This window comes from Eutrigla gurnardus (assembly GCF_963514095.1).
Source record: "Eutrigla gurnardus genome assembly, chromosome: 9".
In the NCBI taxonomy this organism is placed as follows: domain Eukaryota; kingdom Metazoa; phylum Chordata; class Actinopteri; order Perciformes; family Triglidae; genus Eutrigla; species Eutrigla gurnardus.
Window position 1 is genome coordinate 25674804 of NC_139923.1, and position 144179 is coordinate 25818982.

Sequence of the window (144179 nt, forward strand, 5' to 3'; positions counted from 1 at the left end):
AACTTCCTGTCAGAAGAGTGCTTTACGAAGTCTAATAAAAATGATTCGAATAGACGTGATCACCCAGTAGAGCGTTGGAACCAGGTAGACGATTCTTGACAACCTCCTGCAACAGCAGACATCTGGTTGGTCCCGTTTCTCGGGTCACTTTGGCGTGGTTACAACCACTCTGCAAGCTTCCTGACAGTTTGTTCCCCTGGGCTTGCACGTTGGAAATGCCAGTATATCCTCAGGTAACGCAAATGCAGAGGGTGATAAAGGTGTTACGTGAGTGTGTCAGGACGGGGACGCCTTCTTTATTTCCATATCTCACTTCCTTTGATCTTGCTCCAACGACCCCCTACAGCCGCGAGAGGATCTGAACCTCTGGGTCTACTGTAGTGAAAAGCCATTGCGAATAAAGACAACACCATGTTTTGATTGCTTTAGACGACACCATACTGGGATTGGTGCAAGTGTTAGAAAGACGGATGTAGGTGAGAAAAGTGAGTTACATCAATACATGTCTGGAAAAAGGGGATGAGGAGACTAAAAGTGTTTCTTTTCCTTCTTCACTTCCTTCTGTCTCCGTCCCCACAGGAGGCATCATTTTGCAGTCAGCGCACTCTAAACTCACAGCTCATATCGGAGGGAGGAGAAGGGGAAGGCTGGACATATAGTGTGTTGTATAGTGTGTTGTTCACTGTGTCTTTACGCTGTTTCAACCTCAAATTAACAAGGAACATGCTTGATGTTTGAAAATTAATAATGGTTTGAAGAAGAAAAAAAAAATCAGTCCAGCGTGCCTCAATGGCACGAAGTATATCAAGTTCCTCTCTCATTCTCCCCCTGTGGCTTGAGTTATGAGGTGCAACAATCGGCCGGCTGCATGCAGACAGCCGCTCTGGCAAACGGTGGCAGGTAAGATGGTGTATGACGTGACGGCTGGGGTTCAATATCAACGCATATGAACACATTAAACATACACACACAAAAATGCACCCCCCCCCTAAAAAAAAAACGATGCACAAACCTCAACAAGCTGTTTGCTAATTCTCTACTTCTGTAGATTTGACCATGAAAGACACACATTAGAGGCCACCGTATAACTGTTGTCAACGGGCCATTGTATTTGGTTTTCCAGAAAGAGCCCATATGCTCTGTTCTCGTTACCACTGTCCTTCTGATAGACCCCCATACAACACAGCCTAACGAGAAGCATCGCGGCAACACAGAATGGCTTCAGTGCAGGAACATCTGTGGACTATAAAGTGTGTGTTTAGCTGGACCGACATGTTGCGCTGGAAACAACAGTCCCACATGAAGTGGCTTAAAAACAATAACAGATGCACAGTCTGTCAAAGTTAGTGGGAGATTATGTTTTTTTTGTTGTTCAGTGTATGCGAGCATGTAGCTGCACACATATGCCGCCTACTAGACACACAGAAAACACACACATGTGGAATAAAGCACGTTCCTGTCGATGTGGAAACCTTGAAATCGACAAAAGCAGAAGACATGTCTTTTACAGTGGCTGCATGTGGCCGGTGTCCAGCACATGTGTTGTTGTGTCCTACTTGCTTCCTTGTTCTTTTTTGTCTTTTCGCTTGATGTGTTTTAAAGGAGGCGGAAGAGGAAGCGATCGGCCCGCAGTACCGCTGACCGGCGAGGTCCTTCTGTTACATAATTAACATGGCTACTCCCTCGTTCAGCACAAGAACCAGGCGAGGGTTTTCTACAGTCTCAGCTGCCCTCCCTGCTGGCTGAGGTGCAGGCAAGAGTCAGTGCTGATGCATCAGTTTCAATGGTTGTATCTCTGTAAAGTCAGACTAACGCTGATTTATTATCTGATAGATAGATAGATAGATAGATAGATAGATAGATAGATAGATAGATAGATAGATAGATAGATAGATAGATAGATAGATAGATAGATAGATAGATAGATAGATAGGAGACAAAGAGGAAGAGAAGGGAGATAGGAAGCAAGAGAAAGTAAGAGGAGAAGAGGGGAAGGGGAGGGCTCTCTGCACAAAGGAGAAGCCTGGATTAAGTCATGAGTGGCAAGCGACATAGGTTGGATTTTTAACCAGTGAGATCACATCCTCTTCCCTAAACAGAGGAGGAACTCATCCTTGGGTGGACAGGATGGCCGAGCTGAGCCCCGCCACTGTCTGTCTGTCTGTCTGTCTGTCCGTCTGTGTGTGTGTGTGTGTGTGTGCGTGTGTGTGTGTGTGTGTCTGTGTGTGTGTGCAACAAACGGGACATCCATTACTGAGCGGAGACAGTGGCATGCAGTCCTGGCCCGGGACGCAGGAGTCTCCACACATGTCAGCAAGCTGCAGGGACACACAACCAGCGTGTGTGTTTGTGTGTGTTTAGGTGATCCATGTGGGAACTACTTTGCAGCCATGATTGTACGTGTGTGTGTGTGTGTGTATTACACTAAAAGACTTTGTTAATGAGCATGGTCCATTACAAACACGGGACGGCAAGAATCATGTACGTACATCAGCTTCAAATAAGCCAAACTACAGAGTGCTACAGGTGCACGATGCTTATTTTAAATGTAAATATAAAGCATCTTCTTAGCCAAGGTGCAGTCAGAAGAGATGTGTTTTTAGCCTGCGGCGGCAGATGTGTAGACTTTCTGCTGTCCGGATGTCAATGGGGAACTTATTGGACCAGTTGGGAGCCAGGAGAGCAAAGTGCATGTGTATGTGCATGTGCATGTGTGTATGTGTATGTGTACATATACTCTCATATGTTTAACTCTGAGGATGAGATCACTGACAGTATTCACAGAGGAGGCTAAAATCCGTATTACTTCATCTTCAGTGCATTACTCCTCTAGGAGCCAGTGATCTGTGCAAGTCATTTACATGAACAGGAAATGTGTTTAAAGGATCACATCTTGTATTTACTAAGTTTTTAAATAGCTAAACCTATAAGAGAGACATATTTAATTGTATTATACAGAGATTTAAGAAGTAAAACTATGCATTTCCTTGGGATAACATATGATTCTTTAGACTTATGGAGCGTAATGTAAGTCTTATGTCAGCTCTTCCCGGTCCACTATGTCCTTGTGGAGACACCTGTACTCTAACTGCTACTAAACAAACCACTCATGCAAACGCTCTCACATCGTCCTCCAGGAGACCTGCTCAGCCATAACTCCAGCTGGACCCGCACCAATGAGTGATGGTCGCCGTCATTCCCGACCTCGCCGCGCGCTCCAGTAATGGTGCCGAGAGGAAGTCAGGCTAAAAGGTTCACAGGCAGCAGTGGCTCTGATTCGACTGGAGATTTGGGAATTTGAAAATATCACTACATAACACAGCTGAACGTCTTTCCAGGAAAAAAGAAAGGGGGGGGGGGGGGGGGGTGCTCCGTGTTCACAAGTCTGAGAGTCTATAAATCTCAATTGTTGAGGGAATTCTATCACAAGATGCAGCCTGAACGACGCGGATTTGTTTTTTGGTCCTATGTGACGAATGCGGCTCACTTTCGTTATTGGAAAAAGAAACAAATGTGCAGGCACCGGAACACACCAGGAATGCTAATCTAATCTTAATCCCTATCACACATGTTAGGTACCTATCCATTTCAAGACTGTGGATCACGCTTATTGCACAGAAGAAGGGAACACACACACACACACACACACACACACACACACACACACACACACACACACACACACACACACACACACACACACACACACACACACACACACACACACACACACACACACACACTGCCCTCCCACGTTCAATTCTCATGTAAAGAGATACAATACACGAAGCCAATCCAGGTTGCTCTTCCACCCACACTCTATCCCTCCCTCCCTCCCCATCCCATCCCCGACCAGACTTGACCCTCTGTGTGGATCGCAGGGCGGAGCAGTAAAAGTCTGGGTTTGGTGAGCTGAGTGGAGATGGTGCACAGATGGAGATGGTCTCCCCTTACAGCCTTGACACTGTAAAAAGAAATTAGAAAGATGGAGGACGAAAAGAAAGAGCTAAAAGGAAGAGATAGGAGGGCTGATTCCAAAAGAGAAATGAAAACATGCAGCTTGTTATGGGTTATTTTGCCTCTCTCAAGGCAATATTTCCTTCATGTCTTTAGACGAGTAGCCTGTTATTCATCCCTCCACCTCTCTCCACCCTCCATTCTACCCTCCCTCCGCCCCTCCATCACCCCTCTCCAGACTGGGCTTTCACTTTGGGGGGCCCTCAGCTTCCCTCTCGGCTGACCAGGGAGCTTTCAAGGTACCCTGATGGATGCTAATGCCGGACTCTTTCAGATCGTTTTACAGCCGGAGCCTTTGATCTGCCAGCAGGCCTCTCTCCACGGGCTGCCTGTCCTGAGAAAATGTAAATCCCCGCCTTACAGACACCTGTAAAAAAAATACAGCAGAAAGGGGGACAGAAAAAGAAGTTACTCCAAAGAAAAGGGGAAGAAAAGATACAGTATTGTGACATTTGGAGAAAAAAAAGGGGGCATAGTTTAGATTGCGGCAGAGCGACAAAGAATGAGATGGAAATTGTGCAGGAATAAGAGCGAGTGGCAAAGAAAGAAAAGGGGACAGGACTGCAGAGAAAGGAGTGGAGAAACTGAGACATGGCAGCCAACAAAGAAGGAAAAGAGGAATGGGTACCACAAAAAAAGGGAGACAGAAGGGACATGGATGGAGGCAATAGAAAGAAAGGCTACAACGGCAAAGAAAAGAAGGAAAGTTCATCTAAAGACCCAGCATGGAGGACAGGGGGAGAATGGCCCGGGAGGGAGAAAGCACGGTGGAAATAGCGGAGTAAAAGTTGGTAAAAGCAGAGACAGATGGACAATTTGACTTGGGGAAGAATGAGGCAGAAAAGACAGCGTCGGTGAGGCCCTGCTGCGCAGCTCAAGGGCGGATGTGTGTCTGCACGGTTTGAAAACTTAGGAAGGAAAGAAGTGAAAAAGAAAGCTTGGGGAGAAGGGGGACTCGGGGCAGCGTCGGTGACAGCAATGAAAGAGGCCTCCCTCACCAGCGACAGCAGCAGTGCTCTGAATAGCGGCGCTGCTGCTAGACAGCTGGGTGCAGCTGATCGGAGGACAGACTCTGTGGAAGAGTGCTTGTCTTCCTGCAGCCAGCTGCTGTGTCCAGAGGCCAGCAGTGACAGCACAAGGCTCAGAATTGATTGCCAGAGCTGGCGGTTCAATGGGGTTTATGGAGTGCAGTGAGGTTGACTTCTCTGAAGTAGTGTGCACTGTACGGCAGCAGCAGAGCACAGCTGGCACTCACTGTATCCTCTTTTGAGAAAAAAAAGAAGACGAGGGAGGGGAGAGAAGAGAGATTGCTATTATTATGATTCTCCCTCCTTGTTTCTTTCATTCCTCTCTTTCTTCTGCTCTTCTTCTTGTCATATCCCCCCCGCCCTTGCAGAGAAGAGACTGTGCGTTGAGAAGAAGTGCTCTGAAACTACAAAAGCGGCGTATGAGTGTTGCTGTACAGGATAGCGTGCAGGTATGGAGATGTACAGCGAGACGTGAGGTTTCTCTGTGTCGTCGGGGCGACACTTCCTGTGTGAGACGCCATCTCTGCGCCTGCAGAGCGAGACTGACGCAGAAGTTAACTCTTGTGAGGCAAATCCAGCTTTCTTAATTCACTTTATCCATTTTATTGCTTTATTAGATTCAATAGGAAGAGGAAGAGGGGGAACAAAATGTGTGTTTCTGGAAATTTAAATCCGATCGTATAGCGCCGTCTCTTCTATAAAAACTGATGTTTCCTTTTATTTTCCTCAAACTCCTTTGTGCTCTGACCCCGCTGTCCTCCGTGTCTCCCTCCACCTTCCTGTTGTCCTATCAAAACAGGAATGAAGTCATTCTCCTTGGAGCTCCGGATGGGAAAAAAAAAAAAAAAAAAACCCCGAGCCTAAAGTCCACAGTAGCAGCAGCAGCAGCGGCATCCTCTTGTCTGTGTGTCTGTTCCTTGTCAGTCCGTCCGTCCGCGTGTCTGATGGCGGGGCACATCCGGCCATCCTGACTCCCCTGCGACTCCCCCAGGCCTCTGTGTCGGGAGGAAGGAAGGAAGGAAGGCCCTGCGGTCACATAGGAGGGAGGGTTTGAAGAAAGAGACGGAGGAAGTGTGAAAGGGTGTCTTAGCTGGAGCTGATCCACTCCATTGGAGCCGCTCACTATAGAAGGGCTGTTTGGACAGGACAAGGCCAAGCACACGTGTGTGTGTGTGTGTGTGTGTGTGTGTGTGTGTGTCGCTGCACATCTATGGCTTCGCACCAAGATCATCGCATAGAGGGAGCAGGAGTTGTGTTGTATTTATTGATGGCTTCATTGAAAATATTCATCATATAATCCTAACTGTGACTTTAGATGGTGTGTGTGTGTGTGTGTGTGTGTGTGTGTGTGTGTGTGTGTGTGTGCGTGTGTGTGTCTCAGTGCTTCTGTGAGTTCACTGCTCATCAGAGAGTGACAGCTTACCTCAGTGGAAATTCAACTGAGTCATCATGTTCAGTGACTGCGCCGAACATGGAGAGTTTAGCACCTCTTTCCACAGACAGACACAAATACATCAACCTGAAACATTCGTCCATTTTTTGTGTGTGTGTGTGTGTGTGTGTGAAACCTGAGTGACCTGCGCTTGGTTGTGAAAAAATAAAACCCTCACCTATGCATTGTGAGAACGGGCGATAGCATCACCTTGCAGGTCAGTGTGAGCGGGTGAATGGCGCAGAAGAGCGAGCTTTTTGGGGGTTTTGTCGCTGCAGAGCAGGGTGCGATGAAGTGTGTTGGAGGACGAGTTGGAAAAAAAACATTTCCTGGTCTTGAGCAGAGGAAGGCTGCCTGGCTCAGAGGCAGCGAGACGCAGCCACTGCTGCAGGCGTCGGCTCTAACACACTGGTGTTACTGGTTTGATCCCCGGAAGTGAAGGTATGAGGCTGTAAACGAGGAATGGCTTAATTAGTTGTTGCATCATTGTCTCCGCTCCCCCTCCTCCCTTTTTCACCAAAGGTGTGTGTGTGTGTGTGTGTGTGTGTGTGTGTGGGGAGGGGGTAACAATTGTCTTGCCAGTTACAGTTATAAGGTAAACCATACTGTACACCAACACATCACTTCCTTTATTGTGTCATTACTGTTTTGGTTTGATATTTCTTCTCTGTGTATTCAGCTGATAAGGCTTACAGTGGAGGCTTGAAGAGGCACACCCTTGCCTGCTCTTGTTCAGCTACTAAAAATAAGCGGTGAAGTAATGTGAAAAACACTGCTCTATTTACATTCTGGTAAGTTACGGCCTCCACGCTGCCTGCCTGCACTGTTAAACGGGGCTAAATGACTGAGGGGAAATTTCACTGCTTTTGTTTTTTTCTTCTTCTTTTTGTGTGTGTTGGCTGTTGGCTGAGGGACGATGAGAAAGTGGAGATAGAGAGAGAAGCAGGGAGAAGTTAATAAGAGGAAAAAATGAAGCGAGAGAGGAAGTAATGAGGGAATATCTAATACAAGAAATGCATGAAGTGATGGACATAAAAAGGTCAAATAAAAAGAGATATCACCATCAGTGTGTGTGTGTGTGTGTGTGTGTGTGTACATCTCATTCCTCCCTAATAGCCAGAGGGAGGTTGGGGGACAGAAATAACAGACACTGCAGGGCGGACGGCGGATACAAATCTTTCTGGCTGAATTTATGAATGATTGGGATCAGAGGCGCACGTGGACGGATGTGCGCTCGGCTCAGACCATGCCTGCCATCGTGCACCCCCGACCCCCCCGACCCCCTCCTCCTCTCTGACGACACTGTTGTCCTCAAACAGAGAGAGCAAGACGGAGACACGCAGAGGGATGATACCAAATGCCAAGAGGATTCACAATCACCCTCACTGTAGTCAGCTGGCCTCATGACGTAGATTCCTAAAGAACATTGGTTGGAGACTACTTTTTTTTAACTCTCTTTGGGGACATCACAAGCACACAGCGAAAAGGCCGACAGCGCTGCAGCAGAACGACTCGGTTGTGGTTCGGATGGAAGATGCCACTCAGATCGTACCATTCCCAAAAGTAACGACGGCAGCTGTAATTCCTTGCAGGTAAAATTAACAAAATTAACAAAATATTGCTGGATCGGCAACTCATCGATTATATAGATTCAAATCAACTATGAAAATAGTTGGCAATGAACCTTGAAAGTTTTTATATACACTGATGCCCATAAAGTATTTTGTTTTCAGGCACACTCCTCTGTTTATTCTCATGTAAATGCACCAGTAATCACCTTTTTTCCCACTTATAGAATAATAAAAATGTATTATAAATATAGTAAATATTAGTTATATTTCCCTTTTATTTTCAGTATGGCTGCATGCCCAATGTCCATTTATTTTATTACGTTTTGTATTGTGGTGAAAGCACAAGAAGATGAGGAAAAAGTGTTTTGTTGTTGTTGTTGTTTATGTTGAAAAATCATCTGATAAGTAATAATCTGGATTCGGGATCTGTTTTTCTTCCTGGGTGTTTTAAACTGGAAATTGGTCAAGATTGTGCTTTATTTAGCCACTTCTGACTGCAATGGTGTCTTAAAGAAAGATAATGTGCGACCACAGAGCTGCAGAACGGGAGACCATTTCCATGTAGCATGAATATCTCCAACCATCTCCGTTTAGGCTGGAAACAATTTGGAGAGTCTTGGGTGAGTAAAATAATCACGTAACAAAGCCTCGATTGAGCCACTTAGGGACTGATGGCTTGCAAAATGGTTCGATATGGATAACTAGATCTGGTTCTGTGCACATAAAGTGGCCAATCTTTATTTCACTCCACTGATTCCACTTCATTTAATGGCTTTCCTCTGACATCTCAAATGAACGTGTTGTGACAGCAAGCATCGGGGCTCCAACCGAAGCCAACCAGGTGACAACGCAATGGACTTAAATCCAGTATTTTGATACCGCTGACCCTCCCCTCCAATGGGGAAAAGTAAAAACAAGCTTGTTTGCATCTTATCTGCAGGAAATAGCATTAGCCAAAATTGTACTCTTGGGTTGCAGCATAAAAGGGATGGTATGGCCGCGACCATCATTAGCCTCGTCCCCCGACATGCGTCCTGCCTCTGATCCAGAGCCAGGGCTGGACAGGAAGGCAAGAAGGTGGGCATGAGAGGGTCAGCATCCCTGGGTGGGCTCCACCATTGGGCCTCGCTAATTGGCCGGCAACCATCAGCCTGGTATGTCGGTATGCAGGCCCGCCACTACTCATGCCGATGTCAGGGGATTTTTGTAATCGGCTGGAGCAGACGACTGGGAAACACAAGAGTGGCCACCCGGCCCACCTCACCGCCGCTATCACTGACCATCCATAAACTGCAGCCAGTTAGCCCTACGTGGTCCCGTCTAATCTCTGAGAAGGAGCAAACGTGGAAACATGGACACAAAAAGCACACATGGAGCAAAAAAAAAAAGTTTTTCTCAGCTCACTTACATCCCACAATGCCTCTGCACTGCCACCAATGAGAACTCAGCCTTTTCCCAGCAGTTTCCAGCACGGCAGCTATTTTCCCATGCTCTCCTTTCGGAGAACCTATTTGGGGCAGCGAGGCTATCAAACCAGCGGAGAATGAAGAAAAAAATAACTCTTTGAGAAGTCAAGAAACAAAAACAAAATATCAATTCAATAGGCACAAATCACTTCTCGATCCAACCACGCCATTGTTTCTAAAGGTCTTTGTATCAGTCTTTAAAAAAAGGCTTTTTAAACTACTTTCTCCAAGCACAACTCTCTTTTTTCCTCCCCCTGTACCACACTGAAGTGTTACATGATGTTTCCTGTGCTTTTCATGAAACAATGAGCTAATCGAAAAGGCTAAGCGGCGGTTTGGTCCTGAGGCAAACGCTCAACATGCCATTCAGGATAACGGTCGCGTCAACGAGAGAGGCATCTCACCTTTGCTCCCAGGATTTTTTAAAGTTTTTTTTACGATAGTAACACGGCTCTGGGGCGGTGGGCGGCGCCGCGGCCTCAACAGAGCGCCGAAGGGAAAACTGTCAAAGACTCAGTGTCAAGTGTCCACTGATGGGACACTCAAGTGTCCCCCCATTGTACTGTAAAAAAGGTTGTGATGTACAGAGAAGCGCAGGGGGCTGAACAAAAGCAGGAAGGCGAGGGAATGCATATTCTATAAGAGCTCTTTGATACGATAACAAGAGGTTCTCACAATGAGGCTGGAGGCTGTGACACCACAAGACAGCCTTACTGGCCGGCTTATCAGAGGGCGACTATTAATACCAGCGAGACGTCGTCCCCCTGTCCCCTGAGGGAGAAAGATGGAGGAAGTCATCGATTCTTCCCACCATAATCTCTGGGAAGGACAGACCTTGCCTTTTCCCTTTTGGGTGACGAGGGTTATTATTCTAAACGTTTTTGAAAGGGCCCTCACAAGGGCTATTTCTGTGTCCCAGCGATGGCGAGACATTACAGAGTCTGATCGCCTGTAGCACCAACAAGCAGTCGTTGTTGCAGCCCCGATGATTCCCAGGACTGGTTCCTGATCTGTGGGGGAGCATTTTAATCTCGAGGATCGACGATCCGTCTAAATACAATTCGTTGCTGTCCTCACGAGAAAAATAACGTCGGCGGCAATTCTTCGAATGCCGATTGACCTACGACTATCGGACAACGACCTCTAGTGGCTGCGCGAGTTCTGAGATCAGCGGTTGTTATAACACTCTAAAAACGCAAGAGACCACTGTTTGCATGTCCTGTCCTATCAACAGACGGCGTTAGTTTCTTTTTAATCATCAAACCTCAACAAGGAGGTTCTATCTGTACCCAAAACCATTATGTACCATATGATACCATTAACCCTGTGAGTCGATGAGCAACAATGCTGTTTGCTCACATTATCAGGTCATTTTGGGAGGAAGGAATTTATAACATATTTTTGTCTTTTTGTTCTGAGGACATGAACTTGTTACAGCCTTCCATGTACAAACCACATCAACAGTAACACATAGTCCTAAAAACTGGAATATTTTGTCTAAAACAATTATCAAGCAATCAATTATTCTTTGTAATAATGTTGAAGCATTGCATTTTGTATTTCCTTCACCATATCTAAATTAGAAAATAATGTTTTAGGAACAAACCTCTCCCATTACAGCTATTTACACTTATCTCTTTCTTATTTATTATATTGTATTTACCCAACTCGCATTGTCCACTTACTTTTTTCATACTGCCATTGGGGAAGTGAGCTACAAACGCTGATAGAAAAAAAAATGCAAAGTTGAATACTCAAGATTTGCTAGTTTTTATATTATATTTGGTGCATTATTTACTTGTTTGGAGTGAATGTTTAATCGGTGGGTGAAAGGAGGACGAGACAGAGAAACAGAGAGAGACAGACGGATAGAAGGACACAGAAAACTGATAGATTTGAATGCCAGAGCAGCTGTCAGAGCCGGTCCTGATGGCAGAGACGGTCAAACTGCACAGTGGTTGTGACAGGATGAGGATGAGAGGAAGACAGGCAGCATCTGTGTGTGTGTGTGTGTGTGTGTGTGTGTGTGTGCATAAGTATTTGTGTAGTAACACTCTTCCTAACCACTAGGCCTGCCTGTGTGTGTGTGTGTGTGTGTGTGTGTGTGTGTGTGTGTTTGTGTGTGTGTGTGTGTAGATCTGGAGCAGTTAGAACAGCAGTAAAGCAGATGTTTCCTCTGTTTGGCTCTAGATCATGAAGAAAAACAAAGGCCTGACCCAGAAGACAGGATCTCATTGATCGTACCAACAGTAACGGACTCAATCCTGCGACCGATATAAAATGTACAAGAATATACTGAAGAAGTCAGATATTTGAGTTTATGTCACCAAATATTCGTCCAAAGAGACGCGGTGACCAGCAAATGATGAATGATATTCTGAACTATGTTGTGCATCAGCTGGTGTGGAGACAATTGTGGAGGAAGAAGTATTAATTTCCTTCATAAAAGTACTAATACCACACTGTGAATATTTACATATTTTCACAGGATAGAAAGGGCATAAAGAGAAGAAAAGAGGAAAAGTATTCCGAGATGTGGAGTCCAAGTAAAGTTGCATTAAATGAGGATACTACTACATGATATAATTATCCTGATCATAATGATTGCAATTCTCAATATTACCAAATAAACACATTTTGTTCAGAAACTTTAATAATAATAATTAAATCCCTTTTTAGGGACAAACACTTTTAATAAGGTAATAATTAGGGCTGTCAAAATATTGATTTTTTTAATCGCGATTAATCGCATTTTGTCCATAGTTAACTCGCGATTAATCGCAAATTAATCGCATTTTTTTGGCACATTTTTTTTCTTCTAAATGTACATTAATGTATTTTGTTCATATTCTTAATACTTTTAACAACATAAGGGCAAATTTACTTGATTTATGAAAATGTTTATTTAACACTTCAAATATCCCCTTACCAAAACATGGGATCAAAACAGGGTTATAAGAATATATCACAAACAATTAAAGTGAACATGTCACAGGAGATAGTGTAACAGGAGATAAGTACAGTTAGGATATAAGTGCATTGGCTTGCAAGTGATATCTCAGACTGGACGTGCTTCTATGGTAGCTCATTTCATACCCACAGTACGCGCAGATGACTTTGGTCTTATCGACTGAACCATCTGGCAGTCTTTTGAAGGTGAACAGCTTTTCACATAAGGTGCGTGTCCACAGGCAGCGGTGTTTCCCCGCGTCCCATTCATTGTCTATGTGAAACGCCGTGCAATGCATTCTGGTAGCGTCGCGGCGAATGTCGAGAGACGGCGCGCGAGTTGGCCGCTCCTCATTTGCCTTGAAGTCGAATCTACTTTATGCTAATCAGAGGCGCCGGGCTCGACTCGCCGCCTCGGGAACGCTCGCAAAAATGTGTTGTTTGAAGGAGAGCGCCTGTCAATCATCCTCTAGTGGCAGCCCACCAAGCCTGCAATACTGGGAAGCGGCGCGTCCACACGCGTTTAAAATCGCCCCTGTGGACACGCACCTATAGACAATGAATGGGACGCGGGGAAACACCGCTGCCTGTGGACGCGCACCTTCCCTCTGGATCAAGACTACAGGTGCCACCGACGGCCATAAATCATACAATGCGCGTTTTTTTTTTTTTTAATACCGAGCGTTAATCGCGCGTTAAAAAAATTAACGGCGTTAAGAGGATGTTGCGTTAACGCGTTATTAACGCGTTAACTTTGACAGCCCTAGTAATAATACATAATCATCACCTGCATAAATAAACAATAATACATTTTAAAATATTTTTTATTACATGTATTACAGATTTATTTTTTATTTTAAATAATTTTTACTTTTCTGCCTTTTTCAAGTCACTCATCACTATTCCCTATTATCCCGATAATTAAAATTCAATTATTGTGAGTGTTTTTTGTTTTATTTATCCTGATCCACGATAAAATCTCATATCGTCCCATCCCTGAGTACTAGTACCTTGTACCAAGCACAGTACTCAGTAAATGTCCTAAAGTTACATTCCACCGCGACCGAATGCCTGGAAGAAGACGGTGCAGGGAGGTCCGGTCAGCTCCGATCGTCGCGGTTTTTGGGAAGTTGTGAGGAGCGGAGCAGCTGCACGGCGCTAATCCTAACAGGCAAACGTTGTGAACACAAGTGTTCTGCTGCTGCCGAACAGCCAACCACATGTCAAAAGTGTCGAGTCACCCTGAGAGCAGCCACTTGACCCAGGAATGCTCTATCACACTGGAATACACTGTATGGGTTTTCTATCGTTTTCCCTCGCAGACTGCAGCCAATCAGCGTTGACGGTGAGGAACGTGCATCAAGTCTTTTCCAATTAAGGTGCATTTTTAAATTATTTGTGGGGCATTTTTTACCTTTATTGGAGTCAAGTGTAGAGGCTGTAACCGGGGGAGACGACCGACCCTGCCTGACAACATCTGTCGAGAGCAACAACCAATGCAGACATGTGTATGGAAAAGCATTTAACATTATAGTGCCATTAAGGTATTCAATAACACTGGATCACATGGCAGGTCACATGACAGCTCCAAGCAATTATTGGCTTGAATATGAGATTTATAAAAATACAAGATTCACGCTTGTGTTTTGATGATAATGAGTTTTTTCGCCTCTTTAATTGCCGCTCGCAGTCTCTGACTATGACGTGATGAAAGTGTTAAAATATAATTAGTACTATCATCCGGCTGTTTGGCATATTTGCTGTATTCTAAAGCAGTTTATTGTTTTATTTCAATGTGAAGTACATTTTAAAGATATCAAATCTGGTACATACGTTATTTTTGCTTCTTAACCATAGAAAGTGAAAACCAAGCGTTGCAAAAGGAGGAAGTTTTCACACAAATAGGGTCTTCTCATTTACAGACATGACTATGAACATATGCACCCATTTCTCAGCATAAATATTATCTAAACTGTTGTTATATATTGTAGTAAAAATATTTCCTATTTTTCCTTGTGTTATTATTGTAATACATTGCTCACATTTGTACTTTTTTAATTTTATGATGACTTCTCTACGTTTATATATATATTTGTATACAAAATAGAACAATGGTTTAACCCAAATCCCCTTCCGGGATCTAAAAGTATTTCAGATTCTGACGCACCTCACCTCCTATAATCACGTGAGAACACTTTATTGCAGCTTTTTCACAGACAAAGACATTCGATTAGCAATTTATAAATCAATTCAGTCATTGTGTGCGAAATGAAAGAAGCAGCGAAACCACCTAAAGCTAACATTTACAGGAATCCGTGCTTGTGGGGTTTCGATGTCAGAGAAAGATCGTGGTATCATATCAATGTGATACTGAAAATGACAGCAACAGGGTCAATAATAGATCCTCTGCTGAACTTTAACATCACTGAACGCTACTTCTATTTCCCATTATTGTGAATGTATACACCTGCAGCAGGTCTGAGAATAGACGGAGCCCGGCACCAGTCGTGAGCCGGGTGAACCAGACCAGTATGACACTAGTCAGTACTCGAAGGTGCGATTGTGAAACAAATGTCAACATCAGCACGACTGTGATCAGGCCGATCCCAGCTACGAGTTTCATTTCTAAAGTAAGATCAGTTAGAGTGTAATGAGCAAAGATTTCCACTACTCCCTCATGAAGGGTTTTTTTTCATGACAGAAGAAGACCATAAGCAGGCAGAAAACAGCCTTTCAAGCTCCTGCACAAGACAGACAAGGCAGCGAGACTGGTTTCAATCAAAACAAAACTACAAGCCAGGCAGAGCTGTGATGTATTGTTAACAGAGATGGCATCTGGGGTGTTCACTAACATTCTACACTTCTCAAAGCATCTAATTGATTCTTTCCTTGGTGACTGCATCATGTGTGTCTTTAAAAAAGAAAAGGTGGTTAATCTTACCTGAGAATATCCCCCAGGAGAGTCCGGAGCAGATGCCACCGGTAGGATCTCCATTCCTAGAAGACACAAAACGCAGCTGAGTGTGACGTCAAGCCAGAGAGTGATGGGGATGAATGATTCCAGATAACGTTATGTAAGATGAGACGCCGGCTCAGTTCTCTGAACAGTACGTCGTCATAATTCTGATACCATGACGGCAAATTGGAAATTCCAATTAGTGTCAGTCAGAAGTAAAAAGAAGAAGTGATGTGTCATAGTGTAATCTTGAGGTGACATTTTTTTAGCTCTGGGCTGTAAAAAAATAAAATAAAAATGTTTTTTTTGTTAGAATTCCTCAATGAAATCTGTCCGATCACATGCTAAATCTCATAATATTGGTTTCGTGTAACATGAGAACAGACGTCGGGTTAATACACTCCCATTTTTCCTCCTCCTCTCATACGCAGTGAGGCCTCCTCACTCATCATGATGACTTGGATGAGAAGAGCGGATTATTCCACAAAGGAGCCAGTTGACTTAATGCTTAAGTCTCCTTCCTATCAGGTGTAATCTCCTGCTTTCCCCCATAGAGATCACGAAGCAGCGAAGCCTAAGGGGGGACCTTTTACCACGTCGGGTCTGAGAGAGCTAGCTTCACTTCCGAAAAAAAAAAGGTTAAGCCCCGCCCCTCTTTACCCCACGTTCCTGCGGTGCTTTATTCAACAGTAAGACAATTCAATTCACCTGGAGGGAACACAGAAGGAGTGGGAGAGGACCGAAGCAGCGACGGAGGATAAAAACACACATTTCCCTTTTGTTTCTGTGAATACGGCGGGGAACACAAAAGAGGTTTGAATTAGATCCCTCAATCTTTAGAAGTCAGGAAACGGGATCAGATGAGTGATGAGCGAGACACCCACGACTTAAGATCGTTTTTTTTTTTTTTTTTCCATGATCCGGCCTCATCTTTGAAACCTGAGCTCCGCTTCCTGATAAACAAATGTACAGCAGTGAGATTTTAATTCACCTCGACTTGACTGCACGTTTTGAGCTCCAACTGAACCAGTCTGGTGGCGTCCCGCGTTATTTATTACACTCGACAAACGGCAAATCTTGCCGCGACTTCCCCCTTTTCTCCCCCCCTCTCTCTCTCTCTCCCTTTAGCTCCACGCATGAATGTGCTGACAGCGTACTACCAGTTCTCAGGTCTGCGTCGTGTCCTGAGATGACAGCAGCTGCTGGGACGGGGCCACACCGAGCGCTCCGGTTCGAGAGGGGAATCTCCCCTCAACGATGCTACGCCGCTTCAGAGGCGAAGCCATCCTTTAGTCCCGAAGCAGTAACAGCTGCGTTTAATCAGGGTATTAGAAAGTTTCTCTGTGTGCGATGCTAACAGCTCCATCCAGGTGGGTGATAACAAAGAGACAAGGGGGTGCAGGTAGAATCCCAGACCTATTCTGGCTCCCTAATCTCTCCATTCTGACACACTTTGATTTGTGAGTCAGTCCAAAGCCTCGGCAAACAGCCGGCCGCGTCGCCACCCAAGCTAAGAGCGCGAGGAACTTCCAGTCGACTCTTTGGTCTCCTCCCGCGTTTGTTCAAGGACGTTCACCTATCTTTTCAACCTCAGGTTAACTTGAGGGGAAACAAAGTCATTTGATTGGCAGACCTCAGTGTCCTCCCTTCACCCCCTTTGTGAAGGGTCTGTTAAGAATTCAGACTCTGTTTGTCCGTCGCCAGCATGACCAGGCAGATGTTCCTTCACAGAGGTCACACACACACACACACACAGATGTTTCAGATCATCACAGATAGAGGCAAGATAAATGAGGAATAACAGATAGCCCAGAAGAAAAGAGAGAACGAGAGAAAGGTTTAGAGCTGCAGGCTCTTAATGGGACAAAGTTACAAATTCCCGTCCTGTTTTAGCAGGTCACTAGCATTTGAGAGAGACTGGCTTTTTTTTCCCTTCGTTTTTTGACGTCACACTGATGGATCTGATTCTGTGTGGGGAGCCATCTTTTCACACACAGTGAAAGAACAGTGAAACCTGCAGTAAAATGAGATGATTTGTAAACTTTAAAATATGGCTGCCAGGAAGCACGTCAGTATCTTAAAAGTTAGCACAGGATTTCTAAAAAAGAAAAAGAAGGCAAAGAGCAGGTGTGAATTGATGGACATGTGTTGGTTTGGTGTGTGTGTGTGTGTGTGTGTGTGTGAGAGAGAGAGAGAGAGAGATGAATACTAGTACTAGAGCCACCGCTGCTTTCACTAGTACTAATGACGGATGACGACTAATGGACTAATGATGGTGCTGTTGTGTGCAGGTGGCTAAATGAGCTAAATTCATTATGTTCCTTATTCACTTCATCAACTGCATCACTGAACCAATCAGAATGTGGAAATCAACAACAGAATTAATCCATATTGTTTTAATTCATGCTAATTCAGGTTTTGTGTTTGGTCAGATTCTCTCTCTGTTGGTTGAACTGCATCCGGAAATAACAAAAAGACAACTTCAGCTTATAAACGGACGATTTATTCGACTGATTGAAACGATAACGTTTCACAGGGAAGAAGATAAGAAGTGACCGAGCTGGTTCACGGTAATAAAGCCGGTCTGCTGTGACCCCACACGGTGTCCCGCGGTCCTCCAATCCCTCACATGTCCCACTTAAGACGCTGAACCTGCACTGACAGCTCAACCTGCCTCACCTCCTTGACCCCCCCCCCCCCCCTCCCTTAGTGGGACACCGCTGCAGAGAGAGAGGAAGTGACACGGTGAAAGGTCGACACAGACGATGCCTTTCAAACGCGAGGGGGAACATGATGGATGGTGGCGGCTGCTGTGGAAGGAGCGTGTTTTTACTAGCAGAAGAATTTCAAAAAGGCTTTTTTTTTCAACAAGTACGACAAATATGTCTTGTTGTCATAGTTCAGTGTCTCCCTGGGGGTGAAGACGACACCCACGACAGGGCCGGATAAGAAGAAGCAAAGAGGAGGGCTTCACACTCCCAGGCCCCCCCTGTTTCTGCACTGCTGCACTGCTACTCAAGCTGTTTTTCCTCTCGTCTCGGTTGATCTTGTGAATCTTAGGTTTGCCTACTGGTTTCACCTTCTGCAGTCTGAAACCATGTATGGTTTTTCCTTTAAGCCTCCCCCCCCCCCTCCTCCCTCTGTTATGGTCTTGGCAGCGGGCGCTGACGGGGAGTAAACAAAACAGCCGAGGATGCAGAGCGGTTACACAGAGGAAACATGAAAATCTTGTTCTCCTATTGTTTTCTCATCCCCCCCCCTTTTTTATGTAGCATTTTATAGGGAACGATATTTTGGACACACCTTCATGTGTGTGTGTGTGTGTGTGTGTGTGTGTGTGTGTGGAGCTCAGTAAAACATTCACCGGCTGCTCAAATGTAAGAAGTGAAACTTCAAGTAAGTCATGTTTTCTAATTTGGAGGTGTCATCGATGGTCACTAGATAACTAGACTTGGCTGTTATATTTATGGACAAATTAGAAGCAATTATGTAACAGCTTTCACTGACTGGAGTCTATGATTATATTACCGATGTCCTGACCTCCAGACGATAGCCTGGTCCTTACGATGTTTCTACACAGGAAACGTTGACCATGTCTTCGTGCTTCAAAGCTCATTTTAAAGCTTCATGTTTTAAGATTTACGTGCATGTACAGTGATTGTGGCTGATCTTTCATGCTGTTGTAGCACCAGTTATAGCAGCATCTCTGCAGGAGGAGCTCGTGCTGTGTTTGCTGTTGAAATCCCACATTCATGGAGTCTGGTGATTCCACATTTCTAGTGTGGCATTAATCTGCCGAATAATCTGCTAAAACCTACAAAAGCAGACGTATAAGTAAATGAAATGAGGAATGCTTAGAAACGACATTTTTCTCTGATCAGAGGTTATTTATCCCCGTCTCAAAATATCATTAATGCCCAGAAGCATGTTTCTCCCTCTCCCCTCTGAACAACCAGAAGTCTGGGGGCCACATTCTTGCCCTCTCCACACTCAACTGCCAACGCAGCACGTGGCTTTGTGCTGGCTTCGCCGATGGCTCCTTTTAGGAGTTCTTAGCGGGTCACACGCACAATACACTTTGTTACCGAGCAGTGAAGCTCCGCTGAGGGGATCGGTGGTGTCGACAGGAGGAGGGGGGGGGGGGGGGGGGGGGGGGGGGTTCAGGTGGAGGGACGCGTGTTAAAGTCCTCCATCCTCCATCGGACCGCTCACAGTCGCTCTGTGGGAAACGACGGAGAATGTGACGGAAGACGAAGTCGAAATCTCCCAAAAATAAAAAAATTAAAGAGGCATTGCACACACAACACACACACACACACACACACACACACACACACACACACACACACACACACACACACACACACACACACACACACACACACACACACACACACACACACACACACACACACACACACACACACACACACACACACACACACACACACACACACACACACGGATATGTCCAACAGTGGTGAACAGCTGCATGGGTCGGTCTGGATCGAGACCAGCCACCTCTTGGCCACAAAGGGCTGCTTGTGGCCCCCGGCTCGCTAGGAACATAAAACACAAGAGATAAGACCAGACACTGTTTGCCAGAATCAGCGGACCTCCCCAAACAGGAACTGCAAGTGTCTGCCCCAACACACACACACACACACACACACACACACACACACACACACACACGCAGGGAAGCACACACATGCATGTGAATCACACACACATACAGTACATTATTTTTTATAGAATATTGTTATATGACAGAACTTAATATGGCAGAACTAATTCGAGAGTTCATCTGACTAATAAACAGCTCAGCAGGAAGTCGACCTTAAACAGTGTGAACAGGTGAACTGGCTCCATTTGTTTGTTTCTCCCGTTTACTCACAGAGCCTGAAATATTTTAGACTGCTGATAAAGTTGTTGACAGATTTAAAGGGTTTACTCCTTAAGAAGCGATTCATTATCACCAAAAACACCGGACTAAAGCTTTATTTTGTGTTTTGGACCCACTGCAGCATTTTCTTACTAAATCCTTTGCGATTGCACCTCAAACACAAAACTATGTCGTTTACAAGAAAGCAAAACTATATGACTTTTGAAAGAAGACATAACACATTATTTTTCATACGAATGAACCATAAAATGCATCACAAATGTATCCACACACTCTTTGTGGGGGCTTTTGTCGTCATGGTTACCGGTATCTTATGTTAGCAACCGTTAGATAATACGTGTTGTGTAAATGACTCAGAATATACTGTTTTAGCGTGCATTAGCATATGTGTCGTAACCGCCGCTCAGCAAAAGTTACATACGTTTTTGCAAAATGCGGCGACGATGGAAATTCAAATCCGTGTTTGTGTGTCTGTTAAGGGTGATGAAGCTTTAAAATGCTTCGGGAAAAAAGTGTCCGATTTATTGTTCAACAATGAAGCCGTGCTCTATTCTACTCTACTCTATGTGGCTCTATTTCTGCTGAGTCATGATTTGTCCAGTCAGCACTGGCAGGCCCACACAGACACAGGGCCACACACACCATGACACAGTAGAGTCTGTGTGGCTTGGATCAAGGTCCACTCTCAAAGGGGAGGAGGGGAGGGGAACCCCCCCTCCCCAAACGTGACTGATGTCTTTGTCCTTATCGCTGCCCTTCTTCTTCCTCTCTTTCTCTCTCTCTCTCTCCGTCTGTCCATCCATCACCAGCCCCGTCTCCCTCGCTCCGTCACCTCCCCATCTCTGTCCATCTGTCGCCATCCCCTCTAATCGCTCACATATCTGCCTCATGCAACGCTTCGCTTTCATTAAAACAAAACAAAAAAACGTGCAAAAATTAATCTTGCGCGAGTTCCCGCTAAGTGCACGGACTCAACTTGACGACCTTTTGGTGTTTTAAATATTTGTGTCCGTTGCATCAACAGGGTGTGCGTCTTTGTAAAGCCAGATGTGTGAGGAAGATATCGATGGGGAGAGGAGATATGGAGGCCAGGCGCATGAATGTTACTGCATCAGCCCAGCAGTTTATTTTAATAATTTCCACTTCATTCATCAGCTGTCCACACTGACCAGTGGGGTCATGCAGCTGTAGCTCATTCATAACCACACACACACACACACACACACACACACACACACACACACACACACACACACACACACACACACACACACACACACACACACACACACACACACACACACACACACACACACAAATCTGCACCATGCAAAAGAGAGAAGAGTCAAATGTGCATGTCCGTCAAAAACAAAACAAATAAACCTGCCATGCATGTTATAGCTTGTACGGTTTAGAGTGAGGTTTGGGGGATTTTACAGACGTATACAGAAGGTGGAAGCTTAAACATCTGTGTACGCAAATAAGAGTGAGAGGCTTCTATGGCGCTGAAACACCTGGGACTCGGTCCCTTTTGGGAACACGCTCAAGTGTTTAATCCAAAGAATCAGCCTATCGTAAAGGAGCTCACTGATAGAAGAGGCAGGGAGATATGGATCAACACACAAACACACACACACACACACACACACACACACACACACACACACACACACACACACACACACACACACACACACACACACACACACACACACACACACACACACACACACACACATCTGAGGCACAATGTTTTGTTCTTACAGGTTGATTTGATCTTTAGAGCTTTGAGGTTCAAATGTTATGACTTACTTCGCCTGGATTCTGAATGATTCAGCCACGGAACATGCAGAATATTTAAAAAAAACAATCCATCCATGTAGGGTTATTTTCACATCAGAAGGAAATCTATTGCATTGGGTGAGTGAGACCGAGTGTCACAATGATGAACTGTACTGTAAGCTCTACTTTCAAATTCCACTCATTCACCATCTAGAAGGGATGTTTGTACAAAGCTAAGTTAAAAAAAGGGGAAGTTTAGAGAGACAAAACCAACATGGCAACAATCAGCTGTTTTAATGAACAGTAATCAGCTGTTCATTAAAATGCAACCTTTCATCGCAACACACACATACAGAATCGTGTGTGATAGTCGTGTTCCTGAAGTTCTGCACCGATTCTCAACACTAAATATGTGACGTCTTTGTTTGATGAAATCAAAACCAAAAGAAATGAAGTGCACGGCAGATCAAATAAAGAAACTGCTCAGCCTTGAAAACTGTCTTTTTTGTCTCGGATCTCACTTCTGTATCAAGTCTTTTACATTTACATTTAGGGCATTTAGCAGAGTCTAAGTCTTTATGTATCGTCCATTTTGCTACATTTTGCCTGCTTATTATCTATAAGTGTTCCTTAAAACAAATCTGTGAGGTTCGGTTAAAACAAACTGGAGAAACTAGATTCTGATACCATTTTGCTTCCCGATACAGACACCTGAACTTGTGTATCAACCGATACATAGAACCGATCCAACATCACTGGCTTAGAAATAAATATTATTATTATTATTGTTCTTTTACAGCTGTTTGGATATGATTACTGTCATTGTTGTATGACCTGGCTCCTTAAAGCCTTTGTAACATACAAATACATACAGCAAATGAATGCCATAGAACCTTTCATTTATTATCTAGTTTGACAGATTTTTTCAGGGTAAAATATTGCATAATTGCTGATAGGCTAGCAGTTAGCAGTTAGCATCAGTACCGTGCATGTGCAACTTCCATCATCGATTTTGGACGCAGGGGAGATGATGATGAAGTATCTTTTTAAAACATGATATCAGATTGATGATAGTGACCCATTGACACCAGATGTAGGGCATTTTCAAATTAGTAAAAGCAAGGAATCATAAAAGCAATCTGTATATTTGGCAACCGTGGTAACCAGTGAAAAAGAGCTTTCACGAGGTTTGCTGAGATTTCCTACTGTGTGTGTTTGCAGCAAGACAGTCACCAAACCTGTCCAATGAATGAGTCCGTATGTGATGGAAACGCAGCTCTAAACATACAAATGTATCTCCATTATTAGAGAGTAGCGCCAAAAGCATATCTGTATTCCTATTAGCGCCACTGTGGCTGCTATGACGTCGGCTCCACATTAGCCCCGCATACAGAAGTCACTGAGAAAGCTAATGTTTTGATCTTTATTTCTTATTTTCATGTCAGAAAAGCTGCATGATGTAGTTTGAATGATGAAGATTCAGCTTACCATTTGTGTTATTCCAACAGTGATCAAGTATCTGGCACAAAGCAGCAGCATTCTCCAAGTGTTTCACTGATTACAGCTAATACCTACGTCACCCCCCCACCCCCATGCCCCAAAGCATTCCACCACCCTTTTCTATTTCGGATTGAGCTATTGCCTGTTTTCCTCTTCATTTAGCCACTTGAAAAATGTCCTGTGATAGCTCTTTTTTTTCCCAACAAGAGGGATCTGACTAAACTTTAACTGTCGTCGGGGCAAAAATAAGTCCACATGACAAGGGGGGGAGACCGATTCCCATGTGATTGGTTGATAACAATGTTTGGAATGACGGAAAGCTTCTTTGAAATCTGTGTCGCCACTGTTCATGGGCAATTTACTGTACATGAAAGGGGAGAGGCGGCATCACTGATTAACAGAAGCCAATATGTTGGAGGACTAACTCTACCTTTGGTGAACGCTGATCCAGAAACACACGGTCTAAGAGGTAGGGAGCACTCTTTCCAAACACACACACCTTTCGTGGTAGATTTAGTGTGCAAGGAAAGCAAAAGTATGCAGTTAACACCCTCAATGTTGATAAGATAAAAAAAATAAAATAATTCCATTTCACCGCATCCAATTAATTCAGTTTGACTTGTGTTAACTGCCATTTCTGTGACTCATAATCAGAAGGGTGGGCCAGCAGAGATACTGTGAATGAGCTGAGCAGCTAAACCGCCTGTGTCACGTGGAGGTAAGCTGTCATAATAATACATTGATAGCCTCGATCGGCAGCAAACAGGATGTTTCTTTGGGTTCGCCATAGAAGGATGTGAAACAAAAGGTGAAGTGCGAGGTGTGGCGAGCGGCAGCGCTGCAGGTTTGGAACAGCTGAGATCTCTAGCTTTGACTCAACATGTTGTTGGTGCACTGCTTTTTTTTAAATTCTCTGCTGCATCATGAGCTCCGAGACGAGAAAACAATGGAGGCTCGCCACTAATACCTCAAGTCATAAGGTATGATTTGGGAGTATTATTTATTAAATTATTACCTAAGTGAAATAAATTGGGATGGTTTCCTCTTTTTAGATTTCTGTGAAATCAATTGCCCCGTCTTGATATTGATAAAAATGATCTCCTTTCATCCCGAATGGTCTCAAGACCATCCAGTGCTTTTTATTAGAATAAGTGAAAAAAGCACATGTGGAGGCAAGCGCATTAACAAATAATAAATGAAAAACCAATGAATTGAAGTAAAACTTGAGATTTTTAGATTGCAGTTTTTTCTTTGGAGAGGTGTTCATTCAGCTGGTTCGGCTTTTAGTCTGAGACGCTGTAAAGCTGTATCACATTATACAGACAGGTGTTTCTATTGTTGCGTCCACCCCATTTGTATCAATCAGCAAATAACAGAGCCACCGTGAAGGTGGGATTTATCGCAGGACGGTTGTATTAGACTGCATTCGTTTTGGTTAGACGCACGGAAAGTGAAATAAATTAACTGTGCGTCCTGTTTGCCTCCACAGCTCTCAGCAGCAGCGCTTTCCTCCGTGCTCCCAGCAGCTGCAGCAGTCAGCACCGGCCTGACTAGCGCCCTCTATGAGTGGCAGCCGCTAAATGTTTCTACAGAAAGGGAAACCGGCAGAGCAGGGGCAGGCAGCTGGACAGGGACAAGTGCAGCACGGCCACCGGCGGCACTCATGGCGGAGGCAGCGGTGCAGCCCCCAGGAAACAGCTGCTCCGCTATCAGTCACACTTACACCACAGACGCAGCTCCGTAAGAAGCACGCTTTGTGCAACCATAGCACTCAAGCATGCTCTTCTACATTTAAAAAAAATATGGATATGAGTTTGTTGAGCTGTACGCATGTGCACAATGTGAACTCGGCGGCGAGTTCACGCCTGAATTTCATCCGAATTAAAGCTCATGACACAAATGGTTCACACTGCCCACACTCGTATTGTTTTGTGAGCTCTTTCTAGTGTTTGTGTGTGTGTGTGTGTGTGTGTGTGTGTGTGTGTGTGTGTGCTTGTGTGTGTGCCAGCAGTGAACCACAGATCATGGTGCCAACAAAACAACAGCACAAAGCAGAGTGGAGGATGTGTTCACTCAGACCAGCGGTAGATGAGGTTTAGACCGAGCCGATGTGTTAAAGTGTGAAAATTACCAAATTCAAAACAAGAAAAAAGCTAAAAGAAACTGAGCTTTATGCCATAAAGAGAAGGTTGAAGCTGGGCATCACATTGGTTTTGCTCTCCTTGAACCTTTTAAAAAAAAAAGGTCCTACGTCAATTATGTTAACTTTTTTTTTTAATCAACCTCCAGAGCATCAAACAAATGTTGGTGGCTAAGGCAGAGAAGGTGGGGAAATTTACAACATGATGTATTCTGTATGAAATTACTCAAAATGAAACCTGATTTTCATTCATTTCAAATTGTTTATGCATGACGGGGCTGGGACATGTGTGAAGGGAATTTATGAGATTTAGGTTCTTCAGAAACTAAGACTGAAAATCCGTCAGTTCAACCATATTAAAACCGACTTAAGGGTGTGGTTTCTGGCAGTTGTTTCAAACCCAAGGCATGTTAAAAATCACCATATTTAACAAAAAACAAATGTTCAAAAGACGCATGACACGCATCAATAATGCCGGTGTTGAAAATGAGCCACCCCTCATAATAAAAACTAATAATAATCATAAACTTAACAATTAGGAGCAGAGTTGAAACAGGCACACGGCGGCCTAATCTTATCAGCTGGCTCGGAGAGAGGAGGGACGGCTGGTGTTATTTCCGTTGGCACTATTTCACATCAGTGTTTGCAATGGCATGACCACTCCACATCAACCTGGCAGGGAAAGGTGGGCACTTATCAGTGTGAATAAAGTGCTTTAAATAAGGAACGTGACTACTTCAAAGTGGAAAATAGCGGAGCTAAAAAAAAGAAGAAGAAAAAGTCCCGTTTGCTACGTTTCAGACCAGAATATATCTGCTATCAAGCATTGGTTGGCAACGGTTTCTGTAATTCAAAACACAGCGGTTGAGATATAAGTCATCAAAGCTTCTCTTATTTGTGAGGACATTACCTGTGAGTAATTCATGTCTGCATCAAGAAGCAGAGAAACCTTCCAGCCTCATGCAAGGAACATTTAAAAAAAGGGCTGTGAATGACAAGAACTACTAGTCAACAGTTAACATGTATGTTATGGATAACACGCCTGTTCCTGGTGTTTCTTTACTCGAGAGCTCTTGGGAATGTGGGGGTCCTGGTGGGGCAGGCGGGGTGGGGTGGGGGTGGGGTGGGGGGGTAGAGGTGAAGCACAGCGGGGGTTTCATATCGTATGTCTTTAATGTCTGCCTGTCTGACATTCCTGCTTCCCACAGCCCGGTGTTCCCATCCATCTTCATGCACACACTTCATGCACCACCTACCTACAGCATGCCCCCCCACACCCCCACCCCCACCCCCACACCCCCACCCCCACCCAACACACCTTTTTTATCCATAAGCATACACACGCCTGCACACGTACACCCACCCATACACTCCATCCCCTCTCTTTCTATATCGGGTTAGCTTTGTGATCAACCATGTAAAACAACACTAATGGCCAAAGTACCTCAACAGTATCGCGGGCTACGTCTAATACCTGGTCTCACTCCTCTGACAGATTATCAGGGACAAACACGTGCAACGATTGATACTTCTACACAATCCCCTGAATCAAATTCACATTTTTCATCAATAGCATGCGTTCCATATTTGAGCGGTTCCAACCAAACTATTACTATTAAGCCGCCGCCCCCCCTCCCTCCTGCCTTTCTTGTTCCTAAGCTGCTGTTCACCCCTGTATGGCCTATGGGCTTCCTGGCTACTGATTGCGGCGTCTGACTCACAAAAGGCTAAAAAACAAGCTGCTGGTGTCTGTACCAGGTACCATCTGGGTCTGGTTACCCAACAGTGGAGGCAGGAGAGGAAGGAGGCGGGGGCCGAGGACGATGGCAGGGGCACAACGGGCCACGAGAACCTACTAAAGAACGTGGATGGAAGTGCACGACGTGGTACAAACACACTCGCAGCCACGCACAAGCCGACGCCCGGAAGGACCTTAATGGTTCAGGTTTTCTGAAGTCTGAATTACAGATTAGTCTCGCTGAAAGGAATACGTTGTTGATATCGCCTCGACTTTCTCAGCCACTTCAAAAAACCCAGTTAGACGAACAGTTGGCATGAGTATCTGCACTTCATGAGGACATTATGGAATTTGATGAATCGCACTTTAAAGCAGAGGTTTCCGACGTGTTTGAAGCCGCAAAACAAAGCTTTGTCTAGTTGAGACGAGACGTCTATGTGTCCACTGTCCTGTCTGTGTGTCCACTGTCCTGTCTGTGTGTCCACTGTCCTGTCTGCGTGTCCACTGTCCTGTCTGCGTGTCCACTGTCCTGTCTGTATGTCCACTGTCCTGTCTGCGTGTCCACTGTCCTGTCTGTGTGTCCACTGTCCTGTCTGCGTGTCCACTGTCCTGTCTATGTGTCCACTGTCCTGTCTGCGTGTCCACCTTTATCTCCCAGTCGGGTGACATTACTGTATGAAGGATGTCCTGGACAGAACCGATAACACGTTCCTCATCACTGAGGTCATTTCCTTTACCCACAATGCATCTGGGCCAGCTGGTGAACTAGTTTGCATGTTACTGGTCAACATGCGAAACCTCACTGTTGAAAAACAGTAAGTCGTGAACTTATCGTACCTCTGTTATATAAGTGGCTAATATATATATTTTTTTATACTTTACAATTTAACGAAAAGGATTTCAGCAGACAATTCATGAAAATGAGTCAGTAATTACTTCAGCTTACAAGAGAGGATCAGACAGCGAGGTAAAAATTTTTATTACAAGGTCAGGTCATAAGAGAGCCAATGGTTATAATCAATAAGATAATTCTAAAAAATACAAGAAGAGCACGTAACACAACTAGACAGTGAAAAATCAGCAAAACCACGAGGGCTCAGACATTTACATATATCATACAGTAGAATATATAATATGCTACAGGGCATATATTACAAGTACATAAGTGTCTTAGCCATGAAGTGGCAGTTAAACTTCAAACGAGAGAGATTCAATATGATGACATTTTTAATGAGGGCGAAAGCAGAGAGAAAGCGTAGATAAATACATCCGAGGTTTACTCGGTTGTTTCTTGTAGATTATCTACATCGCGGTTACCAATTTGAACAGGAGAATACGTGTAAACGCTAACAAAGCATGTGGTGCAGGTGAGATCTACGAACCACGCAGAGCTAATTGGACCGACTACAGACCGTCGGACCGAACAGAGGGACGAGGGGAGGGTGTGTCTTTGAACAAGAGGCCAAGCGTGGCCAGATCGCTTCTCAGCAAAACCCGTTTGGAGAGGAGCTGCTGCTGTTGGCTCTGAAGCCCGGTCAGGGTGGCCGAGGATGATTCCCCCTTTGTTCCATCTCTGTCACCTAATCAACTTTCTTTGGCAAGACGTAAATAAAGTCATATAGTGGTACTAATGTTTTAATATAACGCCATGTGTCCGCGGCACAGTCATGGCCCCAGACCTCCTGATCCCCTCCTTCTGCATCTTGATTCATTAGCCGGCTAAAGGGGCGGCGTTTGCTCTGTGGCGAGAGAAGATGAGCAAAAGAAAGAGCAGAGGACGAGGGAGGGAGATGGGGAGGGATGGAACAAGTAGAGGAGAAAGAAAGAAAGAAAGACATAAAGAGACAAAGAAAGAAAAAGAGAGACATGGTGGTCTGTCCATTTCACCAAAAGCTAATCACCAAAAGCTTTGGACTCCAGGGAGGCTAGACGAGAAGAAAAGGAATAAGAATGTAGACAAAAGGGGGGAATGGAAGAAGTAGAGGCAGCAAAAGGAAGAAGATGAAGAAGAGGGTGAAAAAGCAGCCCGTCTGAACGGGACTGCTGGGCTCAGCAAGTTAGCGATTACTGATTAGCCAGCTCGGTCCTGTAGCGAGGCCTGTCTGTCCTTGGCTTGGGAAAACAACATAAAAGGGAGCCGGCTGTTTTGTGACGGGACTTGAAAGCGTGGTAGCTATCGGGAGACATTACCCTTATCAATAGCCCGGTCACTAGAGCCGGGCTATATGAAGCAACAAGGGCACTGCCTTTTCCAGAAAGGAGATAACCAGAACGCATACCTCGGCCCACATTTGCATGCGCCGGGGCAACGAGGCTGGCAAGGAGACACCGTATGACAGAAAAGAGAGACAAAAACATGGAGAAATCAGAGTGAGGCTTTGCCAGCCGAGGTAATGACGCCAACCAGCCAGTCAGTCAGCGTGACCTGCCTTGGTGCCCAGATGGGCGTGGCAACCTGGCAGACAAGCGGAGGGGCAACACTGTCCACGGACGTAGGCCTGCCCGACGCTTCCTAAACCCCCACATCTCGTCTCCCACTGTCCTGCCTTTGGGTTTCTACATACATGTGAAGCGAGAGGTTAACAAGTGCAACGGCACCTTTCAATCATTGAAAAGAACACCTTGACACTTTGTGTGTGTGTGTGTGTGTGTGTGTGTGTGTGTGTGTGTGTGTGTGTGTGTGTGTGTGTGTGTGTGTGCGTTTGGTCGGTTTGTAGGGAGAGTTTTCCATTGGGTTGAGTCCACTAGTCTAATCTGTTGAACTTGGGTCAGTGGAAAAAAAAAAGCAGCTTTGAAAAAGGGACAGAACAATATGAGAAAACATCGAAAGACTTTCTGGAAAAAGATCCCCCGTTCTTCCTGCATCACCACTGTACATAACACATTGGACCAGCCCGCACACACACACACACACACTCTAACACACACACTCTAACACACACACACACACTCCCGGGCCCTCCCAGCATGTTTGTGCTGATTGATTTTTGCGTGGTAAGGTCATTCGGAACAGCTGCCGATAGACCCGCAATTCATCTGGAGTTCAAAGAGTGCTCGGGTCGGTCAGTGGCGTTCTCGTTTGTACTTCACCGAACGGCAACGTCACCCGGGCGCCCTGCCTTGTCAACAGCGTGGGTGGCAGGGGCAGCTAGTCCGTCTGTCAGTCACTTCTTTCGATCCGCTATCGTGAGCCATCGTCTGATCAATGCGACGGAGCCACATCAATAGCATCAAATTAAACCTTCAAATAAGCTTCACTCTCCTGGACAATGAGAAGAATCTCACTCTACATTCTTCAACAAAGTGAAAGGAAACTTTAATTCTCCTAATCATTAACCATCATCATCGTGACTCAGCGGTGATGAAGATCAAAGAGACGGTGAATGAAAGTGTACCTAGACGTAACCCCCCCACCACCACCACCATTAACTAAATGCTAGCCTTGTGCCTGCAATGTTATGTTTGCGATATATTTGCAATGCACAAACATCTGGAACAAGGTTCAAAGCAACACGCCCCGCACTGCGGCGCCACTTTTCTACATTCTGCCCCCCCCCACCACCTCCGTCTGTCACACTCTCTCTCTCTCGTCTTTGTCCCACTTCTAACACCACGGCCGGCTTCAGATCTCGTTTTCCTCTCAGCTGACTGGCTGGCACACCTCTCAGAGGGCAAAGTCCCCCCCGGATGAGAAAACACAAGAAGAAAAAAAAAAAAAGACACGCGTGCACGCACAACATACGTAATCATGTGCAAACACATTTGCGTGTGCGCGGACATCCGTTCACATTAACCCCCCCTTCCCCATTCACAGACGAATATATAAATGTGAAGCCGCCGCGTACACACATAAGCACACACTTCCAAAGTCCTCCAGCGTCATGCCTTCCCACCCTACACTTGATAAACCCTTGTGTGAGCCTGACAAAGCAGGAGAGGGCACTCAGCAGCCTTTGAACACTGGAGCGGGTTGCATTAGAGGCTCAGCGTACCACTGGACTGGATTCACACCCGGAGAACTGGACCCAGTCCTAAAAAAAAATCTAAATGGGTTCACCCACGCATATATCGTTGTTCAATCACTCGATTTCGATCATTAATGATCGATTTTGTAGTTCACAGAGAGCTGTAGCATCCGATGAAACAGACTGGAGGGTTAAAAACATGCTTTGACTTCATTAAATTGCATCAAACGACACAAAAAACAAAAATTCTAAATTGGTTTGAAATTTCAATATATATATATATATATATATATATATATATATATATATATATATATATATATATATAATTGTTGGTGATATTTATACAATCAAGGACGTTTTTGTAGTTGTGGAGTTCACAGAGACAGACCGGAGGGTTAAAAACATGCTTTGACATCATACGAGACAAAAAGAGAAACAAAATGCATGAGAATCGTGTGGTTTTCCTGCTGAAGAATAATAGATGATTGTTGCAAAAAGTAAATGTCAGAATGGAGGAAACGGCAGTGTGAATGGGCATGGGTCACACTGACACTGCATGTAAAAAAAAAAAAAAAAGAAAGAAAGAAAGAAAAAAAGTGTATAGTATATACTTTCTGATCGGGAGGATGGGTTAGCACTTAGTCAGCACTTGTTTCCTGTCAAAGTCTCAGGTGGAGAGTTTCAGACCTGTGACGGACCGCGGCAGCGATGTTGGGATTATGCTGCAGCCTCCCTGATAACCTGACAAGGATTCTGCAGGAAGAGAAACCGGATGAATGAATGAATCACATTGTCTTGAGGTTAAAATTGTAGAGTGTCAGCTATAATTTGAGGGTATTGTCAGCCATTTAAAAGGTGAAGAGTAGAAGACCTACGACGCTGGCGTCCCACAGTCTGAGTGCTAAAAGCATTTGGACATTTTCTAATCTTTTTGAGAACGGTGTCTCTGTAAGGTCAAAATGTTGTGTTTTGGATGACCTCAAACACCATAAGCACTTCACATTTTAATCTGTTTTGCACATTGAACTTCCTTTTAGTACATTATATAAATATAAATCAGATATGTGTGTTTGTGTGTGTGGCTTCTTCTTGTTTTGTGCTTCCCATTTTGTGTTGCTTGTAACTTATGTCCTGTGTATTTCTTTCTTTTTTCCTTTCTTTTTCCTCTTTTTATATTGTTTGTTTTTCTTATTTAGTAGCGGGGAGGTCTGATGTATAAACCTGAGGCTTCTTGAAGGAAACACGTAAAACCAATCTCATCAGGATCAACTATTCCTACCAATCGCGACAACACATTAAAAGGAGCATTACACAGATTTTACAGATGATTTTCCTCATCCAGATGAGTCACTTCTGTGACTCTGAATGAACTTTGCACAGTTTGAAACAAATAATCCCGATAATGATATTGGGGTCAGAATATCTTGGGCTCTGATGCTTTTTGAGTTCGACCACATCCTAAATTGCTGGAATAAAGAGAAAGATTTACTTCCAACATTTATAGCAAAATTGCCATAAACTGATGGCAAAAGAAGAAGAAATATGTTTGATTTGGTTAAATTGTTGTCATAAATCTACGGGAAAAGACAAATCTAATTGCTAACACAACCACGACCAAATTTCTATTTTCTAATTCTACGTATGATTTTGATGCATTAGAAAAGTAATGCTTTCCTGGAAGCCTCTGGCTGTCATATACTTTACGTGGGACTATGTTCCCAGTGTCTACATCCATAAGGAATGAATGGAGAAGTTGTTGAAGTTCAAAGCAGCCGTTTCCATCCCTGAAGAGGAAACCAGAGCACTCTGTTTGTCATTGATGAAATCGCCAGCAAACCACACTTCCAACTGGTTATAAGGCAGCAGGGGGATTCGCTCCCAACACAGAGGGCCTTATTTGTTCAAGCTGCACACTCCGTGTGTCTCCGTGCTTCCACCTACGCCGCTCGCTAATGGTTCCCACATCAGAATCGCCCAGTGGCTCGCGTTGGACCGCCATGCCTTGCCGTGCGTCGTCGGCGTGCGTCGTCATGCGTCGCCGTGCCTTGCGGTGCACGACGATGCACCACAAGGCACGCCGACGCGCTCAGTGTCATGTATCCTCGGCGTGCGTCGCCATGCATCACCGTGCATCGTCATGTGTCGCAGTGCGTCGTCATGCATCGTCATGTGTCGCAGTGCGTCGTCATGCGTCATGTGTTTGCGGTGCGTCCTCGTGCGTCGCGGTGTGTCAACGTCGTCGTCGTGAATCGTCGTCGACGCAGTGCGTCGTCAGGCATCGCCGCCATGTGTCATCATGCCTCGTCGGCGTGCGTTGCAGTGCATCGCCATGCGTCGCCGTGTGTCGCCATCTCCGTCCACGTCGCCATACCTCCGAACGCTCAATCAGCACGTGTAGCGTGGAGGCCGCGGAGCTGGCTTCTGAAGGGGCCGTCCCAGTTGGGGGGGGGGGGGGGATGTGAACCAACCAGCCGAGGAAACAGAGCTGTATTTACTGAAAAGAAGGATGCACTGACAGTAATCTGACTTTAATTTAAGGGGCAAAATGGGGATGTGAGTGTATGCATGTGTGCTGTCGTGTGTGTGTGTGTGTGTGTGTGTGTGTGTGTGTGTGTGTGTAAGGCTCGGGGTTTGTGGGAGCCCTGCACTGAGTAATTGAGACCGTATTTCAAACAGACCCAGACCAGATCTTGACTCAATCACGTCTGGCCCCATGGATGGGGTAGACCGGGGTCTACATCATTGTTTGACAACGTGTATGCTGCAGATTGATTTTCTGGTTCCAGTGGAAGGGGGCAAACGGATGTTAAAAAAGGGAGGTATGGCGATTATGCATCGGGAGGAAGGAAGCGCAGGGAAAGCGTAGCATTTGGACCATGTGCTCTGCATTGAGACTTTTTTTATTCTCCTTTCGAGGAAGGAATACTTGACAAAAGGCCCAAAAAATACTGCATGTGTGTCTTGGTTCACATCCCGGCATCCACAAACTCTCACATTTCCACTTCACAGAATCGATTGACAGTTGTGACGTTGTCTTGTAGTTTCAGACGAAAAGTGAGCGCGATGCAAAGTTAATTAATCCTAATTTGTAAAATTGTAAAATGCGAAAGAGCAACTCAACCAGCAGACCATGCAGTCAGCACATAAATGGACAGGAATGAAGGAAACCACACCAGTGAATGTGATGCAGAGAGAGAGAGAGAGAGAGAGAGAGAGAGAGAGAGAGAGAGAGAGAGAGAGAGAGAGAGAGAGAGAGAGAGAGAGAGAGAGAGACTGGTAAAACTTGGTCTGCTGCCTTCATCTCCTATAGAAAAGAAACAACTAATCACACTTGGCACAATGAAACCGCTAATAACTTATAACTGCTTTTTATGATTATTTAATGATAATGAAAAACAGCCGCTCGGTTTCTCGGTCTTCCCCCGACTCAAAGTGAGTTTTTGTCTCTGATGGAGCTCTTGCGAAATGACATGGCTTTAGTTAAAAACACTCGAGTTTAGTTTTAGAGTCTTTTGTTGGCGGAGTTTTACAGAAACGGCTACGATCAACACTCCATGAGAGAAGTCCAGGTGGATGGATGGTTATCTTTGTCACTTTTTTTTTAGTCTATGAAGCCTAAAGCCTTTGCAAGGATACTTGAAAAGATACGGCATGTAGAGTGAAGGAGCCCGGGATTCGAACCACCAATCTTTCGATTTGGAGGCAGATTCACTCTACCTCTGAGCCACAGCCACCCGACCTGCGAGGTCTCCTGTCTCCTCATTCAAGGGAGAGTCGGGCAAATAACAGGAGGAGATATGCTTCTGGATATATTTGATTATATTTGTGAGCGTCAGTTTCGAGGGGACGACCCTCTGCCGTTGAAGGGGCCATAAACACGCCGTAAATGGGGTTTAGAATAATGGAATAGATGACTTTATAATTACGACACAGCAGCAGTAGGTCAACAAAAACACTGTACAACTACAACATAAATATATAAACAAGATGAGTAGTATAAGTGTGGTAGTAGTTTTCTCCGGCGTCACACACACAAAAACTCAATGAAACGCCATTTTTCTCAGTGTATCCACTTTCTTTTCATGCTCTCCCATAACATGAAGGGGAGGGAGTCCAGCTAGCATTAGCTGTCACTCTTTTAGTGCTTTGCGTGCCATGTTTTATATCTTTTTCTCGTTGAACTACTTGGATGTATGCAGATCCAAAAGCATTAAACGTATCTATTATTATAATACAGTTAAGAGATTGTTTGGCCTTGAAATTACAGTATTCTCTCTCTCTCTCTCTCTCTCAGTTATTTCTAGTTACATCTGTTTTTGTTTTTGTTGTATTTTTTCTGATGCCATCGCCACATCGCTTTGTTAAAAAGGAAGTGAAGCACTTAACAGCTCGCAGACAACTGCAGCGACTCTCTGGAATGTCTGACGCAGGCACGCCACTAATTAAGTGCAACAATGAAAATATGCATTAAACGTCCGTCGGCTGCCGATGCATTTCAGGAACATCTTTTCTAGCGGAGGCGACGCCGTCGCACATTCATGTTTTTCCAGATTTTGTGCAATTATGATGACAAAAACAAAAGCCGCTCATCCATCATGTGACGTCGAGCACACGATCAAAACCGAACACACCACAGGGGTTTGAGTTTCACATCTTCAGGGATCATCCCACACTGGCGTGGAAACTGAATGTGCGTGGGTGGGTGCGTCTTCATACTTCCAGTTTAACTGCTCGACTACCTGTAGGCTGGGAGTTTTTGTTCCCTCCCCGTCTTTTGATCGCTGCTCAACTGTGACAGAATGATTGACCCCAGTCAGCCCCTGATAAAACATTCCCTCACCTACAATTATTTCTCGCAGTTCACATGAAGAGCATGTTATTCACAACAGGATGATCTCCAGAGTCGCGTAAAAAAAAAAAGGCCTCCATTAAATCCAGGCATTGTATCAGATTTCTGGCTGCCGGGGTTAGAAATTGTAATTCTCTCTCTGCGCTCCAGGAATGCAACACAGATGCAAGTACTCAGCGGGATAATGTATACAACGTGAAAGCGAAAGAAACAAACTTATTATAAGAAAACCTGGTTACCGGTTAATCGAGTTCATTTATACAAAAAAGAAAGAGAGAAAGTGTGTGAATGAATGTATGAATTCAGTAACATATGAAAACAGTTTTCCTCCACCGTGATGTCAGATTATTATATGACAAAATACCATAACATCCTGAATGTATTGGAGTGGAGACGTGGGTAGCCGTACAGATGGTGGTGCAGATCAAACAAGCCGGCCTGGGGCAGCTTACATCCAATTCCACTTTGTTAAAGGGGCCTGCATTTATTTTCTGACATTTACCATACAGGGAGAGTCGGCCTCTTGTGGAAGGAGGCGTCTCCTAAACCTATCAGCGGACGGAGAAGGAGAAAGGGCCCCCGCGAGCATCTGACTTCCATTGCCGAGCTCGGCGTGTGTGTGTTCCACTTAGCCACCGGTATTTTAAAAGAGATGCACGGCACCAGTTACCCAGAGCCCCGCACTCAAACGCATGATGTCATTGAGGTTCGATCATTACAGGCTGCAGATGATGCTGTTTTTGGGGCCGGTTTAGTTCCCACGCTTGTTTTTGAAAAAAAACAAAAAAAAATCCTCTGGACGCAGAAACGCACGGAGGTTTCTGGCTGAAGGAGAAAAGAGGAATCCAGATGGGGAGATTCAGAAGTGAAGTTCCTGATTTCTTAATTTTTTTTATTCCTCTCATGTTACAATCCATTTGGTAGCATCTGTCTGCGAGTCTCATCAGTCCTCTGAGGGGTTTAAAAAGCCAAACAGAAAGCAAAGTAAAAGTTCCTGTTGAACAAGTGAAATCTTTGGTGACAGCTCACATTTTCTTCCACTTTAAAATCTCTGCTGCTGTAAGCGTCTCCTGTACTTCCCCATTTAAATTATCCTATCTGTTATGAGACCAACACATAAAATATGCTACAAGGTTGTTCTTTCTCTTCCCCCTCACAGCTGACTGATACAGGTTTACAGTATAAGTGGGTGTAAACTTCCAGATAAGCTCGACTGTACCGCGCCGCATTCATAACGTGAGCGAGCGGCGCTCCTTGAAAACATCTGAGCACTTGGAATGAATTCTTCACTTAAGATAAGGCGTACAGGTAATCTGGCCCAAATAGGCCGTCCGCTGTTCCCACAGCCGACAACAGAGGCTAATAACAAACGCTGCGTCCAATCAGATTGTGCCCGAGAGTCAACCGAGATAAAGGCGAAGCAATAAAATGAAACAATCTGGTGCTTTGACACCGCGAGGGAGAGGGAGAGAGCTGTTTGGCTGCCGGGGCCGGGGGCAGGAATGTGCTCTTTGAACCAGCTTTATTTAACAGCGGAGCAGCATGCGCGCAGCACGCCCTGAGTCGGCGAGCTGGCCCAGGGACCCGTTTGCTCCTGGCGTGGGCACGTCAGACGCGGGGGCCACCAGGTCAGGGAGCTGGCATCCTCAACCCCTGGCACAACTTGCGCCCCTCGGGGGCGTAGGGGGGGCTGACACCGGGCTCATGGGGAGCACCAGACAGACAGGGGCCTACCAAACAGCTTGTGACCATAACCAACAGTGGCGGAGAACAATGAACGCAATTATTTACAAGAACACAGTCCAAGTCTCTTTTAGTCTCTTGCCTATTACGCCTTTTTTTTTTTTACTCCCACTCTCGTTTTTTCGCGGGGTGGCATGGAGGGGCTGTGACCCTGTCGGTACAGCCGTCAGCACACGGCTTTTTTTTTTTTATAGCGCCTGGAGCTACCACGCTATTCATGCTCCATCGCCATCAGGCCTGATCGGAGACACGTCGAACTCGAGTAGTCAAACTCAAACTGTGCAAGAGAAGAAAAAAATGTATGAAACTGCATGAAAATGAATATTTCTTTAGGTACGGCGTTGAGGTAATTTGGAAAAAGATCGGCCGCGGGTTCAAACAATAATATGGTGGTGGATCATTACTTTCACGGACCATTAGGAAGGAATTTCTCTTTTCTACTAGTTTTAAGTGCTGAGAACCTGGTACAGACATAGGGAGTATGAATACGATATATTTAGCCTCGTAATATGAAATCATAAAACACAGTTTCATGTTTTTGAATAGGATATATTTTTAAACACAGTACAACCAATGAGTGGTGTTGACATTTTTTTTTTTTTTAAATATTAATTTTCTCCTGTCCTGATTAATGACACTCACTGCCAACATATCAGCAAAATTCATTCTCAAGAAATGACTTTTCCTTACACCGACAGCCTCACTGAACAGAATTTGCATCATTATAAAGTGGAGGAAATGCAGATTATGAGTAGTTCAGTATGATTTATGACGTTATCCAAGATGTTGCGTTGTTACTGTTTATCTACTCTTTGGAGAACAAAAAAGAAAATTCATATCAGAGAAATAAATAAATACTGGTGGGTTTAGATACATCTTCAGAGTTGGCTGCTTATCTTTGTCGTTCTTGTCCTTTAACCACGAGGCCGGCGGTTCGATCCCCGGCTCCTAACTGTCCTACACTGAACCCCCAAATTGGCATGAATCCAACAGGAAATACAACATAGTGGAATCACCTGTTGTAATGGCTTTATTGTGACGGAGACCCCCAGTGGGACAAGATGGCCTCCCCGTCACCTCCGAACTGAACCGGCTCCAGCTGAGCAAACAACACGCTCGACGCGGAAGCTACGGGAGAATAATAGTGCCCAAGACTGTACAATAAGTGTACAGTCCCAGTACGCATGCATCACAAACACACATACAGTAGAGACAGTCCCCATTTTTCTTTTTCCCCCGTGGCTCTTGGCCGCGGCCCTTGAGGCGTCTCCAGATGAAGAGAGCGTGGAGTGTGGCAGAGGGTCCTTCCATAAACAATAAACAACAGTTATCTTGTGTGCGGCCGTCTGTGTCAAGAGGCACACGAAGCCAAGCCCAGCATCTGAGAGACGTCTGCTCCTCTTTCCGCCTTTGGTCTTGTCTCTTTCAATGGCTTATAAAAGTGTGGATGTGTGTGTGTGTGTGTGTGTGTGTGTGTGTGTTCACAGCACAGGGCTCCTCTGTATTGTATTCTGAAGCTGGCTGGAAGTAAAAAGGCAGAATTAAAGAGTGGCGGGGGCAAAGAGAGAAGGGGTCTGCCAGCACACTGCAGAACTGCAGGGAGCGCCCCCAGATCCCAGCTGCCCAAGGCTGGCTGAGAGCGTCAGGCGAGTGCCAGGCTTCCTTCGGCCCTCGTGGAGGTGGGCCAGAGAAAGTGGGAGGAGTGGGAGTTACACGTCAGGAAAAAAAAAAAATAATGCCAAAAATAATGTCTGGACCTATATAAAGAAGGCCTTGGGAGACACATTAATGCTGACGTACACAAGAAAAGCTCAATCTGTTGGCAGGTGGGAAACATCAGGGGATTTTTTTCAGTGCAAAACTGTTTTCAAATAATAATCGGTTATATAAGACGATCATATTTTTTACGAAGCACTCGACTTCCTGTAGCCCCAATGAAGTGGTCTTCCAGTCCTGGTGGCCTCTCCTTCTCCGCGGGGGCCGGCAACACAGTGGAAAACAAAGTTTATCTGGAACTGTTTAATGCATTATTTGTCTAACAATCAAGGAAGTGAGTTTATTTTGCAGATAATTATAGCTTTTGTTGCGTCGATGGCCAAGATAAGCCGAAGTTCCGAACCATTAAGCGGTTGTGCTGTTTTTGGCAAACGGCGAGCATGTAATGCAGAATGCGCCGCGAGAGCCGAGAGCTAGAAGGTGCTGACGTTAGGGAGGGGGGGGGGGGGTCCTTTAACTGCAACAATGCCAATCAATCAATGGAGTCTCAGCGTTATACTCACTGGAACTCTAATTCAACATGAGACCCCTAATCACCACAACGGTTCCCACCCTTCTATCTCTTGATCCGCTTACATCAAATAACGTGACTCAATGAAAAATGGAGGCCATTAACTCTCCGATATTGAAACCTTATGTAAAGCCGATGTCTGATGCGACTCCCCCCCCACACTGAAGGGAGTAATGCCACACGGCCGTTTCAAAGTGGAGTGGGAGGCCCTGAGTGTCGGGGCTCTACTGTAAGCAGTCGTAATTACAGCTCAGGCCACGAGCCTATGGAAACCCCCGTCTGGTCTAGACACTTTTGCCCTCTGAGCTGACCCAGGAACCGAACCGGGGAGCTAATCATGGCATTTGGCAGACAGCGACATTATTTTTTTTTTTCCATATAGGTCCCTCAGAGAAAGCCCTTCCTCTACAGAAGGCAGGTAATCACAACAAGAGCACATCCCGCTCCGGTAGCAAGGCCGATACATGTATGCCTGCTTTGTCCAGCGCGGGGGGAGCTGGGAGACTATTCCTGTGCCTGTGACAGAAACAAATAACCCCTGTGTCACCCTGCCTGTCAGCCAAACTGGCCTGCTGGGGAGCCATGTGGGTGGTGTTCGTCATTGTGCGCTCCCACCCCTGAGGGCCGGTGACAGGAAGTGAGCTCTGGCGTGACAAGGGAGAAACCCATTAAGTCACCAACGCTATATAAGGGTGATGGGAAACTGAGGTGTTGAAGGTTGAGGAATGGGACCGATTATGGCATTCTTGATCCTCTGGGTTAACGGACTAAAATTAGGAGGTCCGTGTGGAAAAATAAGAGAAAAAAATAATTATTGTATATGTGGCTTCTGGGATTCTCTTAATGCCTCTAGTTTCCTGCAGCACTGCCTCCAACCACCAGGGTCCTCTGGTTTGCTTCCCGGGTCAAAGTCCTGACGTACGCCGCCTGCGTTTTCCGTAGCTGAACCTTTTTCCTTTGGACACCTGGACTTTATTTGTCACGTCCAGAGGGGGCCGTTTGGATGCATTTCATTACCAGTGCTGACCCTCTGTTCTGTCCAACATCTTATAACTACGGCAGCTTCATCGGGAACTGGACTGACGAGGATGTCAGGGTTGGAAAAATGCTGTTCCACTAGTGCGACTGTGAAAACACCCCCCCCCCAAAACAACCATTGCACATGTTTTGCAATGATGAAAGCAATGCTTGGCCCTCTGCTGTAGTTCATATATTATTGAGACATATTGTAGGGCGTGGATGTTTTTGGTTTTGTTGCTGATGAATAAACTAGTATAAGAAACAATAAGCAAGTATTTGTAAAATAACAAATGTTGCCCAGAGAACAGCTGTTTATTTTTCCCGGGTGGCCTTTTGGATGTCTATATATCGACGGCCAGATGGGAGCAACGTTTACACTTCCTGTGTACAGATCCGTCACACATATTGCAAAAGTTGTTTCTGCGACTTTGTCGCTCTTTTGCTCTTAATTCATCCGGACGCTACAGTTGAAACCGTTCGCAGAAGTTGTTTATTTCCCAATGAAGGAGCTGAAACATTGGTTGATTTTTACACCAATTGCCAACAGTTCCCACAGTCTAAACAGGAGGTCCCAATTTCCAGTGGCCACCAAATAGTTTGGTGACATAGATGTGGAGAACTTGGTGACAGATCTCATGCCAGACCACTTTTCCTCTACTCCACAAGTCTGAGTGATCTGAGTGATAAATGTACTTAAGCACAGACGGACGGAAAAGTCTCATTTCCTCCCGACTGAACCCCCCCAGAGACGAAGCCAGAGCAGGTATGGAGCTCAGGTGGCGACTGGGTTGGTTCTCATTGGCGGGACATGGTCGGTTTACAATCTAGAGTGTATAACCAACACTCGATAAGTTGAACATACTTACATTAAAAGCTTCGGCTGGTACCAGGTGAGGCTCAGATCTCCGTTGTCCCTATCAGCCATGTTCATGATGTCACATAGGTGTGCCAAGAAAGAGTTTGACCCAAGCATGAGGTCTCATGTGGGGTCACAACAGGCTGTCTGCTGCTGCTGCTGCTTCTTCCTGCTTTCATTCCTCCTGTCATCATAAATGCTTTGGGTGGAGTTGGATTTCAACATCTGGATGGCCGCCTGTGATAAGAGAATACAGAGAGAGAGAATACATGTATACATGCTTGCAACAGTGTCTTTTGTGCTGTGTGTGCTGCCTTGTCTTTCTCTCGGCCCTGCGGACTCCCGATGCCCACAGAGATCCAGTCTCTCTTAGCCAGACCCACCAGGCTTAGCCCACCCTGGCGTTGGCACCGGCACAGCCAAGCTGACGATTATTATCTACCTCACTGCCCAAGCTAGCAAGCTGACGGGATGGGCAGCATTTGTCTGGCTAGACTATACAGTATCTGTCTGCTTGTGTAGGGTCAATGAGTGCATCCCGGACCCCCTCCACAGCCCCCCCCCCCCCCCCCCCCCCCCCCCCATATTAGACACAAATTGGACTCATTTTTAATTAGTCTGAATACTTGTTGAGAAGGTTCCACTTCCAATTTAAATTTTTTTTTTTAAATGGGAATCATAAAAACTGCCAATTAGCAGCACTCTTATCACAGACAGGCTGACATTTACACAATGTGGTGGATGCGTGTATGCAGGAAACCCCACTCTAACTGACAGAAGCTGTGGTGTGAGTCATCCTGGGATTTTCTGATAAAGGAGTCCCGCTCCAAAACCCTCCACCGCCTCTCCTCTAGTTACCAACTGGCGTTCGCCGCTATCATCCAGCGAGCAGAGAGACTCACCAGTTAGCGATGACTGCAGGGATTAAGTTGCTACTTCCCTGAAATCAACTACGACCCCGTTTTCTTTCCCACGAGCTCTGGCAACGTTATTGTTTACCTTTATGACTCAACCAAAAAGTGACAAACCGATCTGGCTCTGGCTTGGCCTGAAGAGCTTCCTTTTAAAATGACTCAACTCTGACTTTATACAAGAGGCCTCTGCAGTTTGAAGGCCTTTGTGAGTCACCCTCGAGAGAGAGAGAGAGAGAGAGAGAGAGAGAGAGAGAGAGAGAGAGAGAGAGAGAGACAGAGAGAGAGAGAGAGAGAGAGAGAGAGAGAGAGAGAGAGAACATGGTGCTGAAGATGGGGCAGGAGCAGGCGGTAGGCAAATACCATACAGAGAACAATAAAATGCCGATAATGACAGATATGGCTTGTGACACAGATGGGCCCGGACGGTTTTGGTGGGACACCCACCTCAGCGAGCTGAAAATTGCAGAGTTGAAGAGCACTCTCTCGGAGGAAACATGACTGGAAGTGACGGATCAAAGACGGAAGACTTATGAACTTGCATTATAGCCTACAGATGGTGCAAACTGGTGTTTTTGGTGCGGTTGATGCAGAGGCCTGTGTACAATAATTCATACTCTCAATCATAAGGAGGAAAGGATTTCTTCTCTGTTGTTTGTCACGTTCCACGTCACTACTTTGACCCAAACTATTAATAACCAAAGAAGCGACTGACATTCTTGACTCCTGAACTGGGAACGCTCATTTCCGAGTTAAAAATAAACACATTAGCCGCATATACACATCTAAATGAAGCGCCCCCACATCCATCTCAGTGATGCAGCAGGCTGAGTTGTGGAGGGACGAAGCGCTGCATCCCACAAACATGAATCACACACACATACAGAGGTCAAGAAAACCGGCTAACCACAGTAGCAAGACTGGGTTTTTTTGACCACTTATCTACACTGGATACACGGTGACAGACCTACAGAGGGATGAAGAAATGATCTACAACCACAGATGTGTTCGGACCTGTGTTCTTCTAATCTGAATACCGTTGTCCTCGTAAATTAAAGGCGTGTGCCAGTTGATCCTAATCTAGGAAGAGTAAACGCCCTGGCCAATCGCCATAAAACCATGAGCCTGCAGGGCTGTGTGCAGAGTAATCAAAAACGCCCAAACAAAATGTTAAAGAGAGTAAATAATAAAAAATAAAAAAAAACGTCCAATAGTTTTGAAGTGAAGGTGCTTCTGTATGAAGTGAAGTTTTTGTGGCAGCAGTGGAAGATATGAAACATCACAAACTATACCTAGAACTTGTTAAGTTTTAAGTTTTAAATTAAACACTGTAGTGTTTATGTATTTCAGAAGACCATAATGCTTCATAAATACAGTGGAAACTTCTGATAGTGATTCGTAAATCATTTAAACTCCATTGGTGTAGAAGGATTCTGTCCATCTTATTGGCCGATCACTAAAAGTGCTTTTCACTGTAATGAAAATTATTCTAAATATCCTAAATGATTAAAAATCATATATTCTACGATTGTAGAATTGAAGAAAACACTATAACCCAATGCAGTGTGCGTAGATTATGTACTTGCAGAACAATTTCCAAATAAGAAAACCTCTGTGAATGAATCTGTGTTTTTTTTTTCCAGATTCACCGACCGTGAATGAGGCTCATTGTTGTTTCGGTTGAGACCGAATGGAAAAAAAGGTGCTGCCATGTCTACACCTGTCTGCTTTCCAAAACCGTCACATCTCCCTGGCACACCGGATCACAACAGATCACACTGGCTGATCAAACTGGATTCTTTCTGTCTGTTCACTAGTTCAACTCCAGGGCAGGGAAACCCTGGTCATGGGATACTGCGAGAACAAAATGTGAAAAACTATATACACGACCAATACAAAAGACAAATTCATTCAACTCCAACCACACGATGCAGAAAACACGACTACGCAAACATGGCGCGGGTCCACGAAGAAGACGCGACACCCTCGATAACCCTGCCCCGTCTCCATCTACAATCTTTAAGAGCTGAAAACATCAAAGCTTGGAACGGGGGCCGCGTTCTCAAAGTCCAAACGATCACTTGTCTCGGCTTGGACGTGATCCTAGAAATGGTTTTTGACATCCGTGTCAACGAGACAGGCGAGCTCATTCAGACAGAGTCGCTCCTTCCTGGCTCGACTCTCTCGTTCTCACAAGATCCAGCACGTTCGTAACTAAACAGCGGTCAACAGCAAGGACACGGCAACAAAAATTATTCACAGTATTCAGATATCAAGTCAGAATCAAACCTCAAGTCTCAAGTTTCACACTCTCACTTCTTTGATATTCATATTTTTGCATCATTCATTATCACCAAATTTAATTCAGTGAGTTAATGTCTTGGATTATATATATAAAATATTATATATGTTATATATTATATGTTTTATTGTAATTTTCTGATTTTCTGGACTGTTTGTTTTTAATTGATCACTCTTATGTTCTTCTTGTTGTACAGCACTGATGGAAAGTTTTTTATTATTCGTATTATTGTTATTATTTGGGTTATTATGTGATGTTTTCTACTTCTTCGGTAGCTCCCATGAATTGAGCTACATGTTTTAATTTAATTTGTTCATTTGTATTAACCTCTTTCTCTTGATGACTGGAGCATGCAGGGCATATGACAACATCAACATCAATAATGTGATATTTTGACTACCACCACCCTCGGTATCTTCTGACCACCCACACTGAAAGTGGAGTTGACCGCCCCCGGGAGGAGAGGGAGCATAGCGTACCCAGCTCGGATCTGAGGTTATTCCCCTACACAGCCTGTCGTAGGAAAACAAGATGGTGGTTAAGACTTAACCTGGCAAATTGATAGACAATCAATTTGTCTATCAATTTCTCGCTGCTGTTTACATTCCTGATGCAATTAAAACAAAAAAAACAAAAAAACAAAAAACAAGGCCTACAGGCATGCCGTTTCATTTTTCGTTTTGTCATGTTTTTCTCGAGAAGCCAATGTGCCACGCTCGCATTTCGTTGTGCAACCTTGTGTTGCATAATGACAATAAATGATCCTCAAATTAATCTTCCTCTTTGTCTCACTTGCTGGCGTTGTCTTGGACACACCATTATCTGTCACTCTCCTCGCCTCCACTGTGCCTCTCTCTGGCCCCTGGCACTGTCTTGAATATTCATAACTGTCCTCTGATGAGCATGCTAAATGGGTGTCAAGATGATTTGGCCAAACGACAGAAGTGGACTTTTCTTTGATAAGCCCCCCAACTTGAACCAGAACAAGGCAGCAAGGAGGGGAAAGAGCAACGGGGAGAAAAGAGACATTGACCCCGGAGCGTTTTTTTGGGTGCTTTGTTGAACCAATCAGAACCCCGGGAGCCGGACCGTTGGGGCTACGGCTGGGCCCAATGGAGAGGTCAGTAGGGGGGCGGACCCCTGCGGTGGCCCCGGGGGTGAAAGTCATTGTCACCAGGCTTTAATGGGTCCCAAAATTCCTCAACTGACCGAAACCTGTGAACGATTGAGAAACGAAAGACATTTGTGATTCAAATAGGGCCTCTGGGGGGCTTCACCATGAGGTCTGCAGTTGGGAAAGCTTCTCAGAGGAAACAAACACACTCTCCCATACCCGCAAGGATAAGCCAATCTGGTCCCCCCGCCCAAACTAAATTTTCATATTTTTACATCACAAAACTGCCGGATTTAGCCTGGTTTCCTTCAGGTTTACGGACAAAGCGCATTCCGTTTGGAAAATAAATGACTTCATTCATTTGGACGGAGAATAATCATGGTGGGAAAATTAAGCACAGTAACATGATTTGTTGCATTTCCTGCGAAAGGAATTGGATCATTAAAGGGATTGTTTGGATTCACAAACAGCAGCATAGCTGGTTCGTCATGGTCCTGCATTCATTTATCTACAACTGTATAGAGAACGGCCGACGTGCATTTTTCACTTCTTTGTTTGTATATTTATTTATTTATTCTTCCGCTCAGATAAGTTTGCCGTGAGCTTCACAAGCCACCTCCGAGCTCGACGGCAGCTCTAATAGGAAACAGGGATTTCTTTATTTGATAGTCCCGTTGGAGCGGTCCAACTTTCCTTTAGGCACTTCAGACAAAGACCAGAAGGCAGAGCTGAACTCACTGTTTGCTTGTATATGTACCGTGTGCTGCTACACATGTCCAGGTATGAATGGGAACCATGTCTACCTCTAGATAACGTGTCAACAACAGTCCATTAAAATGGACTTTTAGCCTCTGTTGGATTTTTTGATCAAATCAGGTTCAGAATTTTTTCCATCACGTGCAGCAAACCTGGATACGCTTAAATGAAGCGGTAGGTAACGCAGCTTCGTCTGTGTTTACACCCCTGGTTGCTACATAAATCTCACCGTCCCGTGGGAGGAGTCGAAGGCTGGCACCGCCGGCTTTGTTTCCTCCGTCAGCCCCCGCGGACTCATCTGCCCTCACTGTCCCGTCAACAGTAAACCACCGCTCAGCCCGGCACACAAAGACCACCAACCACTTCTCGGCCCGTCCTTATCCCGCAATCTGCTACTGGCACCGCGCGCTTACCAGGAGCATATAAACATGCGCATGCACACTCACACATGACAAAAAAACCTCGGTGGAAATCACAAACCTGCTCCCTAATCTTCACTAAATCTGCACCCCCCCCCCCCCCCAATTGGCTTTATCTGTCTTTTGTTATCAGTGTTGGGACCGGAGAATGGCGGGGGGTCACAAGGGTAAGACTTCTTTTCCAGCATTTGCCTAAATAGAGGGGGGGGGACAGGGCTAGGACAAGGGGCCTCCCCTAACTCAACTCCTCAACCCTCCACCCCCCAGCCCCTAACTCTGATATTTTTGGAAGTCTTTTTTCCTTTATTCTGTCTCTTTTCCCCCTTTCCTCTAAAACCCAAATAAAGTATGTGATGGATGAGTGAGCAGAGGCAACACCTCCCCCATCAATCTAGAGCCAGCCAGGGTTTAGGGAGGAGGGGGGGGGGGGGTCTTCCAGAGGACCGAACAGCATGCCCCCGACGTCTCTCTCAGACACACACACACACACACACACCCTGGACACACACATGCATGATCAGCCATAACATAGAGTAGTCGTGCATCAGTGTCCACAGATGCAGATGTGTGTTCAAAGCACACATGCAGCATGAAATGACAGATAAGCCACATACACCCTGCCACAAGCACAAATTAGTGACCCTTTTACAGACCCAATAGCAACCCCGAGGGTATGCGTGTGTGTGTGTGTGGACCCCCTCATGCTCCCAGAGAGCCTGATTTCAAACCAAATAATATAAAATTGCCATAAGCCAGACAGGAAAGGGAACAAGCAATGGGGAGAAGAAAAAAAAACCTGCAAATGCAAAAAGGGAGAACAGGAGGGTAAAGAAAAGCGTTTGGGGAAAGGAGACACCAAATGGTCCTGGTTAGTGGCTGCAGAGCACAGAGAGATCTGAACAACATAGTCTCTCTCTCCCTCTCTCTCTCTGAGAGCACCACCAGCACAAGGAGTAAATTCCAAGAGAGTGTCGTCACCAGGAGCAAGCGAAAGGCAGGGAAGTGGTTTTAGGAGAAAAAAGAAAACCCTGGTTTAAACCTCTGGGTAAGCCTGTGGGTGGCTTGGTGCGTGGTGTTTTATATATACACTCTATATATACTGTATGTGTGTGTCTACATACACAATACACACAGAGGGCGGGGAGGCGTGGGGGCAGAAGTACAGGATATACGCATGCAACATAAACTCCAGAGGTGCATCGAATAAAACTGGACACACAATCAAAAATAATGAGCTGATGACAACCTGATGGCGTGACCACCACTATGGGAGCGTCTCCGTACCGTACCCTGAGGTACTGTACCGGTTTATTAGCTTCACACAGCCCAATAAAACAGAGCGAGACAGTCCTCCGATGCTGGGTGGGTCAAACAACGAGGACATGCCACCTGATATTTTGAAGTAACCTACTATTGGGCCAATTGGGATTCCTGACCAATCACTTCCCTGTCTACATCAAGAATTAGCCAATAAAAGAATGACGATGAGAAGAAGTAGAGTAGCACAGTCACTGTAGAAGGTTTAACAAAAAGACGCCACATGGTAACAGATACTTAAATACATGTAATTATAATCAGATACAGTTAAAGAGGAAACGTTGCTGATAAAAATGGTTGCTCTGCTCCAAACTTAATTCATATTTATAATTAATTAATTCAATTTATATAGTGCTTTTCTGAACCCAAAGACGCTTTCCAAGTTCCATTCATTCACAAACACAGTCATGTGGTGGTAAACTATGATAGTAGCCACAGCTGCCCTGGGGCAGACCACCACCTCAAACATACAACAGTCATACACATTCAAACGAGGCAAGCTGGGTGAAGTGTCTTGCCCAAGGACACAACGACCGTGATCGAACCGCCGACCCTCGGAGCATTGAACAACCCGCTCTGCCACAGTCAGCCATACTGAAGAATATTGAATAAAAGTTCTGTTGTGAGGTTTATATCACCACTTTATGTTTAAGGACTTTCCAACTTTATTTCTCACTTTGAAGTCGAAGAAGTGAGAAGTGATCAAACTTGATCAGTGGTCTGGATTAGGTTTTTGTTGTGAGACAATATGGTGGTGATGGATACACACACACACACACACACACACACACACACACACACACACACACACACACACACACACACACACACACACACACACACACACACACACACACACACACAGTCTGCATAGTACAGCCAACACAACCCCAAGAACTGTGGAGATGCAGCTCATGTGGAGTCGAACCGGATTCATCGGATTGCAGACGGCTTGATGTGGGCACGGCGTCCCTGTAGGGATTTTGTTGTTGTTGTCATTTTTGCTTGTGGGTCAGCAACGAGCTTCCGCTATTTTGATGCCACACATTGTCAATGGGCATTTTTAAACTACCGGTATGTGTTTGGATTAAAAATATACTGCCTTCCTGTTTGCTGTCTGGTAACCACATGACAAGATAACCAATGTGTTTAAAAAAAAAAGGAGCCCGACTTCCAGGGAGGACAAGACAAAAAAAAAAAAAAAGTTGGCAAACTGATCGTGCAACTACGTCGCATAGATACAAAACTCAAAATTTACCCACAGCAGAACTAAAAATACGGGTTATCACAAGCACACAAGGACCGGAGCTAAACATAGCTGCAGAGCTTCTGACACGGCCAGAGAGAGAGATGGATAGATAGATGCAGGAATAAAGTGAGAGAGATAGCCTAACTAACAGCTGTGAACATTTTCCATTTGAAGTGAAACATTCCTGTGTGCTCGTGGCCCTGCACACTCCAGCGGGCTTCCTCTCAGCTCTATGCGGTATTTGTCCCCGGCTAAGATCCAGAGTGGGAGAGCGAGCTGCAAACTTTCCCAAGGATACCATCCAGCCACATGCCACTCTCGCCCTCCCTCTCCGCCCGCTCTGCCTCCCGTCCCACTCTCCTCCTACGCTCCCCTCTCTCCCCCTCCTCACCACCATCTGTGGCTTACCAGGGCATCATTTTCATTAACAATTTGCCCCTGATTGGAGAATCATTCTATTATAGTAAAAGGCCCACCCATTGTATGTTTAAAGCCTCAAAATAAGCACTTTCATGTGTGAGCGGTAGTATAAATATTGAGCCTCGCCAGCGGCATGACTCCGACGGTCTGCCGATTCGTCCGACTCTGTGGTCCGGGGAGAATTATCTATTTACTTTCATATTTTGTACAGTCACTAACGGCCAGACGTGGTTCCCAGACGATGTGATCCCCTGTGTTTTCCTCGAGCTCCAATAGGAGGTTGGCGTTTGGTGTTTCACTCAAAACTATTATTGAATCTCTTGCCTTAAAATCTGGTTTGGAAATGTCTTTAAATTTGTATATACACTACTATGCTAATATTGTCCTTCATGACCAAATACCTGCCAGACTAATGCTGCTTTCATGCCAAATCAGGTGGTGAACATTAGACCTGCTAAACATTATCGCCTTAGCATCGTCATTTTGAGCATGCAAACTTTTAGCAAAGCAACACCCAAGTACAGCCACACAGAGCTCATAGGTCTGAGTCCTGTTTCATTGCCATTTGCATGAAGAAGAGTCGTAGACCAGGTCTTAGTCGGTGCCAGGTGCCACCAGGAAGTGGCACGGTGAAATGCATTCACACATCCGTGCAAACAAGGTGGTGCAGGAAGCTGACGGGTGATGACTAGTTGGGGGTCGCCCAATGCCACCGTTTCTTATGGTATCTGATAAATCAGATCTTTCTTTCATGCTAACTTCCTCCATGTTTTTGTTGCACTTCGTATCTAAGCACTCATCTCTGATACCAGCTACGGGTTAACTTCGCAAATGGGCGTGCTTGAAACTTCTGTTCTGTTTAAATTTTCTTGAAATTTTCACTTTCTTCCGACAAATACAGTTATTGTAAGTCACTTTGGATAAAAGCGTCGCTAAATGCCCTAAATGTAAATGAAAATGTTTCTACTCCTTGGAACGCCATCAGTAAGTGAGTAGTGAGTCATAAATCAAGATGAGTTGCGAGTCGGTCAACATTGTAAAACACCAAATCTTTTTTATTTCTTTTTTTTAAAGTTCCACTTTGTCTTCATGTAATTCATTCCAGGAAAAATTATTTTCCCATTTCGTCCCACCTTTTTCTGCTTGTGTCCAATCGCACTTAAAAAAAAAAAAAAAGACTGAAGACTGAACCTCTTTCTGCTCTCTTCCCCGCCACATCGCACGGCCTGTCACAACTGTAACAGCCATGAGATGCATGCATGTGTGTGTGTGTGTGTGTGTGTGTGTGTCCGCAGGATCTTTGGGTCTCCAGTTGTGTGGGTAACATGACGCTCAGGCCCCAGCCAGTTGCCGCAGATGGTAAGAGCACAACAGCCAGAGAGGGGAGCGAGGAGGAAGTGTTGTTATCACCAGCTGGCTCAGTGGCTCAGAGCAGTCAGTGAGCCGAGTGCAGCGACAGGAACGCGTGGGCGTGCATGGAGGCTGTGAGGAGGCCCCTGAAGTCGGAGAGGGCAAGCTTCGACGTATATGTACGCGTATATCATTTCTAGGTACGCTACGTGCGTGGCCTTTAAACGCTCGTGGAAAGCCGCGGCCCACACATGACGCTCTTCTAGCCCCGAGCATTTACTACGGCCTTGGTTTTTGTTTGTTTTTGCAAACCTTCTGAGCGGACGCCGAGAAGCTCATGCTTGTTGCCGTGTTGTTTTAGTCCCGATTAGCCGGCGTTTCATGTCCAAATGTTACAGCAATTTGCAAACATCTGATACAAGTCAATACTGCCAGGGGGGAAAAATGTTCTCGTCATTACTGTGCTCGTCTGTTCCGATTGAGGATTTTTCCTTTTTCCAGACAGATGATAGCATGAGCAGACAATATCAGCAGGGGATTTGAACCCCTGCAGTTGGGATATTTGGATGCTTTACATTATCGCCTGTCTGAGCTGATGCCGCTCGTGGTCTCTGAGGGACTTAAGGAGCAAGGGCCTCTGACAGTTAGGGAGGATGCAGCCAGATCTTGCGTACCAGTAAAAACTAAAAGAAGAACACATTTCCCGTAACATACATCGATTCCCCCTCCCATTCTTAGTGTTTGCATGTGTGTGTGTGTGTGCGGTGAGCGCCTTTTGTGTGGCCTTGTGGTGTTACGGAGTTCACACACTCACAAGTCTGCCTGGGAAATTTCTGCAACATACTGTTGTCGACTTCTAAAGATGAAACAGAAAGCTTCTTTGAAAACTTATCATTGCAAATATTTAAAAACTCTGTTTACAGTTTGGAGGTAGTTCGGGACTCCGCTACAAGCCTGTAAAGATATGACAACACATCATTTTCCGAGGCGCTCTCTTTTCCAAGCAGACGCTTCTCTTTCCACATCAATCTTTCCATATTTACATCTCGATTTATAAAAAGTCCAAGGCCGACATTCCCTTTCTCCCGTCATGTCATCCCACCCTTTCCTAAAAGCAGTTATTGTTAGCACGTGGCATCATCACAGCCAAACAACAAAGGGGGATTGTCCACTAAAAAAAAAAAAAAAAAAAAAAAAGGGAGGGAGGGAGGGAGGGAGGGAGGGGGTGGGTTGAACCTGAAATCTTTTCTTGTGTCTTTTAATAGCTGTTTGATGTCCAAATTCAGTAACACCTCTGCCAGACTACATCTTTAAGAAAGTGGAGCTCCTGTTAGGGAAGGCTGTTACATAACAGAGCCCCCCCCCCCCTCTTCCTTTGCACATGTTTCAGAATGTGACTGCCATGAGTTCAACACTGAAAAGGGGGGACAGAGGACCCTCTGAATGATCAGAGCTGGTGGAGGGAGGAGGAGGAGAGAGTGTGCGTAGTTGTGCGATGTCCACACAGTACATCATTCCTCCCTGTCACCCTCCACCCTCTCCCCCAGGCAGTCAGACGTCCCCAGTCCACGGACAATGGCCCTGTTCAACCAAAATAGTACCTTACTTTAAGCCAGGCTTCCTGCCTGTGTCCTCGCCTTGCTATATTTCTTGCTCCTTATCAAAAAGAGGGGATTCCAGTGGATTGGTGACTAGATTAGGGGGGTGCATAGTTGAGGAGACAACTGCAGATGGGGAGGGGAGGGAGGAGATGAGGAGGTTTAGGACAGCTGTGAAGATGGGGAAGACTAAATACAGAGATATTACACAGAGACTGAACGAGCATGGAGACTGTAGGACGGCGTTGGAATAGAAGAAGTAGAAGATACCGACGGACTTCTGCCAACTCTCACAGCTGGAACCAAACCCCTTCTGAGATCAGTTGACTGGAACCAAATTAGACGAACCAGAGACAACACGGCTTCATGTCGCAGCAACAACAATGGACACACATGATGTCAAAAACAGTACGCGCTTGCCCGCCGACAACACAAATGACGGCTTTAAATAGTGACGGAAAATCCCCCCTAAAGAATGGGCCGGGGACACAAAGTAAAAAAGTTGTATTGTAAGAGTCGTGAAATACACAACTGGAGAAACATTTACTTTATCCTCTGATGTTAAGTGATGAAATAACAAAAAAAACTTTTTTGGACAATGTGCTTATGACTCAATGTCTTGTAATAAAACTGCTGTGCAACAAGGGGAAATCTCAAAATAACCTCATCAGTGTAATCTATTGGTGGTTACCAGACACATAACAGCTTTTATTTATTATTTGTTTTACCTAGTGTGCTTTTATATCCATCTGTAGACAGATTAAGTCACTGTGAAGACATAAAACCTTACAGGTGTCTGTTTGAGATGGAATGTAGGTCGAGTTTAAAAGAGGCCTTTGTTTGGTATTCATTGTATATTCAAGAATTAAATCCACCCAACAATCAGAAATAGACAGGAAAAAGATTTCAGGGCAAAAATACTTCAAAGTTGTTTTAAATGGTATGAAAATATTATCATTAGTAGAAGAAAACTTTGTATCATATCGAGTTTTTAAATCTTTCACAATCTTTTCATTTGTAATGTGAAAAAAGGAGCAGATAGTAAACAAAACATTAGGGCGGGGACTACAACAATTACAAAGTCTGGGCACATTATCGTCTGAAGAAACGGTGTTTTCGTGCTCGTTCACGTTTGAGTTCTTTGGCGTCCGGCCACGCACCTAATTGCAATCAGACAAAAAGGGAGGCACATTTCATCTGGTAGCCGGCCTCCTGACGTTCTATTACCGCTTTATTTTGCTAAGCCTGTACGATAGCCGTCTTGCTCACGTAATGCCGCCTTAATCGCTCCAGTTAAACACGACCAGTCAAAGCTGCGACGTCCATCATCGTCAGACCTCCAACGGTCTCAAAACAAAACAGTCAGAAAACACAAAAGTAAAACCAAGTTTTTGCAGTCGACAATTTTGCAAACATGGTATAAAAAGTGCTCGAGACCACATGAAGGACTGAGGGTAATATGACACGGCTCTCCAGATTTCTGAGAAAAGCAACCCATCTCTCTTTCTCTAAAGCCCTCTCTCTCTCTCTCGCTCTCTCTCCTCAGTGCTCTTGCAGCCTGAAGACAGACCCCGTCCTCCCTAAGGGTTCTTGCTCGGTGCAAACCCAAGAAAGACTTTTTTCTCCGCATTGTGTAGAAGACATGTTGTGAAAGGTTTTGGCTCTGACTGTCTGACAGCAGTGGGGGCCGTCTGTGTGAGGGCCTCATTCATAGCTGTGGAAATATGATGTGGTGAGGAGATGCATATAGGGCTGTACATCTCTCCCCCTCTCCGTCTGAAGTGCATTCAAACCACGTCTTCCTACTGAGAGCTTTATTATGCTGCCCAGGGGAACACATCGCCTCTGTGGCTGCGTCGTGGATCTCTATGTGGACTCTCTGGTTTCTTTCTCTCTTTCTGTTACACAGTGCAGTGACTAACCGGGAATGCACCTTGTCCATCCCTTGTGGACCACCAGGACTGAACAGCACGTGTCCTCTCATCGGCAAATATCATCCTGCCGCCATCCCTTTGGTTTACTGTGGGAACTCTTGGGAGAATGGATTTCACTCGGGCTATAATGACTTTTAACATCTTCTATATCGCATAAGGGTCATTCCGTGTCATTTCATCAAATGCCTCCCACCTGACCATCTCAGAATGTCCAAAGTACAAAGACACACTTGTTAATAGGACAAACTATTATAGGCATATTGGCATATTGATAGGCATAACTATCAATAAAAGCATCACCTACATCATCAATGTGTGCAGAAGCCACCAGATTTGCAATGATCCTAAAGGGCACTGTATACTTGCTAATACCAAGGGGGGATTTTCTATGGTATCAATATATTGTCTTCAAAAAGGTGTGTGTGAATGCACAAAAGCCTGCGGGTCAAATTAAAACGAGAAGTGGATGTGCACAATAAAAACGGCCCATAGCTGAACGATGTGAACATGCAGCGTTGTTACATGTGAGCTTCAGGAAGATTGATGCAACCCCCGACCGAACAAAAAGAGCAATCCACAAAACCAAAATGAGTCACAAGAACTAAACCCAAGCACAAATCATCAGTAAGTACACTTCCAATTCAAAAACAAGTAACACATACCAGCAGCACTTGGGATAGAATGCGGGCCCCATACAATTAACAACAATTGGTTGAACTCCCTTAAGGATTTTCCCAGGACAAAAGTGCATGCCGTATCAATACTGTCCCCGGCTCCCCTCCCTCGCCTGCAGTGCTGTGGTATCATATCTGGCCCTCTTTGTGCACAAGGGGGATTTCCAGCCGCTGAAACGGTGAGCCGGTTGGGAATGGGCATCCGACCTCTGGGCAGCGTCTCTTTAACCGTGTGGGAACGGAGCGCTCCGTGTGGGACTCGGTGACACAAGAAAAAAACAAAACACACACGGACTTGTGCAGGAACACACACGCTGGTGACACGGTGACACAGCTGGTGTGACGGCATGAAAGCGACTGGGCTGATTTTTAGTGACCCGGTCTTGGTGATATTAGTCTAGAATGACAGCTTAACCTGACCTTCACACAGAGGCGGGGCCTTCTTTTTCTGTGGAAGTGACAGGACTGGGTGCTGTATCAACAATGACACACACTCACACACAAATGGGCTCCACAGCAAAAGCTCAACCGGACAGATCCAAGTGGGCGAAAAAAGAGGGGTGAAATCGGTGACACCTGTCGTCACAAATTCAGAATTTCCCCGACTGTGGCATCCCAACCATCCGGTTACATTTTACCTCATAAATTCTAAATCCAATTAGGAAAGACATTTCAATGACCAAATTCTTACAGATTGCACCATCATCTCCTTTATCAGATTTGGCAAAACAAGTGTAAACGAGGATTTGCAGACAGCTAAATTATGGGAACGGTAAACAGGTTCCGGCATCAAGTAAACTGAACTCATTGCCAAAGCTCAGCCCACACTCAACTACAGAACATTGCTGCAAATTAATTACAGCAGCTCAGCGAACAACTGTTGCCACATAGATGCTCCGGGTTGAGAATTAATCTCTGTGGTTGCTTCTATTGTGCAAATGTGTTATTTAAAGTCATTATAAATAAGCACACACAGATGTAATTTATCAGAGAATAAAGAGAAATAATGTGTTAAACGTCTCCATTCATGGAAAAGTATCATCTAATCGTGCGTAAACACAGTACGACTGTGTAATGACACCATTCAGATATAATGTGAGAAGTCTAATGCAATTGCTGATAAACCGGACACATGTAATTACAATTAGAGCACTCTTGACCTCACATAGTGCATCTCTTGTAAAAGCAAAAAAAAAAAGCCAATCTCGTGTCTCAGTGACTGAATCGCTAAAAAACACGTCTGGCCTGGTCAGTAATGAGCAGACAGAAGGTTAATCAGATCTACTCGGCAAACGCAGAAACCCCCCAGCTGCACAGAAACCATTCTTCTCTTAACAGACTTGTAATTGCGGAGACGGACAGACAGATGCGGCTTACAAAACAACTCGTGAAGAGGAATGCCAGCCATTTGGCATGTACAGTACAACAGATGAATGGCTTTTGTTGAGGGAGTTTTCACCGGGCGTAGTTGACAGAGGGCTAAAGTCAGTGCTCCCCGGCCCCAGCAGACAGACGGGACAATAACGGGGCCAGTGTATTTCACCCGGAGTTTTTTCTCTAGGGGCCTTTTCACAGCTAATCCACCGGGTCTGAGAGGAGCAGCAGGACAGGTCAGTAATGCTGCTCCACCTCTGCGGAGGCCCGAGTCTTTGGCAGCATTATGGAGGCAGATAAAGGAGCTCGGCACGGCCTTCTGTGTCTCTGAAGTCACTCTTGTCGGGGCTGATCCTGATCCCTGACACCGGACTATTGGAAGGAAGGCTGGCAGGTCATTGGCTCAGTTTGATGGCCAGGTAAGCTGCTGTAGAGCCTGCTGTTACTATAGTCTGCCCTGGCTGGAGGCTCACCCTATGGCCCCCGGCTGTCATGAGATCAACAGCAGACATCCCTTACCTTCCATAACCACCTCCCCTCCCTATTTGTCTCTCTCTCTCTTTCCCAGCTCTCCACTTGAATCTGGATGCCCTTATATCACCCAGCCCACTATTTTTGCCCAATGCCTCTGCATCAAAAGCACTCTAAATATGTCACATTCCACATGGTACCTATCTCTGCGGTGGCAGGACTTTCTCACAGAACTTAAACCCTATTTTTCTTTGAATGAGAGTACCCTATTGTTGTTCGAATTGTCCATCCAAACCCTAGCAACTTCCCCAAATCGGTATGCCGCAGGAATTCCCTGGCTCCACTGCCAACTCTAGCTACCTGGTAAAGGGGATTAGGGCTGCTTTATCCTTTAGTCAAGAATGCGGAATGGCTGAACTTCTGACCAAGTCAGACAGGCTTGACATTCAAAGCTCGTGTTCCAGGGTGATGCCTCCAACCTACTGCTGTCCTCCTCTCAACTTACATTTCCACCCAGACAATTTGATATCAACAACTTAATCAGACCACAAATTACTGCATCTAACGGATAGTGATGCTAGGGACAAAGAAGGTAGTGATGTTGACTCTAAAGCTTCCATGGAACTTGAGGATCAAACAGTTTAAGAAATAGGTTAACACCCTCATAAATGCCTGGCCAACAGCCACATCCTTAATATAATTACAATCCTAGTGTTCATGTTTGAACACCATCCGTCCCCATCAAAGATGTTGCGTTGGGACAGGTAAAACCCATGTGCCCACCCACTCGTCCCACTCCTCCTCGGCCTCCAGGCTATCATGTAAAAATAGCAATCATTGATAGCATTCCTAAGTCATGACACCAGGCTCAAGGTGACTACCACTCCCAGTAACTCGGCGGGAAGTCTCTCACAAACGCTCAAGCCCATTCATGAATACCATCCCTGCCCAAGTGTTCCCATCAGAAAAAAGAACCGCGAGGTTGCACATGGTCCCATCAAAACGCAAAGAGTCAGAACCATATAAAACCCATTAGCAGCTACTAGCATTACTAACGCATCACCATCAATAACTTAAACAAAAGAACATCACTTTGGTGAAAATGTTTTGCATTTGTAAGATTCTCGTCATTGTCCGATGTCTTGTGAGCTGCAGGTGAGGTACATGCCAGGGCAGAACGGTGCTACCTGTGTATTAAAGCAGGGCAATGCTTCTGCTTCCCTTAAGAGGTAGAGGGTAAAAGAAAAAGAACTAATAGATATAACCATGAAACAGTTCCAGTTCATTACTACATAGAGACAACAATTTTTGGTTGAAATAGGTTGAAATATGCAAATAAGACATTATCTAACACTAATTCTGAGTGAATTAAGGTGAAATCTACTATGCAAATTTAAATATAAATGTGTATTTTGTTTGTTTTCTTTCCACTAGCCTGAAGGAAGACATGATATTGATGCAAAATAGCTCAAAATCTCTTAAATGACCACTGCATGAAAACAATGTGACAGCAATTGGTTAATCAATTTGTTTACAATATTTACTTCTATTATCTGCACTTGAATGGGTACAGACTGTATCTCTGTTTCTGTATTCATCCTGCACCATAATTTGTAGTCTTTGGTTTTGGAAATCAATTAAATAGGGGCCTCATTCTTATACATTTTGAAGATGTATTGAAACATTAAAAAGTCATCTGAGGTAAGAGAGGTTTAGAGTGTTTAAAGTGTAAAATTCTAAGAAACTAAGCCACAGCCCTATCTACGATCAAACAATAAACAGAATCTTGTATTTATCTCAAATCAAAACCAAACGGGGCTTTTCCATTTTAAGTCACTGCCTGCCCTGATGATACCACATAAGACAAATGAAGGGTATGAAAAAAAGAGAAGAAGCTTACAAAACAAGGTGTGTCTTGGTTTTGGCAAGGTAAATGTGTCTTCCTCTGAGAATAAACAGGAACTTCTCCTGTAAATATGTTTATTTATACAAAAATGAGAGGGTGTGCCGACAGGTTTGCATCTGCAGGACTCGTATAAGTATATTGACGGTTTGAGAGAGCACAAAACTAATTCTGATTGCTGCTCAGTATGCAAGTCAACATTTGAGAGCGTAGATGCACAGATTTGCATATAAAAGGAGAATCAGATCTGAGCATGAATGATCACCGTTTTTGACTAGCAAGCTGCAGCAGGACACACCCAAATAGTGTCAAGGTCATGCACACAAGGAAAAAGTTAGCTTTTGGATATATTGCTCCTCTGCAAAAAGCAAAATGGCGTCCATATGAATATTAAGGGCTAAGCGTGATTTTCACGGTGATTCAACTGATCCCTTTACTGGTTTTATGTAGCGGTATGTGAGATTTGCAACATGCTTATTCTGACAATGATGAGATCATAGAAAACCGACTCATATCAGCTTTGTTAGATTTCTGAACATTCCACTTAGAAGCGACAATGAACATAATTTATAAATGTCCTTATATACATTTTTATACTGGTTCTAATAGTTTTATCAGGTAAAATGTTTAATAAAAAACAGAAAGCTAAGAAATAAGAATACCAAAAAAATCACATGATAAATAAAGCTAACATGGCCATTATGATATCTAACTTGTAACTCCTTTATTTTAATTATCTCCAAACCGCTGAAGAGGTTTAAGGAATCAATGATTTTCCATCAAACTGAATGTTATTTTATTTATTGTCAACGCATTTTGACTTTAAAGACGCTAAATGCTGCTATTTGTCCTTAAAAAAACCCCACCACAATCCCAACTTTTATTTTGAAAGTAGAAGGAAGGGTCTAACAGAATGGCCCTTCATTTCCAGCTCAAACTGAACAGTTGAGGCTCCGTTTGATTTTGCAAAAGTGGATTCAAATTGCCAGAAGTATAATTATTATCATGAGAGTGAGACTTGCATGCGAATCCATTGCGCTCACAATCCCTTCCTCCTTAACAAATCAAAATCTAATTCTTAATATACTTCCATCCCGGCGCCGCTGTCCTTCGTGGGGACTAGGAGGCACTGTGAGGGGGGCGCTGCTGTCGGCCTTGCCCTCCTCTCAGTTCTGGTGACCAGCTGACTTATATCAGAGCGACGAGGACGTCAAGGACAACAGCACTCAGGCAAACCGCTGAGAGAAGGGAACTAACACAAATCCTCCCCTGTCACAGAAAACACGTACATCTACACACAAATACTGCTCATGCACATCATCTGCATAGAAATACTTCATATATTAGTTAATCTTGGCTTTGGGAAAAAATCTCACTGGCTTTTTCCATTCCTCGATAACCCTGGGGCGCCACAGCAGGCCGGACTGAGGGGCTCTGGACCGACACCTGATGCCCTCCTCCTGGCACCAAGGGCCACTGAAAGATTCCTCAGGCCTGTGAAACCAGCCGGCTGTGCACAGGGTTCAAAGATTCAACAAATTCCAGGGCAGCTCTCAGGGGACAGTTACTTTGTGAGCGGCCACACAGAACAAAAAAAAACCTCCAAATGAGTGAGAACGGTAATTATAAACTCAGTAAACCTATCAGGGAACATACTGAGGATACATCATTATTTATATTCATATTTTACCACTTACATTATGATTGTAAGAAGGAAAATGATCTCAACACTTAAGAAGAGCTATATTAATATCAAATTTAATGGTTACATCACAGTTTCGACTGTGAGTGACTGCAGGGGTTAAGAGCAAACTTGCCAGAGTCGATAAAGTGATTCTTTATGGCCATATGCAGAATTAGATGAGGAGGAAAAAACAGTGTGCAATCTGGGACAAAAAAAAACTTCCTATTGGGGTGGGAAGCCGGGTGCTAATAACGTGTGCGGGGGCCTGTCCAGATGGACGGAGGGCCAATATGGACGGAGTTGGGTCATAACAGAAACCAGAGTATCAAAGCTAAGAGGGCTGATTCCAGAAACTTGGCACTTTCAAGTAGCACTTATCCAGGGGTATCATGTAAACTTAACCCTGCTGTCAGAATGGCCGCCTGGAAGGAAATGAGTCGGGGGTCGTGACCTTGAAAGCACAAGTCAAACGTCGCCGGCCCACGGCACACACACAGTCACAAGGTAAGCTGCACAGCCACAGCCTTGGCCATGCCAGATGGCTCGAAAATCTGAGTCGACGGCTGGTGGAAATCTCTGAAGACCCACGTCCTGTCTCAGCACCCCCCCCCCCAACACCCCCCCACCACCACTACCAGAGCAGCAGACTGATACATAAGTAACACGGCAACTGTCACAGGACGACCACATACCACTTCGGAACCAATTTTATACCATTTATCTTTCCGCTACATGCAAAAACCCATAACTGTCACCTTTTTTTTTTCTTAAAAAGAGGAAGAAGAGATTAGGTAACAAAGATTTGAAGCCATACGTTTAATTTCTACAGAGCTAAATTATGCTCGGCAGCTCATTCATTTGAAACCTTGGATAGATATTTGCTTCAGGGAGCCAAACGTGTTCAAGCTTCACTTCCAGGCTTCATACAGCTGAGTGCGAAGCCTCTCGCGTCATTAACCGCACTGCCAAAAATACAAGTAGGCCATAGCGATGTATCACTACCTTGCTCCAGTATCACCATGGTAACGAAACTACAACAAATAATCGATGTGGCAGATCTCTCACCGCTCACACAGTAAATCACTCCTTATTAAGCAACCTTCCAATAATCTTCGCTGCAGCATCAACTGCAACTCTGAATCCGTCAGCAGCTACTGAGCGTCTGATGGATGCGCCGTGTCGGCCATGTTGGTTACTAGGAGAGCTTGGCTTTATTGTTGATGACGTGATAACTTCTCGACTTTTAAAAAAAGAAGCCGATTCAGCGCTTGTCGTTGCAACTTCCCCCTCTGAGCCTGTTTGCAGTGGAGAGTGACATATTGCTAATGACTGGTTTTAGGTCCTTTGACTGACAAGGTAGGATTAAAGAGTCTCACGGCGTCTGCTCTCATTCCAACACCCGCCGAGCATCCAGCTACTTAAAAAGGTGCAGTCAGCGATATGCATGTGACGGAGCGATGGAGATAGTTACCCCGGCTTACTTGCATTACTCATTACACCAGTATTTCCCCAACGCTCTAAACAAGTTATAAATACCACCGTGGATGACACGCCGCAAGTTTTATTATATGTGATGAACATTACAAAAGTCCACCTTTACAAAATGCAGCGATGATGCTGTCAAAAAGGAAGAAAAGCCCCCTTTCCCCCTCTCTAATCCCCCCGCCTTACCCCAGCCAGGTCTACTGTCTACACACTTAAACCTTCAGTCACCAGCTCAACCCGAGGCCTCCCGCTCGCCGCCATTACACCGCGCACAATGGCTCGTCAAGGTGTCATATTTCTCAGTCGCATTCTTGGATGAATGCTATCCTGAAATCAAATCATGTGGAAATGAAGACACAAAAGGTGGTCTCTGTGTGGGTTGATTGGTGGATGTGAGTATTTTGGATTTATAGAAAACGTGCAAACACAGACGGGCAGTCGCAATAAAGTGATATATATATATATATATATATATATATATATATATATATATATATATATATATATAGATACACAGTGGTGGAATGTAAATAAGTACACTACTACCTTTTAGTTACTTTGCAGGTTTAGTACTTAATACAAACTATACATCAACAGAGAAATTACATTAAGCTACCCAGAAAAGGCCTGTTGGGTGATTATTTGGCCCTGAAATAATTGCGATTAACAATCGCAATTATTGACCATTTTATTCCTCTTATATAATGCTAATGTAATAGCATTAAAATGCAAGTACACCCTTTGAAAGAGCGATGAACTTCTAATTCTTAAAGATATTGAAATTGGAAGGTTAAAACAATATTCAATACATATCCAATATTCTGAATAACATAAATAAATATTACAAATGTTCACATATCGTGAATGTAGTAATTATTGTGATTAGCCACATCTTTACCAGATTGATACACATTAATGCATCACTAATTATAAGTCCATAATATAATATATATCAATCTGAAATGGGCAAAATCTGCATAATGAGTACTTTTACTCATGGTACTTTATTCTTTTTGATGCCAATAATTTTTTGTTTACCTTTTTTACTTGTATGATAGTGTAGAGTAGAGTAGTATGATTCTTAATGCATGACTTTACCTTGTAACCTGTAAAAACTGTGTTTTCTTTTTACAATGTAAGTAAATGACTTGTTCCACATCTGCAGTTACAGAACGAACACAGATGCAGAATACAGAAAAGAACAACATCTGTCTCAGAACTGCATGGATATCTCCTGGAGGATTAACATTTATATTACAACTTATTTAGTCAGCAACAATTGCTACACTTAAGCGTTCCCCTTCATTGAGTGAAGGGACATCCTACATCTCGTGTCCAATAGGAAACTCGAACGCACGATTTCCAAATAATTTCCTCTGTTCGGCACATGTTGGTGTTGTTTCGATATGTAGCAATATGTCTAATGAAAGAGTCTCTTATGAAATAATCTAGCCGATAGCTTTCCTGGCACTGAATCTAACTGCCAAAAAGTGAGCGCATTCTGATATGATCATCGACGCATGTTTCATTTGCAGGAAAATGACTCATTGACTCGTCCGAAGCCCCTACAGTCGTTTTGTCATGGAGCCGTGACAGTCATATTTATATTTTACTGGTATGAGCGGTTATGGTGGATGTCAGGACTCAATAAAAAACAGCCTTAAACTGACCTCACCCAATACTGCCATGCAAAGACTGGTTGGATCCTTCCACACCTTTTTTACCATAAAATAAAGCTGTCACTTTCGATGCATACATGCTTGTCTGAGTAATTGTATATAGAATAAAAATATATCAACTTGATACAGTATGGCAATATATTGAATGCATATCGTATCCCCAGATTTACACAGCCCGAACACGCGTTGTGTGATTTTCTGATCAAACTGTAAATAAAAAGTTAAACTGCAAATTTGAATAGATTACGTCAAATATACATTGGCCATTTACACAAAATCAAAAAAACTTTGAAGATTAAAATATGTAAAGAGAACTTTACATACCCTCAGGTGTCAACTGGAGGTTGGGCTGCAGGATTTAAAGGGACAGTTCACCCGGAAATCAAAAATACATACAGGTAAGATGAAAAATATTTCCTTTTGATTTTAGGTTGTATTGTCACTTGAACTTAACAAGCCTTCACATCTCTTAACCCAAACTGATGACAACCATTATGATACGAGTGGCAACAACAGTTATGGTTAGTGTATGGTTATGTGTAACTATGCAAACAAAACAACAACAAATAAAACAAAACAACTTCAAATACACGGTTTCTCATATTCCTAGAAATCCTCCAAAAACTGAATACCAAGAACAGGATGTGCATGTAGTCTTCACTGCGTCATTGTGTTTCCATCCTGCTATTTGGTAGCTTGACAACAGTTGCTTTGTTGCCTCTCACGCACAACATGCTCGATCTTTTAACGTATGTGTGGAGATGACGGCGGGGTTGAGAATTACTGTAAAATATCATTATTCTGCACAACTGCAAGGCTTAATACCTACGGATGCTCTGCAGATAGAATATTGCTCTGCAGACACACCATAAAAAGCATTACGCTATCACTGACAACATAAATGAACAATCTGTGATCGTAATAATAACACATTTAATAACAGATTTGAGCATTGTGACCTTAAAAAAAGTACTTTGATACACTAAATGTAGTTAGCGATTGACCATGCGGTGCGGTTGCGAAATGTGTGGTTGGACTCGGGGAAACTACCTACACATTTCTTCACATCTGCCTACCAACGGCTGCACAAACAAACATGTAAACATGGACATTAACTTTTACATGAAAGCAAACACACAACAGGTCCGTTGGGTATACAAACACAGACGCATGACTCATCCTCGGTTATCCTGTCTGCTGCAGGAGAACGGGGATAGTCGGCACTAGGTGTGACTGCACGGATCAAAGAGAGCTGTTGGTTTGGCTGGCAGAGTGGAGACGATCTTACAAGGCAGACTGGTTCAACGGTTTAGGCCCCAGATGGTTGCACACCTGTGGGCCTCAAAGAAAACACCCGAGCCCCTGAAAAACCTCCAGAAGCTCCAGGACGCATATTGATAAAAAGCTTCTTAGAGCTGGATCCATCCATGAGCACAGATCAGGTTATTATGAAAACAAAAAAAAGAAAACAACAAATCTATATTTCTTTATACCAGGCCCCTCATTCAAAACTCCCAACTGCTCAAACATATCTTTTGTTGTGAATTTCTATACATTCATATGCCAGATGTAAACACTCCATTCTGTGCATTGTATTCCCTATATTAAGTCGGACGCTGCGTTCTTCCTTTGTGTCGTTATAATCGCCCCACCAGCGATATAACGCAATCAAAAACATTACTCAGAAAGCAGCACAGGTGGTTGAGCCGACGTGCCATATGGTGGAATTTAAGATGCATGTATTGTGTTTGGCTTCGGCCCCATCACGGCGAATATTAAAAGAAAATCAATTATGTTTGGACAGTTAAATTGCCCCCAGTGTTTATGAGCTCACTCTTTGTGCTTTTACACCTGCCACAGTGTGTGGAGATAATTGGTCTCAATGGAGTGAGAACATCACTAATAGGACGCCGCCGTTTTTTTACTCCACTTAGTGAAACAGCAAAGACACAGCGGGAGGGGGGGGGAGGCGTTACAGAGTCCCACAAACGGCGGGAAGGTCCAGCGAGATGAATCATATTTCAATCCAGTCGACCAATTTTGCGTCAGTTTATTAGCCGGGCTCGTGATACAGAAATCATCGTTTAACTGCTTGTATTTCATATATCACAAACACTTAATAAAACACACATTTATATATTGTTACACTGATAAATTGCATGGCAGAAAAATAGCTTTTTTATGTCATTTAAAGGGGCAGTCCGTTGATTTAGTGTTGCACTTTGAAAAAAAAGATCTGTTGAAATCGAATTAGCAGACGCTTTTATATCCTGACTTTTAGCCCCGAGTGTGAACTTCTGCATTTCCCATAGTGAAAGTGGACAGCGCGTGCCATTAGACACTGCTGCCTCTGAAATGCTCACAACGCTCAAACTCCAGCTTTCTATTAAAAAAAAATCTAAAACAGGGATAACCTCGATGGCATCACGAGTTATCCATTCAAGCTCCTCCACAGCTGAGTTTGGTAGAGTGCTCCTTTTACAAAACCTCCCGAGTCTCCCGAATGAAAAGATTAATTAGTGTGTGATGCCAGGTTAATATTAGACCTGGGCTTATAGATAGAACCTGGTTGGCGTCTGATTCAAACAGTCACTGTGAGCCCATTGTACACATGTGATCCACGACGAGCCCCTGAACACGTCACGGTGGAACTGTGCCATCACTGTTATCCAGTTCAAATCACTTCGGTGCAATAATATGACAAATTATAGACTTTACAGATCAACATCACATTTTCATATTCATTCATTTTGCCCGTATCAAGCCATGCACATATGGGGTTTAATGTATCCTCACACTGCTGGACTACCATATTCCTGTATACTCATTATGGCATGTGAACACTAAAGGAAAGCATTAAAATGAATGCAGCAGTTCCATCTTAAGGTCACCAGTAGGTACTACAACAAGTAACAAAACATCTTTTTCCCCCCCCCTTTCTATTTATATGCCTGCTTCTCTCATATACAGACGACTCTTTTTCCCCCTTCTGCTTACGAAATTCAAAACAAGAGGATATTCATTGTATGCGTGCAATGCATCCGCAGGACGGTGGAATGAGAGAGAAAAATGTGCATTATCTGCGTAGGAAAGCAGCCATCAGTGCGACTATTGAGGGAGTTGTACTCGGAGGAATTCAAAAGGTCTGCATGTCATTGACCAGAGGGTTCCTTCGAAGCTATGAGACCAGTTTGTTTGTTGCAAATGAAGAATTTCAGATTTGTGAAGCTGCCGCGTTATTTTCAGGCGCACGTCTTTCCCTCGCGTTGGAAAACACGTGTACTCATGCGTAGATATAACAAATACATGTGTGCACACAGTGTGTCGGTTTTTGGGGTGGGATGTTTAAAAACCCCTCTTGGCACCTGATCAGACCGAGTTTCCCATGAAGTTTTCTGTGGAGCAAAAGTGACTTGAACTGATTGCAGCGGATAAGTGGCCTAAGCAAATAGCCCTTCCACTGTGACAAGGGAGTGGAGAGAGCAATTAGTCTGGTCTTGAGATCTACAATTCCATAACCTCAGATAAACCTTCTTGATTAGCCCATAAAACTGGCCTTTCCTGAATGGCATGTCATTGAGGCGAAATGAGGCCATGTAAAGTGCAAGGCTGGCAAAAGTCCTGGAGTTCAGGAGGAGTCCCGGAGCTCAAACTTAGCACCATGGGAACCGTGCCAATCATCCACATTATAAGTTGTGACAGAGATAGCTCTGGGGATAAAGGCTCACCAAAAGGAACACACAGAAACCATTTAAGTGCAAACAACAGCAGCACGCTGTTGGCAGGTAGAAGGCACCGCCTGCCAAAACAAAGATGCGTGCACGCTTTTCTTAACTGCTTTTAAGCGTTGGCACTCGGCGATGAGACGGAACTTCACGCCAGTCGGAAGGCTTGAAAAAAAATTTGAGACAAAGTCATTATTGATTCAGCAGGAGGCTTTAGGCTAGATAACCTCTACATTTGATAAACACATCACAGTTAGATCATCTGCATGTCAACCATGGCTCAATTATGCAGTTTAACTATCGTAGTGTGAAATAAAGTCCTTCTGCCGATCTTTATTTATGCTTCTCTGATCCCTGATGATGCTACAGTGTGAACAACAGATCTGCAGGAGGAAAGCTCATAATGTCGGCAGCAGGACGTACAGAGGAGTTACATTATGATGCGTTCATGCTCTATTTAGGAAAATGTATTATTGGGCAAAGGTAAATTATAACATTATCATGATGTGTTCAAATGTCATTTTGTAAAATGTCGTTTTTTGGTGAGAAAAAAAAAAGGGACTAGAGATGGGCATTATGACTAAGCAATCTCTATATTTCCTAATTATGCAATTTATGCAAATAACCCATATAGAAAAATGAAATTAATATTTATAATTTTTTTTTTAGATTTTTTGACAGTTTTTCCAGGATGGTGGTGAAAACAGTGCAGCATTGTTTACCATCTGCAAAAACAAAAACAACAAAAAACGATCTGTATCGGACGATGTGTCATAAAAAAAAAAATCAAGGTATCTCCAAAGTTACGTTTGCTGCACTTTATTTCCTGCTGATCCGACCAGCGACTCAAACCGTGACACAATCCGAACAGTGACTTCTGCGACCCGTTTACACCCTCGGTACGTCCCGGTAGCTAACGTCCCAGGAGCGAACGTCCCAGGAGCTAATGTCCCGATAGCCTCGAAGGTCTCAAGACAACCGCTGCACTCGGTCAGGACGGCGCGGCTGGCAGAGGCGACCAGCAGAGTACAGCCCAGTGCAGTCAAGTATGATCTAACCAGGAGTCTAGCAGACTCCTACAAATACAGTAGGTGCCTGGTACAAACACAGTACACCACAGTGTGGCTCAGACTGTCTGGGCTGAGAACACACTGCAGCTAACAGATACAACGCAGTATGGAAAATCACGATACACAGCATGGAAAATCAAAGATTATTACACTGCAGAAATGTCGAGAGAATATGGTACAGGCCCGGGGACGCCGCGGTAAAACTGTAGTGGAGTCTAGATGGGCACGGGATGTAACCCAAACACCCAAACGTAGCGGGTGAAGTACAGTAAAGGGATTCAAGATGAGGAGGGGGGGGATTGAACGTAACAAGCAAGCACACATAAAGCCCGTCTCATTCTTTTTTTCCCTCCCTCCCTCTCTCTCTCTCCGTCTCCCCCCCTCTCTCTCACCATTACAGCAGCATTAGAAGCTGAGCTGCTCAACTGTTCCAAGATGTCAGAACTACAAAGCTCCCTTGAATGAGGGAATGTGGGGCCCAGGGCGGCGAGTGGGTCTGGAACAGCTGGCCCAGTGGTGGGGCCTCCTGTTCCCTCGCTCTGCAGCCGCTAGCTAGCCGGGACAAGACAGGGATGTCTTGCTGGGCGGTGGTGTGTGTGTGTGTGTGTGTGTGTGTGTGTGTGTGTGTGTGTGTGTGGGAAGGGGGTCAGGGATAGTTTCTGTCTCCTCATTGTAGGAGGGATGACATCGGGATCACCAGCCAGGTCCCCCTGACCAACGCCGGCGAGGACGGGGTGGGTGGGAACAGAGGCGAGGGGTGTGGGGGGGATGGGGGTAGTGTACGGCCGGGTGACGTTGAGGAATTGTTGCCAGCGATCAAGTTCATTTCAGGGCTCGGAGATTTCAGTGAACAATGTGGTTGCAACGTTGCACAATGACATGTAGGGTACATGAGCAAAACGGAACTGAGGAAACGGAGGGGAACAAAGCAGCGACTCAGAAAGTTAACTTATGGATTTATTTCACAACACACACACACACACACACACACACAGAATTAGATGCATGCGCGCACACACACACACACACACACACACACACACATGTGGACAGAGGGCTGCATCCCCATCTGCTCGTGTGCTTTGGTGAGACGTGGAAAATTACAGGGGAGAGAACACTTGTGGCTTCCATCTCGTCTTTGGTGTCAGAGAAGTGTGACTTAAAAGGGAGGCGGATAAAAGGGAGACAAACTATTTTCGACAACTGTAAACAGGAGAAAGCTCTGAGCTGTCGGAGCTTAGCACACAGGAAGGAGAGAAGCCCCATCACATAAGGTTTCGGAGTTCAAGGGAGGTTTCCAGTTTAAAATTGAGCTTAATTCTGCAGCGGGGAGCGTCCGACTTCCCGGAGTGTGAACACAGATGAACGTACGGGTGTTCATGCGAGCTCCTTGCGGGACACCGCAGAGTAGACGGCTCAGATATTGCAGAGAACATGCACGATGCAGAATGGGATTTTAAGCAGATCTGCACTCAGGGTTAGAAGAGCCGCAAATATGTAAAAATGTTCCCAAAACGACATCGGGGTCCCATGAAGGGGTTTCTCTTGTTCAATTTAGATACGGCACCATTCATGAATCTCACTCTAAGTGAATTGTTACTCTTATTTTTTATTGCTGCTGTTGTCAACTGCATTAATGAGATACATATGAATTTGCCGGAGGTTTTTTTCTGACGGATGAACCGCAACACGCATCAACACACACACGAGCACATAGAAATGTAAGTGGCAATGAAACACACACACACACACACACACACACACACACACACACACACACACACACACACACACACACACACACACACACACACACACACACACACACACACACACACACACACACACACACACACACACACACACACACACTTCCTGCTGGGGGTGGGAGCACCCATAGATTGCAAAGTGCCCAAATTCTAAAACAGCAGAATAAAACATCCCCCTTTTTGCTTTTATTTTTTAAAGAGAAGACTGGATTATTTTACAGGAGTTTCCGTTTCAGGGCGCCACACAGTTGACCGTGCGTCCGCTCCACACAACAACATAAAGCTCGGTCTCCGGGCGGCCAAGAAAGGCATCCAACTAAGATTAGAGCCGCTCTTAAAACCAGATCTTAATTGTGTACGTTTGTAATTATACAATGGTTCGCCTCTTCCCTTCAGAGTAACTTAAACATCTGGAATTGGGCACGACATGGGGCTTTTCTTCACCGCTGCAGAGAAAGAGAACGTGAAGGAGAGAAAGAACGAGGCCCCACAAACAAACTGGTGAAGATATGACGGGGAAATGTCGGGCTTTCCTTTTCTAGTGTGCAAGCATGTGCGGTATGTGCTGGATGAGGACACAAAAGATGATTCCTGGAGTTCCTCTTTTGGCCCAGAAACACAGCGGCGGAGCAGCCAGCCAGCGTTTCAATCAGCCAGCCAGCCCAACAGGCCTGCAGCTGCGGCAACTCGTGCTTCTTGAGGTCTCTCAGCAGCTTTCCTGGAGACTGCAGTGCACGAAAAGGCATCGACGCCTGGAGGCCGGAGGAGAACTCGTACTTTCTAACAGGTCAAACTGCCTGATTGACTTACAGTGTATTCCTGCTGTTTGCTTTGCAAACTGTTTCTGTATGTCTTCACTCAAGGAAATCACAGAGACAGTTTCCACTGCAGTGAATGAAAAGCCTTATTTATTTAGACGGAGGGGGTCAAACTCAGGTTTGATTGACATAATGGCATGGAAACAGTCCATTCATCCCCCCCCTATACACTACTGCTTGTGACAGGCTGCGCTTTGAAACCTGAGCCGGCAGCAATCTACTCCTGATGTATGTATAATGTTAACATTAAGTGAGGCAATAGCGCTCATTTCCTTCGTTTATTATTGCACACACTGGTTACACAAAGAGCGCAATCTTCCACGATTCACTTCTGCAGCGGGAATCGAGAAAAAAAAGAAAGAAAGAGGAAGCTTCCTTCTGTGGGAAAGGAGAGGACAAACACAGAGAGTCCCGGGAGTGCGGTGGGTCATTCTGAAGGTGGGAAAACAAGGCTGCACGTTCATCGGGATCTGATTCAGAACATTTTAATGGGATACGACAGTTTTTATAGGAGCTTTGTTGGAGAATGAATGAAGAGAAATGAAAGCAATGGAAGAAAATCTGTGCCCGTCAGGCTTGTAGTTAGCCTGAGAGTGACATCACGTATTTAATACGCCTAAATATGGTGGGATGTACGGCCAAACGCAAGGGAATATGGATGCGAGGAAAAAGTGAAAATATGGCTTCTATTCCGATGAACTCTCTTTTCCTGCCGAGCCTTTTCCGTATTATGACGATCAAACAATTCTCTGACTCCCAAGTTGCACACTAATAACATCTGGTGTCTAAAAAAAGAAACCCCTAGATGAAAGGGCAACTCACAGTAAAAATGATGGACTGACAAAGAACAAGTGGCACCGAAACCACATTTTAAATTTCTCCCCATATCCCCGTCAGGGCCGACAAAGAGAGACAAGCCTCTCCTGCGTCAGATGAGAATGTCACTCGAGTGTCCTAAATCCCTACAATGAGTCAATTATACCTCTGCTCAGTCACTGACATTTGGTGACCTGAAACTGACTCCAGAACAACTGGCAACCCGACTGCTGACTACAATGCCTGCGAGACATTAGCCTTCTAACTGTCTCCTTGGTATTCGCTCTGATGCTTCTGAAAAAAAAAAAAAACACGTGAATGAAAATGTGGCAAAAAATATTATCAGAAAAATATCAGGTGTGTGGACGTGGAATGTTTCCTTGGCAGGTGGCATTCCCTCGAGGACACACACACACACACACACACTGTCCTCTGCGTGAGATGACTCACATGCCGTGACATCTGGTTAGTGTTGGAAACATTGTTCGGGGCAGCGCGGTGACTTAACGCTGCGTACACATAATGGAAGGAAAAGGGAAAAGGAGAAAGCCATGGAATAAAATACATTATTACGATATTAGGCCTCGGTTCTCTATTAATGTTTTTTCCTCTGTTTAACAATGGGACACCTTCCCTCCTCGGGTAAAGGAGAGGTGGTAAGAGAGGTCAGGGCCGAGAGGCGGAAAACACTAGAATCATGGAAGAAAGTTGATTCTTGATCAACTCAGAAACATCAAATCTTCCTTTTCTTTTTTAAATATCTCACTTTCTTCCTCCTGTCTGCACACGTTCCACCTTCACAGACATAATAGTGAGTTCTTGGACTAAAAGTTGGTGGAGAGAGTGTCACGTCTGGTTTAAATGAAACAATAGCATTAACCGTGCATGGAAATGAGCCCCGGAGAAAAAAACATAATCTGCGATGAATTTATCCTCTCATCGCTCATTACTGCGTCCCCCACATGGCTTCATGTGTGGGGAGACGCTGGTAAGAGAGAGGCTGCTGAGGAGACCCACCTCCCTCTTCTCCCAGCACTGCCTCAGGAATGCTTTTCTTCTGGCCCCCTCAGCCCCATGTGTAGACGCCCTCTCCGCAGGGTGTGTTTTGCATGTAAAGCAGGCTGCAGATGCTGTCCGCAAAAAAGCGACCAGGAGGGACAAGGGTGGGGGGGGGGAGCAGGACACAAGGAGGCCCCACTGCCATGCCACCCGCCTGGCCTGGCCTCGCTTTGCTGCCACCCCCCCCGCAGCCCCCCCTCCCACAACACCTCTCATTACTTCACCCCTCGACAGTCCCCCTTTCCATCCCCGGTTCGACATGCCACCCCTCCATCACCAAGCCCCCCCCCCCCCCACCCCCCCGACCATCCCTCTGCCACCCTCCCAGCACACGCAGTTGTGCGTCTCCTGGGAAACAAGCTCTAGTTGGTGTATAAAGGCACGCTGAACACACACACACACACACACACACACACACACACACACACACACACACACACACACACACACACACACACACACACACACACACACACACACACACACACACACACACACACACACACACACACACACACACACACACACACACACACACACACACTTCAGTGAAAGACATTTGGACACAGAGACAGAAAGAGAGAGAGAGTGATCACCTCTAATAAAATGGTTCTTTACAATCTTGTTATGCATATTCGGCTTGACATGACTACATTCAGGGGAAATAATTAACAAGTGTATGGCGTACATTAATATTGCATTTGACAGCAGACAGGTGGCTGGCTGGGAGCAGATGTTAGCAGGCAGGGAGAGAGAGACAGAGAGAGAGAGAGAGAGACACTGAATGAGCGGGAACTTATGACAGGGTTCTGTAAACACAGATAGCATCAATGTTTCATTAATGTTGTCATTTACAGTTAGATTAATATATTAGATGATCAACACTAAATGTATTTCAAATAATTCTGATAAAAAAAAAGATAAAAAAATGTAAAATTCCATCTTTATTCATTGACTTATTTTATGGTTTATAGATTTAATGAATAATCAACACATTGATTTGTATAAATCACAGTTAAAACATGCTCAGCTCTACATCCCTGTTTGATACGCATCTATTATCTCTCTAGTATCTGTTGCATGAGCTCCAGCGATTATAATCATTCATCTTTCCAGCTCCTCTGTCTGCTGCACACAAAGCACCACAGTGTGGCCAGTCGGGGTGGGTGCAACTGGGATGACATAATGGTGTTTTCCATCCAACTTATCCACTCCCGGCATCTGCACTGTGTGCGTGCGTGTGTGTGTGTGTCACTGATAATTTCAATTTTTGTCACTTTTACAGTATACACAAACATCAGCAAGGCTTTACATGTGTGATCCCAAAGATCAATTTCATTGTCCTGTTCTGTATACTTAAATTTGTGTACTTAAATCTGTACAACGTCAAATGTTTACTTTTTATCCTGTTTGTTATCATTGTTTTGGTTGAATGTCTATTTTTTGCGTATGTATATTGAGAGCGATAAAAGCCGGGGTCAATTATTCGTATTACTTGGCCAATAAAGCAATAATTCTGATTCTGATGAAGCCGAATTGATCAGGCACCTGATTTAAGCTATTATGTGCAAAAGCAACACCTGACAAATGAGTGTTGAGGGATTTAAGGCCTTTTGAACATCCTCCGACGTGATTTTATTCTTCAACAAAACAAAGAAGAAACGCTCAGATAACAAGAGTAAACACGGGTTGATGCTGAGATTGTGAGTTTGTGTGGGCTTCCCTGTTTCCCCTGAAGCTGCACCAATCACCCCCACTTTACCCAAATTGCACTGTTACATGTTCGACTCATTGCCCGACATATGTTGCTCTTACTGTACCAGAATGCAGTAATGAAGGCTGCAGGATGAGCAGCAACACCATTGTTTGTAGAGAAGCCCCCCGACTTGGAATCCAAATCACTTCCTCTTTTTTTATTCCTAAACACTGCAATTTCTCACTGTACCCACTTCTCTTGTCTACGGTTGCCGTGTGACTCTGTAGCTAAGGGGGCCGGCAGCAAACACATGGGTCAGGGAGTCTCCATACTTTGGAACCACTCTCGACCTATCACAAATTCCTCTTTCTTGGCTGCTATACCGTTTTCTCTCTCTCTCCCTTTCCTCTTTTCATCAGCGCTGGCAGTAGAACTGTAGTCTGCATTCTGCACTAATTAACAAGCTTCGGAAGAAGACCACCAAACTGGTGAACTGGCACACTCGACACACGCTTACAGTAAGACTCTCTTTCACTTCAGGGTTGTTTTTTATCTTTCTTCATTCTCTGCCCGTCCCGCTAAAAAAAGGGCTGTGTTCAAGATTGCATTGCATTAGTCAACACTACTTTTCAAGCTAAGACGGATCCCTGTGTAAAGTTGAGACCACACACACATACACACTCATACACACACACACCCACACACACTCTCAGGCACACAGTGAAAATGATCTACGCCCTTGCCATTGACCCCGCTACTAACTCTTGCATGGCAGCTAGCCTTGCAGTGAAAGCTTGCTGTGTGTTATCAGAGTATCTGAATAAACAACTGCAACATCCACATGGGCCAAGTTGGCAGCTCTCTCTCTCTCTCTTCCCCTCCCTCCCTCCCTCCCTCTGTGACACCCTGAAAACAGTAAATAAGACATAGTCTCTAACTCGACACACCAGACGGTTTGTTACACCGAACCGTCAAAGAAGCCGTCATTGGAAACATCTGTCAATCAAACTCTTGCTTTCAGAAAAGAACCGGATCCACCTTTATGTCTGACTGTTTGAAGCAAATCATGGTTTCATTTCAATATGACATAGTGCATTTCAATTTATATCCATTGACCCGTATTTTCTGATACCATCCGTCTCAGTCAGGAATACCAGAACCATGGGGTTTTTAATCGCATTATTAACCACACTTTTTGAGACTTGGGAGTCAAATTGGACTCTGAGGACCATTGACTGGATTTTTGTGTTTCCCCATTGTGTATAGTTCAGTATCAGTCTGGGGAATTATCAACATCTTAACAAATCTGGACCTCCGGTTCATGAGATTACCTGGTGGGACATATTCTGTATCTCAAATTCATGTAGGCCCATTCCCAAAGTCTTCCTCTAAAAATTAATCACTTGTAAATCAACCTTACCCATGGATGGTGCCCATGTAACATTAGACCAGTGTTTTATGATACATGATAAGGCCAGATAAAGGAAACGATCATAGCTGACATCTGACCTCCAGATGTCATTCAGCAAATTAAATAATCTCATAGACAAGAACATAGAGTTGTCCCTTTATCCGATATGTGTTACCATGGCAACACATTGTCGGTGACACGGTGAGAATGACTGTGATGCTAATTTTGCCTCCGAATTGGGCACCAAGGTGCGTTTAGGTTCGCGCTATTGTCTTTCTCTCTATGAAAATTAGCACAACATTCAAGAAGGCACAACACAAACACACACACACACACACACATTCACACACAGAAGTTAACACTGGAATGTACACAAACACACACAAATACTCTGCGTCAAAACCCCAAGCTGCCGGTCTGGAGGCATCAATCGAGTCTCTGTTCGGTCTCCTCACCCTCCGAGGCTCCGCTGCCATCTTCAACCACCAACATTCAAACCACACAATTTGTCATAGAGCAGCACAAACTAAAACTACACAAGCAGCCTTTCAAATGCACTTAAAGTTAAATCAGGTACATGCTCTCCTTTGATGATACAGTACACTAGACTAGGAAGGGTCTGACTAGCTTCCTTCCTTAGTCTTCCCTTGGGAAAGTTACTGAATAAAGGGGGCCGAGTGGGGAGGTCACAGGCTGCCTCAAAATTCTTGTCACGAAGAGAATTCTTAACATTTCTTAAATGCCTTGATTGCCAATGTTGCAATCAAACAGTAGCTCCCAAATGGATGGAGTGCGTTAATCGGACAGAACTAGGACAAAAGTTAGAGACGTGGTCTTGTGACCAAAGGGGAAAATGTTGGTTCAAATCCCTGGAGAGGCTGGAGAGAATGACTCCAGACAATTTCTGTCAATGTGCCCTTGAGCAAGAGATTCCATCCACAAATATCCATGTCGAGGAGCTCAGTGCCCCCTAGAAGTAGAAGGCTGCATAGCTCTGAGGTGCGTGGAGCACTGGCACTAAAAAGTTGAGTTGGAGTCGGATAAATAAAGTGTGTCCCTGTATTCTTGGAACCACGATGAAATTGCCAGGCAAAGAGAGACAAAACGTACAAAAGAGGAGGGAGATTACGCAGCGACAGAAGAGGTATTTATTGTCCACCGTCATCTGACAAACTCAACTATGCGAGTCAAAAGCCTGACAAGAAAACCCAAACATATAAAACAAGAGCCGAGGGGTGAAGAATGAAGGAATGCCAGGAAGACGGTGGGTTCAAGGAGACAGTTTGCCTCGTTTCCCAAAGAGATGCTCTGGCATGCCAGTGATCACAGACAGGCCTTCCAGCGTTAAGTGACTCTGAATAGCAAGCGAGAGGACGGAGCAACAAGCCTGCTGGACCGGAGCGGGGCGAGTGTTCTGGGGGCCGAGGCGGGAGGCTATCGCGGGCCGGGGCCAACCGCTAGCCACGTGCTCCTCGCCGAGGCCTCGTGAATTATTACATTTCATTCTGTTATCTTTCATCATGGTTCATTACGGACAGACAATTGGGCTTCAAGAGAAGCACCACGCTCAGGCCCCCAGATGCCCTCAGAAAGAGAGAGAGTGAGGGCGAGAGAGAGTCAGAGAGAATCCCTGCACTCTCCACTGAAAAGGACGGAGGAGGATGGACAAAAACACATTGTCCGTGGATTTAAAAAGGAGGCTTATGGCTGCTATGAAAAAAAAAAGAAAAAAAATGTGCTTTTAGAAGGAGAGAAGAATGAATCTGCCCGCTGATGCACGCTCAATGAGATGTACGCCGGCGGAGCCATAGAAAAAGAAGCGAGAATTGAAAGGGATGGAATCTGAGGCAAATGACACTCGAGTGTTTCGAAAATAACTGACAGCTGCACAATAGGACACCAAAACAGACTGCAATCTGCCCACGGACAGATGAAAAGACAGGGGCCTGAATAGAAGTACGACCAAATACATACAGAGATACTGTTCATTCATAGCAAGAGTGGATAAAGAGACAGCCGTGCAAATGCACATGAAAGGTGAGGTTTTGCTCTCATAAAATGAACCAAACAAAGACTCTGTGAAACAATTAGGCTTTCTTTCTTCATTTTTAAGTACGGGAGTGCCAAAAGTATTCTTAAGTTTAGGGGCCTGGAGAGATTTTTTTAATTTACCAGAGTCACATTGAATGCATACAAAAGAAAAACGTTCGGATTCAAACGGAGACAAAACAGAAAACCAAATGCCACTTTATCACTGGAGTTGTAAGGAGTTCAGTAGGATACTGTAGGAGGTATTGTTGGAGCTAATCACAGCTGGTTGCAAACCTGTCTGAGTCAAAGAGACGTAACAGGAACGCATGCGTACTCGTATAATCGCAGTGTCTTGCTTTGTCACATGTGTGTGTGTGTGTGTGTGTGTCCAGGAGAGGTGAGTATCAGAACACACTCCTCTTGTCACTCGCCGTTCGCTGCATAACACAGACATTTTCCATTCTGTCAGCGCGAGCAGCGAGCACACTGGCTCCTTCTAAACTCAGCCGCCACTTCATTAAATGACTTCAGACTCTTGGCAGAGTCAGTGGGAAAAGTCTATATTAACTGTGTGTGAGATCCACGGGGTGACCAACAAAGGCCATAGTTGTTCCTCTGTGCCGGGTGCTGCTCGGGGGGGATTCTGGGGGCCTATCGGGGTACCCCTCCGCTGGGCCCTCTGCCTTATTTTTTAGTGTCTCGCTTCTTCTTCTTCTTCCTCTCAGATCGCACATACATGCAGACAAAAACACACAGTGACACACGCCAGAGTCAAATAAAGATTTGATGACTTTTGCCCTACTTTCCAGGAAAGCGGTGTCGCGACTGTCAGTACTGTAAATCAGCGAAATGTTGAAATGGTGGGGGCACGGTTCTGACATCATTAAGCAGGATTGATCGCGTTATGGAGGATCGAGCCAAGTTATGAGTTGCATGAGGGGGTTGGGGGGGGGCTGCTGTGTGTTTAGACTGGGGATTGGAGGGAAGGGTAGGGAGGTGATGTCTCTTCTGGTGACAGCTGGCTCGTTTGTTTACAGGAGGTTCAGCTGGAGAGGGGCGGCCCGGTGGTACCTGATGGCCAGGAGGAGAGAGCCGGCGGCTGATTCAAAGAATGCACTGTCGCTCAGACCCAAAGTGATGGGACGTCTGGGAGCAGATGGGCAGAACGGCCAGTGGTATTTAGGAAGTGTGTATTTTGTAATGTAAAGTGAGCTTTGGTAGTTAAACCATGTCATAAAAACTGGAAAATAGGAAAAGTAGGAATATTGACCGTTTCATGGGGCTGTTAAAGGAAAACCTGCATGCCTCATGTCAATGAATAAAACACACAATGCAATGGAAGATATATCATAACCAAAAAAAGAGCTCAGACAACCCTCAATCAATAACTTTTCACTCCCAAACGTCCATATTGGTATAAGCCTACAAAAGCCAGGAGTGTCTCCAACACACCAGAACGCCTCCTTTACATCACAGTAAGTTTCCTCTTCAATAACAGCTCACGAGAGGGAAAAAAAGATGGTGACAAAAAAGTCAAACAGGGAGTGTCGAGAGGAAGACAGGTGAGCACTGAAGTGTGGGAAGGAGAAAGAAATAAAAGGTATTTTTGGTGGAGAATCCTTGTCTCCTCATCCATGGTTTCACATCCGCAGACAAATGGAAGGATAGATGCAGATATAGACACACAGACACGTCTGTGGTCTGGATGTCTTAACACTTTTTCTTTTTCTGATGCTAATAAAACACACAGAAAAGCTGAAGCCTCAAATGTGAAATGTGCTACAACAACAAAAAGACACAGCTGCACAGTCAATCAATTGGATTGACTTGATATGCCGGTAATGGCTAACTTCTGTGGTGTCCTTTCCCCAATCTGGTGGATTTATTTGTTCTAATTAAGCAGATTAGGACCACACGCTTTCACAAATTAAGTAATTCATCTTAATGTGACAAGTCGGAGGGGGAAAAGGCCAATTACCAGCAGGAGAAAGGAGCAATTTCTTCAGTACCGGGAGGTGAAGAGCCTGTCAGAGAGGGTTAACATTTACACCCTACCTTCGGGTAACTATCCACACACGCTGTCTCATATTCCCGTGTAGCCACCGTCTCTCCGCCAATGCTACATTTCATTTATACAGCTTCTACGCCAGCCGTAATGTCAACACCAATTAACCTCATCAAACGTTTGCATGTGCAGTATAAAACATAATCTGAGGAAGAGAGGAAGATATATATACACACACACACACACACACACACACACACACACACACACACACACACACACACACACACACACACACACACACACACACACACACACACACACACACACACACACACACACACACACACACACACACACACACACACACACACACACACACACACACACACGTTTGTCCATCTAAACTTACAGTGTAGCCCTGGAGTTGAAAATAGTCCACTACGTCTACACTGTAACCTCTGCAGCAGAGTGATGGTAGTATTGGTTTATGTGCGGGTGTTTCAGAGGCAGCGTGGGTGTGCACTCTGTTGTGTTCATGCACGACTGCAGATCTAAAGCATAACTGGAGGACACAAGGATGCAAACAGGTTACACACACACACACACACACACACACACACACACACACACACACACACACACACACACACACACACACACACACACACACACACACACACACACACACACACACACACACACACACACACACACACACACACACACACACACACACACATTCAGAACTTTTTCTTTGCACGTCCATCATCTGCTGAATGCGTGAGAACACAATTCAGTTGAGACTTCGTCCTCCGCGTCGCCAAGAGTTCACAAAGCACACCTTTCACTGAAAACGCCTCGACAAGGGAAGTTGACTTTCAATTAAAGTACACCGCAATAAGGTTCACACACACACAAGCGCTAACCTCCAGGTGACTCCCCGGCATCCTGATCCATCCGCCGCCTTACACGAGGAGATTTAGAGCACAAAATGAAGGAATAACACCGGAGCAACAATATGGCTCAGTTCTTTTCACCGCGGGGTTTCCCCCTGAAGGAGATGTTTGGAGTTTCAAAATACTACATCCTTCCTACTGTGTATGAATATTCTGAATGGGGATCTGTGCCTCTAATTGGCCCTTTTACCTTTTTGTCATGTCTCTCTCTCTGTTACACTCAATCTAGTGTGTAACTTGCTCACACTACATTCCCATCTAATCCACATCCATCGTCTCTGTGGAACACACTCGAGATTGGTTTGCTTGCTAGTGTAAACTTCCCAGTTGAGGTCAGATTTCGGGGTCACGGGGCTCTACGGAGGCCCACGTAGCCAGAGTTCAAAGAGAAACAGGCATGAGCAGGGGAGCTAGCTTGGTCCAGCTTGGTTTTAGTGTCATTTTAAGAGTTTCAAGCACATTTTGATGATTATCGGGAGAATATCGTAAAACGCAATTTCATTTGGTAACTCAGAATTTAAATCTTTGCTGTGACAGTGTGAGGTGTATTTCATGACTGGCCTTTAAAAAGTTGCTAAATACAACATCAGAAGCATTTTTATTGCCTCGCAATGGTGGCAACAGCTGAGCCGGCGGCTCATAGCTAACAGTGCTAACCGCACACAGCGCTTCACTATTCTTCTGTATCTTTATATAGCAAACTGTTGCTGCTATATTAAAGCTCTGGAATCTAATTTAGCACCTTTAAAATATGTATTGATTTTGTGTAGAGAGGTGTGGAAGCAATCATCTTCCAGGCAGAGGAAGGACTACTTTAACGGTTAACAATTATTGATTAAGGCCGGGCATCAAGCGTTAAATACACAATACTGTGGCCGTAGTATAAAAAACTCACAAGTCCAGAAAGCCGGCCTGAAATGCTTCATCAGATTCATAATCTTTCATACTAATACTTTAATCAGATATGAGGTCAATCAAAGACTTCTGTTTTGATGCAAACTTCTTCAATGCTGCTTTTTAGAACGCATTTACATTTAAGATTATGTTTGGTTTCTGTTTTAACTGTAAAGTGACGGAGTAATATGAAAAGTATATTTATCATTATTATTATTATAATAAGAACATTCTTTTGTTGAATGAAAAAAAATGTGGATAAGGTCGAAACAATATGTGCATTCATCTTAAAGTTAGTTTAGGTCTTCTTTTTATATTGATTAAATTTCAGGTCCTATATCCAAATATTTGAAACAATTCTCGTCCCTAAAACTGATCTTTTCTGTTGCAGTGTAAACAAATGTGTAACTTTTTTGTAAAATATATAATTACGTTTAGTCCCTTTACTGAAGCCCACAAATATTCTCATCAAATAATGTAAGAAAGTCACACAGAGGTCAAGTTTCCATTAAACCCTCATTTCTGATTTCATCAACGGGACTTTTCTGCTCTCTAGTGGTGATGTGTGAGAACGACAGCTGTGTTATTTGTTGATATTAAAGGGCCATCAGTTTCTCAGTGATGGTGCACATGTTTAATTTTAATTTGATGTTTCTTTATCACTGCCAGAGTCTTCTAATACATCAGAAAACATGCTTGAGACGCTTCCATCCAAATATCTAAATTGGATTTTTCCAAAAATCGAAGTATAAAAGAAATTGGTTCTACTGCATAATACATTTTCATGTAATATCATATATTATTGGATGTGTTTTTGCAAATTTAGACCATAGATCGTCATATCTGAGGCACACATTCTATAGCATAACGTCATACACTTCATATATGCTTTAACAGGTGATTTAACCAAAAACAAATATGTTTTCCCGCTTTTAAACTGCTATTATATAAAATTAAATTACGGATAAATGATAATGACTAGTGGTGTTTAATGATATGATAGTTGTCATTAGAATGCAATGGAAGAACAAAGTTTTGGATACAACAATGAAATTATTATTGACTCACACCAGACAGGTGCGAGTACATTATGAGTTATTAAATATACATTAGAGAGGGAATATGGCTCGGTTAATGACGTTCGACTGCTCTAATGACACAATAGATGTTAACGCTGCAGTGATGTTAATGGGAAAGTTCATCGTGCACAACCTTTCCTGACCACTAGAGGTCAGTTTATCACCATATATTAAACTACACCCTGAATAGAAATAAAGCTTGATCCAACACGGTTTCTGCTGCAGTGAAATAAAAAAAAGTCACCGTTGTTCCAGTGCTGTTGGTAATCCCATAGCAGAGATGACGGACCTTTAATATGTTCCAGTAAACTGAGGACATAACACTCCTAATGATGTTTTATGAAATAAGAATGTGCTAATCTAGTTTTAATATCATATTTGAAGGGAAGCAAATTAAAAATGATAACAAGGAAATGTTTCTTATTCTATCGTAATACTAAAAACATTGTTTATAGAAAGTGTCTGAAACAAGAAACAATTTTGAGGAAAAATGTCTCACACATATTTGTAAAACTGAATATATCTACACAACTAAAATATATTTTCTGTGTGTGTGTGTGTGTGTGTGTGTTATCGTACCTGTGTGTATCTGTCATGTGCTGTATCTAACGGATGTAGAGCGCATTTGCAAGATACGTTTCCATTTAAAACTCTGTTCGAGAGTGAAAGTGGCACTGTTTACCACTTAAAACCAAGAAAATCATGACATAACAGTACATTTGGGAAATGCGTTGACTCGACACCACAGGGGAATTTTCAGTACCACAACATTGTCGTGACTGCAGCTGATACACCCATCAGTCAACAAGACACATCTGAAAACAGCTGTAGTGTCTGACTTACTGTTCCGACAACCAGCTTGTCTGAAAAGACGACCACAAAAAAAAAAAAAAAAGTGTCACGCTTCTACTTCACTGATCACCTAAAAACAACAACACGACGAGCCTCAGCGAGTAGGCGGAGGAACGCGTTGTGCTTCTTCTGATAATGCACAGCTGCTGATCTCTGTAAACAAATACAGTACGCGGAAATACACAAGCTGCTCTGTGGTCAATGCATCATAGATTTATGAAGAAACTTTCAATTCTTTTGGTTTGGAGACAGAGACACTTCTTTGCAACAGTTGAGTAAATGTATGTAAAATGGTTGAAAATAGTTTTTGGGGACATTTGTGTTTAATGAATGTGATGTAAAAGCAAACTCCCAAACCAGAGGTTCAACGTTTCCAAGGACCCCCTATCACATATTGTATAAAATTGTGTACCTTATTAAACCGGGTCAATAATAATGTGTAGGGCAGCCTAGTGCCGTCTATAAGTACTTTGTAATGATGTGTATACAATGCCAAGCCATAAAAATAATAATTGTTGACAGATTCATATTTTAATTCTATTTTGGAACACAATTTCTCAACATAATATTAAACAAACAGGAAGATTTATATTTGCTTATTATAGGCTGTATTCATGTGAAATAATGGGATCAAATAATTTCAGGGACCCTATACAGGAACTCTGTGGAACCCCTCAGGGTCCCGGAGCCCCTGTTGAAGATCTCTGTCCTAAACTGTTATTATCGAAGTTTCAGACGCTTTAATGTGTAACCCATGGAACTGTTTTCTTGAAGCATTTAGTTATCAGCATCTCCAAGCCAGGATGTTCTCCCTGCAGAGCAGATGCAAATCTCATGGTTGTGGTTGATCCTGGTCCAATTCTACAATGCTCAGCCTCCTCTTCCTCCTCCTCCTTCTCCTCCTGCTGCTGCACTGAAAACATGCCAGCAGTCATCCAGTAAAGAACACTTTCATTTTCACCCTTGGCTCGAAGTTCTTCCCATAGAATGATGCGTTTATTCTCCATTTTCTTTGTGTCTCAGAGGCTCAGAACAACCCGGACATCACTAAATGCAGAACCACGCAATTATGGAAATACGTCACCGCAATCATAACTGATGTTAATCTCTTATAGGAAATGTCACAATTTTCTTGCCTTTTACTGCCCGATCACTAACTCTCTGACACTGAACAGATCCACAGCAACTTCTCAGCGCGACTGCATGCAATTAAAAACCAAACCAAACCACCAAAACAGTGGTGGTCTGTGTGAGTTTAGGATGCGATGACAGGAAGCGATGACGCCAGCGTGTTGCATGTACGACGGCAAACTTTGCTTCGCCGCGAGAGAGCGGCTCGACATGAAAACAAACTCGTCTCCCTGCGAGGTGTCATCACTACTTGAGATAACCGTCACGCAGGTTAAGGTTTTTGATTTCAGGTGAACTCCAGCAGGCGGCAAATAAATAAATAAACGTGACAGAAAGTCAACGTGCATCGCATGCTAAAAATATGATTTTACTTCATCCTGCAAGCTCAGGTGTTGTTAGAAGATTCATCATCCAGTTTGGTTTGTCAGAAGTGTGTCGGAACTATGAGGCACATGGAGGTTTTACGGTGTTACTATACATTAAATGACCCCAAACTGTGGTAAAGTTTCATTATTATTCAAGATTTGCCTGGATCAGCTGTTCAGGAATCTATAATAATTTGTGGGAAATGGGTAGCCGCATTAAAAAGTTGTAAACTACAGTATTTATTCAGTTTTAGACAGTAATAGAGATAAAAATAATAAGTGACTTCATTTCTTTTTCTGTCTTTGCATGGATTTACCCAATATTGGTGAAATCACATGGAAGTTGAAGCTCACAGTTTACATGTTAACCCATTTTGCCAGAGTGCCAGCTCACATCCAAAACAACATCCAGGGGCCAAAAGCTGCTGGTAAAGCGGAGGGGGGCAAAAATAGCACTCAAGTGTTTCACTCTCCGAGGGCTTTTAGAGATGACTACACACACCGGCCATGAGGCATACTGAGAATCAAAATAGAAAACCAACAAAAGAGCACGGTCCAATCAAGATGAAATAAACTCTGCAAACGGTACAAACCACAAATGTACTCAAAAGAAATGCGTCACATTTCCACAGAAAGTAAGAGCGCTGAAAATCATGATTGCATAGTCCTCCCCCTATCCTCCAAACCCTCCTCCCCTCCCCTCCCTCCACCAGACATGAGTTTCTGCCAAACCTTCAGCCGATTCAGATTCGCAGCCAGCCTGACAGGAAGCTTTTCCCTCCCCCTTCTTCCTCCACCCCTCCTTCAGCCACGGTGGGCGTGCTGAGGAAACGCAGAGCATGCAGATGTTGATGTTCCACAATGCAAGTCAGAAAACAGCAGACCAACGTTAAAAAAAAAAAAAAACGTAAAAGAAAAAAAATAAGTATGGCCCCTCTAGCGTGCAGTACACTTTCAGGGCCACTGGAGCTCAAGAACCCACGATGGCTCACTTTGGTCTAAAAGACAACAACTTTAAAAACTGTGGGTGAGAAAGAATCGCACAGGAATGCACTTGTTCTTCTGGAGGAAAGAAACAAAACAAAACAAGCTATTAACACCGTTTTGAAGAGCATTGGAGGAGCTTATAAAACAACATTAACACTTCCCCCTGTCAGCCTCTACCTGTGATGTCGTTGATGGGGTGTCATTTTTCTCGTGTCACATTTAGGCAATGCTTATTACCACTTTGACACATTCAAATAACAGCTCTGTTACTCAGTCAGGCGCAAGTGCTTATATATATATATATATATATATATATATATATATATATATATATATATATATATATATATAGGGAATGGAAGGACAAATATAAGATTTTAAGATTTTTTCTCCTTTTTTTTACTCACTCACCACTCACTCCCACTGAGCTGGAGACATCACAACTCCCATAAAAGTCTCTCGACTTGAATTAAAGTCCCATCTACTGATAAACGGTTTTAATACTTCTGCCAAAAACACGCGGTAATGAATCTTTCAGCTCCGTAGCAGCCAAACTTTAAGTAAACCAGCCGGCAACACTCCGACGGAGACTGACGGAGTGGGGTGTTTTTGTAGGCGGGTATTTATTTAACGTTTAACGTGAGGTACAGCCGCTCGCTACATTGAAGCGTCTTCTGACGTCTACGTGTTCTCACGAGGCAACAATGTAGCGCGAGACGCGTTCCGTCTTCCTCGTGTAAACAAACAAACATCTCCTTCGCTTGTTCCACTATTATAGGCCTACGTGACAGCTGTTTTGTACCAGCCCCACTACTACTACTACCACCACTACTACTACTACTACTACTACGAGTGTCACGAGGACGCAAACACTCGCCGCGCGCCCTCAGCACACACACATTTGATTTAAAAGAAACATGCGTCTGTCTCACCTGTGAGTTTGTGTAGTTGTGCGGGTCGGGGCTCAGGCGGGCGGCGTCGCTCCTCTTCGTAGTAAAACGCAGCGGAAGAGCTTTAAAGCAGCGTGAGAGTTGTTTACAAAGTTTCCCCGTGAACTCCGATTGGTCTGCGCGAGGACTCGTTGACGCCCCAAACCTCGGTCACCGGGCCGAGCCTCGAAGACGGCTGTTTCCGGGTTTGTCTTGTTTTCTTAAAGTTGAGTCGCCAATTTTCGGCCGCACGAGGAAGGCAGCACGAGACCTGCGATAACTGTTGGCACCTAGGGGCGTGTCCAATGCACAGGGTGCCAATTAGGAGCAACTTTGCAACAGCAATGTTATTATTAGGCTATTATTGTTAATAATCATAATGATAATAATAACAACAACAACAACAATAATAATAATAATAATAATAATAATAATAATAATAAAAGAGTAGTTAAAGCACAGCTTGGTGGGGAAACACCAATGAAAATCTGATTGTCAAAGGGACAGTCTATAATGTATAATGATATATATATATATATATATATATATATATATATATATATATATATATATATATATATATATATATATATATATATATGTTTATCAATATATATCAATATATATTTGTGTTGCTCAAAGAACCATTTTCTTAAAAAAAATAAACTCACAACGAGGTCTGTGGATTATCACGAGTAACCAGATTATGATTTCTGGAGAGAGACATTGCTGCTAGGTTTTTCCCAATTTTGTATTTTTTCTTTGTTTCTTTTCTTTTTGGCAGTCAAGCCATTTCACGAGACGGCAGACAATCTATGTTATATAGGACGAGGCAACAATATGTCTTTGGGGATTTTGGGATGAACATTACCTTTAATTTAACTTGTTCTGTGAATAAAATTCATGCCAGTGTATGCAATGTTCAATCAATGCAGTATTAGTAGTTATTAGAATTGATTGTCGCCTGTTTAATGCAAAAAAAAGGAAACATATTGCAGCCTTATGCCTTCAGTCCTTCTGAGCTGTCAGCATCTACATATTCTACTGCAGAGCAATGCAGTCTCCAGAGCCCATCAACACCTTTAGGCTGCAGCACATAACACTGGAGAGAAAAAAAGAGGCTATAAATTAAACTCTGCTTGAATTCTTATATATTTAATTGGATTTTACCCATAGAACAATAAATCACGCGGCTGTGCTTTTGCAGGCTCGCCGCTCTTCCTCGAGGCAGCGTCAAACTAGATGAAGAGAAACAAGAATTTCCAGGGACAACCTCCATAACTTTGTGTGCTTGTTTGTTGGCACCTTAATGTGCTTTATTGAATAGGAAGTGCCCTTGAGCAAATAGTAAAGGGGCCGTCTTTGCATCTGGCAGCTTCCAGTGTGGTTTATTATAAGGGACAGAATTATTCTCATTGTTTGAGGCTGCGTAACGATCTCCTATATAAGTGCAAAATATCTCTTTCTCACCTCTCCGGCTGACGTTTGCCAGCAGTGCTAGCAATTAGCATGCTGTACGCTGAACAGACAGAGAACAATCAGCTGGAGACATAGAGAACCAGTTCAACCATAGATGACGATGACGTCACACCGGATTTGGTGAGGTCATTAAGGTCAAATTAAATTTGTAGGACAGCAACTACACCTTCTAGAAATCATATGTTAAAATACATCACGATAAGGGAATAATGCCGCCTGGATTACTTTTTAAATCAACATTATAAGGAAATGTTATTAATTAATAAATGCTTCATGATCACTTGTATGCATTTCATTTGTTTGGCTACAATACTGCAACAACACCCGTATAGCAGTTACAGCCTGGTTGTGTGTCGGTAGCGACGGGAGGTCACCTGCCTCTCACGTGTCACTACTTTCCAGATTATTGCACAGCAATTCACACCTTAACCCCTGACCCCAGAGCACGTTTTATAGTACATGACAGGCGGCTCTCATCATGTGACATCCCCGGTTTGAACACTTTTCACCCAGAGGTTTGAACGCCAGCGACCTCTCACCAGCTGCCTCCTGAACGAGTGGAGAAAAGTGTCTCCAACGCTCCGACCGGGGAGTTTTATTTTTACCTGACACGGTTGCACACGGACATTAATCCTACCAGACAGGCTGCCGGGAAAAGTCGTGTATCAAAGACTGGCAGAGACCTTGGTCAGCAACTGTGAAAACGAGAGGGAGTTACAAATGAAGACTAAAAAGTCACCAACAACAATCAGTAAGCCTTAACCTTCCTGCCAATACATGCATTAACTTGTGAAGTCCCATTTGTTAAGAAGTCATTATAGCCTTAATTGATTTCCAAGCATTTTAACAACCTCTTATCTGCTAATACAGCCGTGTATGTAGAATGCAAATGTGCATTACTTTCTTTCCCCTTTTTTTTGAGTGATCCTGCTCTTAGTGAATTATTCTATCAGTGATCCTCATGTTTGTGTGATATCCGTTTTAAGGTTATCCTCCGTGCCTGCTGCTTCACTGAAACTCACCTGCATATTTCCAAAGCTTTCACAGAAGGCTCTGATTAATAAATATGAATTGCTCACAGGAAGATCCTGAAATAGAATTCGCCACCTTGGTGGGCTCAAATAATAAGTCTATTACGGGAGTGGATTTAACAGAAGGGCCGGCTTTGATGAGACAAATTAATAATTTTAAAGATAAGAGGGGGAGAAAAATCCCCAAAAGAATAAATGTGTTTTCGCAGACATGATGTCAAAGAGGGAATGAAACAAATGTGTTCACATTAAATGAATCAGAGATACATGGTCAAAGCTTTTGAAGGTTTAATATTTTTTTCTCTCCTCTTCCCACTTAATATCATTCACACACACAATTGCACAGACAACAAATCTCAAAACACATTTAAGCCCTCTGAGGGGATTTTTCTGGCAAAGCAAATCTGGCGTTTACGTGTGATATGTTTACGACAGGCATGAACGCGTTCTACGGCTCATTAGGAAAACTAATTTCCTTCCACACTAGAACAGTCAAATAAAACACGCAATGCAACTCCAAAAAACAAAGTTGCTGCTGTTGCACAACTTGTAGTGGGATAAAGCTCATGAGTGTATATGCCGGTCATGCCACTCGTTTAGTGATCGTCTTATCGAAACAAATGTGCTATTTTCTGGATTTCATTGGAGTAAACAGTAAATTCAGCCATAACCAATTTAGCCAAAAGGAAGCTTTCAGTGAGCAATCAAACACTTCTGAGGAAACATGTGTTTGATTGCTGTTTTCCTGCTGTGCTGCAGCTGTACGCTGAGAAAAGGAAGGTTCGACCTAGCTGTTCACTATTTCCTGATAAGACTGCAGGTTTGGCAGAAATGGGGCACCGGAGGGGAAAAAAGAGTAAAGAATGAATGAATCTATTTTCCAACCTCACAATAATAAGAAAGAACATAAATGATTTCATCCATTTGAGGTGAATCCTCAGTGAATCGTACAGTGAAATCAAGAAAAATAATGTCTCAGCATATAAATACATACATTCTATTCCATTAAAATGTTCTTTTCAGCAGATTCCCATGATGATTCCCTCCCAGACCGGCTCCACAGGGCTTCGTCCCACCCCGTGAGGTAACTGCATGATGGCAATCATCTTCTTTTGTTTTCCTGGCCTCCCGTCCCCCTCGGGGTGAAGCTCAGAGCGAAGCAGGTGGACAGCAGCATGGTGTCCGGGATTACAGACCCTTTAATTGACAGATAGTGTAGTTTGGCCTCCGCCAGAGCAACAGAAAGGAGGCCTGCTGGGAGCCACTCCTCACGTCTTTCACATCTCTGCAACGGCAGGCTTCAGATTCGACTCCAACCAGAGGGTGTTTTTATTTGGGTTTATTTCTTGATAGCTCTTTTCGCTGGAGGATGTGTCATGAGGGGCAGAGAGGAGGAGAACATCTGTACCTGAAAATATATAACGAGAGGTGGATTTGTATCAGCACGAGGTGGGAAGGAACTCACAGTTTTATTGATCTTTACATTAGAATCATTCTTTTCAACACCTGGGGTACAGTAATAAATGATACACAGATGTTTTTGACCACTTGAGAATTGATAAAAAATGATCAAATATCCATCCATCCATCGTCTACCGCTTATCCTATATTCAGGGTCGCGCAGGGGGCTGGAGCCAATCCCAGCTATGATCAAATATCCCTCCAAAATATCACATGAAGACACCATAAAAGTACTTTTTGGAGACACGTGAAGATTTCTGCATTTTTTTTGGCAATTGGACGACAAGCACTTCTGTTCTGGAAACCCACTTATTCAAAATAACTAGATCTCTAGTTTCACAAGGCTGTTCAACACTCCAATGAAATGGCTATACTATGTGGCTTCATCACACATGAAAACAATGAAAACAATTGGGCTCATTGGATCCAGAGACTCAGCTTTCCAGACAAACGCAATTTACCCAATTTAAAATGATTGTTTAGGGATCCCAGTAAGCAGAAACCATTCTTAGAATTGATGAAAACAGCAACTGTATGGGGATACGTCTGGAAAGGGGAGACTTGTTTGTACGCTAGTTTTCTCCCACCAAAGTTAGATATCACCACATGGTTGGCACCAATGGATTCATTACGTTTTTGTAGTTTTATACAAGATGTCACTCTAAAATCGAGCCTCTGGAACACAGTTAAGTCGGCCGAGGATGCCGGAGAGGTGAATGAAATGCTGAGCAATAACACTGATATGTAAAAGAGGATTATTTGGACTTTGCCAGAAAGAAAAAGGCTCATTCACCTTGGTTGAGGATCATGTTTCAATTACTAACTACAATTGTGTCTACAATTCGCTCAAAACTCTCTCTCCAAGGTCCTACATTTGTGTTTCCCAATTTCTCTACGCAAGAAACACTAACAAAAGCAAACCACCTGTCTCTGAGAGCTTTACAGGTAATTATTTACATTTAATTAGAAGATGTAAGAATAGAAATTAGTTGTGGGGGATGAGGGGGGTTTGCAGGGAAACAGTACGCAAATCAATAAGACGAAGATATAAAAAAGAATTGATTGCTTCATCAAGCCCTGCAGTTTTGATCTTTGGCTCCATATTCCATGTGGAGGTTTTCTTAATTATGATGCCTAATCCATAGGTTTCCCTGAGGGCCACACTACAGCACAGCAGTAATTAAATCAAAGACCTGAAGGGGAAAGTAGAAATGTTTTTCTCCCCCACCCCCCTCAATCTTTCTTTCATGAAGTTGAAGACTGTTTGAAAAATCTTTGTGTATGTTAATGTTATTATGTTTGGAAGATAGGATTCAGAGAATGTTAATTATTTGCAGATTCCAGATAGCAGCTGGCTCGGGATGAAAGCGCCTCACACAAGACCGAGAACAAAAGTGGGATATCTTAAATGAATATGAAATAGGAGTTGCCTGCGTGTGAGGACCATTTTGATATGATGTAACCTTGTCAATAGGAACGCTACAAAGGCGAGAAGCTGCTGTAAACTCAGCCGGAAACATTTTCCAATTATTTTTCATCAATTCTGATTGATTTTGACAAAATCCTCATCAATGCTTCATTATAAATCTCTGATAATACAGGCTGCTGATATCTGATGGACTGACTTTGACTTTGAGCAGATAAAGAAGACTTGCAAACACACACACACACACACACACACACACACACACACAGTCCTGCTAATTGGTGGCAGGACATCAGTGAGTCGTTTGAGTCAGTTGCTGTGCTTGTTTTTAAAGTAATTATAATCAAATAAAACCACAGTTTGACATTTTGTGATCCATTGAATCATCATTGGACAAACAGAGAGTTAAATTCCTGCCGGATCCAATTATTGACGTCCTGCTGGCATGTTATTCTGTTTTATTCTCACCTGGATTTATTACAAGTTAATAGTTGACATATAGAAGTAATTGCAATAGATTAAATAAAAATAGATGGATAAATAGTTCATGCAGCACCTTTAACAAGAAATGAAAGTCTTGTACTCTGGTACAATGGAGTATTTCTATTTCATGCTTCTTTATAATTCTAGACGAAAAATATTCGTGGGGAAATATTCTACTTTTTTAAGATTTCATTTCAGATTCAGATTTTATATAAAAAAAACAATAGAAAGAAAGATAGATAACGAAGCTAAAACAACGTACCAACAAAGTAAAAGGATCCAGTTTTACAGAAAAAAAAGTGAAAGCAAGAGGATTATCCCTTAAACTAAAGGATGTCTTTTATTGTGAAAGGTAAGAACAAAAGAAGTGCAAGGATCCAATAATTTACAAAAAAAAAAGTGAAACCAAGAGGAAAGCATTAAAAAAAACTGTCTAGCAGGACTTTCTTTCTTGTTTTCGACCTCTTTTATGCCTTTACACAAAATTATGTATTTTATTGTGAAAGGTAAGAACGGAAGAAGTAGATGTAAGTAAGCGTAATATTCCTGTTCTATTTGAAAGCACTCCTAATAAAAACAAGAGTATGAAAATACATATATTGATGTGCAAATTAATTGGGTCATACAGTCCACCATATTCATCTTGCGACCCTCAGAGGGGACTCGATCCTCAGGTTGGGAACCACCGGACTAAAACACCTAAATGTTCAGTAAATAAAGGTTCAGCTCAGCCACATTTCTGCACGATGGAATAATTTAACTGCAGAATTTGAATGCTGGACTTTCCCCTGGAGTGAAGTGATTTTACATAAACATATTGATTTACTGGAAATGATGTGAATACGTTGAACAGACCTCCACGCTGTTATTCAGCACTAAGCGTTCCTCAGCAGGATACTGGGCTCCTCAGTCAACAACAAGCCCCAACATGTCTGACTGATGGGAGCGAGAGCAAAGCTAACAGTGGCTTCCTGTAGCTGCTGGGGTTCTGTCTGTCTGAGGCTCACATTGGGATGCCCTAGCGTACTAATTAGCTCAGTGCCAAGAGCTTAATCCCCATCTAAGTCATTATTCTGTGAAACAAACAGTGGCGCTCAGATTGAAGGTAATTAAGAGCGATCCCTGACATATAGAGTGTGATTCCTCTCGGCTCGGCGTCACCTGCGGGGGCGGGCTGTTGCTCGGAGAGTACAGCGGGTCGTCATCCCAAGGTTGGCGGTTCGATTCCCCGGCGCCTCCTGCCCGTGAGTCAAAGTGTCCTTGAAGCGATTTTCATGTATGAGCGTCATGATTAAAAATAATTAATTCTGAAGCTCAGAATTGTTGAATAACTACACGTGTGTAGTTCAGCTGACACTCCTACAGCAGTGCAGCACTGTGATTCCTCAGCAGAACTGTAATCCTAGAGAACTGTAATCCCAAATAACTGTAATCCCAGATAACTGTAATCCCAGAGAAATGTTATCCCAGAGAATTGTAATCCCAGAGAACTGTAATCCCAAATAACTGTAATCCCAGATAACTGTAATCCCAGAGAAATGTTATCCCAGAGAATTGTAATCCCAGAGAACTGTAATCCCAAATAACTGTAATCCCAGATAACTGTAATCCCAGAGAAATGTTATCCCAGAGAATTGTAATCCCAGAGAACTGTAATCCCAAAGAATTGTAATCCCAGAGAACTGGAATCCCAGAGAACTGTAATCCCAGAGAATGGTAATCCCAGAGAACTGTAAACCCAGAGAACTGTAATCACAGAGAGCTGTTATCCCAGAGAATAGTAACCCCAGAGAACTGTAATCCCAGAGAATTGTAATCCCAGAGAACTGTAATCCCAGAGAATAGTAACCCCAGAGAACCTTAATCCCAGAGAATTTAAATCAAGAGAACTGTAATCCCAGAGAATTGTAATCCCAGAGAACTGTAATCCCACGATTTGTTATCCCAGATAACTGTAATCCGAGAAAGAATATATAGTTTGGTGTGTGGAGAAATTCAGATATGAAAATGTTAGGGTAAGTGTGCTATTACTTTTCTCATCCATACCTTTAAAACTTTCAGAAATATTCTAGTTTTCTGTAAAAATGATGATATAATGCATGATACATTTGTGTGTGTGTGTGTGTGTGTGTGTGTGTGTGTGTGTGTGTGTGTCAGGTTGAGATAGTTCAGAGAGTGAGACAGAGTGGATATGAGCTTTAAAATCTTTTTTTTTTAAAGAATCAGATATTCAGCATCCAGCATTAACAATCTCTTCAGAAATTGCTTTTCTCGTTTAATGATTGCTCTTCTTCTTCTTCACTCCTCTGCAATCACAACACATTATTTCCTCTCATTCAGTCCCACTATTGTCGTCTCTGATTGTATGACTGCCTGACATTTAACACCATTCTATTTAAACTAGCTGGATATCACAGCCAGTCATGTGCAGGTGTGTCTACTGTACGGCAGTGAGACAGGCTCGAGGCGTCGCTCATCGACTATTTCATTGTCTCAACAATCAGTCTCACCTCAAGTATGAGTTGATTTTGGATGTCTGAAGTCCAACAACTGGCAATCGTTGCATTTCTGTAATATCAATTTGGATGCCGTATTAATTTTTTGCACGCCGCCTTCAGAAAATTCACCTGATCCTTTAGTCAGACCGTCTAGAGGGTGTAGTTTGGGGATGATCCACTAGTTGTTGTCACCAGATTAATCCATAGTCTTCCATAGTCTTCCACTGTGAATACAACAATGCACCTGGCTTTTGTTTGATGTTTGAATTTTGGCATTTGTAAGGCCAACAATAGAGTCATTGGATCAGTTAGGTTTTCTTTTGTATTAGTTGTCGTTGACTTCCATCTACTTTTCCCCCTTATTTGGTTTGGCCAAACCAGTATGGGTCGCCCATATAGTTTGAATAATTTGCAAATGTCTTGTCTTTTATAACACCAAACAAATGTTACGCATGAATTATTGTCACCTGGGTAATTGGGACACATAATGTAATCATTGCACCTGGTCAAAAGTGATGACTGGTGCATTTAAATAGGAATAAACAGAGGATTGTGTCTGAAAACTAAATATTCCAACTTTATGGGAAAGAGTGTATGTATGAGTGTTTGTTCAGTTAACACCTTGTTTTGTTGCTGTTTTTTTGAGAAAAGGTCAATTTTGTTGACGTCTTTCAACGTTGATGCCTAGATATTAAGCGGATATGCTTTGTATTATTTTCCTGTACATTGCCTCGCTGCTGAGTATCTTCCATCCTCTTTCATCCTCGGTCCTCAGAAAGACATCCGTTCTCTGAGGTCACACTGGCTGTTTAATTATTAAATCAGGTTGAAGGTTTGCATCACCGCCAGCAGGGGGAGGAACAGCACACAAAGTGACGGATACAGAAAACTCCAAGCTTCAGTCCCAATAAGCACAGAGCAGATGAAGTCATCGGTTTAGAAAGATACACACAGGAGCAAATGGAAGTGTTTACTTCCCCTCCTCGTCTCGGCTGTGTCTTTCACAGACGAGATAAGCCGCGGGCGTGTGCGTGGATTCGCCACGGAGACAACCGCTAACTCTGGATTTATTGATGAGGAACCTCAAAAGAGAGCTGTTAGGACACAAACACACATTTCACAAAAAAGAGATGCTGAGATATCTCGCTCTTCTTTAACAGCAAATATGATGTCAGCCACATTTTCAAGATGTTCTTTTATTTTTTTTTTATCAAGTAAACAGAGTCCTTCATCTCATCAGGGGGGTTCCAACGTTCAGGTCTATTCAGACCTCCCACTGATCCATCTGGGCTGCAGCGATTCACGCGTTACAGCCTCGGATCCATCGGCTCTTTCATCACTAGGACGTCTACATCGGTGAAATACAACCAAGCAGAGATCCCAAATGGATCTATGACATCACTTTTGCATCATCGTGAATGGAGGTTTGCTGATCCCATTATAGTCATAGGGAGAGCCACACTTTGAAAAGGATGTGTCAAGGGTTTATGCAGCTTATTAATAATGTATAATACATGATTATATGTTCTGGGATACAGTTACATGCACTTGAACATGAAATACATTTGTATTTCAATCAATATGATGAGTCAGACACATACATGGTGTCTTCATAGAAAAAGTCCGATGTGGATTATTAGATCATCTCTCAGTGCTGGTTTGTTTTCCCAATAACCATCTGAAGGTCAGAGTTATATTTACCACTGCCTCACCGGAGTGGATGTGATGATTAAATTAGGAGGTACAGATTAGTGCAGGCAAGATGCTGCGATCAGAGCAGAAGTGAGTCACTTGATTAAATAGAGCTCTGCTCCCGAAAACTCTGTCAGGATCCGGTACGGGGCGAATCCACCAAGGTGGCGTCTGAAATTAGGCAGGAAATCACATTCTCCATCAGCGGAATAACGCTCAGTGAGCAGACAGACCGCCTTCACACGTTGGCTGCTGCCAAGCCGGCCTGAGGGAATGCTGCATTCAGATTTAGCATAATTATACCTTACTCAAGCATTTCATATCAGTGCAGGAGTATTTGTTTGAGGTAAAATTAAATAACATGCAATTATAACACATATATTGAAAAGATAAGGGATAATTGTCTATGTGCAACAAGTGAAATTTGCATTCTCTCTTGAGTAATCAGCAAATTGAGCAGCGTTGTTTTTTGGGGGGAAATGTTTGTTCGGCTGTGATGATGAATAAACCTCGTCTAAAATACACAACACAGTCGAATGTTAAATGATGTTTCTGAACCAATAATATGTTTCATAATAACGTCTCATATCAGCCTTGCTGGAGTAACATCTGGAGCAAAAATGCAGAATCCGACCTAAGAACGATCGCCGATTGGCTGCGTAGATTCTGCTCGAAGAAATGACGGGTAAGAAGATCGACTTGATCAGAAAAACATCGTAGCTTGTGTTAAAACACTTACATATAAAATACAACATAACTAGCATGAATGGACAACGACTACCCTTAGCACACTTTCTTACTTGTCACATTACAAGCATAAAAACCTTTACATTGCTGAGTGCTTGAGTTGCATTGTGGGTAATGTAGGCATCAGGTTTTGACAATGAAGAAGAATTCATTGAACAGAAATGATGATATCTCTGTTTCTGCAGCATCGGCGTAAATGCTTTATATGTCTTTACTGTTAAGGTCTAAATTGATTGATTGGTTGATTGGTTGATTGATTGATTGATTGATTACATTTTGTATTGTTACCAAATTGTCCATGTACATTATCAGACATCTCATGTATAACTCAATCACTGATTAAATAATTTAATCCTCTCTCTGCCCCCTAGTGGTCATTTGAAATTGCAGATTTACCCTGTTTACCCTGTCTATACTCACCTCCACTGTACAACGCTGTGGAGAACTCAAACTATCATACAATTTTGTGTTTGTGAAAGCAAAAAAAAAACCTCACTTTTGAAAAACCACTCTGCTCCTGAAGTCACATCACACTGCACAGAAAAGCTTCCACCAGAAAGGTATTGATTTGCAAGAACCACATCTTTGTGACGGCTCGAGACATTTCTTAACACTTCTGAACAGTCGCGCTACACAGACTCTCCAGCCACTTTACCCAGAATTCATTGTGAAGCTAAGATACCAGCGCTGCCTCCTTGTAATCCAATTGAATTGTGTTGTTGTTTTTTTTAAACAAATTGAATTCAAACAAGTCTGGATGCGATCAAACAACTTTGAGCAGGCCTGGGAGAAAACAGTTACAAATGAATATTGAGGGCAGGACCTTGTGGAACCAAGTCTTTCCACAATTTACAGTGAAAGAAATTGCTTGTCACAGCATTCAAACATATTCTCTACTTAAATGAATGAATAAACATAATCAGAGTTTCACCTCCCTGTAAGGCATGTTGTTTTAAGGGCGAACCGGCTGAAAACCTCAAGAGGCTGACCTCATGTTTTGGCACAAATTGGCTAGTTGGGCATTTAGTGATCCTTCAAGGAGTTGACTGAAAAATATGTGGCTGTTCCTCTTTTATTCCACTAGTTTTTGGATACTAAGCCCAAGTGCTTTTCATTGAACTATTTAATGCTATGAAGGATACTTCTGTTATAGAAAGATAGAACCAATAAAGAATAATAAATAAGAATCCAGGCTCTGTACCACTGATGAATGATCATTGGCTGTCGTCTCCTCAGGTAACAAAAACAAACAGTCGAGCTTGACTTTCGTCCAGTTTGGAGCCCGAAACCCTGCGATGCTTCAGCCATCAGCAGGTCGCAGGTCGGCGCTGAGCAGGTGACTGATTACGCTTCCTGTCCTTTTCACCCTGAGTGTGCCTGTCTCTCAGCGGGGAACCTTGTTAGCGCTGTGCTCGTGGCTGCAGGGCCCAGTCGCCGGTTCTGATTACTCCATGCTTTGTTAGCCATCGTGATTGTCACCATTATCACCTTCCTCATCAGTGAAACGGTGGAACTGATGGTAATTGTAATTGCCTGCTTAGTGGTTGAGTGTGTTCCTGGTCCTCCCAATGGCTGTCTGTTGTCTCGGATAATATGTAATTAACTGGATAATCTTTGGTCTTTAGAGCTTGTTTTGGAAAGTTGATGTTATTTTTCTCCCCCCTTTGAGGCGAGAGGAGAAAAAACACATAGCCTACTTTGGGAAGCTCACATGGGGAGTCAGGGAGATTTGTGTTTTGGTAGGAGACGGAGAGGTAATGATGAATCATACCATTGTGTTAAGAGTTGCTGTCTCATATAAGAATAAAAATGCCCTGCTTTTATGGAAAATTTAAATGCAGTCTGTTATCCTTTTTTCTCGAGACTGAAAAAAGTCAAACTATCATGAAAGGCTCGAAGTACAGATGGAAATAAAGATAAAGGATTTCACATTTTACTCCTCACACGGTTTTCATTAAAAAGCAAATCTCAAAGGGCAACAAGGAAAAAGATCAAAAAAGCGGAAAAAATGTTGAAAATGTCAGAATGGGAACATGTATTAAACGCTGATAACTACACGGGGGATCAGCTTCTCTCTAGTTGCCCTATACAATATTCAGCTAGACATACTGATGTGCTGCTTCATGTCTTTCTTCATGTTAATAACAAACTTCACTCCAATCCTACCAGCAGCCGGCACAAAGTGAGAGTGATTTATGGCAAAGAAGAGATCTGATGCGTGTTCGTAAAGGGGGGTCGTGTCCGCTCAAGCAAATGAACTTAGCAAGAAGAAAATATCTGACTTTGTTGTCTCATTCCACCGCTGTGCTTTTGATGCATCGCTGCACTCTCACGTCTGAGTCTTGGAAAACTTGTGAGAGTTTCACACTTAAATGAGAGAAATGTCGATGCAGCCCGTTAACTAACAGCGACTGGCTGTTTGATAGCATCTCATTCCGACGGGGTCGTGCCATCGTGGACGCCGTTGTAGACATTGAACAGCTGATTTGGTAAAAAAGCTTTCCGTCCAACCGCCGTCTCATTGATTCTCTTAATCACATTTGACAAATTAAGGAAATCGCTGCATGGTGGTGTAGTGGGTAGCACTGTTGCCTCACAGCGAGAGGGTCCCGGGTCTGTGTGGAGTTTGCATGTTCTCCCCGTGTAAGCGTGGGTTCTCTCCGGGTTCTCCGGCTTCCTCCCACAGTGCCCAATGACAGCTGGGATCGGCTCCAGCCCCCCGCAAGCCTGAATACAGGAGAAGCAGTAGACGATGGATGGATGGATGGATGGAATTAAGGAAATCGAGCAAATAGGTTTGACTGTTTGTTACATCTGACTCTCGCCCCCAAAAAAGTTTATTTCTTAGAAACGATGCGATTAACTGTGTCGTGTCACCAGGTCTGATGTCACACAGGGCTCTAAAGTTGCATTTGAGTCCCACCATGTTTGAATACACCAGGCAAGCACAACAAACACAGAGGCCAAAGTCAAGGATCAGAAGCAGAGCAAATAGGCTTTCAAAGCCTGTGGTTAACCTGATTAGGTCTCACTTAGAAAAAAGAATAAAAGACCCTCAGAAAAATCAGATTAAAGCACAAAACAGAGCCCCACTGTCATATCCCATATGTGGCCCGGCTTTCTGAGAAACCAAACAGACCACAGTTTTGCAGTTCTTGGAGCCGTGTCTGGTTCCACCAGCAGATCAAATAAAAAAACAACAACATCAAAGCAACGCTGTCTCTCCAGTAAAGTGAAGAGACTTTACAGAGCTGTGAGATCAAACTATCTCTCAGGACAAAACTCAATGAATAACAGTCATTGACAGCAGAGGAGAAAATGGACAGGGAGGTGAGAGCAGCTTTAAAGTAGCCGTGTGGTGTAACATCAAACTGCTGAACCCCTTGTGACATCAGCCCAGAGGGACTGTGACACCACTTGTGCCTGGCTATATGCTGCTTCTGTATTTATTCAACGCATCCGGTCCAAGTGTGAGGAGGCGGCGTCACCGTGGTGATGGAGATGCTGCGCTCAGATAATACGAGAACAAACAAAAAAAGAGCCTCCTCGAACGCCGTTTCCAACAGGAGGCTTCAAATCTCCACGGAGATCAATCGAGTTTTCCCTCCGGAGGCCAGAAATGAAGAAGACGGGTGAAATAGAGGCCAAAACATGTCTGACTTCATCAGAGCACTCCAGAGGACGGTTTGAGTTTTATTTTTATGACATTTCACTAGCTGAGATGGACCAGCAGTCATATTATGCTCAAATACATTTTTATTATTTACCTCTGAGGGGCAGAATGACTGATTGATTTTAGACTATAATTTGTTTTATAGACAGAGATATTAGCAGCCATAATTAAATAATATTTTATGAATTTCAGTGACTCTGAAGCCGTCCTTCCATCATGCCTCAAGCCTGTCGATGTCTGGTCCACATTACATGTTTGTTGTTATGTGGTTAAGGCCGGGACGGGCCTTCTGGTCCAGATTGTGTTTCAGATACATGTTAACATGCTTTAATGCTCAAACATCGCATTATTTCCCTCTCATCCTCTCTCCTGCCCCTCCCTCCCAAAAAGCCCAGACTGCTTTGAATGGTCAGCTGGCCCACTCTGTTGTGATTTTAGCCTTTAGCTTTATTTGGAATTCCATACAAAGGACATTAGCGTCTTCTCAACATGACAACTCCCTGCTTAGTTTGCTCTGTTTGAGGAGCTGGGCAGCCGTTATGCAAATGTAATACTTGGTGACATCACCACTTTACGGAAGAAAAGGCAAGATTTCAATTGAGGCATTTCAAGCAGTTGAGGAGCAGCATTACTGTGGAGGAGAGGAACTTAGCTTAGACAAACCTTTTACACGAAAACTATATAACACACTACAGGAAAGGGGACAGAGCAGAAAACATCATTGGTACTCTTTAAACTTCTCTAATCATAAGCCATAGAGGACACCGATCACTCTTCATATATGCATTAAAGCGCACTACAGTTCATTATTGAACTAATCCTTATCTTGTGGAAACATTAAAGCTCTTCTAATTTTAGATTCTTCAATCCAACGATCATTATCTTTATCATTATCACCCTCATCAGCATCACCGTCATTAATATCTATCTATCTATCTGTCCATCCATTCTTTATGCTGTTACAGGTATAGCATACACAGGGATGTCACCTCCACAGGTCACCCCCGACGATGATGTGTAGTTTCCAACGAGCCTTTGGAACGTGAGATGAAACCCACGTGAGCTCAGAGAGATCATGAAGGACCCACACCGGCAGATCAGGCTCAAACAAAGGTCCTTTTCTTGTTATGAGAGGGCATCGCTTACCATGGAGCTACCCCGCCGACCCCCGGCCATTAATATCCACAGTTTCTTTGAGCGGCTCATCATTATGGAGGGGGAATCATCCGTTCACACACGGACAGATTTATCAGGTTTACCTCCATTTGGGAATGTTTGACTTTACTTTACATTAAAAAGAGATTATGTCAGAATCGTGATGCTGTATCCAAAGGTCTTTGATTATCTGGAGAAACAGGGACGTCATTGTTGAGTTTTTCAAATGTAGATTTTTTTTCGTATCTCACTTTAAATACATTTTTAAAACACGGCGCACAACTTAATCCTTTGTACCACCTTTTGGATCTGGGGTCTCAGATCTCAGAGATGCGTATCGCAAAAACCTCGGCAGATAAAAGGAAACCAGATACCTGGCTGGTGTGAGGATGCATGTTTTTGTTATCATTTAGATTAACCAAACCTTTTTTCTTCTTTTCATAGATTAGATAACTGCATGAAACAGCAGCTGATTACCTGTCTGTTGTTGGTGTAGTGTAGTATTACCTCCCCTGACCGTGCATATGTCGTTCATCTGGAGCTGCATTCAAACCAAACACAGCTGTTTTCTAGTCTGCTATTAATGATGCATGTTTAGACACAGAACAAGCCTGCAGGTGGTTATTTACTGTAATGTGTTTTTTATTTTAATAATATTCCTGTATTGTTTAATGGCTTGAATGGAGTTTCCGTGTCTCATTGTCAGTCTGTATCTCATCTCATCATACCATCTCATGAGCAAATATTTTTCCTCCTGCACAAAATATGCTAAATACATTTCTTCCATTAAGAACTTTTTTTTTTTTTTTAAGATAGAAAGACTGAAAGAGTCGGAAGGCCTTTTAAAATGTGAGTGGTGTATATATAGACAGGGCTGGTTTCTGTTCTCCGGTGCTGACATCAGTCCTCAGTCTGTCTGAGCACACAGCAGAATTAATGTGATGAGGGAGCAGGACTGAGGGAACATAATGAGGTTTATAATTAGCCTGCGGGTTAGAGGGCTGGCCGCTGGAGGTCAGGCCCGAATGCTCCTCCGCTGTCAGGTTAACGCATGCATGTGTATGTGGGAGGGGGTTAATCCATTCCTGACCACCCATTAGTAACCGCCCTCCCTTCTAATAAAGCCCATTATACATGCTTTTTCATTTTTAAACAGAAGCAGGCTTGTAGTTATAAAACATGCATTTTCTTTTTCACTGTCTGGACCCACGAATCAGCTGTCCTCTCCCAGCGGCATCAATGTTTATGCAGAGAGACGAGCAGTGGGTCGGTGTATTGTCATCTATATTGGAACAACAGGATCCACTACATGAATAGGAAATGGTCTCTGAGTGGGTCTTTAGAGGACTGCTGTCAGCCATGACTACAGTTGGCATAGATGCAGCCGTGCGAGGGAACCAATTTGGCAAACGACGCCGTATCACCCGCGTAGTGGAGATCAGAAACCAGAGCTTCCACCGGCTGCTGACAAACTGCAGCGCTGGTTCCAACGGATTGCTCACAAAACACACGCGTGCTCCAAGATAGACGTTTTTTTATGTCAATTTATTTAAATCCATGTTGCCCTCTTTTCGCTACAGTGTGATCATTATGGTGATGGTTATATGATGGAGGGGTTATGATACCACAGGGGATGACATCTTTGATGCGGTTGTTTGTTAGCATCGTAAAAAAGTAGCAAATCTGCGGCTTTTTTCCCGGAATATTGCCCCCCTCTCTCGGCTCCGTTTTTTTTTTCATATAGTGGCCTTAAAACGCCGTCGTACAGACGAGCAGAATATCTGCTACAAGCATGGATGCCGCCGTTATTGTTGTTGTTACAAGATGTTGCCAGGGAAGAAGTCAGACTCGAGGGTCGAAGGGCGGGCTGATGACGTCATCGTATTCATTTTCGCCGTCTACATGAAAACGAACCCGAAACAGAGGGGTGTCGTTTTTTCTTTTTCACTCTGAGAGCTGGTTTAAAAAAAGTGTGTTTTCAGGCAGCGAAAACGCCGGATTCATGTGGACGGCCGGTCGAAACGCACAAGACTTGTGCGTTTAGCACAAAAAACGTCTTCATATGGACACCCCCTCAGAGTGGTGTTAGGGTACTTCAGAGAGGTGTTAGGGTACCTTGAGGTGTTAGGGTACCTCAGAGTGGTGTTAGGGTACTTCAGAGAGGTGTTAGGGTACCTCAGAGTGGTGTTAGGGTACCTCAGAGAGGTGTTAGGGTACCTCGAGGTGTTAGGGTACCTCAGAGTGGTGTTAGGGTACCTCAGAGAGGTGTTAGGGTACTTCAGAGTGGTGTTAGGGTACCTCAGAGTGGTGTTAGGGTACTTCAGAGAGGTGTTAGGGTACCTCAGAGTGGTGTTAGGGTACCTCAGAGAGGTGTTAGGGTACCTCAGAGTGGTGTTAGGGTACCTCAGAGTGGTGTTAAGGTACCTCAGAGAGGTGTTAGGGTACTTCAGAGAGGTGTTAGGGTACCTCAGAGTGGTGTAAGGGTACCTCAGAGTGGTGTTAAGGTACCTCAGAGAGGTGTTAGGGTACCTCAGAGAGGTGATAGGGTTACTCAACCCCTGTGCACATACAGGCAATCACTGCTTCCTCTGTACTTTTCTGCCATTTGGCATCATGCAAAACATTTTTTTTTTGCACTGATGGATTGCCATACACATGAATAAATAATTATACTCCCATTAGCCTCAGCTGTATTTTGTGTTCCATGCTAATAAGCAAACGTAATTTGTCAGTGCCTTCCAAAACTGCTCAAAATTACAGTCACGTAAATGGTTTTATGACTGTTTTCCATCGGTCTGGTTGGGTTTAGGCACCAAAACGTGCTTAAAAGAAATGGTCCAAGAAATGGTCATGGTAACAGCTGTCGTGTCAGGGTCACATGGTTTTTTTAGACTCATCCACGCCAAACTCTTCCTCAATCGGTTTAGTGGAGTTATAAGCAAACATTACTCACGCCGCCACACAAGGTCCTTGTCAGGTAAATGTACGTGAAGACCGTCTCCATTGATTTCAGTTGCATTGGAAAACAAAATGCAAATGGTTAACACATCATTGCCTCTAGTGGCATGAAGGGTGGTGGCAGATGGAACAATAATCTGTAAACCTGTAATCTGCACCTGTAAAACATATCTCACACAGTGATGGTGTCCATTTCAAGCCTAGTTAAACATGTGAGAACTTGACTCTCTGCCGCGGTGTGATTCGGTGCACCACTGCCAGCAGCCATCCTATTATCTTTTCCAGAAAAGCAGGTGATTTTCCATCTGGAGGAAGAAAAATAACTTGAAAGGGGAGTGAATGAGAGATCCTTCAGTTGAGAAGGAGAGGAGAGAAGATTATAGTTGGCGTGCAGATCAGTCATATGCTAGCACTTCAGCGATGGCTGGGAGATTGAAGAGAGACAGAGTGTGTGTGTGTGTGTCTGGGCGTATCTACTGTATGTGTGGGGGAGCTTCATACCAGACTATAAAATGACGTGAAAAATAGTAGAACATCAAAGAAAGAGCCATACAGAGGAGGAGGCAGTGAGCCGAATTCCTAAAACAGGGATGTTCACCGAGAACTATCGGGTGATGAGAGTGTTTTAAGTGTCAAGGTCAAGTCTTACTAGAGTCACACAGCGATAAGCAGCTGAAAGTGGTGAAATGCCAGTGAAAAATGGGGCCAACAAAGTTATCACCGGGCTCCCATTGGAAACAAATAGATGCAGCAATGTCTTGCTTCCAGGGCCACTAAGGATTCCTTCTTGGAAGAAGGAGAAACGGTCATAATCGCGTACTGGAGAGCAGATTCAAGTGATCAGGTTATTACACTCTGTCCATCCTATCTCGGTTGGGGTTTCTGTCAATTTCAATATGGCTGAGGATGCCTCCCAGCATGCACTTCACCACCGCTACCTGATCCATCTCTGAGTAAACTACCGTGGAGAACATGTGATGGGCTTTAAAGGGACATATCATGAAAATACTCTCTGGAGTTATAAATCAAGTGGGAAGTAGGGTCATTTTCTCATAGACTCCATGCAATCGGAAGTCGCCCCCTTATGGCCAGTAGAGAGAGTGCAAGTTTGACACATTGGCTTACACAAGCTTACACATTGGTTTACACTTGGTTTACACTTACAATGTGTTTGTTTATTTGCAATAAACGGATAAAAAGGATGTTAACATGTTGTCTGAGGTGGTGTACATATAGATGTGACATATGGGGGTTGCAGAGTAATAAAAGAAGGATCACCTGCTCAAAGCCAGAAATGTACTGTATATCCGTGTGGTAGTGGAAATGTATTCAACAGGTAGCGTTGTTCCACAACAGAACAATTTTTCAAAACAGTTCCGGGCTCCGTGTTCCCGCTCTGTGATTTAACAGCAATTCTTGGAAGCAGAAGCAAGAAAGACTTAACTTAATAGCACTGTAATAGGAATTGAAGTGCACTTTCCCTATTACAGCTGCAACATGGTGTGGCCTTGTGCTTGATTTGTCTGTGCCATTATTTACATTAGTGCTATATAAGGTAGTTCCTCTTGGTGGTGCATTTATTTGAATGGATAAGAAACTGGCTTTTTCGATAGCCTGCTAATTTAACAAGAATGGTTGGTACATAAAACTTTCATTTTCACCACGTGGTATGCAATTCTCTTCTTTTTAACACTCTGGTATCAGATCGGTTGGATAGGTATGTGGTTTTCGGCCGGTATGCAAGGTCAGTTATCGGAACCGGCATCAAGATGGAAAAAAATGGTATCCGAACATTTTTATAATAAGTTAAAGGCACTCACATAATTAATTCAGTTTTGTCTCATATTGCAAATATAACAAATAGAAAACTCAAATGTATCAGACTCAGTGTGTTTCTGTACGTATTTTAAATCGGTAGACGGATTTAAAATGCTCATATGAAAAAGATACACACGCCTTCAGCATCACCGTGAGAATGTGAGCTCAAACACAATGCAGACTGTAAGTAAAGCAGAGCCGCTGGCATGACTGCAGGCTGTACAGACTTTAAACCTCTAGATTCTTGACATTTCTTTTGCAAGGAACACATTAAATGTTATTTCATCTAATCAAACACACATTATGAGAAGAAAATAATAGATTTGATTACACTTTACTGCCAGATTCCTCTGAAATGTGTCCCAGCTTTACAAGTAATCTGGCAATGAAGTTAGATCCTATCAAATCTATCAGATCAAAACTCTAAAGTGTGCTGTTTTGACATATAAGGCAACTATCAAATTCAGTACAGGGTAACATTTAAGCTCTTCCTCTTTCAGGTGATTGCTGTATGTGATCAGACATGGATGACTCGGGGGAGAATCTATGATTCCATGCTTCTGTCATCCTCACCCACAGTGAAGACGCAGGAAAAGGGAGTCCTTAATATGGGAGAACAGGAAAGGGGACAGACTTGGAGCTCCATTCAGATGCTGTTGATAAAAGGCGCCGCGGTAATGAGTGTGAGGTAAAGAGAATGCTAGAGAGGAAGGCAAATGAGAGAACCAGAAAGAGAAAGAGTGCAAAATATACCCTTTTAATCTGGGGGTCTGCTCTCCTCGTAACACACAAATAGGAGTTGTTAGCTCCCTCTCCCCGCCTACCTTCCTCCCCCCTGCATTGCTCGGCGATATCAGAAAGAATCAGCCCTGAGACATAGAGGAACAACAAGCAAGCAGATAAAGATTAGCAAACACTCAGATGGAGGTGATTTGCCGGCTTGTTTGTCTCCTGAGACCCAGTTAAGGCCTCGGTGTGTCTCCGCTGCCTGATAACAAAGTTGGACGGTCTGACGGTGGGGCGGCTACGATTCTTAGGCAGCACTACTCAAGAAATCAATGTCGTCAAAGGGTTGGTCCGCAACGGCTTGGTTGGCTCGCCCTGCCGTGCTTCGGAGGGGTTGTTTAGGGGGGTAATTCGAGGAGAAGGAATGGAGACGTTGATCAGGGACGGAGGCTGGAGTGCCGGGTTGGCTGTAGCTTTGCTGAGTGCGAGTATTGGAGACACTTTGAAAGCTGCACGAGGCAGGATCAGTGGGTGTTACGGGGCTAAACCACTAAACCGAGCTGCTACAGCAACAGTCTTTCAGCGACACCGTCACCACCACATGGATTTGTCTGATACTCATGGAAAAGCCCTGAAATACTCAGCTCCTGTACTCAGCTCTCCTGCTCTACTGGGCCGGAACCCCCTGGTAGGCCTCACAGCGCTATCTAGTGGTCCATAGCGGTACTGCTAAATGCAAATTAAATTGTACAATTATTTTTGGGGGGTAATTTACAAAGCTAGTTAGTTTTACTTCTAAAGGGCCCCAAAAAAGTTATGTTTCAATATCACTGTCAAATACCTGCACTAAAGCACTGCATAACTTAAATATGACACTGTAAATGCTTATAGTCTTATTCTATTACATACATATGCTGTAATACAGAAAACAGTAAGATGTTTGCTCACGCTGTTTGCTTTCAATTGAGAAAACATACAAATACAATTAGTAAAACTGGAAATAAATAAAATAGCATAACCTCCACATTTCAACCACCCAGCGGGGTAGAAGCGTAGCTAGCTTCTTCATTTATTATTACTTTACAACAGATATAATACACAAGTTAGCCTAAATGGTAAGTGTACTTAGTGGTAAAACACAAATTACTATCTGATCATACCTGTTATGACTGGGGGAAGAAAGTGAGGCGTACAGCCATGAGCTCCCCCTGCTGGAGGCGTGTAGTAACTGTTTTTACTAATGACGTTTAGCTGTTGTGTCAGGAAAACTCTTTATGCTCTCATTTATTCACACACTCTCTCTCTGTCTCGCCCTCTTGCTTCCACTTAATCAGCTATGGGTGTTCGCTGGTTCTCTTCTGTCTCAGCTGCTGTCAGTTGTCATTTCAGTGCAAAATCAATCCTGCAGTTCTCATCGCATGCGTGCAATGAGCTCATCAGAAGTCCTGCTCCACAGCTCAACCATCCAGATTCAACTCCCTTCATCTCTCTTCCAGTGTCTAAATCGGGGGAACATTTCTCCTGATTGAACTGGACTTACAGTTTGCTCCGACTGAATGTGAAGCAAATTTCGGGCACTAAATGGAAAGATGCAATTAAAGGCAAGTTCACCTGGGCTGTCTGCGTGAATCACAGACCTTTCTGCATCTGCTTCATCACTGTTCAGACATGAAGAGTAACCACAAACACTCCCACAGACACGGTTAGGGAGTCCATTGCAATTAAAATCAATTTTATTTATGAAGCCCAATATCACAAAATTTGCCTGGAGGGGCTTTAAAATCTGCACAGCATTGGACACCGTCATAACTCTCGATGCAGATAAGGAAAAACTCCTCCAAGGGGGAACAAATGAAAGGAACCCCAGGAAGAGCAACGGGGGAGGGTTCCCTTTACACATTAAGCAAAACAGAAACACATCATTCACACAGATAAGAGAACGAAACAAGGACACAGAGGGAGGGAGAAAGCAACGACGTACTAATAAAAGAAGATGACAAAGACCTGAAAACACAAGTTAGAAAATAATCTAACCTGAAAAACAAAGACCCTACAAACAATCAGATATGCCGCCAACAATGTGAATACAATTGGAAACAAAAAGATAAAGATTGGGACATATTGAGTCGACATTTTCAGCCCTTATTTGGGCCAACACCACCAAGAACTGCCTTCGAAACCAAACAAATACTTGAAAAACTACAAATGGAATTGATGATCAGAAATCCCATATTTCTACATTAGCCTACTATGAAAGATTTGAATATAAAAACTGCTACTACCAACGCTACTCTGAAATGATTTGATCTAATTCTGAGTGTGGCATATTTTCCTTGGGTTGGAGTAATGCTCATTTATATTTAAAAGTGGTATGAATATGTCTCACTGAGGGTTGTGTGTCATCAGGATCTGCAGCAGATTGAATTCACGGCTGATCGTTGCCCATCTGACCACATCTTCACCCCCACCACTCTTATCGTGCAATTTAAAAAAAATGTATTCATGTTTTGCAGGTTTCAAAAATAGCCTATTACTATATTTGGCATGTGGCATAGAGGGTCCAAACTATGACTTCATTAAAGCAATGTATTTGAATATCAAATATGCAATTAAAATAGGAAACAAAACATCCAATTACTTCACTCGGTACCCTGGGGGTGAAGCGGGGCTGCTAAATGAGCCAAACCCTCTTCAATATTTATATATCAAATAAACACATTTGCAGAGCAACTGCAAAAAATCCACAGTCCCGGTGTGACTCTGCAGGACCCACACAGAAGTCATATGTCTGATTCTGCCGTCTCCCTCCAGAGACGGCTTACAGAGACTAGACAGCCTCCACAGGTTCAGTCAAACATGGACACCAACCGTAAATATGGAGAAGGTCAAAATATTGTCCTTTAAAAAGCAATCCGACTCTCTGAAAAAATAAATATAGAAATTGAACATACGACACATACATGTTTAGGCTTGAACTTTAATTCCACTGGACGTTTTTTCATGGGTGCGAAGGAATCGAAGGAGAAGCCAAGAAGGGTTGATTGATGTGTCTGATTGACATTCCAATTAGGACCCGGCTTTAAAATAACTATTAATATATTAATAGACACAATAATTGCATATGGTAGTGAAGGGGGTCAACTAACCCGTCAAGACCTCTTGTGGTCAAGGGCCAACTTGTGATTGACAGGTTGCTACCACGGTCTGGGTGTTGTCAATATTGTCGTCTTACACATTTTATCACTTCAACAATGTTTTCAGTTCATGGAAGAAAAAGTATTCTATATTTGCTGTTCATGTTGTACTTCACAATCAGCCAAAATGCCATACTCAAGGTTTCAAAAAATCAATAAGTGAGGTGATGGTGTCTACATCCACTTCTTACATGCCGTCTATAGCTGAGAGAGAGAATCTCACTTTCTTACTGCCAAGAAATATAAGTATTTAAGAGTTTTCTTTGATAAGATAAATAATAGATTCATACATCTCCACGATCCTCAGAGACCGCCGTATTAATGCGGGGAGAAGAAAGAAGAGAGAAGCTGAATCTCCGTGACGACGTCATAAAACACAAGGATGTTGCGGCTGCCAATGAAACACACAATATGCATCATCATGCCCCACAACAAAATAACAATAAAATGATATTCTCTATCACAAAGAAGACAAATACACACATGTCAAGTCACTTTTGACAACTTATTTTTTCGCCCGCAATGAATTCATGTGCCGTCATGCGCACATACGCCACTTGTGTCCTTGTGTGTACACGACAAACTGAGCAGCTTAGCGGGACCGTCACTCCTGGCAACGCCGCCAGCGCTAAATAGCTCATTAGCTCTTGGCTATAATCCTGTTGTAAACTCTCAGCTTCGCCAGATAGCCAGAATGGCATCTCTGCATTAAAAAAAGCAGGCTCTTTGAAACTGCAACCGTTTAATCACCTTCCTCTCTTCTTCTTCCTCTCTGTTCTTCCCCGACTCGCCGCCCGCTCCAGCATGATGTCAACTTTATTCACACAAGGCAGAGATCAAGAGTTTGACATTATTAGAGTTTACACATTGCAAACCGTGACTTCAATTTAAGTCTTCGTCTGTACGAGAGACGCGCCGTGGCTGGAGTCATGAGCAGCCCGGACAAAGATGAAAACACCAGCCTTGCCCTTCTTTCATTTCTATTGCGCCATCCGATTGTGTTCACATGAACGGAGCTGCGACTTCCCCCGACCCCGTTGAGAGCATCGGCAGCTTTTTTAATTCAACATCTTCTTTTGCTTTCCCTCTTCTCTGTTCTTTTAATATTTAATGCTTTACTTTTTTTTTTGCAGACTAGAATATGGTCTCTCTTGTTATTTGAGGATATCTGAGGAGATTCTGCCTCTACTTCCCATCAGCTTTGAGTGAAAGTTGAGTATGTATGCTCTCAAAATAATAATTTATTCACTAGGTAGAGGGAAATAGAGGATTGAGCAGCCCCCCAAAGCTTTGGGGCGGGGCTACCTTGTGACTGACAGATCGTTAGCATGACCTCACTGCAATCGCTACCAATTGAATTAGCTACTTAGATGAGTTTAACAGTTAGCTGTGACGTTGACCTTGAATTATTACGAAGCTAGCTTTGTTAAAAGCGTCACACCAGATGGATCCAGATGCAGTAAGGTGCCGCTTGTGTTCATCCACAGCCAAAATCTGGTTGGCTGCAGAAAATCCAAGATGGTGACGGCCAAAACTCAAGGCTGGTGACTCTGTAAAAGGTGTTATATCAAATAAACGTATTATATAAGCTAGCAGATGGAAGTTTCTGCTTTAGGTTATTCCAAGATTTTGCTCATGAATAGTTGGCCCACATTTCGTTGACGACCTCCAGGCAATTTCCTTGTTCACATATATGGGAACAATGTTCACCACATGTTTAATACGCTTCCCTTGAAACATAATTGAGAATGCATTTATCATTTTGTAGGAGACAGGGTTGGAAGCTCACACAATACCTGAGAGTAACATAAATACAAATCCAACTAATCAAACCATTATTCGTTTTCCAGTGGGTGCCCTTTTACCGCTAAGGTTTGTTGGGCCTCTGAACAAAAAGCAATATGATTAATGCCAAAATGGTGATTCATCCCAGCACTTGATCCGCCTACAAAACAAAACTGCATGATGCTTTTTTTTTTATTTAAATTTGAATAAATAGCTGCGGGGGTTAATCATTAAACAAGACAGTATCCATTTTTGTTGGAGACAAATCTGGAGCATATTAATTTAAGCTGAATCATTTTTGTAAACTGGTTATGGCAGTGATTGCTCTGACTTAATCCTGAATTGGGCCATTTGACAACTAGTGAAATCACAGTGGGCTATCATTGAAAACCTGATTACAAAGAGAGGCAGCTGTCAGAGAGCTGTATTATTATTTCTTTTTCAAAATCTATTCACAAATAAAGTATTTGCCCCGAGATCGACCGTATGCTTTCTGCTACACTTAAGTATTAGACATCCTGTTAATTTTAGTAAGAGAAAAACAGGCTGTGCGACGCACATGTACCATCTGTGTAATGAGGGAGATTATTTTTATCACGCTGCCAGTTCTCATATTGAGATTGTAGCTGCAGGTTTTTAACATGAATCACAGTTCAAAATGTAGAAGATGTTGGCTCTTAATGGAAAACATGGTATAATTGTAAGATTGACAAAATGAGCTGCTATTTTGTGATAATGATGGAAGCATTTGGAGACTGTAGAGCTGGAGAGAGCTGCTTCTGGGGTCAAAAAGGGAAATACAAGAGTTTATCAAGGACACCGAACCTCCATAGTCACAATAATAAATCACCAGAGATGTGAAAGTGGCAACTCCTCAATTGTTTCTAAAGTAATCACCCACATAGGGCTGAACCCCAAACATCGCTGCAGCAAGAATACCACAATTCCCCCTCACGTGGTTCTGCTATTTGTCTTCCAATTCAGCTGCAACCAATTTGACTGATAAGGGATTTCGAATGGTTGTAAAATCCAGAAGTTGACCCAATCACAGGGGGAAGAGCTGCTGTTGTTACGGCGACTGGAACATTGTTGTGACAAATCAGATTCTCCAACAGACTGTACAATATTTCCCATCATAGCTAATGGCTGTACAGACGTCTTTTATTGCAGCAAGTATGTTCAGGTTGTTTCAGATTATTGCAGAATGTGTCTTATGACCAGCTGCGACAGCGTGAGGCTGCTGTTGTTTTCACCCTGAGTCTCTGTGTTTGTCGATGGGCAAGAAAAAAACCCAACCGGAGCCCAAATCAACTCCTATAGTCTGCTTTAAACCAGACTTTAATCAGCAAAAACAGAATAATATTGGCATCACATTTGCAAATAGCCACGTTGGAACTAATTGGAATCCTCCTCCTAATATTCAAGTTTATATTTTGTTTTTTTATTATTATATTAATTTAGGATTTTCCATTTCATAGCATAAGAGGTGCTTTTAAGTGTTTGAAAAATACTTCAACACATGCTTCCCACGTATTGGTAGAGTGCCAGTGTGCAGTCACATGTGTTAATATGAAAGTGACAAGAAGAAGTATATTCTGGTTGTATTTTATATTGACAAAGACAACAAGTACAGATGTTTGTGTTATTTTTATTCCAAAATATAGCTGGACAGTTAAACTAAACAATTCTTCTTTTGTCCATTAAGGAGAGAAATAGGACTCGCATTCTTTTAGAAGCTAAACCATTTTATTTGATACTTTTCATGCATAAATTGGTGCATTTGGCGTGGAAAGAAATTCCAAATTGCACCAATTGATTAAATATTCTGGGGTGCCTGCTGAAGTGACTTTGGCCCTTGCTTGTAAAAGTATTGCAAACATCTTCAATGGAAGTTCCGTAGGTGTCCCCAGAATTCACACACAATTCAATAGTTCAACGTTTTAAATTTTCCGTTGCAGCTTGCTGTGTCCATGGCAACCACAGATTAATATGAATACCTGAGTTCCCTGAATGATGCACTTGTTTGTCAGCATAGAATAGATGGATTGGTTTCACAACTTATCTGATCACTTTTCCGTCATCACTGGAGTGAAATCGCTGTGTTCCTAGAAATGATGGCCAAAACTACGAAAATCTACGTGAAATTGTAATTATTTAACAAACACACACACACACACACTTGCCATCATATTATGTTGGACGACATTGCTTATTAGTGGGGGGTTTTTATTAAAAGATGATTACACCTCATAAATTAACTGGTGCGTATAGTGTGAAAGGTAATTAAGCAAACCAACAAAAAGGCATCTGAGTCCTTGAAGTTCTTGTAGTTGATCCCATACTTAACCACATCCTCAGGTTGACGACGTGGATAGTTTACATTTTGAGTGGGAGATGCAGAGATATACATTTGTGCTCTAATGATGCATGCGTGTTCGTTTGCGCGGGGGATGCACAATGCATCTCGACAGCACGCTGGTGGGAGGCGGGAAAAAAGGATATCACTTCACGTCATGTACATTAACTCATATCCCCATCAGATGCCACATACACACTGGGAGAGCTTGAAATCACGGAAATGGTTAAGCAGCGAATGACATGAAGGAAGATCAGGAGTGTTCATATTTATGTATGAATGACGGAAAGAGACATGGAAAGAGACAGAGATAAATGTCTTTTTTAGGAAGCCCTGGGCTCCGTTTGTTGCCCCACATTGAGATAAACTCTCAAATTTAATACACGGCCTGAGACGACTACCTACTTCCTGCTAGCCACCGCCCCATCATTCGAACCCCCCCAACACTGACAGTCAGGGCCCTCCGTCTGAAGGCTATTACCGTCATTCCAGAGGAAGTGCCACAGGCGTCTCATCGGTGTGATTTGCTTTGTCTTCTTTTATAGACGACACGCACATTTCCTCATATTAAAAAGCAAAGAGGGCGGTTTAAAAAATACCCTCACAGCTGTCATTGCTGCGGCTCTACACTAAAAGGTCAGCTCTCAGAGATTCGCTTCTGCTTCTTTGTAAAAATTCTGCCGGCTGAACATTGCTGTCACGACAGAAAAATGCTCTTTGCAAGGTGGCGAGAAGCCAACAAAGGGAAACCATGATGCTATAATTGATTGTTGTCCACTGTCGTGGTAATTGCATGTAGGCAAAGGAGTCAGTGATAGTAAATATCAACAGGGGGGACATGAAAAGGCCAGCCTGCCTTCTGGTCTTTGGTGTGGTGGCATTGCTGTTTTTAACACAATAAGAAACCGCTCACTGTAATTACCTCGATGCAGATAATGTCGGATTTTCACTTCTGCAACATATTTTAACATTCTTTCAGAGTCTTCCAACAAGCTCAAGTTGCAAATATGCTTGATGGGATCCACACTGTGAAAAGTTATGAGGGAGTTAGTCTTCTAATCATCTACCATCTGCATGTATCGCTGCTCCAGCTGTCTCGCCACATATTCCATTTCATATTATCTCAGATAATCAGAACTGTGATGTCAAATAAGGATTTCCACGACTGTGTTCTACCATTTCATCATTAACGAGTGTTCCAAGCTGATTAATCAGCGGCCGTGCCCCGCTGTCGGGCTCTGCTGGACACCAGCGCCTCTTTGATGGTCTTCAGAGGAACCAGGCAAGGACAAGGGGCTTTGAATGTGTCTTTTTTTTTAAACAACATGCTCTCCGTATGATCAGCTTCTCACTGAGAGGAAGGATCTTGATAAACAGATTACCAGACTTTTAGATAATTTAGTCCAAGACGGAGCACAGTCCACAGACCAGTAAAGGCCAAATCCAACTGGGCTTGAGGCAACAGTCTGTTAAACATTGAGTCCTCTTCGATTTCAGGATTATGTTGACAGAGCCAACAACACGACTAACTTGCTTTCTCTCTCACAAATATATTCAGTGCACACTTGTATCGGTACACAGATGTACCTCCCAACTCTTTATTTCTGTCTGCACTGTTATGATTTATCTTCCTCCAGCCTCCAGTCCTGTATTTTGATAGTCCATGAAGCTGAAATGACAACATTACGGTCCAGCTCTTCACAACTATACGCAGCAGAAATACTGCCTTTATCTTGGCATCCTTACGGTTTTCTTTCCTGTTTTGTCAGTGCCTCCCACACTGTGAAAAAGTGGTGTACTACTGACCATCTGGTACACTGGGACAAAGAGTGGGCCGCAGCATCAGTGGGCTGTCAAAAATCTTGAAGGTTTTTACCGGCCGGCCAGCTGGCCCTGTCTGTGTGCCTGTGATTCGGGGTGCTGCCTCATATGAAGTCAATGCAAAGATGAAATAGATGCAAATTCAGGCTAGGTGGCACCAATCACAGGAATGAGGTGAATACGCTACATTTGCTACATTCACTTATTTGCCTTTGTTGAAATATTTCAACTTGAGCAAGACAAAACCCTATCAGCTTTGAGATTATACTCCTGTTACCCCCTTAGCATAGCCTACCTCCGATCGATCCGAAAACTGAAAACCATTCAGAAAACTGATGGTTTGCTTATCGTCTTGTGGACACACCTAACAAACCATGGCTACACAGGTGGTGTACAGTGGTTTTATTAGAGCTTGTTTTCTAAAAAAGAAGTTGTGGGCAAAACATTGAGCTGAAAGATACTAAAGTTCTTGATAAGGTTAGCACCAGTGGCAAACCTGTAGAATCTGTGACTTCATCGCTACAAATGAGTCCTTTCACACCTAATCTATGGTAGAGATTCAACCTCAAATGTATTACATGTGCAATATTATACAGCAAGACTGCATTAAAACATGCAAGCCGTATACTTGTGGGAAATGCTATCAACAAGTACTCAGCCATTAGGGGAGAAAATGCTGTACTTCACTGCCTGTATGATTCCAATATTAACCCAATGGGGCCTAATAACAATAACATAGTGGAACGAAACATATGTTACAATATGTTTTTGATTAACATTGGGTTACATTTATATTACAGACATTTCTCTGATTCATTTTTGATATTTTTATTGACATATGCCAGTATTTGAGTGCCTTAGCTGTTAAAATAAGAAGTATGACCAAAGAGCACCTGTTGAATGTTCATAATTTTCTAAATAAATCAACAACAAAAAAAGTTATTTTATGAATTGTCTTTTTGTTCCCTATTGTACCCAAAAACCTTCCTAACCGAGACCCAGACAAACAGATACCGACTGAACTGTGAATTATTTGTACCCTTACACCCCTAATTTCTACCAATGAATCCCCCTAAATCCTACACAAGTCTCCCTCAAATCCTGTGACTTTCACTAAACCCCTCAACCTCCACTTTGAATGTGATTGATGACAGAAGCCCCTCTGCTCTGTCGTGGGTCCTACATTACATTGTCATAACCTGTCACAAAGAGAGGCCAGACCGGAGGCTCGGCATGTGGATCAATGTTCAACATCATTCTTCTCTCCTGATGCATTTTCCCTCCGAGGAGCAAGGTTGCAGTTAGAAACAGTTTGTGCTTGAGTGATTTTCCAATGCCTGTTGACTCACTTACTGTAATGCACCCAGTGTTACAATGCCAGGACGGGCGGGGAAGAACGGCACGGCCAATCATTTTTCATAGAGATCCCTGTGAGAAGTTTGCCAGTCAATGTGCTGGACAGAGAGTAATGGAAGTCATTGTGGCTCTCTCAAGGCCGGCCCTGTCCTGTGTGTGTGTGTGTGTGTGTGTGGTGAATACGTCCTGCTCCACCATGGATAGGGAACTGGGAGAGGGAGTGAGCACAGCTCCTCACCTTCACTGTTTCGTATAACAAACAACTCCCTACAGCTGCTTTGACTTTGAGAATAGCAATTCATATCTTGGAAAAAAAGCGAGAAAAAAAGGCCACCAGAAACAATTAGTCTATACACTTTACAGTCCGAAGAAAAAAGACAGGAAGTATTTGCAATTTCAAGTGGCTACAATCCATACGTTTAAAATGGATTCATTTATTATTAAAGCAACCACGTGACTGCTTGTATGTGAAAGTCGACGCTTGTGGTGTGCAACCCGAATCCTGCAGTTCCTTTCAGCTAATTGTTGTGGCCTTTAACAGCTTTTATAATGTTGTTTTTGCAGAAATCCACAGACTGCTATTATGTCCACTGCCAAGCAGCAGACAGACAAGGTTAATGTGGCCATTGTCGAGCTAAAGCGCCAGATATTTCCTTCAGGAGACAAAAAAAAAAATGTCCAAACAACAATCGTGTTCTGGCAACTCCCTTGTTTTTTTTTTTTTCTTTCCTTCAAAACCACTTTGAGGAAGAAGGACTTCAATTTGAGTGAGCGTATATTCTGATTGACGCGTCAACAACATCATTTGTAACATCATGCATTTTAAGGGGGCAATGAGCAGATAGAATAGGAATTGCCGATCTATATGTTGGTCATTGCTTTGCATGTGTCAATGTATCCACGGGGGAAGTAGCGCCGTCCTTCCTACTGCACCTCCTCTTCCTACCCCGGCACCCAGCTGTCATTAATGAAGTGGCCTCCTTTGAAATTCAGATTGTTGTCGGAGTTGTTCAGTATAAGAGAGGAGCTGGAGTCCGTTCACACTGAATTCTTTAAAAGTATAATAATTTGTTTTTTACTGGTATTTCTTATAATAGACATTTTCCCACCTATGGTCCAACTGCCGCCCCGGGGGGGATTCTCTCTTTGAATCCACTCTCCAATGCAATTTCCTCTTCTGTGATTTGAGTTGTTGACTGAATTCTGGGCTTTGCTGGAAACCGTTTGCTGATGTGGGTCTATAAACCTAATGGAGCATCGCATGTGATATTTGACCATACAAATATACTTGACATGGTTAATTTGTAATTGTCTTTCCAATGCGATAACATTTAAATCAATCTCATTTCATGAACTCATTTGCTGTATAACTGTGTGCCTGTCATTTCAAAAGGTCATCCAAGCTGTTATTGCCATTGTTAGCTGCTGTTAACTGACCATTGCAAATTAAATACAACCCAGCTGTGCATTTTAAATCCCTGCTGCTAACTGCTATGCTAATAATGGAGGTAATGCCTCGGCTCCTGCTTTTTGTTTTTGCCTTTCCTAGTTAAAGATGATCTGGTCCGGTGGGGAATATCGTGTTCACTTTCAGATGGACACATGACTTGACATTTGGAGAACACTTGGCATTGTAAGTCGCGGCTCACCTTTAGCTCGTTCTCCCTTTCCTTAGTCCTCTTATGTGCAGTGAGATCAGCTGGAGACAAATGATGGTGAAATTCCATTAGTGAGTTCTGCATCTTGGTAATTGCCTCTAATTAGCCAACTCTCTGCACCAAGGTGCCGCGGCTCATATTGGACTCATATTTCAGCGAGGCGTGCGGCAGGAAGGGCGAGAGGAGGAAGTAGAAGCGGCGAGGGGGACAAGGTGGAGGATAAGTCAACGAGGAGGAGGAGGAGGAGGAAGAAGAGTGGCAGACTTCATTAAATGAAAGTCCTTCACGATGAGAATCGATCGCCACTATTTCACACGGAGGCCGAACTTTTTTTTAATTTCCGCTGTCAACACCTTCAAAGCCGGCATCTTCGGGGGTTTTTTGACCCCGAAGAAAGCCAGATGCCGACTCGCCGCCAAAGGGAACCATGGGAAAACAAGGCAGGGTCGGCGCTGCATGTGCGAGTGTATGCAGCAGCAATATTATCTCTCATTATCCCAATTTTGACAGATGTGAGAGAGCTATGAGGAGATGGGTTGTAAGGTGGAAGGGAGAGGAAGACAGGATGTGAGACTGAGGGGAAGAAGGAAATCAGTGGACACGAATGAGAGAGAAAAGGGGTGAAGACATGAGGGAATGAAGGTAGAGCGTATGGTAAAGGACAAAGAAGGAGTAAAAGGAAGAAAAGAAGTCGTATGAGGATATCAAACAGTGGGTGAAAATGGTAATGGCCTCATTACAATTCTGACAGCAGCAGCGTTGGTCTGAAGACAGATTTAAACTCACCTGAAGTCTGTAATTTCTCAGAGTAAACATTTTTAAAATTGAGATCATTATGAAAAAATGTGCATTTGGTAATGTGTTTACGTTGTTGTTGTAAATGCATTTCCTTGCATATTTCTCTCTCTTGAGCAAAACGTATTCGCAACACTGAAATGTGTAATAAACAAATGTATACATTTGCTAAAGAGGGAGGCAGTGAGACACACCGGGGCGGATAACAAACCAAACATCATGTTTATTTATCAGTTGCAGATTAACATATGGGTTTTTAATGTTTTCATGCATCATTTGCCTCTGATCTGAATCTGATTGCATGTAATTAGTGAATTAATTACTGTTTCATTGAAATTGCTGTGATTTTATTTTTTTTAACCAATCCATGTGTGTCAGGAAGTCCCATCTGTGACCTCAGCACATTGAACTTTACTCCTTGAGATTAAAAGAAAAAAAATGAACTAACGACTGAAGCTGATTGAAAACTGGTGCATTAACTGCAACGTGTTACTGCAGTGTTTTCAAAATACCAAAGTCCATAAACAGAACTTGCTAGGAGGGTTTCTTCAGTAGAAAAAACAAGTCTTGAGGAATTAAACCAAAAGTGGACAATGTCCGATGTTACAATTGAAGTGCAATGGCCATTAAGACCCATGCTTTTTGAGGAGGCCCATGTGGAATTTGATGTGCACTTGTTAAAGAAGGGTAACCACTATTGCAACACCCCAAGACAGAAAGCTTTACAGTCAAACAAACAAACCCACGGTATGAACAACCGTCAGCATTGAAACATTAAATAGAAGGATACAAAAACACATTGAAAAGGAAGCTGCTTGTGTGAGCTGGTGAATTACTTTGTTGTTTTTTTTCAAGGTCTACAACCTCTCACAGGAACAACACTCACCATTAGAATGTGTCATCATATCATAACATGACTCACCGAACACAGTGCAACTCGAGGTGACTTAACAATAATTAAAAAAAATGCATTAAAATGCTCTTTTAATTTGATTGGGATTTTTTTCTCCCAAGTAGCCGATTGCCTGCCGTAGGTTGACGAAGTTAATAAGTGTGACGTCCCTGTTCCCTTCTCTTGGGTCCGTCTTTACAGCTCCCAGACTTCCCAGACTTCAACCAAACAAAGTTCTCTCCACAAACATGACCTTCTCCAACTTTTTTTTTTAACCAGGAAGCTGCTGTCTGCTTTTATTTCTCAACCTTGGAACTTTTACCAAAAAGTATTGACTTTAGGCTTGTTAGGTTTGCAAGAAAGTTGGCTACAGTCCATTGTTATTTATTCACGCTAGCTACACTGTTGCATTATTAACACTATCAACCTTTTTTCTAACATAAGTACCTAACCAACAATTTCACATTATAATTCACTTGTCATGTGTGACAAGAGACTGATATGAGCCATATTTATGAAACGCATTTTTGGTTGTCGACATTCAGCGTGTCTTGTGATTTGTAGAAACATACAACTTTCTGGCGACTGGATCGGGATTGTTCTTGAGGCTGCCTCTTCAAAGACTCAGTGTTCCCGGCAGAAATCAATCCCTTGGATGGACGAGGGTAAAGTACCGTCATCGTTGTTGAGGAGAAGGATCACCTTGGCCTCTATTGACGCTTGAGTGCTGGAGACGCACAATGAAATCCCGCATGTAGTCTGAACCACCCACTGGGCCGGTTCACCAATGGCCTTGTGATGAAGGTGCCCCTCTCAGCTGGGTTCATGTTTCACCACTTTGGGTGGACACAATATTCTGAAGGTTATGGCGGACTCGTCCACGTCCCACATGCTCTTGGCTTCAAAGGGATGGACATCAGCCAGGTTGTTGAAGAAGTCCTGGACGTTGGCACCTCTTCACAAACCAATCCTTCCCTGCCATTTTTCTCTCCCAGCATGCCTCTGGATATTTGCAGCCGTATTGATTTGCCAAGTCTGTGGACCAGAAAAACGTATGACTACATTGGTATGTTATTATATAAATAGCATTTATTCTCACTTCCTTCAAATGTATCTTCTGTAATTGCAGTACACTGGCCCTCTTTCCACAGATGACTTTTCAAACAACATTTATCTGGTCAAATCAAGTAACTGATTTATTTAAATGATTATTATAATTTCTTATGTTACTTACTATTTCTGCAACTGTGAATTAAACATCATGAAATACAATAAGAGCCTTCTATTTTAATGAATGATGACCAAGCTGCAGCTGTTTCTCACCTCCGTGGGGGTATAATCCAACGTTGGGTGAGCTGCTCTAATCATACGTCAGTAGTTTTCTTCTCCTGCTCCTCTGAAAAGATTCTGAAGTGACTGTTATACCCTGTCAGGTGGAAGGTGTTGAATTAGTGGCTCACCCTGTGGCCTGGCATATGAATTATGCTTTTTTTCAAACACGTCTGAGCATGCCTCCATAGAAAAGCAAATGTAGGCAGGTACAACTGTAACATGTGACAACTGTGCTCCCCAGCAGACAACTACACAGTATACAGTATTTCACTTCCTTTATGCTGAACCTGTTTTTCAGTGGCCATTCCCTGCTGAATGGAGGAAACCTGTGGCTGTTTCTCAGGGATTCACTGCATGCTAATGAGATGAGTAACAATAGAAAATGTGCCTCCGCTGACCAAGCTGCGTTATTTGACGGATCATGATGCAGCAGCCTCTCTCAACACCTAAATCAACCAGTTAATTTATAATCTCTGAATTCTGCAACAATATCCTTGAAATATTGAAAGTAATTGATAAAGCCAACGTGACCAAAAGGCTCCAAGCTTTGATGTTGTCCACAAATCAAGTCTGATAACACTTCTTGAAAAACCGAAGATAAAATGTTCACCATAGCTGTTTTATCTTTATAATTTATACTTCATCGCAAAATAATTTGACGAGACTTCAAAATGTCAATGTAACTATAATGGATGAAATTAGAAGTGTGTCACATCAATGTCTAAATGGTTTCATATTGGCAAGAGCCCTCCTCCATAGTCTTTATAATGTGTGTGTGTGTGTGTGTGTGTGTGTGTGTGTGTGTGTGTGTGTGTGTGTGTGTGTGTGTGTGTGTGTGCGCGCTTTTGAATTTGTTCCACAGTTCGACTGAAGCAAAAAAGACATCCATGACAATGACAAGAAGGCATCCCTGTAGTATAAGCATCCTGAGTATTGGCTGTGAATTAATCATAGTGAGTGAATTATTGATTATAATTTAGGAATAATGAATGCTTATTATTTCCCCCACATTTCTCAGTAAATTGGAAACACACAGTCATTTTTAGTTGAATAAACCTGCTTTCATCCCATTTCCTTACCTTCACTTTTCACTGGTTGAAATCGTGGTAATTCGTCACATTCATCCAGAGATACAATAGAGGTAATTGCCAGAACTACACCATAATCGAGTCTCAATAACGTATTCTTACACTGCTTTTGGTAAGTGAACTCTTCAGATTGGTGATACAAAACACTTAACATGCTTTATTCCTGGAATAAAGACAAAACAGCTGTCAGCTTCAACTAAGATTTTCATCTAAAAGACTAAAAGCAAACGACTGTATTGAATCATCTGAAGGGAAAGTGACATGCAGACAAACACAAAGTGGCAGAATGTCAGTAAAAAGGAAATATGGTCTTGGTCTTTGTCATATTATATGGCTTAATAGACATTTGCTTGTGACTGATTTGCTGCAATCAATCAGTGGTCTGCAATAAATCATCACATCGGACACCTGAAGACAAACGCTCTCGGGCCGTCGCTGGTCTGTGTAGAGAATAATCAGAAGAATGTCACAATCCCTCCACAACCAGACCAGAGGATCTAACCGGAGGTCTCTCCCTGCTTCTAGTGCCCCGAAATTACCCACTGCTTTCAGTCAACACGACCACGAATGGAAATGAATGAAGACAAAGTAATACCCGACCCGCTACCCCACTACCGACCCCGGGTCTGTTTTCCACTCAGGCTCTGCAATGAGAGTCATTCAACCAATGATGTTTTAGAAATTATTATTGCTTTGAACCTTTGTAAGAATGTATACATTTTATTTGAACTGACCCGATTATCATTACAAATATTCATATACACTCAACAAAAATATATACGCAACACTTTTGTTTTTGCTCCCATTTTTCATGAGATGGACTTAAAGATCTAAAATTCATTCCAGATACACAATATTACCATTTCTCTCAAACATTGTTCACAAATCTGTCTAAATGTGTGATAGTGAGCACTTCTGCTTTGCTGAGATAATCCATCCCACCTCACAGGTGTGCCACATCAAGATGCTGATCTGACATCATGATTAGTGCACAGGTGTACCTTATACTGCCCACAATAAAAGGCCACTCTGAAATGTGCAGTTTTGTCTCACAGCAAAATGCCACAGATGCCACAAGCATTGAGGGAGCGTGCAATTGGCATGCTGACAGCAGGAATGTCAACCAGATCTGTTGCTCGTGCATTGAATGTTCATTTCTCCACCATAAGCCGTCTCCAAAGGCGTTTCAGAGAATATGGCAGTACATCCAACCGGCCTCACAACCGCAGACCACGTGTAACCACACCAGCCCAGGACCTCCACATCCAGCAGGTTCACCTCCAAAATCGTCTGAGACCAGCCACTCAGACAGCTGCTGAAACAATTGGTTTGCATAACCAAACAATTTCTGCACAAACTGTCAGAAACCTTCTCAGGGAAGCTCAACTGCATGCTCGTCGTCCTCATCGGGGTCTTGACCTGAATCCAGCTCGTCGCCGTAACAGACTTGAGTGGGCAAATGCTCACATTCGATGGCGTCTGGCACGTTGGAGAGGTGTTCTCTTCACGGATGAATCTCGGTTTACATTGTTCAGGGTAGATGGCAGACAGCGTGTGTGGCGTCGTGTGGGTGAGCGCTTTGCTGATGTCAATGTTGTGGATCGAGTGGCCCATGGTGGTGGTGGGGTTATGGTATGGGCAGGCATCTGTTATGGACGAAGAACACGGGTGCATTTTATTGATGGCATTTTGAATGCACAGAGATACCGTGATGAGATCCTGAGGCCCATTGTTGTGCCATACATCCATGAACATCACCTCATGTTTCAGCAAGATAATGCACGGCCCCATGTTGCAAGGATCTGTACACAATTCTTGGAAGCTGAAAATGTCCCAGTTCTTGCATGGCCAGCATACTCACCGGACATGTCACCCATTGAGCATGTTTGGGATGTGCTTGACCGGCGTATACGACAGCGTGTACCAGTTCCCACTAATATCCAGCAACTTCGCACAGCCATTGAAGAGGAGTGGACCAACATTCCACAGGCCACAATTGACAATCTGATAAACTCTATGCGAAGAAGATGTGTTGCACTGCATGAGGCAAATGGTGGTCACACCAGATACTGACTGGTTCTGAGTCCCCAGACCCCCAATAAAGCAAAAAAAATGCACATTTCAGGGTGGCCTTATATTGTGGACAGTCTAAGGCACACCTGTGCACTAATCATGATGTCAGATCAGCATCTTGATGTGGCACACCTGTGAGGTGGGATGGATTATCTCAGCAAAGCAGAAGTGCTCACTATCACACATTTAGACTGATTTGTGAACAATGTTTGAGAGAAATGGTAATATTGTGTATCTGGAATGAATTTGAGATCTTTAAGTCCATCTCATGAAAAATGGGAGCAAAAACAAAAGTGTTGCGTTTATATTTTTGTTGAGTGTATATTATGTCTAATTTCTATAGGAATCACAGGTACATAACCATGTGTTGTATAATGGGAATATGAATTCTGAATAGCACAAAAGCAGAATGAGCAAGTTATTCGTACAGAAGAAACTTCCCTCTATAGAAAGATTGCAGATTCCTTGTTGCTTCAAATGGACAAGGTTTCCACTGTGGAGCAACTTCCACTCTTCTGGGAAGAGGATAGACTCGTACACACAAGAGGTAGGGGCCATAAAGTTTGCAGTGGGAGGTCAAAAATTCTGCATATGATTACTTTTCATCTGGTCATTTGTGTCAAACTGTATTGGAAAACGCTCATATGTGTTTTTTTGGAAGGCAAGGAAAAACGTTGTCGTTTAGTTCCGTGGACTTTTGCCTTTAAGGGAAAATCTGCCACCTTTTAATGAGGATGTTCACTGAGTGCTGATGGAAAATGTAGTCCCTTGAAGGAATACTTGTCTATAGACCGAGAAAAGCTCCTCAAAATAACTCCTTAAATCCACAGAGCAAGACGTCAAAATGAAAATGTCATCCGGCTGCAAGCTGAGCAGCTGCAGCAGCTCGTTGGCGATCGCTCCTTCTACAGAGGAACACCATTAAATTGCAAAAAATATATTTTTTTAAAGTTACAAAACTGGCCCCGCTGGTCATGGTTGTCCCTTCCAGTTTGTCTTCAGGAGCCCGAGGAAGATCTGCAGCACACCTCTCGGGGTTGTCGTTGGCAACGGCATCTGACAACAAACAGCCCACACGTTCACTGCAGCAGAATGAACACCCTTGAGCCGACGATAATAGCTGAATATGAGTCGGTCAAAACAATGTAAAAATACATAACAACGATGAGAAAAATCGTTCAAACTCATATTTTGAGTAGCTATTATTTTTTACCTTGCACATGCTAATCCTGAAATTGGACCGGTCATTGCCCCAACACATTAAAACTTGTGGTGATATGGTGTGAGACATGTATTAGCCTACAGCCATCCTCATGAAAATAATGAAGCAGCAAACACATGAAGTCTGTCTTCGTTGCAGAGCCTGACGTGAGTAGAGTTTTTGAAAAGTAGCAACCGGTCTCTACTCACAGGAGAAAACTTGCCTAATAGGTCTAGTTTTATTAATGCCCAATTAACATTATGTACCAGAGGCGGTTCTATGAATCTTATGTCGACGGGCCTGACGAGCCCCACGGACTACAAAGCGTAGCCCGCATTACACGAGTGACGGATGATAATTGGGCTTAATTACGAGAGGAAAGGCGACCCACGTAAACATTCATTTATTATATCTAATGAAAGTTTTTATTTAATGAAATAATTCAAGCTGGGAAAAAAAGCAGCTTTAAAAACAGTATTATATGACCAGCGAGTACAAGACATTAAAAACCCATTCTTAATTCAGACTCAACAAGACATGAAGTGATTAAAGCAGAGTGATGCATATGTAAATATGTAGATGTGTGATCCATTCAGTCTGTGTAACACGGACAAATCTGGGCGTGAGGTTTCCAGGTGGTTGCAGTATCATTTTTTGTCGGAGTGATGCAGCTTGAATCTGAACTAAAACTAGAAAATTTGACCATATTACACCAATTTTCCCTTCACTGGATGTCTGTCCATGTCAGATCAGACATTACGGTGCTTCTGATGACTTACTCACTTTCATACTTATCTGATTTCCTTAAATCTTAAATTCCATCTCTGCTCACAGAATAAAGGAGCAGAATAACAGACAGAGGTCATCCAAACTTAAACATCATCTTTAACATTCAGTTCGTTTCTCATTCTTTGATTATTTAATGCCTTTTACCAGTTATCATTATGCATCCAGTGTCAATCGGTGTCAGTCTGTGAATCTATCATGCATATAGTTATCCAGTGTTTTTACTGAAGATGATAAAACTGTAAACTTTCAGAAAGTTAGTCAGTGCATCTCTCTGACCCTGTTTGTTTGTGTTGTGTTCTGCAAAGCACAGCTGTGTGCCCCCCCCCCCCCCCCCTCTCTCTCCCTCCCAAAACTATGGGTAAGGTTAGAAATAAGAACATGGTGAGTGTTAGAATAACAACACACCAACAATAACAATGTATCGAGCACAAATAAACAACTGCCATCAATGGACTTTCTTATGTAATGTTACGTGATACGCTTATGTAAAACATGACATAAAACAACGATACAAAAGAACAATGTTACGTAAAACAGTGTTACGTAAAACAATGTTACGGAAAACAGTGTTGCGTTAAACAATGTTACGTAAAAAAACAACATAAAACAACAATACAAAAGAACAGTTACGTAAAACAAAGTTAAATAAAACAAAGTTACGTAAAGCAATGTTACGTAAAACAATGTTATGTAAAACAATGTTACGGAAAACAGTGTTGCGTTAAACAACGATACAAAACAACGATACAAAACAACAATGTTACGTAAAACAATGTTACGTAAAACAATGTTACGTAAAAAAACAATGTTACATAAAACAGTGTTACATTAAACAATGTTACGTAAAAAACAACATAAAACAACAATACAAAAGAACAGTTACGTAAAACAAAGTTAAATAAAACAAAGTTACGTAAAGCAATGCTACGTAAAACAATGTTATGTAAATTAATAATACAAAAGAGCAATGTTAGGTAAAACAATGTTACATAAAACAATGTCACGTAAAACAATGTCACGTAAAACAATGTCACGTAAAACAACGTGTGATAAATCATTTGATTTTGGATTCCCATGGGACACGTACAGCTGTCTCCTGGGTCAAAGTCATGGGTTTGTTTGATGGGAAGAACTTGTAGACTCTATAGTCAAGCAACATCAAAACTTTTCTGCAACAAATATGAGTTTTATATATGTATATACTGTATGTATAAAATATAAAAACATTGAGAGAAGGCTTTTGGAGCTTTTGTTTCTCTTCACATATTTTTCATGTGGGATTCTACTACTTTGCATTTGCCCTTTGTTCTCTCTGTTATTTTTTCTTTCCTGTGTTTTTCTTCATCTCCTCCCTTGAATCTCTGAGTCCATTACCATTAAACCTTGTACCAACGAGAGGACGTTTGATGTACTATTTTTCATGACCACAGCCACCTGACAGTGAGGTGGAGGGCTCTCATCCGCTAGACATATCAAAGATATCTGGAAGGACACATATTTAGATAATCCAGCAAAAATAAAAGGGGAAGAAAGATACAATATTTCTCTCATGGTTATGTCATCACATAAAATATTAAATAATGTCATTAGTGGTGCCATATAATTCTGGCAGGAAGTCATAAATGTATTCAAGTGCTTTCTGTGCACTATACTCTATGCTGACCCCTGAATTATTACAGATCACGCAGATACGGTAAGTAGTACTTTCAATAAGTTTTCAAAATGTCACTGCTGGCTCATTGTGCAGATAAACTTGTCGATTATCATTGATGATATAATCGATGAGTATCAGTGAATAATAGGAGCTTTAACATATTTGTGACGTAATATGTCAGTAATGAATCAATATGTTGACAAAATCTCAAGAGTAACTGGTGACTTCTGCATGCAAGACTGCATGGTTCACTGTATACTGGATATGTACCAATTTTTTGTATATTCCAGCCAATTTAAAACATTATATACACCTTGCATTATTAACAACCAATGGGAAGGCTGAAGACCAAACTCACAAGTACATTGTTGCACATTAAGTTGGAATATTTTGTTTATTCCTATTTAAATACATCAGCTATATCTTTTGACCAGGTGCAGTGACTACATTATTTGTCCCTGGTGAAATAAATGAACGCATAACGTGCAAATTATTCCAACTTAATGGGCGACCCTGGATCTTGTTGGTGAGGATTTCCTTTATTTTGATTCCAGATGAGGCCTTTAGTTCTCTTGATGATCAACGGGTTTCAAAGTGGCATCCCAGAAGTTGAGCAGGTGACAAACTTCCAGCATCTCGCCATGACAGACAATGTATGTCTCCCCTGATCATGTGGGTCAATCGATCCAACACAGAAGTACACACGATAACGAACTTTGTCCTGCTGGTGGCGCTACTGGAATGGTCAAGGCTACATCCAAACTCACCCTGGATATCTACGCCAAATTTAATGAGAATCCATCCAACGGTTTTCAAGACATGTGACTTAAAAAAAGAAATACATAATTTGTGAATTTCCATATCTCTTCATAGTTGGCGAGTCAACTGCTAGCACGGCTAAAACATCCCAAAGAGAATGCATGTGATGACATAATTGTTATGGAGCGTATAATTAGGTGCCAACTCCACTATACGCATTATGGAATATATGAATAACTGTAAAGGTACACTCGGAGTGCAGATCTCCACCAGGTATATGTGCTGTTAGTTTGATTGAGCACGCTCAACCCACTTTTAGCCAAACCACCGTCTAGACTGCGAGTGGATCAGACGTGTTTTTCCTATCTTACGTCTCACATGACAGATTCACTCTCGTTGTAGGCTAATCAATGCGGCCGTCTCGCGGATGTCACCGCGACTTGAAGCGCTCATTAAGGCTTATTGAGCAGACTGTTTAAGCTCTCAACATAAATCGTTTTGTATATTCCCCACATGTGCTCGGTCTATCCAAATAACACCAATTTGGAAACTTGCTGCGATTGTTTTTATGGGAGGGAGATGTGAGAGAGCCACTGGCGCCTTTGTGCCGTTGGCCTTGTTAAAGTATAAGCCAGGCTAAAAGATATTAATATGTCTTGTTAAAGGTTAAATTTGTTTTTTTTTTGGGCAAGAAAGCAACAGTCTAAATCCCAAATCTGTGTGCAGTTTATCCACGGGTTTGTCGCTGCAACATGTTCAGAGCTGTGAGAGAGCTGCAGGCATAGATGGTAAAAAAAAATAAGTATATAAGACCGTGGGAGTATGATTTTAAAAACTCGCACACTGACCACCTGTTTAGGAAATTCAAGGTCTTAATTAAATCTGGATTGATTTACAAACTAATAAAAATAATTGGACATTAGCTGTGGACGACAACCACAAAATAACGTATAATTTCCATCATTGTGTTTAGCACAATGACCAATCAATGGGAACGAGGGAAACGAGGGAAAAGTACTAATTACAGAGTGTTTTACATCCACAGAGGCGTTCTGTTTGTTAGAGAAGGTTTGCTCCGGAGAGGCACACCGCTGCGAACAGAAAGCCACTGTGTGTCCATTGTCTGTTCGCTGCAGTGGTCGACACTCAGACGGGGTGATAAGATTGCTAATTGAAAAAAAAAAGCTTCTGATTTTTACCATTCTCCATGTTACTTATTGTGCAGTTTTGATTAGTTCAGCCGACGAGTTTGAAAGGGAGCTGTTGGGAAAGACTGGGAGCACTTAAGGTGCTTATTTATCTGCCCGTGTGTGTGTGTGTGTGTTTTTGTGTTTGTGTGTGTGTGTGTGTGTGTGTGTGTGTGTGTGTGTGTGTGTGTGTGTGTGTCTTTTGTCATTTTCCCTTTCTGGGAAACCCAAAAAAGCAGCTGACACTGCGTACCGGGAACAAAGTAGACACTTACATACATGCACATCTCGGTGTTGCTGTACATTTGGACCCTTCATTCATTCCATAAACCCTAATCCTTTCCACATACCTCATTTCATTTTTCACCATGAATCCTAATCCACTACAGAGGGGATGAAAATTAATAAGGTCTATAAAATCCCTGGCTCAACACAAAGAGAAGTTCCCTTAAATTGGTATGTAAATGAAAATAAACAAGAGGTGCAGGACGGGGCTGGTTGTCTATTATAGTATAATGAATGACCTTGCATAATACATTGAAATTGCCTCGGCTTCCTCACCAACACTTGTTTTGAGCGAGCAAATCAATCTATTCTAGCGAGAAACACGAGAAGTACCCAGATCAAACTTTCATGGTAGTTATTAAGATGCCCTTATTTGGAGCGCACCATTATTTTTAATCAGTGACATCAAATTGTTTGTTGTTTGCTGACGTTATTCGAGGTTTTTTTTTTTAAAATCTGGTGACGACTCAGCAAAGATGCAAGGGGCGCTGAGCACACATAGGGTTGTTTGTTTTATCGTCGCTTGGTACTGAGGGGCAGTCACGGCTGACCTGGTGATTATTCTAACTGTAGCCATAAAATCCAAAAATAACAACACAAAAAAAGTCACTTACTGCCGATGATTCTCATTGTGTGTGGGGGTGCGTGAGGTGCTCATGGTATAGAAACGCATGCACGGCCACACAAATACAGTGGTTCCTCCCACTTATAGCCACAGTCCATTAGGCCGCTGGCGAGGCCGGCACTTGTGGAATAGCTGTGGGAGTGCAGAGCCATTGGCTGCCTTTGCCATTAAAACCTGCCAGATTAACGCACTGCTAGACAGCTCAATGGATACCTCTCACTGGGCTGCTCACACTGCGTATGCCCCCCCAGATGCACATCCTTCATCCTTTGTGTCCCTGCCTCCTCATAATTCTCCTGCACTTTATTTTGTAAGCCCTAGAAAAAATCATTCTGATTCCACGTGTACCTGAAGCGAAAGCCTGTCTGCTCCTTCGCCGCCATTCACTCGCTGACGGGAGGCACACAGTAAGATTTAATTGGAAATGCATTCTGGGAATTTATTATGGTGATTAGCCGAACACAGTGGGTTTGCAGGATTTAATTCCCCCCGGTGCACCGTGCGGCGGTTAGATTGGTGCCCGGTTGGACAATGTGAAAAAGGTGGCGTGATGGGTTTGAGAGAAAAAAATGGAGGTTGGAATTCTTGTGCGAGCGCAACATATGTCCGTGTTTGATGTTTCGTTCAGCCCCGAGTTCAACACGCGGACCCTCAGCAACCTCTCCAGCCTTCCTCTCGCTCTCTTCACCGACTCCATTGCATCCATTAGAGACGAGGTGGATGTGCATGGATATCAGCGAGGGAGAAGCGGAGTGCTGAGAGCAAAGGTAGACGAGGAGGCCATTCAGGGACAGCGATGTGCAGAGAATACTTATCCAATCATCCTGCCTCCTGGATTTCAAAGCAGGCAGAGTGCTGAGCTGCTTTCAATATTCCCCTGCCGCCTAAAAAGGAAGAAACCACAGAGAAGCTCGGCTTTTTTTTTTTTTTTGCTTAATAGGACTGGCAGAGATGAAAACCGTCATCTAGAGTCACAAACAGAACTGAAGGATCAATATTTTGGTGGTTCAAGTGAGAGAAACGTGCATGAATTCAGAAGCAATCACCTGAGTGTGAATGCTTGTCACCAGGAGTATCACCGTGCACACACTCGTCTGTGTGACATTGACTGTGTGTCAGTTAATCCGTGTGCTCATGTGGAGTGAGTTTGAAGGACATCATGTTTCTCTGCTTTGTGGGAAAACTGGAAAAGACAAGTAAAGTGAATACCATGAGAATCTGCCATGACAACAGGGACTCTAAAGGAGGTCGTGATAGGCAGAGGGGGGAGGGGATTTAATTCAAGTTGGCAGTCGTAGCATCTTGGCCTTGGGGCAGTGATTGTTGTGCTGTGTTTTCAGCTTTATGCCCAAGATTAAAAAAAATTAAAAACAAGCTAAAACGCAGCAGTTCTATAACGCTTATGAAGAGTCGCTTTGTAAATGACCAAATTGATGCTGACGCCTCGACTTACTGCAGTGATGTAGAAGTGTACACCGGGGGTGTGGTCGGGACACTGTGACATCACAGTTGGGTGTGGTCAGGACACTGTGACATCACAGTTAGGTGTGGTAAGAGGCAGTGGTGTCGTGGTAGTTGATGATGGGTGTACTGCTAGGTAGGTGGGGATGTTACAGAGGAGGAAGTGGGTACTCCAATGGCCAAACAAGATCCAATATATTCCAATGGCTTTCTTGCTGATGGGTGGATATACTATAAACCGCCAGAAAAAGAGGTGGGCATACCTGCGTATACCCTCCACTACACCACTGGTCAGAGGTGCAAAGACAAGAAAACAACGCTTTAAAGCCTGGTATTGGGTTGCTCTTGAAAATCCTTTTAAGGTGGACTTTTGTGTTTCAGTGTGGACTGCAAATAACTTGAAATGGATCTTGAAGTGTCCTAGAGTGGCTCTTTAATCCACAGGTGTTGGCAGGTCATGTTCATGTACCCTGCACAACAACATATTAGGCTGCCTGGGGGCAGAGGAAGTTGGAAACACATGACATATCATCACATTTAATTTTGTTTAACATATACATGTACAGCAGTTGCCTATTCACTCATACAGCAGACATGGGGTAACATTAGCATTCGTTTGATGTATTCTAAAGTCCAATACTCACTCCTCTGTTAGTTCTATTTTGGTCTGCACCAATGAAGTCCCGAGGGAAATAAAATGCTGTTTAGCTGCTCAGCGCTCCGTTAAGTTCACCAGCTTGTCTCTTAATGAGTCTGTGAGCTCGTCGGTGTTGGTGGTTTCATCAGGTGGGTTCTGGACATTTTTTTACCCAGAAAGTTTTGTTTGTCCAGCCCAGAATATTTCTGCAATGTAAATAATTTAAATCTCCACCAAGCTCCGCTGCTGCCTGTGTGGGTGGACGTAGAGAGACTGAGGCAACCTTCTCTTGTAGCCTGTAAAAGCTCAGTCAGTCCATCTGCACGGCCATCAGGCTCACACAGACAAAGTCCTGCTTTTAGACCGCTGAGTGTCCACATAGTCTGTTTTTTCCTTTCAGAAAGCACTGGCAGGGGGCTTCATCCACAGTGATGACACCGGCGCCTTTCTGAAAAGTTCACGGATTTTCAACTAGAAGCGTTCAAATAAGTTGGAGTGCTCTGAAAAAAAAAAAGATGCTTGGGGCAGCATTTCTTTTTCTCCATCTGTGCTCGCTCCTCATTGGAAATAATTGAAAAAAGGAGTCTCAGAAAATTAGGACTTTGAATGTCCTTTCTCATTCTTCACAATGGCACTATATGTGAAATTATATTTTCCTCACTGGGTGAAAAAAAGTTTTATAAATGCAACTTTTTCGACTACAAGCACAGGCGATTTTATGAGCGCGGTCCTGAGCTGGTTACAGCAGATTAAGCAGTCCGGTATTTAAGCATGTGCAGCTTCTCTGCTCCGTTTCATTCTCAACCCTGTAATCCTTGCTCTTGAAATAGAATGTGTTAAATTAGTTGTGAAAATTCGATTTTTATCCGAGGGGGGAGATGGCATGTAATATGTGATAATAATGTTTAAACATGTGTTTTCAAAAAGAAAAATTCTTATTCTTATTTTTGTCTTTGACCACAATTTTGTCTGTTTTCATTATCATATCCTTTCAAGAGGGATTTGTTTTCTAATTCGAGCTGTTAATGTGGCCAAATTGTTATAGAAGGGATGAAAGACTGCCTATTTCGAGGACATTTTCATATAAAATTATACAGATTGGGTTATTATGCGAAAAGTCTAATTAGGAAATGGAGCATACATTGCAATTAAACAGTATGTCTTCGATCCAACTGAAAGAGGGCGGAAGGATGGCTGACAGGATGGATCATGCAGACTTTCTAATGATTTTGTAATTAATTACCTTGCTTGAAAAATAATAACGCTGGCAACAGTCTGCTGTGGAGTCGTTTTCCCTGTCTGGTACACTTAGCAGCACATCCACAGACACACAGAAGAGACACAGACGCACATGGACACTGACTTGGACTCGTATGTATCCGTCCTCCTAATTGGATGTGAAATGTTATTCGCCACCCGCTGCGAATGTGGATCAGCTCGGCTGCAAAACAAGTGTTTGTGTTGGCTTCTCCGTGTCTGTGTGGAGACTTTCTGTGTGTCGGAGACGTCAATCTCTAAACTCGTGAGTTCTTCTAAACCCTCATTAACCCCGCACTGAAACCAATGAATCTGAATATTCTCCATTAATGCATATGCAATAACATGCAAACAAACACAGAATGGAGACCGGCTTGGACAAAAAGCTGCCTGCTCACTGACCCAAAGGAAAAAGGAAACATTTTTGAATTTCTGAACAAACGAATGCAAAATAAAGTTCACATGCATGCTGTTTGAATAAGAGATTTGGTTTTGAAGATGATGAATGGGACGTGGCCGACTCAGACCCGACCTCTGAGGAACCAGAACAACCTTCTTTAATGCCACAGCCGGAGCACCGACACGCACAGGAAACTTTCATTTGGTTTTCAAAGTGTTTCCAGTCGACCCGTTCTCTCTTCCCACAAGGTCACAGCCCCCCGACTGGAACTACAATGACCCCCCATTGCTTGTCTTCCAACAGCAAGAGGCCAGGAATATTCAGCCAGCGGACACGGCCCAGAACACCACTGGCACCCCCCAGGGCAGAGACCACCATTGGCAGGGGGGACAGGGACACCCACCCCCAACCAGGCCGAGGAGAGGCGGGGGGAGGCAGGAGCCCCAGGTCACCCAACGCATCCTTAAACTAATGCCTACACCAGAAAGACACCATCCAGCAAGGTGACCAGCGGATGCACTCAGAATATTTTTACAAAATTAGTTTCATAGACAAAAGGGAAAAGCACACATTATCAGTGTAAAGTGAAATATCGACAGAATTTCAGAGTCCATTCAAAAGATCAGCTGCAATAGTTTAATTTCACCACTGAACAGATAATGAATAAGAGGAGCCCTAACACACACACACACACACTGGTACTGTCATGGGAGTTTAGCCAGCACCATCTCTCTCTCCCTCTCTGTGTGTGTGTTTGTAATGTTGTTGCAGCATGGATAGCACTGTCTCATACTGTCGGTGCATATTTCTGGTTGCTGTGGCCTGGAGGCAGCTGTTCAGCTGGAAATAGTTCAGCACCATGGAGAGATCCAGCTCGGCTTATTCTTCCCATCTTGAGGGAGATCAAAAGGCAACAGAATGCCTGTAAGTGGAAGATGCCAAGGAATAACATCCAGCTGTAGCAAACAGGGCACATTATATAAATCGCATTGGTATTGAGCATCTTGTTGGTGGGCTCGGTGAGGTTAGCATCTTGAGCTGTTTTCTACAGCCCTCTAGTTAGGAGGCAGATTTATGCCAAGTTTGTTTTTCTTGAATGCCTGTCTCTGTATGTGTCTCCCCCCTAAATAAAACCACATGTGCATTTAATGTGAGTGATGAGAAATGATAAAAGTCAAGGAGGAGAATGAGGGCGTTATTATGGATATTAGATATTGCTGCCTAATAAAAAGGAAACATGTGTTGATTGACCCTGAGAGAGGAGTCTGTGTTTACCTTTTAGTCGTGATTTCCTCATCAGACATACAAGGTTGTACTTGTCTCCGACTAAGTGCTTCTCATGTTCACAAACAGTGTGTCCACATTAGGCTGGACTGCAATCAGCACCGTGTGAAAAGGAGAAGAGTTTTGTGAGCTGGCTTCTTCTTTTTTCTTTTTTTTTCTGCATCTGATTACCCGCTGGCTTAATTGATCTAATTATTGAACTCTGCTTGTGGATGCTTTGTGTTTATCCAGTCAGGCAAAGTCTTTAAGATAAGGATATGCTTCTTATCGTTTCCTTTTGCTCAGGCTGTTTGGCCCTGAACTATTCAGTGGCGACACGCCATTATCAAGTTAATTGTGCAATTTAGGAGGATGAAGCAGCCCCGAACGCACTGTATTGCCAGTTTGAAGTAAGTTAATTGCAACCTTACAGCGGCTGCATGCACGGCAAACACGAAAAACACCACGATTGCAATTTAAACGACGAGGTAGTGACTGGAGGTCTGGCTGGAAAACAAACAGGAAATTGGGTTTTGAGAAAAATGTTTGAATGTGTGGGAAGTGTGAATGAAAGGAGGGACAACGTTGCTCTATGATGTGGCAGAATATAGTTCTTGAGAATTAGAAACTCAGCAGGCAGCGTGCTATGATGTAATATACCTAAATAATATCCTGACTGGAAAAGAACAAACAGAATCATTTCAATTAAAAAAACAGGCCATCTCCTTATTTCAACGTGTAAACGAGCTGTTAGCGTCATTGATGGCTAATGAGGTGAACAAATTAATGATGATGGGGGATCCAGCCAAATGATCAGTTTATGGCAGCTGTCCAGTATGTGCCTGCTATAGGTGCTTGATCATATTCTCTGCCAAGGTAGTACTTTTTCTTGTTTCAAATTTCCTCTTGTAACCACTATTATGCGCTAGAATAATAATGAATCACAAAGCGTGATTCATCACCCCATTTATAACTTCTAAGTACGATAATCTTCATTTCCCTTTCTTGCCTCGTGCTCCGACTGCTCTCTCTCTCGCCGAACTCTGCTTGCGTGAAATCAATCAATAGGGATTGATTGTCCCGGCTTTTATTTCTCACTGTCAATCATTTCTATATCCCTCGGAGAAAGTCCTTTCTATTAGCGCAGCCGGCCATTCATCATCATTTCTGTCATCTTATGTATAACTTCATTGTATCGCAATTATCTCAAGGACTCGGAAGTGCGGCGCCACGTTGTTTTCGGGGTTGTGAACAAGAACGGGAGACGCTGACCCACTTGGAGGGTGGTTAACGGTGCTCTGCTCTGCAGACACCAGCACGGTTTTGAATAACACTATAAATAGAGAGCAATTAGCTCGGGGAGAACTTATCGCATGTGGTTTTTAAATTATGCCACATACATGAATAAATCTGCATATCGCGCTGCTGTGAGGACCGGGTTTAGGCTCACAGGGAAACTGTTTCCTTCTCGCTGGCCTGTGTTTACACGGGTAACACATTAGCTGTGTAATCCCGTATTGCCAGCGTTGTCGTATCAGTGTGCATAATAAAGTTTAAATCTCCCCAGTGCCAATGAGCTAACGACGCTCCCTTTCTTTTCCTTTTTTTAAATCCGCTATGGTGATAAAACACCATTGTTTTATTAATTCCGTCATTACATAGTTGTTAATGGAAAGCAATGCCATTTCGGAGGCTAATGAATTGACTCGGAGACGAGGCTTCACAGCCAGTACTGACACTAAACCGGATGCAAAGGGAGACCTTAATGGGTCATTATGTTACACTGTGATCTTCTTCTTCTTTTTTTGTTTGTTTTTTGTTTGTTGGGTTTTTCTCCGCTATTTTTCTTCCACAATGGGAATAGAATGTGGGAGAGAAGCTGACAGCCTTCAGGCTTCACTTCCCATACGTACAGCTGAGAGACGGAGTGAGACACACAAAGATGAAATAGGAAAAAAACGGGATGTAATGTTGCTTTTTGAAGTCATTATTTCAGGGTTGTATGCAGCCAGTGCAGCATAGACGGTGATACTCATCTTATTTACTATAAGGTCCTCTCTGTTCCCTCTCTGCTATATTATAGTCGTATTTAAACATTACCTGGTCAGTGTGTTCTTTCTTTTGATAGAAAGAGCAACATTATTTACACACAGACGGATGGAGTGGGGGAGTATAGGGAGAGGAAAGAGGAAAAGCAGAGAAAGAATAACATGAAATGCTTCCTGTCAGACAGTTACGTGAAATTTCTGGTGCTCCCCGTTCTTTTGTATCTATTAGTCTTGTCACAATGGTGGAAGCAGACTGACAGCTGTGTTCAGCAGCAGTTTCCCACCTGTGCTCCGTCTCCCAGCATTATCTGGTCGCCTCGGTGCCGCGTGGCGTCCAAATGTCAAAGAACACGGCGTACCGTAAGAACAACAAGGAAGACGGTCTACTCGCACATTTGCAAGTGTGGTCACACAATTATATGGTCAATCCATTGCAAATTATGTTAAATCCCCCCCAAATCAGTGACGTTTGAAACAAATATATTGCAGCAACCTCAACAGTACAGCCCAACCTTATTCGATTCTTTAAAATCACACAAAAGCAACTGTTGTCACACACCTGAACACCCAGTAAAACATGTTGGCATGTTTCTGCAACTGGAAGTTATGTGCTTTGCAAGTTGTTTGGTGTAAATGTTGACTTTAAGCTTTTTCTGTATCCTTGAGTTGCGCATCGTTGTTAGTTTGCCCTAACATTGCTTTCATTAACATTGTTTTACTTAAAGTCCCAGTCGGCAACACGTTTTTGATCATATTCACTCAAGCCGACACTACGCTCCGCTAGAACAACATAAATCATCCGGTTTTACAAAAGAAAAGTGCGCCTCTACGTGCACGTAGAGCCTGTTGTTTGTTTTGCAAAGTTCGACAGAGCCCGGATCATCCTGTCCAATCAGCACGCAGGGCTGTGTTCGTGCACACACAGAGCCCCTCCCCCCTCGGGTCGTACCACTATCACAGGAGGGAGGCGGATGGAAGTAGCAACAAGCTTCCAATTCCTTGTTTAAAAACCGAAACGAGGAGGTCCAAAACAACCAAGGAAAAGAAAACACCGGTGGAAAAGATGAAAAAAAAGAAAGGTTTCAAAGGTGCCGTGATCTAAGGAATTTCAAAGGGCACGAAGTCGTGGGGGAGGAGCCTGAGAGTTGTAAACATTCAAAATCTGACAGTGTGCCTTCGATCCGCCGGACTTGCCGACTGGGACTTTAATATTGGTTTACGTAATGTTGTTTGACCTTGACGTCGCTACGCTTGTTACGTCACTATCGTAAGAATAAGATTAGTAGTTTTGTCGCCTCATGAGGCTGATTTAAAACGCATTTATAAAATGTTTTCTTGGTCCAGAAGTGTTGAAACTCCCGTTGCTGTAACTTTTGCCCCTCAAGCCGTTTCACTCAGATTTATTTATTTCTTGCCAGCCAGCCCGTCACAGACTTTGGGCACATCCCAAGTCTCTTATTTGATATTTCCTCGCTCCTTGATCCTGGCCTGAACCAGATTCTTTCATTCTGATCTGACATGTTGAAGGCCATTTAAAAGCTCTTATTTCTGAGGGAGGATGGAGGAGGGATCTCTGAGGAGCCATGAGCGGGGGTACAAGACTTGTTCAGTAGATTTAACTCCAGTGATTTATATTTGATTTGTCATAGTTGTATTTCTGAACAACCACAAATAGTGATTTCTCTTTTCATTATCAGATATTTCCCCCAGTAACTTTTATTAAGGATACAATCAAAGTAGATGGAGTCGAGAGCAAGAAACACTTTTTGCATTATTTATCATGTTTTCCATTCAGTCAAGTTGCTGATAATACTCAAGCGCCGGATTTGATATGAGTTACATCATTTCAAATGTTCCTTAAAGTTAAAATAAATGATTGCTTCCTCAAAGCAACTAGGTACCATCCCATTCAATTTTACACGTTACAACTTAGTTAAGTTTGAAGAACATTACGTAACTGGCCGTAAATAACCATGTTACATAAACAAAGTCATGTTACGTCATTTAAAATCAACGTTGACTTTTGCTCTCACACGGGACTCGAACACCAAATCTCCGGCTGAACAGGTAGCAGAGGGACCAGCAACTACAGACATGGACCATTCTGCCTCCAGCGAGGAGTAAAACAACATTACCAGCCGGTCTCCTCCTAATTAAAACAGCCACCGCTCCATAATCTTGCATTGTTTTTTTTTTTTTTCAAATATTCAGTAGAGATTCTCCTGCACACACGCGTCCTTCCACTAAGGAGGAAAAACAAGCCGAAACAAGATTCTGTGACGAATAATTTAAGGCCTGTCAGACGGACAAAGAGTCGGCTTCTCTGCAAATATCAGTCCCTTTTATACAACAGTCGGATAAGGTTGGACTCACAGCAACGCCATGGGTTATATGAAAAAAGGGGGAGAGAGGAAACTATTTCCGTTTGGACAATTTGCGTTGTAGCCTGTAGTTATTCAACACTTGAAGAAGCTGCATGAACATTGTGCAAACAACAAGGGCAACTAAGTAAAACGGTACAACCGTGTGAGCTCACCACAAACAGTTGCTCAGTAAGTGCAGGAATAAAGCACAATATAGCACTTGAAAAGGTTGTATATGTGTCGTGCATATTCTGAAGCGAGTAACCCTGCCTGAAGAGGTGTGTTGAGGATCTCTTCTACCGAGACTGA

The 144179-nt window shown here is 43.3% G+C and overlaps 1 long non-coding RNA gene across 1 annotated transcript; it reads right to left on the reverse strand.

Moving 5' to 3' along the window:
• Nucleotides 1-15408: 15408 nt before the first annotated feature.
• On the reverse strand, nt 15409-88622 carry LOC311018932. The gene is made up of 3 exons (XR_014597766.1): nt 88448-88622; nt 42219-42445; nt 15409-15460 (listed from the first exon to the last, which is right to left on the reverse strand). It is a non-coding gene; the product is annotated as an uncharacterized lncRNA (long non-coding RNA).
• Between the last annotated feature and the right edge of the window lie 55557 nt (nt 88623-144179).